Source organism: Poecile atricapillus, chromosome 18, assembly GCF_030490865.1.
Source record: "Poecile atricapillus isolate bPoeAtr1 chromosome 18, bPoeAtr1.hap1, whole genome shotgun sequence".
Lineage (NCBI taxonomy): Eukaryota > Metazoa > Chordata > Aves > Passeriformes > Paridae > Poecile > Poecile atricapillus.
The window spans coordinates 10,489,108-10,618,656 of record NC_081266.1 but is presented as its reverse complement, the minus strand read 5'-3'; the positions used below and the strand labels follow the sequence as shown (position 1 = coordinate 10,618,656).

At 40.5% G+C, this 129,549-nt stretch overlaps 1 protein-coding gene across 1 annotated transcript; it reads left to right on the top strand.

The window, feature by feature from the left end:
- The first annotated feature begins 58,254 nt into the window (after positions 1-58,254).
- LOC131586103 (1-phosphatidylinositol 4,5-bisphosphate phosphodiesterase zeta-1-like) lies at positions 58,255-113,727 on the top strand. The gene is made up of 14 exons (XM_058852843.1): positions 58,255-58,295; positions 58,824-59,003; positions 67,064-67,214; positions 71,540-71,774; positions 78,277-78,478; positions 80,041-80,185; positions 82,038-82,193; positions 90,068-90,295; positions 92,434-92,590; positions 94,520-94,636; positions 103,544-103,716; positions 106,616-106,748; positions 108,292-108,441; positions 111,871-113,727. Exons 1-14 carry the CDS (start codon positions 58,255-58,257, stop codon positions 111,954-111,956), a joined length of 2,154 nt encoding a protein of 717 aa, XP_058708826.1. The 3' UTR covers positions 111,957-113,727.
- The last annotated feature ends 15,822 nt before the right edge of the window (positions 113,728-129,549 follow it).

Sequence of the window (129,549 nt, the reverse complement as noted above, 5' to 3'; positions counted from 1 at the left end):
CCAACCCAAGACATTCTGTGATTCAATTATTCTATGAATGTTTAGAAACAATTAATAAACACTGAATGCTTTTGAATATTTTAAAAATTGAGTTAATGTCAGTTGAAGCTAATTTCAAATTTATGATTAATTATTGAGTGAGAATAATAATCCAATACATATAAGAGATCATGCTAATTTTTTAGGATATAAGCATGTGAATTTGGCATTTTTATTTGTATTGAACAACATCTCTTACCATTGTAGCTTTTCAAGGGGACAGGAAAAATTATACATACAATGTTCCCTTTAAATTTGGAAAAAGTGGGCTCTGACTGAATTATTCCTCTTTAGTGCCCACTGTCATTTTCTTACCTGAAAAAATAGTTTTCAGAAAAAAATTAAAATAATAAAAAAATCATATGCTAGTATTGGTACCTTTCCTTAGCTTAGTCTTGAATGTTCTGCTGCTAAAGCAAGATAAAAAAATTCATGGAGAGTTTGTAAAGAACCATATTCCTCATAGGAGCAGGGAGCTCAGGATACATCTTACCGGGAACTCAGAAAGTTGGAAACACAGTATTCCGAGGAGAACTGGAGAGTTTTAGAAAAATCAAGGGTTGATTATGTGTGTGAAATCTAGGAGGACAACTACTTGCTTAACATCAGTGTAGATCTTACCCATAAGACACAATTTTCCCATCTTCCTTTCAGAACTGAAGCATTGTTGACCTTCCACAGGACTACAGTTACACAACTAATGGCAGATTTGTCACTCAAATATGATTTTTTTTAAAAAAGGATGTTATATCAACAAGTTTCTTTAATACCAAATAATATTGCTTAAGTTTACAGACAGTTCTGATGATAGATTTTAATGCTCTTTTTCTTTATTGTTATTCTAATGCTCTTTCATTAAGTGTTGCTCTAAGATGGAAAATCAGGGCATGTGGTAAACAAGTGTTAGAAAATGTCACAGGAAATAACACTGTTAGAAAATTGCATTATAGTTTTAATAAGGAAACTGAGACAGTAGACTAAGAGGAATCTAAAATCAATACTGGAATGTAAGGTCAGGTGATTCCATAACTTTGTAAGCTGGTCTCAGTGTGTTTTCTGTGCTTGAATGACAAGGCACTTGATTTGTCTCCCATGAGACCCTATAGTACAAAAATGTTTGGTGTCCTGATCTTTGTAGTGATGATATTCTGTGTGCCAGCCAATATCCTTTGCATGTGGCGAATATTTTACAGTTTCTCACAGCTCTGAATAGATGAATAATATTAATATCCAAACAGAGTTCCCCTGACCTCCCCTTACTGAGGAGGAGCTTAGTACATCAGTTTGACTAGGGAAAGTATTTTTAGATAAAACCTGATCAAGTCCATTTGTTTGATGCTGAGAAAAACTCCAGCTTATTTTATTTCCTAACATTCCAAGTCCCACTTCAGGAGCTTTATACAACTTTCTATTCTGACGACTGCTGTGGGTGTCCTTTGGGAGAAGAAGGCAATTATCTTCACTTCTGGGATTATTACCCCTCTGTTGACCACTTTTCCACCTGGTACGACAAATGTCAGATCTGCCCAGTATAAGGGAACTTAAAATTTACAGCAGATCAGACCACAAATCAACACATCTCCTGTGCCTTAAAACTGTGCCCCTGGCCCTGGAAAGGTTTATTTACATGGTCAGTGGGTGTGTGCAAGAGTCTGGCAGTAATGGACAGCTCATTGTGGCTGCTCATATGCCAAATGCTTAAAGAGGTGTTTAAGTGCTTCCTCAAATTAGAGAAAAACAGGGCCCATAATTAGCATCTGTGAACTTAAAGGAACCACTCATGTTCATTATTTAATATATAAATACTCTAAATCTATTCAATGCATGTGTTGACTTGAACCCCTTATGCAGCATAGGAGTGCAATGTGGGAAGACTGCTGAACAAATATCTGTGGCATCATGAGCTTAAATAAATCCCCCCTGAAAGCTCACACTCAATATAATCTCTTTATTCATGAACATCAGCTTCTCCCCCCTTCTCTCTTCACACAAATGACCAGTTATATCTGCCTCTTGGATGTCAGAATAAAAAAACAATGATACATATTGTTGACAAATTAATGCCCTGGATTAAATGTGACATTGTATCAAAACTTCTAACATTCTTTAAAAAACCCAAAGTATTGATTGGATAAGATTTAATATGAAATTTGCTGGACATCTGCAGGGAAATGTATTGTCAGGGAACCATCCCATGGTCCTCTGGTGAACTCATCACATGCAATGATGATAAATTACATCATTACCAGCATTGTTTCAACACCATCAGTGGAATTAATGGGCAAAGAATGCGGCCCCACACGCTGAGAATTTAGTATTTTTACTGTACTATTTAATATTAACAAAACCAAGCCCTTCATTGCTGTCATAAGAACTTCTGCATATTGCTACAAGTCCTTAGCACGTGATTCCTTAAACTCACGCTGTCAGGAATCTGTGGCAGGAACATGGTAGCACATTTAAGACAATAGCATTATGAAATGTTAGGATATGTGCTCAGCAGATGACTGCCTATTCTCAAGGGCAACTGAGACAAAATGTACCGTGGGAAATGGGATAAAGAAACATTAGTGAGTGGGCAAATAATTGAATCATCTCGGAGAGCATTTAAATTACACTGTTTCCCAGGGAGTACCACTTTTCTTCATTGAACTGGACACTGCTCAGCTGAATGTTAACAGCTCCCACAAATGTTCCTTTGCTTTTCACAACAAGCTTCAGTACACGGCCTTGGAGCTCTGGGACTCTGTCATATACCATCTGCAATAATATATAGTGAAATAGAAAAAAAAAATACAAGTTTGTTAATCTATTTGACAGGCAAAGCACTTCAAATAGGATGATGATTAATCCAACTTTGTGATAATTGCTTTAAACTTCCATCCAGAATAGTAAGCTATTAACCATGAGCCAAATTCACTTAACTTAGTGAATTTACCTCAGAAATACATTTGACCTTATCTAGTTTATATAAAGAGATTCTACCTTAGAATCACGAGCTTAAGCTCGTGAAATCTGATTACCATTTTAAAATAAATTTGAAACCTGTCTTGAACAATGCTTGAGAAAAAAAAAAATCAGTATTCATAATTTTCCCTGTGAAAACTGGGAAAGATTGGACCCAGTTGAGCAAATGGAAGTTACTAAATTTAGATATATCTGATACTCCAGATGTGCTGTTGATACTTCTCCAAATAAATGAGATGGTAGTTTAGCATGTCTTAAACAATTATTAATGTCTATAGATTTAAAATAGCTTTTAAATTACCTTAATATTGTGAGAACACACAGGGATAAAGTATGAAATTATAATGGTGTAGTTTCTGAATTTTAAAAAAACCCCAAATAATCTGGAGCAATAGCCTAACAAGAATAAATTGCACTTAGAACAAATTCCCATGCTTCAGTCCCTGCATTAATCAAAAACTGTTGAGCAAACTGCATGTGGGCTGATAAAAATATGAAGGAAAATGCTCTCAGAGCGGGCCTGAAAGGTAAGTTTGCTTAAGAGAAGCTCATTTAATCTAAAATTTGTATGGCTGGAAATGTTTTTGCTATTTCACTTGCAGTGGAAAAATGCTTTAAATTTTAATCTCTCTATGCCATTTAAAAAGCAAACGTGGCGACATTCTCTCACTTCAGGAGAATGGAAAACTGAAACTGCCTTAAAGTCATTTGCCTGCTTGGATTTTCCATGGAATCTGAATGCAGGCTGTTACCTATGGCACTGCTGAGGGAAAGGAGAGGCAGACTGAGCCCCTCTGGCTTGGACCTCTGTGGGCTGGACTGATAAACCCTCTCTGTATTTCCACTTGCAATTGCATTCATGGAATGGACAGGACACCAGGCGATCCTCACAGAAAGCACCAACAGGACACCAAGAAAGGTCTTACCAGGGGGTTAAAATTCCCTTTTCCATTTAGAAGCCTTTGGAAATAATAGATTGGGATGGCTGTCATGAAATTTGCACCTGGTGCTTTTTGGTTTTCATGTTTACTGTGCCTAATTTGCCAGATTGCCCATGAATTACAGATTCCACAGCTTCTCTTTTCCTCACCAAAATAAAAGTGAGATGATGAAGAAAATCTGAAAAGCAAGGACAGGCACAGTAAGCAGAATATAATTTAGAGTAAGTCTGTGATCTGATGCTGAGGTGATGCTAATGCTATCAAAGAAAGCTGCCTTGTTTCTTTGCCAATGTATTAAAGGTACCAGCTGTTGCTTTAAATCACCAAAACCTACACATATCAGCTGTAAATGTTAAGAAACTGAACTGGGGTAATGAGCAACTTTCAATCTTTGGCCAAAAATAGGCTTTCATCTTTGAGCAATGACAGACTTTTGCAGTGCAGGGTAGGTGGTTTTCAAATTCTCCCAGTAAACTGTTTCTAAAATGGTATTGCAAATTCAGCTGGAGTAAGGATTATTATCAGGATGTAGGGACAGAAGAAAGGTCTGGAGAAAGCTGAATAAGGGTGTGGATAAAACAAATGACACGTTCCAGAATTTGGGAACAGTTAAATCCTGAAATGATTGTGCTGTGAGAATATTTGCCTGCCTTTTACACAGACAGATCCGATGGAGGTGAGTTATATGTGGCCATGCAGCAAATCAGTGGGACAGTTAGGGCTGGAATTCAACTATTGCTGGCTGCAAAAAGAGAAACACTGTTGACCTACAGGAGTCTAATGACATTTTAATCACAAATGAGGGACAGTTGCTTCTCCATAGGTAGCCATGGCACAGTTCCTAGATTTGGTAATTAATCCAAGGCAGTTTTGATGCATGGTGCTGGAGGGAGCAGCCGTGGCTCCTGGTGCAGTTCCCCTCCTCCCCTTTCATCAGACTGGCTGGGGCTGCTCTGCCTTCCTTTTCTCTTTACACTGCATTCCACTTTTCTGTGTTCCTTCTCCTCTTCTCTACCACCATTTCTTAATGCAATATAACATTAACTGCTATGAGTGCCACAAATTCCAAAATCCAAACACAGGCACAAGAGAAAAGAAGGATTTGTTTGCTAAAAGCAGCTCCAAAACATTTGCTGTAATTCATTTTATTGTCAGCCCTCCTGGACTTTCACATCTTCACTCTCACACCCGAGTAAAAATCAAACATAAAAAGCAGTTTTGCAAGGTTGATAATTTGCTGTAGGCAGTCATAAGCAATAGAAGTACAAAACTAGAATCAAAAATACCCAAGAGAAGCACATTTCAGATTTTTCTCAGTCTGGAACAAAGAAGGAAATTAATATACAGCTTCCTTCCAGCCATTTGGCTTTAATAAAAACTTATGAACTCATAAAAAAGGCTACTACTTTTCTGTACACAGTGTTTTGGACAGCAACTAACTTAAGAGACAGCTGACTTATATTTTTAGTAGTTTTGCTTCCCTGGGGCGGCTTCTGCCTCAGTCTACCAGCCTTGGACAAAAAAATGCATCCAGAATGACATCACATATGGAGGAGCAGAGCTGCTAAAGCACAGGCATCGGGTTGGAAGGGGCCAAGTTCAGTGGAACCATATGTCCCCACTGTGATTAGCACTTCCCAGTGAAAAAGATTGAGCATCTGGGAAGAAGGCTCTCCGTTTTGATTAAGGACATTAAAGCTTTCACGGGATTTCTTTTAACAGCAGCGGAATACTCGTGAACCACAATTAAATCTCCTCCCAGTGACTAGTGACTAACTGCAGACGGGATTTTGGATTTCCTTGCATTCAAAGGTTTCTAAGAGCAATTTGAAAGATAATTGTCTTCCAGTGTTGCTGGCTGGCTCTTATCTGTTGTCCATTTTGGATACCTTACAATGAATGTAATGATATAATCATATTATGTTTGTTTGCTTTAAATATCTTTCAAATGTAAAGGAATTTCTTTAGACAGATTAATTAGATTTATTCCACTCTGATAGCGAAAAAAGAAGGAAAGAACAGAAAAAATAAAGCCTAGTTTCTTGTTATTCCACTGCAGTACTGTAGGGAGGGAAATTTGTCTCAGCTGTGAGCAGCAATACTACTCAGGGAGCCTTCTTACAGAACGCTGGAAGTCATCAGTGTAAGCAGGCAACTTTTGTAATTAACAGATGTGGGAAAAGAGAAATATTACAACTCCAGGACTGAGAAACGAAGAGATAAGCACTGAGACTCTGCTGACTAACCTAACCTTCATCATATCTTATCTATGGAACAGGGTGGAGTGGTAATATTTTCCACACCTTCTACTTTATAGCCTGCTGAAAGAGCATTTGTAAATTGCTTTGAGATCTTTAGGAGATTTGTTACATGTAATAATTATAATCTCCAATCCCACCTACTGTTTCAATCTCATCTGCCCTTACAAATGAACACAGTTTATACCACTTCCCATTCTGCCATAAATGCTTCTCCATACAAATGTTTCCTTTCACCCCAGAGGCATGAGCACTTCAGTGGTGTGTGAAAGAATCATATATAGCTGTGAACTAATGGCATTTTAACATGAAAAGAACCTGGCTATTCATTCTTGTGTTATCATTTAGGACAGTGACAGCCAATTTTCAAATGTTAATTTGAATAACAGCATCCATTCAATTAATACTTTTCATGCTATTGTGCATATCTTCATTCAGAACTGCTGGGTTATGGTGCAATGATGCTTGATCTCATTTGGCTAACGTGTAACTGTGGTTATGGGGTAAGACAGGGCACTGTGAAAAATCCAACTGTTTTCCTGAACAGAGAGACATAAAAGACACTGTTTCACTTCTGAGAAAGATGCAAAGCAGACAGTCATCACCATTTGTGGTTCTCCTTATGGTACATTCCTTCTTCTTGGTCACCCTCATTGCAACGGCTCTAAAAATGTTGTATTGTTGTTTTGTTTCAAGAGAGGGCAAAGCAAATAGAACAAATTGCACCTGTGTGGGTTGTAGGTGACCTGCTGGGAAGGAGCTCTGCAGAGAAGGACCTGGGGGTTCTGGTGGACAATATGAGCCTGCAGTGTGCCCTCATGGCCAAAAAGGGATCCTGGGGTGCATCAAGAAAAGTATTGACAGGAGGTTGAGGGAGGTGACCCTGCCTTTTTACTCAGCCCTAGTGAGGCACATCTGGAGTGCTGTGTTCAGTTCCAAGCTCAGCAGATGAAGAAAAGCAGGGAACCACTGGAGTGAGTCCAGTGAAGGGCTATGGAGATGGTGAGGAGACTGGGGCATCCCTCTCATGAGAAAACTCTGAGTGAGCTGGGCTCACCCTGGAAAAGAGACAGCTGAGAGGGGACCTCATCCATGTCTGTCAGCATCTGCAGGAAGAGGTCAGGGAATGTACCAGGATCTGCTCCATGAGGCCCAGAAATGGGACAAGAGGCAACAGGAGGAACAGATACCCAGGAAGTTCCACCTGAATGGGAGGAAGAACTTCCTTGTGCAGTGATTGAGCACTGGAGCAGATTGCCCAGAGAGGCTGTGGAGCATCCCTCAGCAGTGATATCCCAGAACCATCTGGACACAATCCTGTGCCACGTGCTCTGGGATGGCCCTGCTGGAGCTGGGAGGTGGCACCAGATGACCACTGTGGGCCCTTCCAGCCTGACCCCTTCCATGATTCCATGAAACAAGAAGGGGTGGAAGAAAGTGAATGGTACTCACAAGTTCATTGTAAGTAGGGTCAGAGCCTCTTGGAGCTGTTCTTGTTTTCCTTCGACTGACCTCATAAGGATCTGGCAGAAGATAAAATTCAGCGTGTGCACTTGGGGCAGAGCCATCTGGGAGGTGCTGGAAAACAAGAAGGTCATAAATATGAGTGTCCATGTTCTAGCAAAGAAAACAAATAAAAAGTACCAAATGAAATCTGTGTTTTTAGCAGACATAAAAACATGTTGCATTTTCAGTATTCAGTATTCCACTGGAGCGCCAGTGGAATAACAAGCATTAGTAGAATTCAGCTTAAAATGGAATCAGGAAAATAAAAATTAAATAACACAAAGACAAGGTAAAATTATCTGTCTTTAATATTTTCATTCTGATGGAAAAAATCCTTAAGCCTCAATCTACTCTAACTCATCTTAATCTGATACAAAGTCTGGCCTTTCCACTTTCCAGAGCAAGGCATAGGAACTGGATTTTAGATGGCAAGCTCCTACTGATTTTAACCCCCAAGTATCTGTGCTGATATTGGGGAGACCGATGGTTTCTAAGGGTGTTTTGTAAAACATATTGCTATAGAAGAGCCAGGAGCATTTCCTGCAGCAATATGGGCAGAACAGGATTCTTACAGCAGCCTTTCTGATCTCGCCCATCACACAGCTGCAATCTCTAATTTTCCAGTTCAGGTTACTGAATGATATTCCAGATATTCCATCTTATACAGCAGCAACTCGAGATCAGAGACAATCTATTAACCAGGCTCAGTCATCAACACCAGCCAGTGCTGGTGGGTGGAGAATTTTCTGATAACTTCTGAGGAGCTGTAAAGTCATTCCTAAAGCAGATTACAATTACTCAGGAAACACATTCTATTACTTGAGGCTTCAAAAGAACACACAAGAAACATAAAAATTAAAAACTACGGAGCAAGCACGTGCCATTTAATGCTTGGCTTATAATTAAATACAAACCCTTGTGTTGGTTACACAGTATACAGTCAGAAAGCACAAAATGGAGTGTATCAAAATATCAGTAATTTTGATCATATGATCAGCATTTTAGACAGGAAGTTTGCCTGTCAGCACCCAAGCAATGCAGTGACATGATGCAAATGAGAATACAGGCAAAAAGAAGAGAACTTAAAACATTTGGAGCCAATGAACCCAAAGGATTATACAGGCACTTGCATTTCTATCTCCTGTTGTAGTTTTACACCTGGCTCAGGATGAAGAAATTTCTCAGATTTTGATTATTCACAGTATGTGTCTGGAAATGTGGGGCTTTCTACAGCATTACCAACATCATATCCCTGGGATAGAAGAAACTGCTGTCTCCTAGCAATAAATAATTTCTCTGTTGGGAAGGAAAACAGTGCTTGTGTGTGTGAACAACCAGTTCTTGCACAACAAACCTCTGGTTTTTGTTATCTGAAGTGATCCTTCAAGGCAAATGATGTGGTCTACTGCAAAGCTGATTCTTGCTACCATTAACATCATACAGCATCAAAGGATGCCCCACTCAAACCATTACATATTGTCAGCACTATGGGAGTGATTAATATTGCTATTGCTAAGTTCCCCAAAGCACATCTGATTTAAAATTCCCATGGGATTTAGATAGATGGGATTCAATAGCCAACATAAGAGAGCCATTAAAGGGCAATGGAACTAAAGGGTATTTTCCAATGTGGCCACATTGTTAATGCAGGATTTATAATTTACACTGTCCACTTGAAAACCCACCTCTGTTGATTTAGGACTGTACTAAAACTTCAATTGAGGATTACAAGTAACAGTAAACAGAGCATCTCTTAAAAATCAGGAGGGAGAATGAAACGCAGCCCTAAGTCCCAGTCCAAGGAACCAGGATCCTAAGTGCAATCTAGATCTCCACTTCTCAATGAATAGGTAAACATCACTGTAACTTGAAGGTCAACTGATTTTAGTTGTTTCAGACAAAGGAAGGAACCAGGCTGAGGTGACAGGCTCCAAAGGTAATGTGGTTTAACAGGACATGGGTGTCCAGAAGTGGATGTGATTAACTGAAAAGGAGTCAGGTAAAACTGTCACTGTGCTTTTGAACTGCTCTTTCTCATGTTACCTTGCCTTCAGCCAACTAACCTTCCTCTGTCAGCTGATTCCTCCCAAAATTTAAGGGAGGCACTTTGCAGCAGTGTTTTGGCTGTATGAGATGGACTGAAAACTACTTCCTCACTATCTCTTTGAATGTATTTAAATCTGTGTTCAAAGAGGTGAGTGGGAGGAGAGGGTCAAGAGAGAAAATTAAAAAAGAGAACATTTTAGAGATTCAGACGGGAAAACTCGACGGGGGAGCTGTTGCTCTGGATTATTTCAGAACTAAAATAAAGCCCCTTTTCATGAATAGTAGCAATCAGCAGTCAGACTGTTAGAGGTAATTTGATGTCCAGCCACCTGAATTCCAAGTAGACATTGTAGTTCTGATTATTGGTTTTTTTCTCCCCCACTTTAAAGGTGACATTTCCCCCCTTCCTCCTCCCTTGCTGAGGAAAGGCAAACAGGCTGCTCCAAATCCCACTATTGTCCCAGTTTTCCATCTGCAGAGGCACTGTTATGCCACCAAACAATCAAAAAAGCTCATATGATGAGTTTATGTCGGTTTCTCTTTTGATTAGCACAAGAGCTGAATTTCTTTTCTTGTGAAAAGCCTGTTTAACCATAGGATTTCTTGAGGCAAGACTTGCAATGGAAAGAGTTGTACTTTGCTAGACACTTCCTAGCAGGAACAAGGAGTGATAGTGGCAGTTTGACTGTAATAGTGCAAAAACAAGGCTTGGATTAACGTGGCAAAAAATCTCTTTTAAAATCATGAGTAGGTGGAATTTGAAGTAAACTGTTTTATTAAGACAACAGACATAGCAGGCAAAAAACCCCCAAGTTTTGGGCAAACTAATCCTCTCCTAGGGTTTCTGAGTTGAGCACTGAAATAAAGGAGAATGGAGAATAAAGGAAAAATGGAGGAAACATCAGAAATATTTTTCTTACTAAAGATTATGACTTCTGTCATATTACAGTATCAAATTTAGTGATCACTTCTAACTCAGACTGCCCTGGCTTATTTATAAATTTAGGTTAACATGAGGAATACCTGACCAAAACCACAGAATCCCAGATGGGGTCAGGCTGGAAGGGCCCACAGCGGTCATCTGGCCCCACTTCCCTGCTCCAGCAGGGTCATCCCAGAGCATATGGCACAGCATTGCATCCAGATGGTTCTGGAACATCTCCAGTGAGGGATTCTCCACACCCTCTCTGGGCAATCTGTTCCAGACTCTGGTCACCCACACAGGAAAGAAATTCTTCCTCATATTCAGGTGGAACTTTATGGAGGCTAGCTTCAGAGCAGGCTGTAGGCCCATGGCCTGCCAGACCTGCCTGAGAGCTAGCCTGGGAATTTCATGGGAGGATTTCAAACAATCCTCAAAGACAGAAAACAGCCTGCAGGTGCTGTTTGTCTGTTCTCTTGTTTTCCTTGCAGGAGAGGGTCAGGGTGGGTGGTGAACCCCACTGACCAATGATGGTAATGTAGTACTTTACTAACCAATAAGAGTTTCTTTTCTGTACTTTCCACAAACTAGTCTATATAACATGGCTGTAGCAATAAACTAGAGATTCTCTCCTGTTCTGACTCCCTTGAGAGTCCGTGTCGTTCTTTATGCCGTTCCCAATTAGAACGACATCTGGTTACCCCGCATGATGATGAACCGACCCTCCGAGGTCTGGTAACCCGACGTGATGTGCAGCCAACCCCTGAGGTCAGAAAGCAACCGACGTGACGACATCTGCTAATCCCCTGAGGGTAAGCAGCGAGCGAGGACAAAGCCAGCCCTTCCCCCTAGAGGGGTAAGTGGAATTCTCCCGGGTTCTCCTAGAGGGAACTGGTATTTTAACCAACGGGATAGTGGAGCCTACCAGAGAGCGGGCTTGGAACGGCTCATCTTGGTGAAGCAGAGCTCAAAAACCCGGGTCTGAGCCATTAGCGTTTGCATAATTGCATTCGCGGAGCCGCCAAGATAAAAAAATTTCATAATGGAGAACTTGTGATTTAGCTGACGAGCAACTTGTCAGCCTTGCATGGCAAGATGCCTTGCTGAGCATGGGACTCTGTATTCCTGAAGAAGATAAATGCGCTTTGTTCCACTGGGTGAAAGCGCAGGAGTTTGCTATGACTGTGAATGATGTGTTTAACCTTGAGATTTGGTGGTCAGTGGGAGACCACCTGTGGACTAGGCTGGCTGCGGGAGATACCAGTGCGTGCAGCCTGGCAGCAACCTGGGGAGTGATTTTTAAGGCACTGAAACAGTGCCAGCCTAAAAACAGTGAAACCGAACTGTGTAGCAGTCCTTCAGCTCTGCCCAGACCCTTAGAGAACTTTAGCAGCGGGCAGGAGTGTTATAAGTATTTATAGTGTTACGATTGTAATTGTTAGTCTGTTGGTATGTTCTTGTTCTCCCCTATTAACTGTATTGGTTTTGACCCCAGTTGTCAATTATGTAAACCCCTCCCCTTAATCCCCAACCTTCCCTGCCCGTCACCCCGGCCTGCCCTAATCCCCCTATCCATCATTGTAAACCCAACCCTTTCTTCCAGAACCTTCCATGCTCCTCACCCCTGGTTCGGTTCGCGATTGGTTCCCTAGTTGCCGTCCCGCCCATGACATGTCCCTATTGGTTCCCAGTAGTGTAACTGCCTCCCCTCACTCCTCCTCCCCTGATCCCTCATTGGACCCTGAGTTGTACCATCCCCTGGGGCTCAAGCGGTATATAACCTTGTGCACAGCTGTGTTGGGGGAGGTCTCCTTGCTCCTCGGGTTGTGAGTTGCAGGGAGTCAGGCTAGCCTGTCTTCCTACACCTGTTGGTATTTTTGCCATCGAATAATGGTTTGGCTACTTCTTTTAACATCCAGAAGAGTCCAGACCCTTGTTTTTGACAATTTTTGGTGCCGAAACCCGGGATATCCACGCCCAGAGGTGGTCCCGGAGTAGCACAGATTTGGGTGGTGTGCATTTTCGTTTTATATATACCCCTGGACTACGTCGAGACCATGGAAGGGTTGCTGGATAGAACCCGAAGACCAGCGGGAGTGACAACCCGGTGAGAAGGACCCCCCCTCTCCAGGGAGCAACCCTGACCGGTAAGGTGTTGGGGTGAAGGGGGAGGGACCCCCTTAGGCTAGGAGGGAGACGGGCAAACCCCAGGGACCCAGAGGAAGGAGACGGGTGACCCCTAGGGACCCCAAAGTGCCTGGGACAACACCTGAGAGAGGGATTCCCCAGAAATCTAACTGAATGTCCCGAGCTTCAGAAGTTTGGGAGAGGACTCTGAAGCCCTTAAGGCCGGGAAGGTGCCAGAGTCCATGCACCACAGTGCAGAGACCTAGGAGGGAGAGGCCACCAACTGTGGGAGGGTCCCCCTTGGTGGTTAAGACCAGGTGGGAAGGTTTTTTTGTGAGTTAGACCATCTGGGGAATTAGGACCTGGAGGTGGGGAGGTAACTTTTCTCTGGACAGGGGAGAAAGGAGGTACTCACTCTGGGGTTTGTGCTCCTCGGGGGGTTGAGGGACAACCTGGGGAGATAGGACCCCGAACTAGGAACCTCGCCCGGAGTTTTTGGGGTTCATAGGGGGAAACCTCACAAGACGGAGACCCTAGAGAGGGAATAAGGGCCACCAGTTGTGGGAAGGGCCTTCTACTCATTAGGATTAGGAGGGAATGGTTTTAGAGCCTGTCATTATAGGGTTCTTGTATAAGGTTCTTTGAGTTCTGGTCATTTATAAGTTCCTTTGTTGTTAGTTGAATTTCCTTTTTTAAGAGATACTTTTTTTACGAAGAATTGATTGCGATTCAGATTTGTGTTTCCCGTCATTAAATTTCAGTTTGGGTAGAGGCACATTATCCATTTAGTTTGAGGCTTGGTATATTAAAGTGATCTCGCTGCACCAGAGGGATGTAGTTCTGGGGTGAGGCTCAGCCGAGAGTCTCCAGATCATCCCCTGGCTGTGGTGAGCAGGGATTGTGTGGCTGGCAGGGCAGCCATTTTGTTGTGGATCGTGTGGCTGGTCGAGCAGCCATTTCGTGTTGATTGTGTAGTTGGCAGGACAGCCATCTTGGTATGGGAGGCTAAGTGGCTGGAGGGTGGCCATTCTGTTGCTGTGGCAGCCATTTTGAGCTGTGAAGGTCGATTGCTAATTAGACTATTAATTTTATCATTTAACTATTTCTTATTGTCCGCCATTTTGGGTTTTTCTTTATTGTTTTCAATTGTTCGCCATTTTGTTCTTACCTGATTACATTTATATTTAATTATTATTTTCTCTTGTCTGCCATTTTGTTTTTACCTGATTATTTTCAATTGTCCGCCATTTTGTTTTCACTTGACTACATTTAATTAATTGTCCGCCATTTTGTTCTTACCTGATTACATTTATATTTACTATTTTCTATTGTCCGCCATTTTGTTTTTACCCGATTTTTCAATTGTCCGCCATTTTGTTTTTACTTGATTACATTTATATTTAATTATTGTTTTCAATTGTCCGCCATTTTGTTTTTACTTGGTTACATTTATATTAAATTATTATTTCCTATTGACGGCCATTTTGTTTTTACCCGATTATTTTCAATTGTCTGCCATTTTGTTTTTACTTGATTACATTTATACTTAATTATTTTTCAATTGTCCACCATTTGGTTCTTACCTGATCACATTTATATTTAATTATTATTTCCTATTGTCTGCCATTTTGTTTTTACCTGATTACTTTCAATTGTCTGCCATTTTGGGGTTTGACCTGATTACGTTTGTGTTTAGATATTGTTTTCAATTGTCTGCTATTTTGCTTTTAACCCGATTATTTTAATTGTTTGCTATTTTGCTTTTTACTTGATTACATTTATATTTAATTATTGTTTTTGATTCTCCGTCATTTTGTTTCTACCCGACAACATTCAGAGATTGTATTTACATTTTATTATTATTATTTTTAATAGTCTGTCGTTTTGTTTCTATTCTAATACATTGATAACACTTCGTAGGTATTTTTGATTCTGGTCATTGAAGTGTGAGGCCATAGGTGTGTATTTCATTTTTGTTTGAAAGACATATATTGATTTATATTACTTAGAGCACATAGAAAGGCAATACGGGGCAATGTGTGGGGAAGAGTGGCAATAAGAAAAATAGAAAAGAAAAGATGCCAAGAGAAATACCTCCGAATAGCCCACTGGGAAAAATGCTGAGTAAGTGGGAGAAGGAGGAAAGGCTAAATGAGTTAGATAAGGTAAAAATGGTAAGTTATTGCACGGAAATATGGCCAAAAGAGAGCATTTCTGAGGGCCCGGTGTTTTGGCCCTGGTATGGGTCGGGAGAGAGATGGTTGTGTTTGGCCCTGATTAAACATGTAAATTTAAGGGAGACATCAAATGAAGAGGAAGTAAAATATGCCAGTTGTTGGCTTCATGATGATAAGAGGGAAGAAGAAATTAAAGTATACAAAGTAACTAAGGAGTCTGAAAAAGGAGAGGAAGAGAAATTGGAGAGGAAATGGGACCCTTTAGAAAACCTCCCACCACCTCCTCCCCCAACTCCACCTATGGTGCATCATCCTCCTCCTCTGCCATTAACATCTTACCCTACATTACCTCAAGCTTCCCTGGTCCCCTCGTCTGTATCTACATACCCAATATTAGAACCCACTACCTCTTCTTACAGAGCCTCTAGTTTCCCGGTCATCTCCCCCATGACACTGACACCCTCTTTGGGATTACCAGTGGGGGTTTCAACCTCAACTCCTCCACCGAGGCCTCCTTCTAACATCATTGCAGTTCCCGCAGCATCTCAAAGCGACCAATTGACTGATTCTCCCTCAACTAACCCGAATGTCCCTGTATCCCTTCCGGTCCCTGACAAACAGAGTTGGGATGAAGGGGGACATAGATATAATACCAGATTCCAAACAAAAAGAAATGAGGACAAAAGTGGAATAGCAGAAAAGCTGTTCCCGTTGCGGGAAGTACCCATGGGAGGTGCTAGAGGGGGTATAGGGTTTGTGAATGCTCCTCTGACCGCCTCGGAGGTGCGGAACTTTAAGAAAGAGATAAAAACCTTATTGGAAGATCCAATTGGAATCTCGCATCAGCTAGATCAGTTCCTAGGCCCGAGTGTGTACACCTGGGAAGAATTGAATTCAATATTGAATATCCTGTTTTCCCTAGAGGAAAATCAGTTGATTAGAGCCGCTGCAATGAGGATATGGGAGAGGGAAAATTGGATTGGCCCCAGAGGGGAGAAGAAGGTTCCAAATCGAGATCCTGGGTGGAATCCCAATGAGGAAGAGGGAAGAGGGAGTATGAGAGATTACAGAACATTAATGATTAGAGGTATAAGGGAGGCAGTACCGAGAGCGAATAACGCAAAGCTAGCCTTTGATAGTCATCAGGAGAAGGAAGAGACACTTAGTGCGTGGTTGGAGAGGTTGAGAAGAAACTTCCAGCTATACTCAAGTGTCGATCCAGAAAGCCCGGAAGGACAGGTGCTAGTAAAAATACAATTCGTGACCAAGGCGTGGGTGGATATAAGAAGAAAATTAGAAAAATTGGATGATTGGCAGGAGAAGGGGTTGAATGAACTGCTGAGGGAAGCACAGAAAGTTTATCTGAGGAGGGAAGAGGAGAAAACAAAAGCAACAGCAAAAATAATGATAGCAGTGGCCAAAGAGAGCATGGGGGGAGAAAAAGGAGGAGCCAAAAAGGATGACAAGAGGGAATTCAGGAGGTGGGAGGAAGAAAAGGAAGGGAGAGGGGGAGGAGAGAGAAGGATACAAAGGTCAGAATTAATATGCTATTACTGTAATGGGAGAGGACATATTAAGAAGTTTTGTAAGAAGAGGCAACAAGATGAATACATCGCCAAAGAACAGGACACTCTAGAAAAAATACTAAAAGGGGATGATTAGGGGTGTCAGGGGTTCTATGCTCTGAGGGACGGCATGAAACATCGAAAAGAACCCTTGGTAAAATTGGAAGTAGGCCCTCAGAGCGAAGAATATGAATTTTTGGTTGATACAGGGGCAGATAGATCTAGTGTCTCCAAGATTCCAGAAGGATATAGTTTAAGTGGAAGGACTTGCAAAGTAAATGGTGCTGAAAATAATCCTTTTGAGGTTTTTATTATAGAAGGGGTAATAGTTAAGGGGGATTTCCGAGAAGGGTGTGTGGATCTGCTATACATCCCGGATATAAAGTGCAATCTACTGGGTCGGGACCTACAAGTGCAATTACAAATGGGGGTAATACCAACAGAGGGGCAGATGGTGGCTAAGATGTTGTTGCTAAGAGAAGAGGAGGAGAGCGAGATAGATCAAAGAGTATGGGCAGAAAAAGGGCAGCATGGGTTGTTGGACATTCCTCCAATAGAGGTAAAAATGAAGCCTGGAATACCACCGATCCGAATACGACAGTATCCCATATCGGTAGAAAGGAGACAAGGACTGAATGGCATCATTAATGAGTTGATTGAAGGAGGGATACTAGAACCATGCATGTCCCCCCACAATACTCCCATCTTGCCAGTCAAGAAATCAGATGGTACCTACCGGCTAGTGCAAGATTTGAGGGAGGTTAACAGACAGACCATCACTCGGTATCCAGTGGTAGCCAATCCTTATAACCTACTGGATAGGATACCGTCAGACCACAAATGGTTTAGCGTAATCGATCTAAAGGACGCTTTTTGGTCTTGCCCGTTAGAGAAAGAGAGTAGAAAATGGTTTGCTTTTGAGTGGACAGACACCGAGACTGGTAGGAAACAGCAATTACAATGGACTAGGTTACCGCAAGGCTTCACGGAATCCCCGAATTTATTTGGGCAGGCTCTACAAGAACTGATGAGTGAATTCAAGCCCATGGGAGGTGTTAATATTTTACAATATGTTGATGATTTATTACTTTTGGGTGAATTAAAAGATGAAGTACGAGAAACTACAATTAGTCTATTAAATTATTTGGGAAAGAAAGGGCTAAGGGTGTCCAGGAAAAAGTTGCGGTTCGTAGAATCCGAAGTGAGATATTTGGGGCATTTGATTGGGCAAGGATACAAAAAGTTAGACCCAATCCGAGTACAAGGAATATTGTCTTTATCAGCGCCAAAAACTAAAACGGACATAAGAAAATTGTTAGGATTGACTGGATATTGCAAGTTCTGGAGAGAAGAATATACAAAATTAGTGAAGTTTTTATATGAAAAATTAGCAGAGGAGGAACCTATTATTTGGAGAGAAGAAGATGAGAAGAAGTTAAAGCAGTTAAAAGAAAAATTGGCTAGTGCCCCGGTTTTAAGTTTACCCGATTTAAACTGATTATTTGAGTTATTTGTTAAAGTGGGAATAGCGTATGGAGTTTTAGTTCAAGAATGGTGTGGAGTTAGGAAGCCTATTGCATATGTGTCAAAATTATTAGACCCTGTGGTCAGAGGGTGGCCAAATTGTCTTCAGGCTTTGGCAGCAACAGCAGTCCTCATAGAGGAAGGTTACAAATTCACTTTTGGAAGTAAAATCAAAGTGTACACACCGCATGATTTAAAATCTATTTTGAGCAAAAGAGCCAGTGATTGGATATCGGACAACAGACTCTTAAAATATGAACTGATGATAAATAACAGAGAGAACTTGGAACTGGCAGTGACGAAGATCCAAAATCCATCCCAATTTTTGTATGGAGAACCAACAGAAGAAGGACTAGAACATTGGTGTTTAAAAATCATTGATCTACAAACAAAAGTAAGGGAAGATCTACAGGCATGTCCATTGACGGAAGGGGAAGTTTTGTTTTTTAGATGGATCTTCTAGGATGATGAATGGAAAAAGGGTGAGTGGTTATGCAGTCATTAATGGAAAGAATATGACGGTTGTAGAGAAGGGAAGGTTACCTGATGGTTGGTCAGCACAATGCTGCGAAATCTACGCATTGTTAAAGGGTTTAGAATGGCTAAACCGGAAAAAAGGGACCATTTATACAGACTCTAAATATGCCTATGGAGTGGTACATACCTTTGGCAGAGTATGGGTTGAAAGAGGGTTCATAAGTTCAAAAGGGAAGACATTGATACATGAGGGCATCATAAAAGCTGTGTTAAAAGCCTTGAAGGGACCAGAGGAAATAGCGGTGGTCCATGTAAAAGGGCATCAGAGAAGGGGATTCGATGGAAATAAAGGGGAAGCGTATGGCGGACCAGTCAGCAAAAGCAGCAGCGTTGGAACAGATTGAGATGGTTTTCCAATTAAGAGAAGTGAGAATTGAAGATGGAGGTGGTCCAGACAAAAGTGAGAAAGAAGTCCCTGTATTTAATGAGAAAGAACAGAAGGAGTTACAAAGAATAGGTGCGAGTAAGAATGAGAAGGGGGAGTGGAGATTACAAGATGGGAGACAAGTTCTGAACAAAGCATTAGCAAGGAAAATATTGGAAGCTTTACATGCCTCTACACATTGGGGGACACGGGCAATATGTGATCATTTCATGAGGACCTATGTCTGCATTGGGGTATTTGAAATCATTAAAGCAATTACACGGGAATGTATGATATGTCAGAAAGTAAATAAAAAAGTAATGTGAAAGACATCATATGGAGGAAGAGAGCTAGCTAAAAGGCCATTCCAAAACATACAAATAGACTTCACAGAACTGCCCCAGGTTCAAAGATTTAAATACTTGCTGGTAGTAATAGACCACTTGACCCATTGGGTAGAAGCATATCCAACGGCAAAGGCAACGGCAGAGGTGGTCAGCAAAATTCTACTAGAACAAATTATTCCCAGCTACGGAATAATAAATATCATAGATTCAGACAGAGGTCCTCATTTTACTGCCAGTGTTTTACATAAGATCACAGCAGCTTTGGGCATTGCTTGGAAACTACATACTCCCTGGCGACCACAAAGTTCAGGAAGAGTAGAAAGGATAAATCAGACACTGAAGATCGCTCTCACGAAATTGTCTGAGGAAACCGGAATGAATTGGATTAGATGCCTTCCATTAGCCCTATTGAGGGTACGGACACAACCAAGGGCAGACTTGGGGGTGTCGCCGTACGAGATGATGTTTGGGTTGCCCTTTTTGACTACTCTAGATGGCATTGGAACTTATGAAGAGGGGGAGCAAAATCTGAGGAAGTATATACAAACAATAGCTAATAACTTACAAGAGTTAAGAAAAAGGGGATACCTTCCCCAGACCACCCCATTAGACACCAAGCTTCATAGAGTCAACCCAGGGGATTGGGTCCTCATTAAGGTTTGGAAAGAACAACCACTGACACCGAAGTGGGAAGGTCCCTTCCAGGTTCTATTACTTACTGAGACTGCTGTACATACACGAGAGAAAGGATGGACACATGCCACCAGAGTAAAAGGACCAGTTCCGGCACCAGAGGAACCAGCTCCAGCTCCCAGTGAATGGACCACAGAGAAGAGAACAGACACCAAGTTAATTTTCAGGAAGAAGCCTTAAACTGGGTTCAACTGTATAACTTATTAAAAATAATTAAGATTTATTTATTTATGTATTTATTACTATCTACTTATCATAACTTAAAATGCCAAGATGATTAATATTTATTTATTTATTTAATTGCTATCTATTTATCATAACCTACTGACTAATTTATTGGGAAAGAAGATTCCAAAATGATTAATATTTATTTATTTATTTATCACTACCTATTTATCATAACTTAACAACTGCATATCTATTTGTTTTTTTATTTGATATTTTTAAAATACAGACCGAGAGATGTAATGATACTGAATATATGTAAAAAGACTTAAGTGAGACAAACCGTAATATGAGGCAAGATGTTGAGTTGAACTGTTGAAAGTGTGAATAAGTTGTAATATTTGTAAATAAGTTGTAATATTTGTGCTTCTTCTTACAGATCGACAGATCCTGAGAGACAAATAGAACATTCCCTCACATCTCTAGAGATCAGGCCCTAAAAAGAATTAACAAGTTGATACGGAAGGGAATCTAAACTCCTGCAGCAAAGAAGCGAGGAGGTAGCCGGAAAGGAGAATAAAAAGGGGAGGCAAGACCGAGCAGAGACACTTTTGCCACGAATATGGGTGGGAGAGTTACCTGCATCGGACTCCCATGGGTATTCCTCCTGTTGACTCTCCAAGAAGGGGAAGGGCTCCCTTGCGACAAATGCTACTACCCCAAATATGCAGGAGAATCTCGGACAGCCATCCTCAGAATCCATACGAATCCAAGTCCCCGATGTATCAACTTTTTGGAGTTAACCACTTGTGAAGAGGATGGCAAGGTTTATTGGCTGTCAGAAAATGTAGGTGATTTTAAGCAGAAACTGTTGGGGGAATGTCCTATGAAAGAAAAATGGATCTGTTCGGAAATAAAGCCAGAAGAGAGGGATGATGAAGTGGGCAGAGATTACAGATCAGACTGGGTTAAGGAAAAGGAAATAAAAGGGATAGTCAAGCAAGGTCCTGGGATACAGGCATTAGGAGGTAAGAATCTCTTCCTGGACTTGGCTGAGAGGATAAGTCGGGAATTTACCATCACTAACTGCTGGATTTGTGGAGACACCCAAATGGCGGAGATCTGGCCATGGGAAGGGATACCTCTAACCCCACAAAACTTACTAAGGGCATTGGAACAAGGGAAGACAATTCAAGATAAGAGGTCCTTGGAGGAAGTATGGAGATTGCGGTCTGAAGTCATTGGAGAAGAATGCATTTGGAGAAAAGGACCCAGATTTAAGTTCTATGTGGGTGAGTTGCCGTGTAAAAGGTATTTTGTAACAAATGACACACATAAATGGTGGATTCCTCGAGCACCTCATTTGTATTGGGCTAAGGAGAAGGAACCGAGATGCTCTTATGTGGAGAGGGAAAACTTACATGAGTGTGCAACTACAGATCCAAACCCGAATCCACTACGGGAGGATAAAAGGTTAGCCAAATTTTGGCACCATATTGGAGTGGACACCATAGAACCCCCGGGCTTCTGGAAGGCTCCAATTAATTTCTATGGGATTTGTGGGAGGTCAGCCGATGTTATGCTGCCTAAAGACTGGGCGGGAAGCTGCACACTTGGAATTATTAAACCTTCCTTTTTCCTTCTTCCCCGATTAGAGGGTCGGCATTTGGGGGTTCCATTGTATGATGATCTGAAAAGAAAAAGGAGAGAGGTGTTGATTGGGGGAACCCAAAAATGGGGAGACGATGAGTGACCACCAGAACGAATTATAGCAACCTATGGCCCGGCTACCTGGGCGCAAGATGGATCATGGGGATACAGAACCCCAATATATATGCTAAACAGACTGATACGGTTACAAGCAGTGGTAGAGATTATCTCTAATCAGTCCAGCCTAGCCCTTGATTTGCTGTCTGCACAAGCCCGACAAATGAGGACCATGATCTATCAAAACCGGTTAGCTCTAGACTACCTACTGGCAGAAGAGGGAGGCGTGTGTGGGAAGTTCAACTCCTCCGAGTGTTGCGTTGAGATAGACGACCACAGTGAGGTAATCAAGAACATAACTACTAACATCAGAAGACTAGCACATGTCCCAGTTCAAAAGTGGTCCTCATTAGCCAAGACCAGTTGGTGGAATAATCTTTTTAATGGAGAGTGGTGGAAAAAGCTGTTAATTGTCATAGGCTGTATATTAACCGGTGTCTCTTTCCTCCCTTGTCTAATCCCATGGATAATCCGGACCATCACGAAAACTGTACAAAAATCCCTGGAACTGAGTTTGCAACAAGAATTAAGTGAGAACATTTCTCGGATAAAGACTGAAAACTCAGACAAAGATCATAGACCTGAATCGGCAGTAAACCTCTACAGAAACTTCCAGAAGCTTCGAAAAATCTATCAAGAGCATGAAGAGGAAGTCTGAAGTTAGGACAAGAAGCACATTGACTATAAGTGCTTTTGATGCGGGCTTAAGTTAGTGAAGACTGCTTTGAGGACTGTTTATAAGATTTGGACTTAAGCCCGATCAAAGTTTAAGAGGGGGGAATTGTTATAAGTATTTATAGTGTTACGATTGTAATTGTTAGTCTGTTGGTATGTTCTTGTTCTCCCCTATTAACTGTATTGGTTTTGACCCCAGTTGTCAATTATGTAAACCCCTCCCCTTAATCCCCAACCTTCCCTGCCCGTCACCCCGGCCTGCCCTAATCCCCCTATCCATCATTGTAAACCTGACCCTTTCTTCCAGAACCTTCCATGCTCCTCACCCCTAGTTCGGTTCGCGATTGGTTCCTTAGTTGCCGTCCCGCCCATGACATGTCCCTATTGGTTCCCAGTAGTGTAACCGCCTCCCCTCACTCCTCCTCCCCTGATCCCTCATTGGACCCTGAGTTGTACCATCCCCTGGGGCTCAAGCGGTATATAACCTTGTGCACAGCTGTGTTGGGGGAGGTCTCCTTGCTCCTCGGGTTGTGAGTTGCAGGGAGTCAGGCTAGCCTGTCTTCCTACTCCTGTTGGTATTTTTGCCATCGAATAAAGGTTTGGCTACTTCTTTTAACATCCAGAAGAGTCCAGACCCTTGTTTTTGAAAGGAGCAGTCCGTGAGCCAGAAATCTCCCTCCCCAAAAAAGTTTGTGCGCCCGCCATCCGCAGAGCTCGGCGCGCAGGCTTTGCCAGCAGAAAAACAACAACAGAGCAGAAGTCGCGCGGCTCTGCCTTTACCGCACCCGCAGGCGCCGCCATCGCCAGCGCCGCGAGAGCCGCTTCTGCCTGCGCCCTCCGCGGAGCCTCCGCCGGCCCCTCCAGGACCGGCGCTGCGGGCACTGCTGCCAGCGGCCGCCATGGAGCCTCCGCCGGTGCCCCAAATAGCTGCCAGCGGGGCCGCGAAAAACCCTCTCTTCAGCCCCCCCGCGCCCAGCGTGCAGGGCGCCGCCGCCGCCGAGAAACCCGAACACACAGAAGCGCCGCAGCCACCGGCAAAACCACCTCGGCGGCAGCGGCAGCAGCAGCGGTGAAAAAAAACCGAGAAAAAAAATGGAAAAGAGAAAAAAAAACCAAGTTCGAAGCGCCGCTGGAACTGTCCGGGGCGCCCCTGCCCGCTGCCGCCGCCGCCACCGCCGCAGGGGAGCCTGGGCAACCGGTCCGGTCGCGGCCGCCAGCCGGCCGCGAGAGCCCTGTAGAAACCGAGCCCGATCCCGGGTCTGGGACCAGAACCAGATCCGTAACATGAGTGACAAACCCCCGTGTACCAACGCGGCGGAGCGCGCGGCTCCCCCCGGCAGAGAAGCGGTGGCGGGAGGGGCAGCAACAACCCCGTTCCCCCTGCGCCCGCCCGCCGCCGCCAGCCGCGGGCCGGGCGGCCAGCCGGGCCCCCTAGCTCCGGCCGGCCGCAAAAACCCCGTAAAAGCCGAGCCCAAGCCCAGATCTGGAGCTGGGGCCGGGGCCGTGGCGAGCATTCCCCCCCCCCACACCCATCTAAGGTGCCAGCCAAGAAGCGGCGGGGGAAGGGGGGGGAGCCCAAGCCCCCCTTTCGCTCGCGCGCGCGCGCCCTGTGAGCTCCTTTCTTCTGTGCCGCGGGAAGCGGCGCGAGACCGAGGAGCCCGCGCGGACGCCCCTGCTCCCCCCGCGCGTGCGCGCCCCGCGCGGAGCGAGCCGCGAGAAGCGGCACGGAACCACGGGGCCCGCACAGCGCCCCGCGCTCGCTCGCGCTCCAGCGGGGAAGCGGAGGTGGGCGCGGAGAGCGAACTTTGCTCCCCCCCGCGCCCGTCAGTGTGGCCCGCGCGCGCGCGGACCGTGCTACGGGCGCCGGGCCGAGTTCTGCCAGCCTTGTGCTGCCAGGTTCTTCTCCTGCGAACCCGAGCTGCCCTGCGAGACGATGCCGGGGCTCGAGCAGTGCACCGGCCGGCACGCGTTCCCCCCCGCCTTGCAGGGGGTGAACCGCACCAAAGTCCTGCAATCCCTGCGAGACCCAAATTTGCTCACCTTGTACCACTTTAGTGTTCCTTTTAACTACTATATTGACAAGTTAGACTGTTAGTTCGACCAGACTAACAATGTTTTGTATTCGTTCACTGAGTTAAAGATATTTGACTCAACCGTCAAATCCTTGCAAGGAAAACAATCTTTAAACATCAAAATCATAAACCAAAATTCCAAATGAGTATCCGTTCCAATATCTAGTAAAAGAAACCACTTGTGCCGTGTTTGTTCTCCCTCCTGCAGGGCCCAGCAGGATGTTACAAACACTGTATATTTTTTATTTTTTTCCTAAACTGAAAGGGTGAATTCTGGAGGCTAGCTTCGGAGCAGGCTGTAGGCCCATGTCCTTAGTGGGCAGCCCATCAGTGATTGCAAAGATTCCTGGTGAAGGCAGCAGCTTTTCCTTAGGAAGAAAGAGCATCAGTGTTTGCCAAGCCACTGCTCTTCAGTATTTCAGGCTAGAACTTCTCTGGGGGCAAGGTGCTACAAGCACTGGAAAATATCAAAGCAAAGTGTGGGATTTGTGGGTTTTGATTTTTGGGGTGGTTGACAGGGGAATAAGAATCTCTTATGATGCTTAGGCCTGAGACCAGGATTGGGAGTCATATCTTTCACCTGGGCTTTCAGGCTTATATATCTCTCTCAATACATGTTATATACTGATTCCTAAAAGGCTGATTACTGCACAGATGTTGACTCTTTCCTAGCTACCCTGAAATATAGATAAAAAGCAGACAAAGTTGTGACTTTCATAAATCCTGTCTTAGTCTGGGTGCCAGATTACAGGGCAGTCTGAGACAAAATTTCCTGTTTTTGGAAATTTTGGTCAAAACACATCAGGAAGCTCACTGAATGAAGAGTTTTTGTCTAATACTAAGGAACACTGTGCAAGAGATGAGGCACAGGTGAGGCAGTCTGCTACATACCCTGTAGCACAATGCTGATGTCACGGTGGGTCTTGATGCTGATCCTCTCCACACAGATTGGAATTCATGAGCTCGATAGCAGAAAATGTAAAAATCACTGTAGGCTGATTCCAATAGGATTATTTTGTACAGTAGCAAAATATAATTTTTATGTATAGCTATTGAATAAAAAAACCTGAAAATTATTGTTTAAAATATTATTTCAGTTATTTATTTATTTATTTATTTATTTAAAAGAGGGTGGTGAAACACTGGCACAGGCAGCCCAGAGAGGTTATGTGTATCCCATCCCTCTAACCATTCAAGGTCAGTTTGGACTGGGCTCAGAGGAATCTGATCTAGTTAAAAAATGTTCCTAAACCACAATATTTCTAAAAAATTATATATAAAAAATTAAATTGGATGTGAAGCACCATATTCTTGATTCCACTGTGTTTATTACACCAGTTTATGACTGGCATATACTTAAAGTAATTTCTTTTGAAAGCTATTTCTATTATGGTGACTATATGGCTGTGGTGAATTAGTTCATTCTTACAGTTATTTCAATATAACTTTAATTTTCCAGCTCATCAGTGGCCATCAGTTACCACGCAGCAGCATGTCAAGGACCAACAAAGCTAACCCCATGGTGCAGATAGAAATCTATGGTGTGCCAGAGGACCAAACAAGAAAGAAAACTAGTATTGGTAGAATCTAGTAATGGTAGAATCTAGTAATGGTGAGCATCAGTCTGCTTCTCTAGGCTGTGAACAAAGCACAACAACATTTTATAAGGAAACACCAATTATTTCTCTCTAGACTAGGATTTCCTGGCACAAAATCTGTAGCAGAAGTTCATGCTGTGTGTGCCATTTTTCTAGACTGGTAGATTAAGGAAGCACAAACACACAGCTGGGAGCACTCCCCCTTTCTAAAGGAAGGTGGAATTGTTTTTTTTTCACACTGCTGTGGGCTCATCCTGGACAGCAGCTCAGCTCCAAAGAGCTGCTTGCTTGTTCTCCTCTAGTTGGATGGGAAGAGGGCTGGAAAGGCCAAAATGAGAAAACCCCCGGGTTGAGAAGAAGACAGTTTGATAGATAAAGCAAAAGCTGCCCACACAAGCAAAGCAAAATAAGGAATTCATTCACCACTTCCCATGGGCAGGCAGGTGTAGAGCCATTCCCAGGGAAACAAGGCTTCATTTTGGAGCTCTGAGGTTACTTGGGAAGACAGACACTGCAATTCTGAATGCCCTCCCTTCCTCCTTCCCCCCAGCTGTGAGCATGACACCATTTGTAAGGAACATCCCCTTGGCCAGCTGGGGTCAGCTGTACCACTTGTGCCTCCTCCCAACTTCCTGGGTACCCCCAGCCCCCTCACTGGGATGGGGAGGCTGCTCTGCAGTGAGAAAGACAGAAATCTCGACACTGTGGAAGCCCTGTTCAGCAATAGCTCAAACACTGGGGTGTAGTCAGTGCTGTTTGAGTCAAAAATCCAAAATGCAGCACCATAGGGGTTGGCATGAAGAAAGTTAACCCTATCCCAGCCTTAACCACTTAACTTAATGACGAGGTTTTCTTAAGAAATTGCTGTAACTTCATCACTCGTCTCATTTGAAGTCTCTGGTAGGAGTAATCCCTTAATTGCTTGACAGGTGAAGTGTGTACTCTTTGTAGCTGTCTGTGAGCACTCCCTTATCTTTATAATACAGATCTTCTTGATGTCTCAGACTACAAGCTTTCTGTGATCTCATTTTGTCTGTGCCTCTGTCTTCTATGCTTCCTTTTTCTTTTTTATAGATAGCTGCTGTTTAAAATCAGCCCCTGAATTTCTTTTCCCGGTATGAACATTGCTAAAGACCAGGGAAACCCCTCCTGTTCCACATTCTCTTTTTGTATTTCTGGTCAAGTGAACGTTCTACTACCTGAACTTATTCATTTCCAACACTGTGAAAGGAGAAACTTTGACAAAAGCATGAAACTGGTATGGCTATAGGAAAATTTAAGCTGAGCAGAAGTTCTTAACCTGGCTATCCTTGTCTCATTTTTCTCTCTTTTAAGGGATGACACCAACTATCTTAGGCTTTTGCCCCACTACAGTCAGTGGGAGTTTAGTTATTTGTTTAAATGGGCACAGATACCTAGGATAAAAGAAACTCTTTACCAGTTCAAACTAGTGATAGCAGCTTAGTTATAGAGTAGAAAAAAAAGAAATCATATTTTAATCCTGTTTCTTTTCTCCTTTAATTAGCTTTGAGCCCTAAATGGAATGAAACATTCTCTTTTAACATCCAAGTTCCAGAACTGGCAATGATACGCTTCTGCGTTCAGGATGAGATTTCTCTGTGTAACAACGAATTCCTTGGCCAGTACACTTTACCTGTGATGAGCCTGAATACAGGTAATATTTTTATGTCAACCACCTATAACAGCTCAAAAAAATCTGCAACATTCCAGGCTTTTTTTGTTACTGTAGCATTGAGAGACTTCAGCACTATGTTTATTTTCTAGAACACGATTTTGTAACAAAATGAATAAATGGCACTCTCTGTTTTTGAAATAAACATATTCTCTGAATGCAAATCCATGATATTGAAATCAGAACAATATTAATGGCAGGTGATTCTTCCCACTGCAGTGTTCCATTCTAGATGGAAACTGCTCAGGTGGTATTTTAATTCATTGCAAGAAGTGAGACTAGTCAGAGCTGCTATGAAGACAGTGGTTTTGTGCACTTAGATAAGTTCAAAACCCAATACCAAATTAAAACAAAATCAACCACCAAAACCCCCTCAGGTAACCTATCTGCAGCTTTTCAGAGTGGAGCACAATGGTTAAAAATAGGGCAAAATATTCATGGTATTTTTCTTGCTGGAGTTTCTTTTGTTAAGCCAGTAGAGTTCCTGGAACTTTTGTAATGAAAAGGCTGCTCATAAAGAGCAGACACAGAAGCCAATAGGCCAAGGAGAAAGGCTTATGTAAAATGGCTGTTTACTACACTGGCTTTCCAAAGCCATTTCTGACAAAACAAACAGCTTTTATTAGTGAATAAAGACGGCAAGGCAAAACACTGGAGCTGGCAACAGGCACCACACCTTTTTTATTAAGCTTAACAGGATTTGAAATGGTGCATTTTTTTTCCCTCATGTTTGGAAGTCATAAAGCTGCTTGTGATTCTTAGTTGAGGCTGAGGAGTTATACAAGAAAAATGACATTACTCTTAGAGCTCAGTTGTTTTTCTACAACATGAATTTTTACACTGATAACCTTTTCGTTTCCTTTTATTTGTATACTTCAGGATAATGAAAGAACACTCAACCTAACAATTCGCAATATCTGAGACAAATTCAAATATCAGGCACTGCTGCTTACAAGCACTTGCAAAATTATTGAGGCTTTTTTAGATACAAATTTTCAGTGAGGCTTAATGTCTTTATAATTTTGGTTACAAATGAGGGATTCATATTTTGGAAAAGTAAGAGCAGTAGATTTCTGAGGAAACATTTTCAGTGCAATAATTAAAATTCTAGGGAGTGAGTCTAGGTACAAAAATTATAAATGATGCCAAACAAATTACCCCAATCCCCACTTAACACAATATAAAAAAAGTAATTTGCTGTCAGAATGCCCAGAGGCCATAAATAAAATGCTTCTAAGAGGTAAAGTGATAAATAATTTCAAAATTTATTACAAGCATTCATTGCAATGCTTAACATTGAGATCTCTGAAAGCAGGTCTGGAACGATGGTTTTGCTTTAGGTACCCAAGTACTCTCTAAACAGTGAAATAGGAAAATAATGTTCTTGCAGAGGGAGCCACAACAAGCAGAAGACAAGGCAAGAACTGCCTAATATGCTGGAGAGTGAGCATGGATTTCAGTCTTAGTCTTCAGCATTCCAATTGCTTAAATCTGTACTACAGGACTGTCCCCAGGTCCCTAGGATTCATATCCCTGAGGTTTCCCTGAGGGCAAGTTGCTTCCAAAAGCTGAGCAGTGCTTACATCTTTTATTTTCTTTGACAGCCAGAGGGGCAAAGTTGTGCCATTTCCTCCCTCCTCTGCATTTTCTTTTGAAAGGATTCAAATCTATATCCACACTGCCTTCCTTTCCCCAGCAGCAGACTCCCAACTACCTGTAGACTCCACTGGGGAGGAATGCTCGCTGTCCAGCTGCAGCAGAATTTGATTTTCCATGTAGTGATTATGTAGCTATACTCAGAGGGGCTGAAATTGAGAAAAATTCTCTACCTGGGTGGTTAAAGGCAAATAGGAGGGGGGAGTCCTCTCTTACAGTCCCTGTGCCAATGAATCTGCCATGGTGAATACTAATACAGGACAGGAACTCAATTTTTAACTCTATTATCATGGGATCCAAGAGTAGTTAATCATTTAATGCAAATTGGGGCAATTTCAATAACAAAAAAGAAGTTTTACTTCTCTCAGGAAACTTTGTAGAATCTTCTGTAGGTAGGGGCTAGAACACAAGTCTTCAGAAATTAGTCTTAGTCTTTGAAGTGTATCTTTGGATAGGAAATCAACCAAGCCTTCCACATATTGTGTGCATGCCTTAAAAACTGATCTCAAACGTAAATTGCCTACAACCAGCTTTAATATTTGCTGCCTAGAATCTGAACCTTAAATACCAGAGGAACTTATGTGTAGTGTGACAGAACAAGGGGAAATGGCTCAAGCTGTGCCAGGGAAGGTTCAGTTGGACATCAGGGAGAATTTTGTCACTGGTAGGGTTGTCCATTGTTAGAAAGAGCTGCTCAGACAGGAGGTGGAACCACCATCTCTGAAGGTGCTCAAGAAACAATTGGATGTGGCACTCAGTGCCATGCCCTGGTTCACAAGGAGGTGTTCAGTCAAAGGCTGGACTTGATGATCTTAGAGCTCTTTTCCAATCTAAACAATTCTATGATTCTGTATGAAAGAAGCAAGAAATTCCAAACCCAGGTAAATGTGGCTCCCAAAGACTCCACAGGCATCCACACACACCTAAAGAGGGATTTTGAAAACTACTGTTCAGAACATGGATACTTCTACAAAACAGACTTACTTAAATAGCTGGAATTATTTACATATATACATAGAAAAAATACAGAATTTTTTTTAACCATAAGTGACATTGTCACTTGTTATTAAATAAGGGACATTTAGTCATATAAAGCAGTACAGGCCGGGATTTTTAAGAAAAAGTTGTTTTGTTTTCTAAGCAGGTAAGTGAATTATGTTTGAAATTGAGAACTATGGCTTTTCCAAATGCTTCAACAACCAGATGAACACGTAGTTTCATGATGGCATGACTTATCTCTGATAAAGTGAATTACTCATATGAAATTAACATTTAAGAAGTCATGGTAGGAAGTCTTACACTTCACTTTTTTCTGCCTCAGCTGCACAGTGCATGGCTGCTGCAGCACCGTTCTGTAGGTGCTATCACTGCTGATTCACAAGTTCTTTCATTTGCTCTCAAAACAATGTGTGCAGCACATAACCTGGGATGTTACAATGTAAGTTTGCCCATGTTTAAATATCACTGGGCTGAAAGTCTTCCATTTGAAAAAATATCACATCCTGCAAAACACTGGGCTTTTTCACTCTGACACCAAAAATACCAGAATTGAAATACTATATATATATATAAATGAGAAAAACCAGCACAAATGATATTCAGTTCTAGTATAATTTCATTTTATTTTAAAGAGCTACTTACAGAATCATAAATTATGCCTTGTTTGCATTGGTGATCATAAAAACACTCCATCATAATATTTGTGCTTGTGGTTAATACACTAATAAAGGTGTCATTATATTTACAGGTTACCGTAACATTCCGTTGATATCCAAAGAAGGCACCAAGCTGGAACCTGCATCACTCTTTATTCATGTTTCATATTATCGGTGATGTTCTGCAAAATTCTGGAGGATTGCCCCCTGCTCCAATAAAATAACATCTGTGGCTTTGCAACAGCCCCAGTGGCCTGATTCCCAGAGAGGCACATTCACAATGATTTTGTGAAGCCAGAGGGAATATTATGGAGGGGGTATCCCAAATAAGGGCTGCTGTCCTTGGCCCTACTGCTGTTTTTCTGTAGGAGAAGACTGGGTCTGAGAAAACCTAAGGAGCCTTGAGGTGCACAGGTCCATGGGACGTGATGAGAAACATCCACAGGTCCTGAGGAAACTGGCCTGAGCCGCGATCCCTCACTTGGGAAGTCAGGGCAGGTTGGGGAAGTTCCCACTGATGGAAAAAGTGGAAACATAGCCCACATCTGCTATCAAAATCAGCGTTGAGGGAGGTGATTTTACCCTCCTAGTCTGCTCTCAGGAGGTCCCACTTGGGAAGTTGCATTTAGCTTTGGGGCCTCCAACACAAGAAAGAGGTTGATCTTTTGGAGAGAGTCTAGAGGAGGGTCATGAAAATGATCATAATTAGCATCTGTGAACTTAAAGGAACCACTCATGTTCATTATTTAATATATAAATATATATTTATAGCTCTAAGTCTATTCAATGCATGTATTGACTTGAACCCCTTATGCAGCATAGGACTGCAATGTGGGAAGACTGCTGAACAAATATCTGTGGCATCATGAGCTTAAATAAATCCCCCCTGAAAGCTCACACTCAATATAATCTCTTTATTCATGAACATCAGCTTCTCCCTCCTCTCTTCACACAAATGACCAGTTATATCTGCCTCTTGGATGTCAGAATAAAAGAAACAATGATACATATTGTTGACAAATTAATGTCCTGGATTAAATGTGACATTGTATCAAAACTTCTAACATTCTTTAAAAAACCCAAAGTATTGATTGGATAAGATTTAATGTGAAATTTGCTGGACATCTGTAGGGAAATGTATTGTCAGGGAACCATCCCGTGGTCCTCTGGTGAACTCATCACATGCAATGATGATAAATTACATCATTACCAGCATTGTTTCAACACCATCAGTGGAATTAATGGGCAAAGAATGCGGCCCCACACACTGAGAATTTAGTATTTTTACTGTACTATTTAATATTAACAAAACCAAGCCCTTCATTGCTGTCATAAGAACTTCTGCATATTGCTACAAGTCCTTAGCACGTGATTCCTTAAACTCACGCTGTCAGGAATCTGTGGCAGGAACATGGTAGCACATTTAAGACAACAGCATTATGAAATGTTAGGATATGTGCTCAGCAGATGACTGCCTATTCTCAAGGGCAACTGAGACAAAATGTACCGTGGGAAATGGGATAAAGAAACATTAGTGAGTGGGCAAATAATTGAATCATCTCGGAGAGCATTTAAATTACACTGTTTCCCAGGGAGTACCACTTTTCTTCATTGAACTGGACACTGCTCAGTTGAATGTTAACAGCTCCCACAAATGTTCCTTTGCTTTTCACAACAAGCTTCAGTACACGGCCTTGGAGCTCTGGGACTCTGTCATATACCATCTGCAATAATATATAGTGAAATAGAAAAAAAAAATACAAGTTTGTTAATCTATTTGACAGGCAAAGCACTTCAAATAGGATGATGATTAATCCAACTTTGTGATAATTGCTTTAAACTTCCATCCAGAATAGTAAGCTATTAACCATGAGCCAAATTCACTTAACTTAGTGAATTTACCTCAGAAATACATTTGACCTTATCTAGTTTATATAAAGAGATTCTACCTTAGAATCACGAGCTTAAGCTCGTGAAATCTGATTACCATTTTAAAATAAATTTGAAACCTGTCTTGAACAATGCTTGAGGAAAAAAACAAAACAGTATTCATAATTTTCCCTGTGAAAACTGGGAAAGATTGGACCCAGTTGAGCAAATGGAAGTTACTAAATTTAGATATATCTGATACTCCAGATGTGCTGTTGATACTTCTCCAAATAAATGAGATGGTAGTTTAGCATGTCTTAAACAATTATTAATGTCTATAGATTTAAAATAGCTTTTAAATTACCTTAATATTGTGAGAACACACAGGGATAAAGTATGAAATTATAATGGTGTAGTTTCTGAATTTTAAAAAAACCCCAAATAATCTGGAGCAATAGCCTAACAAGAATAAATTGCACTTAGAACAAATTCCCATGCTTCAGTCCCTGCATTAATCAAAAACTGTTGAGCAAACTGCATGTGGGCTGATAAAAATATGAAGGAAAATGCTCTCAGAGCGGGCCTGAAAGGTAAGTTTGCTTAAGAGAAGCTCATTTAATCTAAAATTTGTATGGCTGGAAATGTTTTTGCTATTTCACTTGCAGTGGAAAAATGCTTTAAATTTTAATCTCTCTATGCCATTTAAAAAGCAAACGTGGCGACATTCTCTCACTTCAGGAGAATGGAAAACTGAAACTGCCTTAAAGTCATTTGCCTGCTTGGATTTTCCATGGAATCTGAATGCAGGCTGTTACCTATGGCACTGCTGAGGAAAAGGAGAGGCAGACTGAGCCCCTCTGGCTTGGACCTCTGTGGGCTGGACTGATAAACCCTCTCTGTATTTCCACTTGCAATTGCATTCATGGAATGGACAGGACATCAGGTGACCCTCACAGACAGCACCAACAGGACACCAAGAAAGGTCTTACCAGGGGGTTAAAATTCCCTTTTCCATTTAGAAGCCTTTGGAAATAATAGCTTGGGATGGCTGTCATGAAATTTGCACCTGGTGCTTTTTGGTTTTCATGTTTACTGTGCCTAATTTGCCAGATTGCCCATGAATTACAGATTCCACAGCTTCTCTTTTCCTCACCAAAATAAAAGTGAGATGATGAAGAAAATCTGAAAAGCAAGGACAGGCACAGTAAGCAGAATATAATTTAGAGTAAGTCTGTGATCTGATGCTGAGGTGATGCTAATGCTATCAAAGAAAGCTGCCTTGTTTCTTTGCCAATGTATTAAAGGTACCAGCTGTTGCTTTAAATCACCAAAACCTACACATATCAGCTGTAAATGTTAAGAAACTGAACTGGGGTAATGAGCAACTTTCAATCTTTGGCCAAAAATAGGCTTTCATCTTTGAGCAATGACAGACTTTTGCAGTGCAGGGTAGGTGGTTTTCAAATTCTCCCAGTAAACTGTTTCTAAAATGGTATTGCAAATTCAGCTGGAGTAAGGATTATTATCAGGATGTAGGGACAGAAGAAAGGTCTGGAGAAAGCTGAATAAGGGTGTGGATAAAACAAATGACACGTTCCAGAATTTGGGAACAGTTAAATCCTGAAATGATTGTGCTGTGAGAATATTTGCCTGCCTTTTACACAGACAGATCCGATGGAGGTGAGTTATATGTGGCCATGCAGCAAATCAGTGGGACAGTTAGGGCTGGAATTCAACTATTGCTGGCTGCAAAAAGAGAAACACTGTTGACCTACAGGAGTCTAATGACATTTTAATCACAAATGAGGGACAGTTGCTTCTCCATAGGTAGCCATGGCACAGTTCCTAGATTTGGTAATTAATCCAAGGCAGTTTTGATGCATGGTGCTGGAGGGAGCAGCCGTGGCTCCTGGTGCAGTTCCCCTCCTCCCCTTTCATCAGACTGGCTGGGGCTGCTCTGCCTTCCTTTTCTCTTTACACTGCATTCCACTTTTCTGTGTTCCTTCTCCTCTTCTCTACCACCATTTCTTAATGCAATATAACATTAACTGCTATGAGTGCCACAAATTCCAAAATCCGAACACAGGCACAAGAGAAAAGAAGGATTTGTTTGCTAAAAGCAGCTCCACAACATTTGCTGTAACTCATTTTATTGTCAGCCCTCCTGGACTTTCACATCTTCACTCTCACACCCGAGTAAAAATCAAACATAAAAAGCAGTTTTGCAAGGTTGATAATTTGCTGTAGGCAGTCATAAGCAATAGAAGTACAAAACTAGAATCAAAAATACCCAAGAGAAGCACATTTCAGATTTTTCTCAGTCTGGAACAAAGAAGGAAATTAATATACAGCTTCCTTCCAGCCATTTGGCTTTAATAAAAACTTATGAACTCATAAAAAAGGCTACTACATTTCTGTACACGGTGTTTTGGACAGCAACTAACTTAAGAGACAGCTGACTTATATTTTTAGTAGTTTTGCTTCCCTGGGGCGGCTTCTGCCTCAGTCTACCAGCCTTGGACAAAAAAATGCATCCAGAATGACATCACATATGGAGGAGCAGAGCTGCTAAAGCACAGGCATCGGGTTGGAAGGGGCCAAGTTCAGTGGAACCATATGTCCCCACTGTGATTAGCACTTCCCAGTGAAAAAGATTGAGCATCTGGGAAGAAGGCTCTCCGTTTTGATTAAGGACATTAAAGCTTTCACGGGATTTCTTTTAACAGCAGCGGAATACTCGTGAACCACAATTAAATCTCCTCCCAGTGACTAGTGACTAACTGCAGACGGGATTTTGGATTTCCTTGCATTCAAAGGTTTCTAAGAGCAATTTGAAAGATAATTGTCTTCCAGTGTTGCTGGCTGGCTCTTATCTGTTGTCCATTTTGGATACCTTACAATGAATGTAATGATATAATCATATTATGTTTGTTTGCTTTAAATATCTTTCAAATGTAAAGGAATTTCTTTAGACAGATTAATTAGATTTATTCCACTCTGATAGCGAAAAAAGAAGGAAAGAACAGAAAAAATAAAGCCTAGTTTCTTGTTATTCCACTGCAGTACTGTAGGGAGGGAAATTTGTCTCAGCTGTGAGCAGCAATACTACTCAGGGAGCCTTCTTACAGAACGCTGGAAGTCATCAGTGTAAGCAGGCAACTTTTGTAATTAACAGATGTGGGAAAAGAGAAATATTACAACTCCAGGACTGAGAAACGAAGAGATAAGCACTGAGACTCTGCTGACTAACCTAACCTTCATCATATCTTATCTATGGAACAGGGTGGAGTGGTAATATTTTCCACACCTTCTACTTTATAGCCTGCTGAAAGAGCATTTGTAAATTGCTTTGAGATCTTTAGGAGATTTGTTACATGTAATAATTATAATCTCCAATCCCACCTACTGTTTCAATCTCATCTGCCCTTACAAATGAACACAGTTTATACCACTTCCCATTCTGCCATAAATGCTTCTCCATACAAATGTTTCCTTTCACCCCAGAGGCATGAGCACTTCAGTGGTGTGTGAAAGAATCATATATAGCTGTGAACTAATGGCATTTTAACATGAAAAGAACCTGGCTGTTCATTCTTGTGTTATCATTTAGGACAGTGACAGCCAATTTTCAAATGTTAATTTGAATAACAGCATCCATTCAATTAATACTTTTCATGCTACTGTGCATATCTTCATTCAGAACTGCTGGGTTATGGTGCAATGATGCTTGATCTCATTTGGCTAACGTGTAACTGTGGTTATGGGGTAAGACAGGGCACTGTGAAAAATCCAACTGTTTTCCTGAACAGAGAGACATAGAAGACGCTGTTTCACTTCTGAGAAAGATGCAAAGCAGACAGTCATCACCATTTGTGGTTCTCCTTATGGTACATTCCTTCTTCTTGGTCACCCTCATTGCAATGGCTCTAAAAATGTTGTATTGTTGTTTTGTTTCAAGAGAGGGCAAAGCAAATAGAACAAATTGCACCTGTGTGGGTTGTAGGTGACCTGCTGGGAAGGAGCTCTGCAGAGAAGGACCTGGGGGTTCTGGTGGACAATATGAGCCTGCAGTGTGCCCTCATGGCCAAAAAGGGATCCTGGGGTGCATCAAGAAAAGCACTGAGAGGAGGTTGAGGGAGGTGACCCTGCCTTTTTACTCAGCCCTAGTGAGGCACATCTGGAGTGCTGTGTTCAGTTCCAAGCTCAGCAGATGAAGAAAAGCAGGGAACCACTGGAGTGAGTCCAGTGAAGGGCTATGGAGATGGTGAGGAGACTGGGGCATCCCTCTCATGAGAAAACTCTGAGTGAGCTGGGCTCACCCTGGAAAAGAGACAGCTGAGAGGGGACCTCATCCATGTCTGTCAGCATCTGCAGGAAGAGGTCAGGGAATGTACCAGGATCTGCTCCGTGAGGCCCAGAAATGGGACAAGAGGCAACAGGAGGAACAGATACCCAGGAAGTTCCACCTGAATGGGAGGAAGAACTTCCTTGTGCAGTGATTGAGCACTGGAGCAGACTGCCCAGAGAGGCTGTGGAGCATCCCTCAGCAGTGATATCCCAGAACCATCTGGACACAATCCTGTGCCACGTGCTCTGGGATGGCCCTGCTGGAGCTGGGAGGTGGCACCAGATGACCCCTGTGGGCCCTTCCAGCCTGACCCCTTCCATGATTCCATGAAACAAGAAGGGGTGGAAGAAAGTGAATGGTACTCACAAGTTCATTGTAAGTAGGGTCAGAGCCTCTTGGAGCTGTTCTTGTTTTCCTTCGACTGACCTCATAAGGATCTGGCAGAAGATAAAATTCAGCGTGTGCACTTGGGGCAGAGCCATCTGGGAGGTGCTGGAAAACAAGAAGGTCATAAATATGAGTGTCCATGTTCTAGCAAAGAAAACAAATAAAAAGTACCAAATGAAATCTGTGTTTTTAGCAGACATAAAAACATGTTGCATTTTCAGTATTCAGTATTCCACTGGAGCGCCAGTGGAATAACAAGCATTAGTAGAATTCAGCTTAAAATGGAATCAGGAAAATAAAAATTAAATAACACAAAGACAAGGTAAAATTATCTGTCTTTAATATTTTCATTCTGATGGAAAAAATCCTTAAGCCTCAATCTACTCTAACTCATCTTAATCTGATACAAAGTCTGGCCTTTCCACTTTCCAGAGCAAGGCATAGGAACTGGATTTTAGATGGCAAGCTCCTACTGATTTTAACCCCCAAGTATCTGTGCTGATATTGGGGAGACCGATGGTTTCTAAGGGTGTTTTGTAAAACATATTGCTATAGAAGAGCCAGGAGCATTTCCTGCAGCAATATGGGCAGAACAGGATTCTTACAGCAGCCTTTCTGATCTCGCCCATCACACAGCTGCAATCTCTAATTTTCCAGTTCAGGTTACTGAATGATATTCCAGATATTCCATCTTATACAGCAGCAACTCGAGATCAGAGACAATCTATTAACCAGGCTCAGTCATCAACACCAGCCAGTGCTGGTGGGTGGAGAATTTTCTGATAACTTCTGAGGAGCTGTAAAGTCATTCCTAAAGCAGATTACAATTACTCAGGAAACACATTCTATTACTTGAGGCTTCAAAAGAACACACAAGAAACATAAAAATTAAAAACTACGGAGCAGGCACGTGTCACTTAATGCTTGGCTTATAATTAAATACAAACCCTTGTGTTGGTTACACAGTATACAGTCAGAAAGCACAAAATGGAGTGTATCAAAATATCAGTAATTTTGATCATATAATCAGCATTTTAGACAGGAAGTTTGCCTGTCAGCACCCAAGCAATGCAGTGACATGATGCAAATGAGAATACAGGCAAAAAGAAGAGAACTTAAAACATTTGGAGCCAATGAACCCAAAGGATTATACAGGCACTTGCATTTCTATCTCCTGTTGTAGTTTTACACCTGGCTCAGGATGAAGAAATTTCTCAGATTTTGATTATTCACAGTATGTGTCTGGAAATGTGGGGCTTTCTACAGCATTACCAACATCATATCCCTGGGATAGAAGAAACTGCTGTCTCCTAGCAATAAATAATTTCTCTGTTGGGAAGGAAAACAGTGCTTGTGTGTGTGAACAACCAGTTCTTGCACAACAAACCTCTGGTTTTTGTTATCTGAAGTGATCCTTCAAGGCAAATGATGTGGTCTACTGCAAAGCTGATTCTTGCTACCATTAACATCATACAGCATCAAAGGATGCCCCACTCAAACCATTACATATTGTCAGCACTATGGGAGTGATTAATATTGCTATTGCTAAGTTCCCCAAAGCACATCTGATTTAAAATTCCCATGGGATTTAGATAGATGGGATTCAATAGCCAACATAAGAGAGCCATTAAAGGGCAATGGAACTAAAGGGTATTTTCCAATGTGGCCACATTGTTAATGCAGGATTTATAATTTACACTGTCCACTTGAAAACCCACCTCTGTTGATTTAGGACTGTACTAAAACTTCAATTGAGGATTACAAGTAACAGTAAACAGAGCATCTCTTAAAAATCAGGAGGGAGAATGAAACGCAGCCCTAAGTCCCAGTCCAAGGAACCAGGATCCTAAGTGCAATCTAGATCTCCACTTCTCAATGAATAGGTAAACATCCCTGTAACTTGAAGGTCAACTGATTTTAGTTGTTTCAGACAAAGGAAGGAACCAGGCTGAGGTGACAGGCTCCAAAGGTAATGTAGTTTAACAGGACATGGGTGTCCAGAAGTGGATGTGATTAACTGAAAAGGAGTCAGGTAAAACTGTCACTGTGCTTTTGAACTGCTCTTTCTCATGTTACCTTGCCTTCAGCCAACTAACCTTCCTCTGTCAGCTGATTCCTCCCAAAATTTAAGGGAGGCACTTTGCAGCAGTGTTTTGGCTGTATGAGATGGACTGAAAACTACTTCCTCACTATCTCTTTGAATGTATTTAAATCTGTGTTCAAAGAGGTGAGTGGGAGGAGAGGGTCAAGAGAGAAAATTAAAAAAGAGAACATTTTAGAGATTCAGACGGGAAAACTCGACGGGGGAGCTGTTGCTCTGGATTATTTCAGAACTAAAATAAAGCCCCTTTTCATGAATAGTAGCAATCAGCAGTCAGACTGTTAGAGGTAATTTGATGTCCAGCCACCTGAATTCCAAGTAGACATTGTAGTTCTGATTATTGGTTTTTTTCTCCCCCACTTTAAAGGTGACATTTCCCCCCTTCCTCCTCTCTTGCTGAGGAAAGGCAAACAGGCTGCTCCAAATCCCACTATTGTCCCAGTTTTCCATCTGCAGAGGCACTGTTATGCCACCAAACAATCAAAAAAGCTCATATGATGAGTTTATGTCGGTTTCTCTTTTGATTGGCACAAGAGCTGAATTTCTTTTCTTGTGAAAAGCCTGTTTAACCATAGGATTTCTTGAGGCAAGACTTGCAATGGAAAGAGTTGTACTTTGCTAGACACTTCCTAGCAGGAACAAGGAGTGATAGTGGCAGTTTGACTGTAATAGTGCAAAAACAAGGCTTGGATTAACGTGGCAAAAAATCTCTTTTAAAATCATGAGTAGGTGGAATTTGAAGTAAACTGCTTTATTAAGACAACAGACATAGCAGGCAAAAAACCCCCAAGTTTTGGGCAAACTAATCCTCTCCTAGGGTTTCTGAGTTATAAATAAAGGAGAATGGAGAATAAAGGAAAAATGGAGGAAACATCAGAAATATTTTTCTTACTAAGGATTATGACTTCTGTCATATTACAGTATCACATTTAGTGATCACTTCTAACTCAGTCTGCCCTGGCTTATTTATAAATTTAGGTTAACATGAGGAATACCTGACCAAAACCACAGAATCCCAGATGGGGTCAGGCTGGAAGGGCCCACAGCGGTCATCTGGCCCCACTTCCCTGCTCCAGCAGGGTCATCCCAGAGCATATGGCACAGCATTGCATCCAGATGGTTCTGGAACATCTCCAGTGAGGGATTCTCCACACCCTCTCTGGGCAATCTGTTCCAGACTCTGGTCACCCACACAGGAAAGAAATTCTTCCTCATATTCAGGTGGAACTTCTCTCTTTGCAGCAAAGAGTACCTGCTCTGATAGTTCATGACAGAAACAGAGTAAGATTTCTAGCAGACTCATAAGTAGTTCTGAAATCCAGCAAATTCCCTCTTATTAAAAGTTTTTAAAAAATCAATTATTTTTGTCCATAGTCCAGGGCAGATGGAAAATCAAAGGGTACCTTGGGAAAGTAATTTTGCACTTTACAAAACCTTTATGGCTTGAATGGACTTGTGATCAAGGTAACAGAAAAATCCTAAAGTTTTAAAATGAATTCTATTTGTGTTTAATTCTGAAGTAATTTCATTAACCCAAAAATAAAGGCTTTTACTTCCTTAAGGAGAAGTTATTCCCAATTTAAATTACTGTCTTAAAACTTTCATTGTGTTAGTTTGCAAATAAATCCAAGCTATAAAAATCTGCAAGACTGTAAAGGTGTAACACCAAGCTCCCACCAAAAATGCCATAGGTTCTCTTGATATGCTTAGGGACAAAACTCCCACAAAACTGATGATTTTGATCTGCCAATAAAAAAACCTGAATTTAGAAGTTGGCTCAAATTGAATTTAGAAACTGACTGTATTTTCTTTCTTCAACAGCCAGGTGATGATTGAACTGTCTTCTCAGAGAATGACCAGCCTACTTGACCTTGATAATGACAGATGTTTTTTAAGGAACTCAGTTACAATTGCCTGTATTTATGTGAAAAAACGAATTTACTTTGGAAACATTATTTTCTTCTAAAGTCAGGCAGAAGGTGCTGAAAATCTTTAAGAATGAGGGAGAATGAGGGAGAGAAAATAATACTCTGGATTTGCTTCTTTTCATATGTCTAATTCAATACTGAAAACCTAAAATACAGAGCCTGCATCTGTTATGACTGTTCCATTTTCCACTCCAGTTTTATTTTCCAAAACCAAAAAATGTTGATATTTGCTTACAGAAATCCACACAGATAGGTTACATCCTATATAACTTAATTTTAAAAATAGTAGCTGTGGCTGGGATATAATGGATGAAATTCAATTAATTTTTCCACAAGAAATATTTTATCCTAATGACTTTTCTCCCATGATCATTACTAATGATCCTCAGCTCTCCTAACATAAGCATTCTTTGTTAGCATTACTATAGGCATAACTACTGAAAAATTTGCCACATATTCAACTATTAAGTGATTTAGCACCCAATATGAATATTGAGCCATACTCACATGATTTTTAAAATATGCATTTTAAGGATTATTTATTGTAAAACTTTTTAAAACTCACGTCTTCCTAAGCAACGTAAAATTTTCTTTTTAGGAGACTTTTGCCTCAAATTTAAATCATGTCATCAGTTTCTGTTAGTGTTAGACATGCAGATCACCTTTTGTCCTAGAGATTGGTGGCTCCTGAACATTTGATAGTTCCAGCTGCTGTTCTCTTTTTCCCATTTTTCATTTTCAACAATTTTGACAGTAAAAACAAATGATCAACTTGTATTAACCAATGACATCTTTCCTCCTCTATAAATAACTACTTTTCTTCCCTGAAAAATTAATTTCCTTGACATTTTTAAATCTCAGTTTCTCTCTTCCTTTTCTTCAATGGAAAAAGAAATAATATATATCTATATAAAGATAGATATATATATATGGATATATATATCCAGACATTAGAAAGACTCCCATTTCAGCTCCTGTCCTCAAATAAAAATAATTCACTTTGTTCAGTAGTTCTCTTAGTCTTCCTATCCTTTACCATCCTTATGTTCTTCTCTTACATACACTGCTGTAAGACTTTATTTACATAGCGAAGAAAGGACTACAAAATATTTCTTAATTTTTAATATCAAGATATTCATACACCTTTTGAAAGCAAATCAATATAGTAAGTGGTTAGGAAAAAACCTTCAACAAGACAAAATATCTATATATTATATACAGACATTAGTTGGATTTGATTATTATCCAATAAAGGAGGATTAGGAAAAAAAATCCACAGAAGAAATCATCCTTGCACTGCAGCAACCTCTGTAAATTACTGGCTGCCTCTAGACTAAATTAAAACCAGTAAGGAACGTGGAAGAGCCATCACTGCTGCTGCTTTTCACTTCCTCTGAGTCCCTGTGTAACTGAGCAGAGGAAGGCTAAACCCTGTCTGTCAAAGCTGCAGCTTAATTAGCAAATACAGCCTCTGCCTCAGGAAAAAGAGAACATCCTCTGGGCTACTTCTAAGCTTGCAGAGCTGAGAAATTAGTATTACAAAGCAAGAGGCTCCTTCAAAAGCAGGATATATAAACTTTAGGAAAAATGGGTGGTTATGGTTGCTTCCCAAATATTAATGTGGTACCAAGACCCTTCCTTCTTCTTCCTTTGAGCATATACCAAGGCATGAACACCTCTCTTCTACCCTGCTACTTTCATTTTCCTCTTGCAGAATAGACCCAAATTGCTTCGAAGAAAATTGAAAATAAAATCCCAATCGCAGTAATTCAATAATAATTACAAAAGAAGATAACCCACTCTGTCACTACGGTACACCCTGCACTGTCTGCTATCGGCAAGACAAAACTGGAAGGCAACTGGCCAAAAGTGATTGCAGAAATATGGCATTTTTCTTCCCCCAAACAACTGCCTTTTTTACCTAAAATTTGAAAATATTTAACTGCTTCTCTTCAGCAGCAGTTTCTTTTTTTGTTACATTTCCTGATCCAATTTTTTTTGGGTTATCTGGGTATGTGCATGAAGACAGAAGACACACTGACAGAGATCACTGCCATGGAGGTCAGTGGCAAGGCAACCAAAGAAGAAATTGCATTTATCTCAACTTCATGCAGGACAATAGAAATATTTTGCTGTCAGGGAAATTCTGGAGAGCATTTTTTTGAGCAGGCATTTTCTACCTTTCAGAAATCTGGCAGCGTCTGTGGAGCGAGCCTCCAGATGGCTTTGTCATTTACCATGCTAAAAATGTAAAGATGCTCTATGCACGTTATTGATGTGAATATCCAAATATAGCTTATGTCCAATACCTTCAGCATCCTCATCAACCTGCCCGTAGCAGAGTGGCCAGGACTGGAGCAGCCTGGCTGGAACAGCTGCTTATGCAGCATTCCTGAGGGGGAACAATTGTGCTGGCAAAAATAGGGTTAGAGCTGTCCTGAGACACAAAATTTCTAAAAAGTCAACCAACAATTTCCAAGGGGTCCTGGCTGTCAAATGGGGAAAAAGTAGCCCTGTCAAGGGGGAAACCAGCAAGAGGTTCACTCTGTCATATTGGGGACATCTCCTGGCTTGGCTTGGTTGAATTGCCCCCACATTGGTGCCTGGCCCCAGCTGGTTTGTGCTGATCCTGCTGCTTTGTATCATCACCAGTGACAAAATGTGTGTATGGAACCAGAAACTGGAGGGAAAATGGTCCATTCTGGGGTGACCACTGGAGGTTAGGCAAGATAATTCATGGTGTTCAAAACAGCCGTGGTCAGGCAGGTGATCCATCACAATGAGATGGAAATGTGATTCCAGCGCATCTCAGTTTCAAACTGAGCCCAAGGCACAGAGATACTGGGATTTTCAAAATGAGCAGGAATTATTTGTTAAATATTTTAAAAAAACAAATTTTTGGTTTTGTTTTTTTAATTTTTTTAAAGGAGATGGTTCTGGAAAATGGACTGGATCCCAAAAGACCCAGTTTTATAAGAATTATGCAAAATGCTTCTCATCTGCTTCAGTCATTTATAGAGGACAGCCCATCTACCTCTGCTTAAATGAATTATATAAAATGAAAGCTGGCCTAGGATACCCAGAAGCTCACATGGGTTTCTCTCCCTTTATTCAAGCCTTTATTTCTATGGTGCTCTGAAACCAGAAAGTTGAAGAAATGCACTGAAATGTATCTCTGATGACCCATTTAAAAAGAATAATTTATTGTCCTGATGATCCACAAAGAGATAAGGAGAGACACAACCCCAACTTGATATAATGTCAATAAAATATAAATATAAATATAAATATAAATATAAATATATATATATATATATATATATATAAAATAATAGAATGGAATGGAATGGGGAAGAGTCTGTACATCCACAGGATCTTCACTGATGCCTGGGACTCGATCACTGTGTGCTCCACGTGGCACCATGAGGGCATAAAAAAGTTACCAAGGCTGAAAAAAAGAATATAAAACAGAAGTGGGAATGTATGGAATAAACGTACAACTCCCAGTGAAAGAGCTGAGTGAGAATCACATAGATTTTTTTTTTTCCTGAAAGAAAAGGCAATGTGTTTGCATTGCTATCTTTGAGACAATTAACTCCACTGGTTTGGGTTTTTTTCTAATAGGTGAGAGAAATCAAGAATCAAGGCTCAGTCATGCTCTATTATCCTGTGGATCAGCAATGTTGGTGCAGGGTGAAGAATGCAGAGAGTAGATTTCATAAAGAAGTCTTAGAAGCTTTTATTTCAGAATCACCACCAAGCCCATAAGGAAACTAAATTCCACTGCTTTCAGCCTTGTATTACTGCTGTGCTTGGAACATGTTACTTTCAGATGAACATTCAGTCACAAAGTCTATGACACTGGCTGAGATAAGAATGATCTTGTTTTGACCCTTAGAAACATAGATCCCAGAATTTCTTCTTTTGAATAAAACACAAAGGAGAACAAATACTTTAGACAAATCCCCGTTTCACTTTCTTTTTGAAATCACTCAGGATTAAGAGCACTGCTGCCTGTTAGAGGGCATGAAAATAAATTAGCCTTTGAGAAAAGAAACACAAGCAGAGGCTGTTGTTCTGTTTCTATCTCTCTGCCACATACAAATTCTTTTCTCTCCTTGCCTGGGCCCAGATAGTAAGTGAATATAAAAATGTGTAAAGAAACAGTGAGATTGTGATCTGTGTCTTCATTCTGCACTATTTTTCTTCTCAATTTCTTAATTAGTTACAAAAGTCTGTATGTGCCTATCTTTAATTTCTCCAACTGTACAATCTCTCTGCACTTTTCCTTCAATTATTCTACAGCATGCCATCTCCCTGTGTAAGAAAGCATTTCATTATATGAGGCTTGCAATTTCTGCTCCTTAATTAGCTCTCATTACTTCTACTTACGCTCTTGCTCAATGTTCTAAATAATTCCTCTTGAACCTTCCTGTCTTCTCCCTTAAATATTTGCACAATTGACTCGTGTCCTTGTTAGTCTGTCCTTAACTAAGTTTTAGTAACAATAAATCACTCCTGAAGAATCAATCACTCCCCAGCAACCCTACTGAGAACTGTTCTTTGAACTTGTATTCTAGTTAAGAAAACATCCTGAGAGAAATAGTTTATTATCAAAGCCTTATAAAGATGAACTACTTCATTTCTGCCCCATGACACCAGGATCTGGCCTTTCTCATTGGCATCTCTTGTAGCAACCTCATGTCTCACCATGGGCTTGTTTTATCTTCCCATTTCTGTGGGATATAGATCTCTCCCTCCCTGAGGAAATATTTTTCATTTGTCTAAGCCGGTCGTAGGGTTCTGGAAATTATTTTTATTCTCTTGATCTTGCTCTGTCTGCACTATTATTTTTAATGTTTTCTTCATTTGCAACCAGTGGCAAATCTAATTTTTGTTCACCTTCATCTCCCAGATCACTCCTATCATTAAACAGAACTCACTGTTTGTTGTCTTGTCTTTTTTTTTTTTTTTTCTTATTCAACACATATCAACTATGTAGGGAATTACTTATTTAAAAATGAGCAGTTAGAATTTAGAGCTGAGGCAGTACTGTGACTGTGACAGATTAAAGTGTTTAACAAGAAATAATAACAGAACTTTCTGTACAACATATTTGTCAAACACCTTTCAAAACAAATATGTTTGAATCCAACAGTAATCCCTGTGCCACAAGAACAGACCTCATCTCTTTCCAATTTAAACTACTGCTGAGTTGTAGTACCCTTTGTTTAGAGATGTTCAGCTAATTTTGAGTCTCAAGGAGAACATAGCTTATCAGAGCTAATTTCCTTTCACTTCAAAAGAATTTTCTATGAATATAAAATTAAATACAAATGCTTTATAAGCTATAGTTAGTATGAGAGCTTTTTTCCTATGGCTTTTTGTTTTGTTTTCCTGTGCCAGACTAAGGAGAACTTCACCTGAATGTTACCTCCCCTCTGTCAGCCAAGCTGCTGATTTAATTCTGCTACTGATACTCTCTGGATAACTTTGTTCAGCTCAAAGTGATATTTTTCCCACTTGTTTTCCATCCCTGCCTTGCCTACCTGTGCACCTCCATTCCCATCCCTGTTGGCTGCAGTAAGGAAAGCAGTACACATTCATAATATTCTGAAAGGATAATGTGGCTTTTTATTTCACTGGCAGGCACTGCGTTGTTGGCAGGTATTCTATATTTTCCATTTAAATCTATATCAGGATAATCATAAAGTGTAAAAGTTAGGGAGCCCATGAGAGGAACGATGGGAACCAGCTAAGACTGAACAACGATCTCCAACCCTTTCCCAGCTCAAGCTGAAAGAAATCCCAGAAAAGGCAGCAGAGAATCCACCTGTACTGTAGGTGGGAACATCCCTATAGCCCTGTGCTGCAGGCTTAGACTTCATCCCTTTGGACTGGGGAAAGATTGGCTTCCACCTTTCGTCCCAGCACATTTAAACCATCGCATCTCACAAACATTTTTGAAAGCAATTTGTACTCTCACGGCATAGGACACGAAATGGAAAGAGGCTGGATGTCTGTGTAAGCCTAAAGCTGATTACTCATTTGTCACCCACATATCAGCTATCCCAGAATCATTAATCACCAGGAGTGGTACATGACAGCTTCAGAGCTTTTATAAAAGGAAAGCTGGAAGTACTTTTGCACAGAACTGTAGGAGTTTCTTTTTCTTGCAGCAAATTTTCCCCCTGTAAAATTGGTTCTGAATTCATCGCCCACGCACGCTTTCCTGAATTCTAGTAATATTTTACATTTACTGGCATGACGTTCAGGATAACTTGGCTTTGTTTCTCCTCCCCTCTACCCCTGAGGAGTTACTCTGTCCACAAGAAGTAATGGGCAAAAATGTTTATCAGTGAGGATTGAAAGTTTAGCTGCTTATCTAGGAAAACAGGGCATGCCTGAAGTCATGGCAATGAAGTCAGTGGCAAAAACAGGCTTCCTCCTGAGCCAATGCTGAGCCACTGTTCCCTTTTCTTCTCCGTGAAGCAGGCAAGGAAATATGCTAGAAACCTCTCTCTGGATGTCAGCAATGGCTGTTTCTCTTGTCTCTGGTATTTTTTGAGGAGTGAGCAAGCCCAGCAGTAGGAAGCCTGGCTGTTTCTGCCTGTGAGGAGCTAAACCAGCCCATAGCCAGCCCTGTGTGAGACCTGGTGGGCTCTGGATAGCTCCCACTCTCTGTGTTGGTTAATGAAGGTGAACAGAACTGGACTTGTTCAAGTTCAAAACCTACATGTATTTCAGTGTTCATAAATTCATCTCCACATCTGCACAAGCCTACATTTTTACAGTAGAGCAGCATTCCCCCTGTGTTCTGTTCCTGCCTACTGCTGCTTTTCTGGGTATTGTGCTGCCACAGTCGGACTATTCTTGTTCTAAGCTAACAAATTCTTTCAGAGGCAAAAAAAAACCTCCTCTGGGGCTCCTTTATATTCCTCCTAAGACCATTCAGTGCACTTTGCCAGGTACTGTCCTATTGTCTTTAAAAAATAAACCTGCCCTGTCTCACCCCTCCACCTGCCACATCCTCCATGACTCCAGAGGCAAAATCTCCAGGCCTCCAGGGTTTTCACCCCTACACAAATGTTTCCTTCTAGCCCAGCCTCACTTTATTAAGGCAATATTGACTGTAAACCCTATGCATAAAGTGCCCAGTGTTGCACTGTTTGTATTTGAGAGGAGCGAGCAGTGCCCCAATAAGCTGACTTCAAGTTATGTAATACACGCTTGGAAAATTGCATTTTATTGGCATCATGGCTTTTCTATATTTGAAAATGGAATTTAAAGTTATTTTCCTCAGCAATCGTGGTGATGCCATTCAAATCATAAGCAGAAGCAGTGAGCCATCTGACTTACAGAATCTCAGGATTCAAATGAACCTATGAATTGCTGAGGGAAATCTTGAGACTGAAACATTTTTAGTATCTTCTAAATATCTGTTTAACAGAACTTGTCTTCATTGTGCACCCACAGCCTTAAACTGTAGGCAAACATTACCAACCAGTCTTAACATCTCTGTGTTCAAACAGTTTCCTTGGCTGCAAGTATTGCCTTAGTGAAAAAATACAGCTTTTACTTTGCAGAGGGTTAGATCAGATTAATGGTCCTTTCCAGTCACAAAATCCATAGGGCTGTTCTCCGTTGTTTGTCTTTGCAGAAATTTTGGTAGAGTTTCCCTCAGTCAGGACTGGCTTTTTTCACACATGACTGAAATGTTGCAGCAGTGAGGGAGAGGACACTCTGAAGCTGATCCAGGGGTGAGAGTTGTGCATCAGCAGCAAATCTGGCACGTGTGGATGTGACGGATCCAAAGGTTTTTTCTCTAGGACACCCCACGTGAATGGGCAAATTCCCTTCAGGGAATTCCCTCTACAAGGGACGTGGATCTCCCAACAGAGTCAGCAGAGGAGCCAAAGCCTTGGGTGTAAATACAAGGGCTTAGTTTACTGCGGTTGCAAGCCTGCGCTGTGGGCTCGTCATTTGACCGCTTGCTCTGACCGGTGTCTGGATCAGTGCCGCAAGTTGACTGACTCGAGGTTTCCAGGCTGCGGTGCCTTTTTGTTGGGCTTCGCCCTCTCCCTTTTCCAGGGACGGGTTTGTCCCCTCCCTTTCTCCGCCTTCCTTCCAGCGGGCTCTTTTCCTTACTAGGAGACACTCTAGAGCATGCTCTCCGGTTGGACCGTGAGCTCTCCTCCCCTTCACTCTCGGCGCTGTCCGCCCGCCTCCCCTTAGACTCCCGATCGCGTATGTCCGCGTGTGTTAGGCACCCTTCGCTCCGCCCCTTGCTCGTGTCCCCGGCGCCATTTCGCGGCGCATATGGCGGGGGCCTTTCCCCGACATCTCCAGGGCCCGCGGTGTCGGGTGCGCCCCGTGGCTCCGTGGCATCGGTACGCCCCGGCGGCAAAGTGTGTTCCGCGGCCAAACCTGCATTAGGACCGGGCAGGCGGGACGGCGACTTGGGTCGGCCGTCATCATTAGATGGCTCGTTAAAATCGGTGGGGTAATCAATACACGTGGTCTGAGTGGCAGCTCCTACCCCCACCCGTGGTGTAACCTGTTGAAGAACCCCCGAGCAATTCACCAGTCTTCACAGAAGTAATTGTGAACGCCAGTTTATTTCTATTATCAGCACACTTTTATAGGGTTCTACAGGGTTTGCAGGCAGAGCGAGCTACTATTGGTTAACAAACACAAGTTTACATTCTTGTCTTGTTACACAAGAACATTGTTTAACTTTCTGCAGGTAAGTTTCAAGGATTTTAGCCCTTAATATTGCGACTTATCCCAGAGGCTGGTTTGTGCAGACAGGCCTTTACTAATATATCATGTCCCCCATCTGCTAAAAAGCTCTCTATAATTCCCCCATTTTCTTTTTGCACAAGCCAGACCTTGGATACAGCTCGTACTACACTTCTACGAACACAAGATAGCATGCAACTCAATAACATTATTACCATTATCCCTATAAATAGCATTCGTCCCCCTTCTAGCACAAGAGGCTTCAACCATCCAGTAATGCCCCAGCTGGCAAACCAACTCTCAATGGGGTTACTGTCTTCTTTCAGAGCATGTAACCCATCCTGTAGCTGGCGGAGCTGCTTATGGATGGAAACTGAATGGTCAGTAAGATTCATGCAGCACATGCCTTCAAACTCTTCACAACCATGCCCTTGCGCTAGAAGCAAAAAGTCAATTGCAGCTCGGTTTTGCAATACTGCATGACGTACACTACTCACATCGGCTGAAAGCTCACTTAACATTGTGGATGTTAAATTTAATTCTTTCCTAGTCCAGCAAGCGAGCCTTTTTAGGGTGGCTAGACTCCTGGCTGCAGCTGCTCCTGGAACGAAAAAGGAGGTTGCCCAGATTACACCGCGATTCCAAAAGTCTGGGTTTTTAACATCATCACCCTGTAACTCATTTAGGCTTCGCTTGGACCGTCTATTGATTTTCATTTTGTTAGTCACATTCATCAATTGATGTAGGCTTGGATGGAACAAGGTAAGTTTCCCAAGATAACACGGCCCTCCATGTGGACTGGCAGGAATTCCATTCCATGCCCTATCCCCACAGACTAGGAAGATGGAATTAGGCAAGCGCTTTGGTAATCGTCCTGTGAGATTGCATCGTGAATAAAAGGCTGTCTTCTCAGTGTCAGTAATGAGATCAACTATGGGGTTAACTGTAGCCCAGTACTGTGTTGTTATGTCAAAACGATTTTTTGTTGGGGGCTCAAACATCATTCACCCACCTGAGGTATTGGTAGAACCTAGCAGATCTAACTCTTCTGGGGGTCTCATGGTGACATTGAGAACCTCAACAATTTTCGCTTGCCAGCAGGCATCAAGTTGCCTAGATGTAAGGCCAATGGTGCGGTTGCACTCTTGCAGCATTATTGATCGATTTAGTCGAGTCTCGTTGCTAACTAAACCTTTAAAGGCTGGAGGATCCCATTCAGGGACTCCCACGAGACAGGTGCGAAAAGGATCTCCAGGGGTAGCTAGGCTCAAACACATCGACTTTTGACCAGTCAGGTGTGCTAAGGTGACCCATATGTTTTGTCGCTTTTGGATATCAGTTAGCAGACAACTGGTTGGAGCTACACACAGCACAATTACCATAAGCAGTTTGTTCCATGCAAGTGGCGTCATGTTTGCAATTTCACGGCTAAAACTTTGATCGTTAAGTGAACTTCCAAGGATGCTTACGCTAGCTTTTGACGGGGGAATGCTTATACCTTATACTAATATAGTAATTACTACACACACTAAACTTATCTTAACTCTTATCTATCTACTTTAACACACGTGCTCTAATATATATATATATAATCTAAGCGTGAAAGCAATTTGCAAAAGGATAAACACACAACTAAAATTTGTTTTATGCACAACTAGATAGAGTCTCTGCACTCTTCTCAGATCTTCACAGGAATTTCTCACGAACAGACCACGATTTGACACAGCTCAGTCTTGAAACATTTGTTGTTCTCGTGGTGTCAGCTGACAGCCGATCAGGGATTGACTGAGGGCATCAACGTTTTGATTGTTCTTCAGATCTTTCGTGGCTGGTTTGGTCCATCGGCTAGGCACCCACAACGGTCCAGTATCTGTGGAAACACAACTGTAACCACGCCCGTTAAATAGCAATGGACTCGGTCCCTCCCAGATACCTGTTTTTGGGTTTTTGTAGTATAACTTAATCTCTGGGGTAGCTTGCATCTTTATTTGGCTATTGTGAATGACCACTGGGGGCTGCTCTAAATCTCCAACTAAGCTGAGGAAATTTAGGGTGAATAACACTTGCTGCAATCGAATGGTAGGGTCTAACTGTTCTGGTGTTTTTTGTTTATTCAAGTACTCTTTTAGAGTTCTATGGGCTCTCTCTACAATGGCTTGTCCAGTTGACACGTGGGGAATTCCAGTTACATGTTTGACTCCCCATTTTTGTAAGAAGTGAGATACTCGTGTTCCTACATATGCAGGCCCATTGTCTGTTTTTATTTCTTTTGGAACTCCCATTACAGCAAAGCATGCTACTAAATGCCGAATTACATGTATGCTTTTTTCCCCTACTTGTGCAGTGGCCCAAACCATTTTTGAAAAGGTATCTACTGTAACATGTACGTATTTGAGGCGACCAAATTCAGGTACGTGTGTTACGTCCATTTGCCAAATTTCACAGGCTTGAAGACCCCTAGGGTTAACACCTAAGCCTAGAGTGGTTCCATATTGACTGCATTGTGGACAGGATTTTACAATGCCTTGTGCATCTGTTAAGCTGATGTTAAATTGTCTCTGCAAGGCTTTTGCGGCTTGATGAAAGAGAGTGTGACTCTCTCTTGCAGCTGCAAAAGAGTCTCTCGGTGCTGCTACAACAGGACTGACAAGCGTGTCAGCTTTCGCATTGCCTTCTCCGAGACCGAATTCTGTTTGATGACTGCGAATGTGAATGATGCAACAGGGCTCGTTTCTGTCCTCTATAGCCCTTTTGATCTGAAAAAATAGTTGACACAATCGCTTATTATCTGGCGGTTTGATGAGGGCATCTTCAATACGTTGTACCACTCCTACCACGTACAATGAATCTGATACAATGTTCAGCTTACTGTCTCGCCAATGAGACAGTGCCCATGCGACAGCTGTGAGTTCTAACGTCTGCAGTGAGTCGTGTGCATCTCCATCTATAACTTTACTTCTCCAGCTCGAGTCTTCTTGCCAGGTACAGGCTGCTTTCTTTCGTCGACTTCCTGCATCTGTATACACTGTAGGGCCTTTCACTGGCTGCTTCACAACTTTAGGCTGTTGTAACCACCGCTGTTTTAAAACAATTTGCAGGCGCGGGTCGCTAGGTTGCTTGTTGTGTACAGTTCCTGGATAGTTGAGCAGCGCTAATTGAATTGGTTCTGAGTGTCTCAGCATCCACTCAAGATTCTCTATTGTTATTGGTAGACTGATATGCTCTGGTTCAGCACCACTAATCTCCATTATTCGTGTTCTCGCTTTTTTGATGAGATAAGCAATTGCTTCTGTCCTCTGCCAGATACTCATCGGCGGCGTATGTGGTGTGAAGATCCACTCAAGGATCGCTAAAGGTTCTGCACTTTTCCTCGCTAATTGCATTAACATTGGCTTCTTGGCAGGCTGCTTGGCACTTCGACGGCTCTTCTTAGATGGGTCTTCTCCCCCTTTCTCTTTTTGCCAAGCAGGCCACTGAAATATGATGGCACATGGTGCAACAGAGAGGTTACAAACCAAAAGTCCTAAAGGCACATCTGGCAATCTTCTATCTGCTAGTGTTGAAAGTAGTTTCTTTCCCAGATAAATGAGACAGTTCTTTTGATCTGCTGAAAGAGTAATTGGGGCTTGCGGGTCTGTACCTTTCAAAAGGCTCATTAAGGGTGCTATCTCATCATTTCGGATACCGGCAATAGATCGTACCCATTGCAGATCTCCAATAAGTTTTTGTGCATCGTTGAGAGTGTTGATCTTGGTAGTTAATTCTAATTTTTGCGGGTGGACTGATGAGGATGTTAGAATCCACCCTAGGTACTTCCAGGGGGCTTGTTTCTGGATTTTTTCTGGGGCAACCACCAAGCCTTTTGCTGCGAGCTGGTTGGTGATAAATGTGAGATCTTCATCTTGAAATGGATCACGTTGACAAAACAAGATGTCATCCATGTAGTGATAAATAATTGTCTGGGAGAGCTTGGCTCGCACAGGTGTCAGTGCCCAGTGCACAAACAGTTGGCACATTGTTGGAGAATTTTTCATCCCCTGTGGAAGAACCACCCATTCAAATCTCTGAGATGGACTTTCTTTGTTGATTGATGGTAAAGTGAAGGCGAATCTTACTGTGTCTTCCTTTTGCAGGTGTATTGTGAAGAAACAGTCTTTCAAATCTATGATTAGAAGATGCCATTCTTGTGGCAGCATTGTGGGAGAGGGCATCCCTGGCTGTAACGCGCCCATTGCCCACATCTGGTCATTGACCTTGCGTAGATCATGCAGCAATCGCCATTTTCCGGACTTTTTTGGGATGACAAAAATTGGAGTATTCCATGGGCTGAGAGATGGTTGGATATGTTTTGCTTGTAGCTGTTCCTTGACAAGCTCATGTGCAATTGCCAGCCGCTCTTGGGATAGAGGCCACTGCTCAACCCACACAGGCTCATTAGACTTCCACTGAATCCTTGGGGTTGGCGGCCTGTCAGCAGTGGCGACTACTAAAAAGGCGATTGATTGGGGAGAGTTAGCGTTGCTCCGAGCTGGCTGAGAACATCTCGACCAACGAGCCCTCCAAGGGTTCCAGGTAAAGGCATGACGTATGGACATAAGGTGGTAGTCTGTCCTTCAGGAAATCGAAATTGAATTGGGTGTACACTTCTCAGTGGCGTGGAGTATCCTCCTACACCTTGTACCGAGCTTAAGGCTCTGTGGAGAGGCCATTCTCTTGGCCACCAGACTCGGCTGACGATGGTAACATCAGCTCCCGTGTCTAGCATCATCTTGACTCTTTGTTGCTTTGATCCGTGGCACAGGGTGATTTCAATTACCGGTCGATGACTCATCTGTTGAACAAGGTTTACCACGGTGTCTCCTGTTGATCCAAAACCTTTGGCTCCACGTGCAGGGGCACTTCGAAAAATGTCTTTTTCAGTTGCCACCTTTTGAAGCAACACCAATTGAGCAATTCTTGTTCCCTTTTTGATTGTAAGTGGAGGAGCCAAAGTGTAGGCACACACTTGGATTTCACCCGTGTAATCAGCATCGATGACTCCTGGGAGAACGATAAGTCCTGCCATTCCAGCAGATGATCTTCCAATCAGCAAAGCACCAAGCGCACTGTTAGCAGAGTAAACAGGTCCTGTGACTCCAGTTGGGATTTTGCGGGCACTGGTGTCGATGAGTGTGACGTCTACTGCTGCTGCCAGATCGAGTCCCAGGCTCCCTCGGGTTGCTGGTGGATTGAGCTGTTGAATAGAGTTGGGCCGGCAACTTGTGTCCTCGCGCGGCGGCTCTCCGCGCTCTTGCTCATGTTTTTTGCCAAGCGACATACCGAGGTAGCATGCTTGCTGTTCTGGCAGTGATCACACCACACAGTAGCTGGGCAAGATTTTCGCAAGTGCCCTCTGCGGCCACATCGAAAACAGATGGCTGGAGGTGAGGGGAAGGGTTTGCCTCCACTCTCTAGCTTGCCAACAGCGGCAGCAATTAGATTTGTGGTTGGCTTGATGGCTTCTGCAACAGCGTTGGCTACTAGCTGTCCTTGCTGCGTTTGATTTACTCGCAGGGCAATATCTAGCATGTCTCCCACGTCTGCTTGCTTTGGGAGTGTGGCAAGGATAGGCTTTATCTTCGAGTTGGCGTTCTCAAAAGCCAGCAGCTTAAACATGTTTTGCTTTGCCTCCTCAGTCATGTCGTTCTGAGCTTTAAGGGCTGCTGACAGACGATCGATGAAGTGAGAATATGGTTCTGTGAGACCTTGCCGTATTGTTGTGAAGGAAGGATGAGGTTTGGAATCAGGCACAGCATTAAAGGCTTGTCGAGCGAGCTGTGCTGACAAGTGATGCATTGCGAGAGGGTAGTCTAGTTGTACAGTCATATGACTGTAAATTCCTGAACCGGTGAGCATGTCAGGATTAAGTCCATGCAATACATCATTTGGATCTCGAGGTCGATTAGCTTCTAGGATTGCTAACCTCTTCCATTCCTTTTCCCACACCATAAGCTGTGATGGGGTTAAAAGCAGACGAGCGAGATTCTGGCTGTCTGTGGGACTGTTAACATCAGAAGTGAACAGCCAGTCCAATGCAGTGTTTGCAGCTTCAGATTTGATGCCATTCTCGGTGACTGTCTTCTTGGCTTGCTGTAAGATCTTCCAGTCATGCTGTTCATAGCGTGGATTCTGCTGGTCATACAAAATGGGACAAGCAATTGTGCCGGCTGCTTGCCACTCTCCTTCAAGCACTGCATCTCGAATGACGCCGGACCACCTCTGCTGTGCTCTGTGCTTTCTGTTCTCTTCCTCCATGGTGATAGAGCTAGAACAAGGCTGTGGTGTTGACAGTGTCTCCAAAGGTGGAGCAGATGGTTCAGGGCGCAGCATATCCTGTAGCTGTTGGACTGACTCTGCTCGTTGTCTCGGTGTTCGCTGCAGAGCTGTTTTCTCTTGCTGAGGCTGCGCTTTATTTATACATAGGTTTTGCTCAATTTGAGCTTGGAGCTGCTGCACGCGCTGCTCCATTTGATGTTGCCATCCCAGTAGCTCTTTCCGTGTCGCTGCGCTGTCATTAGTTGGCTCTGCTCCCGCTGCAAGCCGTCCGTCATCAGAATGTATAGAGATGTCGTCATCGGAGGGGATAGGGATGTCCTGCGGTTTTCTCCAGTGAACAGTAGATGGCATCGAAGGGTAGATCTTCGGTTTGCACTTTGCGGCTCTTGTTTCTGCTGACGTATCAGGCTCCGCCTGGCTGGAGCTGGCGCCCGCTCCTTCCGGGGGAGCCGTCATTTCTACATCCGCATTCGGCAGGGTAACTTCCGGCTTGGGCTCTGCCGGCGCGGCCGGAGCGGCAGCGTGCTCCGCCTGCACGGCCGGAACCGCGGAGTGCTCTGCCGGCGCGGCCGGAGCCGCAGCGGCGCACCCCTGGGATTTTAAAAGTTCCGCTACGGTGCTACACTGTCTCCCGGTAAGCCCCTTCGCTGGCCGGACATGCCCCACCCCGAAAAATGCACTCAAACGACTCGCGGACTCTGCGGGGGGTGATTGCGGCGCGTTTGTCTCAGGCTGCGCCATGGCGTCTATGGCAGCTGCTGCTACTGATGACTCTGCTTTCATATCCCGTAGGGCATTTAACACAAGTTTCCAAACTGAACCGAGGGCTACTACCTCTTTACTCTTTCCCGTAATAGCCGTGTCCCACATCAAATTCCCGACATCTGTCCACTCTTCCACTGCGAAAAGCAGTGAGGGCACTGCAAAATGCCCACGATTTTTCGCCCATATAATGAGCTTATCCAGGTCTTTTTCCCTGGCTGCTTCACCTCGTTTTACAAGGATACCTAGAAGCAGTTTTTTGGCCGCCGTGAATTCCGTTTCCATAGCGACGGCACCCGCAAGCCGGAAGGTCGCGATCCCTCTCACACGCACTTGCCTCTTGGGTCCCCCCCAGCAGCCCTACTTCCACGTCTAACCGCTCCGCGTCTCACCGCGCTCAGGCTGCCTATCTGGTGCCGATCCGAGCCCGCGACGATTAACGCCCAGATCCACTCCGCTGACTCCAAAGCCCCTCTGCCCGCAGGGGTGTCCCTGGACGGAGCGCCAAATGTTGAAGAACCCCCGAGCAATTCACCAGTCTTCACAGAAGTAATTGTGAACGCCAGTTTATTTCTATTATCAGCACACTTTTATAGGGTTCTACAGGGTTTGCAGGCAGAGCGAGCTACTATTGGTTAACAAACACAAGTTTACATTCTTGTCTTGTTACACAAGAACATTGTTTAACTTTCTGCAGGTAAGTTTCAAGGATTTTAGCCCTTAATATTGCGACTTATCCCAGAGGCTGGTTTGTGCAGACAGGCCTTTACTAATATATCATGTCCCCCATCTGCTAAAAAGCTCTCTATAGTAACCCTTAAACAGCTTTGAGCTGCCTTGCAAACTTTCTGCTCGTGAAGCGCTTTTCTCAGCGCTTGCGTAACTCTCACCCAGCTTTTAAGGCACTTGCTGGACTTAATGCGCAAGACGTCATTTGTGAGCGCCTCGGAACACCTATCCCAGCAATCTGGGAGAATAATATCTACGGGATCATCGGTAACACGATTCTAACAATCTGACAACCACGCATTCAAAATTCCTTGATTTTTTGCAGTCTATACCGCTCTGCTTATGCAGCTGCGAATCTACCTTGCTGATCGACTGCATCTCGGCGGTACGGGAGCGTCCTCCCCGCTGGAGTCGGTCCTGCCGCTCCAGCCGTCACTCAGCGTCCGGCGAGACTCCTGAACTCCGGCCGCTCGAACCCGCGTGTATCGGGGAGCGGTCCCGGGTTTCGGCAGCACTTGTCGCCTCGGGGTGAGGCGTAGCGACCCGGTTCGTGGGTGACACGACGGCTGAACTTACAGGCCTGTCTGGCAAATCACGCGCTAACACCAATCTGGTGGACGGTGAAAAAGCCGTTATTTCCGGTGAGCTAGGTTTTTATATCACCGGGATATGATGACGTAATCACCGTAGTATTATGGGTTATAGAACATTGTAGAAGGAGGGGCCCTATCTTCGCGTACAACGCGAGATCTTCCGATCGGCTTTCCCTGTCTATCCACAGCACCCTTTCCATAATGAAGTGAACTGAACCCTGGATTTTATGTTTGCACTACACAGCTATCTATGCTGTAATTTACTTTCATTTAATTAAATGACCAGAACTTCCTAAGAACACAGTTAGGAACCTACACATTTACAAAGATGGAAACAAGGAGAAACAAAGACTAATTCCAACACCTGCAAATTGTGTGCATCTCCACACCACCTGCTTGAAATCTCAATGATATCATCAGCATGGCAATCACTTTGATATGCCCCTCTCACCAATTAGAACTTTATCAGAAGTTTATCAAAGTCACTTAGATTTAGAAAGCTCAACACAAAAAATAAAGAGGGTCTTATGCTACATCCTGAAGGTAAAGTTTGTATAAATTGGGCCTGTCAGCAGAGGCTGATCTCACCTGTCAAAGTGACACACAGGACACAGAAAACAAGCCTCAGGACAGAGAAGTATTGAATGTTACAGACCAGAATGGAGATGCTTGAATTGCAAATGAGAAGCCAGAGTGGCCAGCAGAAAACAGTCAGAGCTATGTAAGCCTCATGTGCTTCATCCCACTAATTAAACCATCAGCCTCATTTTATTTCTGGCTGGTGCCCACATAAGCCCCTCAATCTGGCCCCATTTAGGAAAAGGATTGTAATCCAGTTTGGGATGGAGGTGGAATAGAGTATGCACTGAGAACCCACAATAGCTCATAACTGCTCTAATCCCCAGGCTAGACAAGTAAAGGCTCTCTTGCCACAGATATTGCTGGAGACGTGAGCCATGGGAATTCGAGAGCACATCTAGGCAGGGAATTCATTATGGAGCAGCTGACACGCTCCTGCACCGAGAGATCACACTTCACACACAGCCCCAGCTCCATCTCTGAAGTCACCCTCAGCAGCCAATTCCACCTGCAGGAATTCTGTGCTGCAGGAGCACTGCCAGCTTCCCCTCCCGTAGCCTGGCTCCAGGAGCACTCAACATTTACCTCTCAGCCTCCTGACAGTGTTACAAAGCTGAGCATCACACCTCCAAATGACATTGCTCCTTAAAATTCACCACTGCTCCCTCTGCTGAGCTCTTCCCTCTTCATAGACAGGCTGGACTAGAAAGCAATGTCTGGATAATCAACCCAGAGCTCCAGGCTGAGGTGCTGCAAAAAGTCATGCTGCTGCACCATGCCTTATGTCTGACTGCTATCAAAATGTGTCTGCTGAGAGGGCCAAAACAGTATCAAAATTGGTTTTCTTGGAAAAGGCCATTACCAGCCATTAAGGAAACCCAGTTTCTGTATCTGTCTCACACCTGTAACCATACTGAGTGATCTCAAAGGGAAAAACCAATTGTTAAATCATGACAGAGCAGCACTATCACTACTTTGAGTTGAAATTAGTTCTCCCAGAAAGGCTGTTTGAAGATTAATGTTTTCACAGTACTCTGCAAATGCAAGGACTTACAGGTTACACATTCTGATAAAAATACTCACAAGGTTCCTCATGTGTTTCAGCATTATTGTCAGATGGCTGTTCTCATAGGATATGACCAATTGTACTCCAGGATTGTGACCAGCTGACTGAGGACCTAAAAAAGGCCAGACAGCTTGATTATTTTTAGTTAACAACTTAGAGGAAGCAGATCTGTAAAATATTGAAATACATGTTAGCTAACATATTAAAACCTGCTCCATGCTTAAATCAGGGATGAAATTAAAAAACACAGATAAGGAGTGTGATGGAAGAAAGTGGTCTGACATGCAGTGCTCATTTTCCTTCCTGTTTGTTAACTGCCAGTGAGATTTTCTGTTTACTAATTGCCATCAGTCTGACATTTAGTGGCAAATTAATGCTTGAGTGACAAATAATTGGGGTGGTTTTTTTTTGGCAGTCACTGATGACACTATTCACTATTGTTGCAGTTCTGTCTGGTCAAAAACACTGGATTTTATTTTTTTTTTCCTCCAGTTTCCAAGAGAAAGGGAAAAATAACAAAGGGAAAAAAGAGCAAGTTTCCTGACCAGCTCCAAAACAAGTTAGAGAAACAACATCACATATAAATTCCCTCTTCCTCTTTCTCTACTTTATGTATTCCAAGTTGGTTTTCATGCAACCCATTGCTTTCATAGATTTTTCTACTAAGATGCACTTTAGGAGTCTGATACAATTCCCACTGAAAAAAGCTGTTTTTCATTTTCCAAGCAAGAAGAATCAGTCTCATAACGTGGAAGAAATGACTAAGCAAATCCTGCTCCATCTTTCTGCTGGAGGCACTGAGGCAGCTGTCTTCAGTGCCAGAAAGGTGTGTCCTTGAAGCTGGTAATGTGGTTTACCTGCCCTGCAGAGACAGCAGGGAATCACAGCAGGGAAAAGATGCCTTTTACCACTGTAAATCAGGTAATGGTGAGCAAAACCTCTCCTCAATATCCATCTGACCTCCTTATTTTGTGGTGTTTCACCTGAGCAGGGGATGAGGAGCTGGGCTTGAGCCATTTTGCACCACCTGGTCAGCGAGGACAGCCCAGACACTGCCCGTGTGAAGTTGCCTGGTTTTATTCAGGCAAATAGGGCTACATTTAACTAGACCAAAGCTGTATTACAACCACAATTTACCCAAAAAAGTAAGAACTCAATCCTGCAAGGCTTACAACACAACAAGGATGTCTCATGAGCTGGGCTCTGCTCTCCCTGCTCCCTGTTAAAACAGAGACCTGAGACAGAGAAGTGCTGCTCTCCATCCTGCACCTTGGGATCTGTCACTGACACAGCAGCCCTGAACCTGCTGCAGGGTGACATAACAACACAAGACAAGACAATAGAGTGGTAATTAATTCTTTAAATAGAAACACATCTTCTGAGAAGCAGAGGCAGTGGGAAAGGATGATGAGAACGTAAGAAGAGCCACCACGCGCCAGGGTCATGCACTGCCACAGGAGGCTTTTCAGGGAGTACCAGGACTGTTCCCCAGGGTAGCAGGAGGGTTCCCACCTGTCCCTTTCATCCTCAGCTGGCACCTGGGCACTCCCTGTCCTGCTCTTGTCCTCTCCTCCCCACATGTGCCCCAGAGCTCTTACAGCCAGGGCGGTGGCAGCAAGAAATGCAACTCCCTCTGCTCAGCCTTTGCTCTGTGGCTCAGCACAGGAGGCAGCATGAGGCTGTTCTAATGAATAAGCCACACTGGGTGTATTTTTCTGAAGAAACCAAATGTGTAACCTCTGGAGCGAACAGAGACTAAAATAACTGCTCAGCAGACACAATGACAGTGGTGTCATGTACTACTGACAGCCAGAGAGCCGCTGTAATTGCCATTTATCCTAAGGAAGGGAACTCGAATGAATTAGAAATAACACAGTGTGTACATGCAGCTGCCATAATATAATTTTTCCAGGCAGCCTGGATACCAGCACTGCTGAGTTTATGATGCTTGGAATGGAATCTCAGAATATGAATCCATCTCCAATGCCTCCCCTGTAGAGACTACAAAAATACATTTTTAATCACATCCTAACTAGAGAAGGGCCCGAGACATTCTTGAAGAATTGAAATTTGTGTTCTGAAAAAAAGGTGTTCTGAACTCCTTACTGCAGTGGAAAACTTGAATTTTTGTTTTTGTTGTGTATATAAATATGCATATATTATACATGTCAATCCTTCATTAAATTTTAAAATACAGGGAACTGAAAAAAAAAATAAAAGAGAGGGGTTCACAAGCAGCTATAAGAATGTGAATGGTTTTCAAAGCATTAGAGAGAACAGGAGGCAATTTCAGGAATAAAAATAATGAAAGTTGGCATATTCCCTATGCAACAAAAAATCACTTACAGACAAAAAAGGGAGCAGTTGCAACTAAGTCTCAAAGACATTCAGAGCCATAAAAATGTATAAATAAAAGTTCAGTGAAGTTTTCCATGGAGTTGTACACCTTTAGTTTCTTCTCATAATCTTTATTCTTTCTCAAATTTCCACTTTCCAAAAATAAAAAAAAAATAAATAAATAAAATAAAATAAAATAAAATAAAATAAAATAAAATAAAATAAAATAAAATAAAATAAAATAAAATAAATCAAAGCCCATCCTGGAGAATGTAGAGGGAAAATTGGCAAAGCCTGTTTTGTAATTACCTTCTTCAAATTAATTTCATAGCATTGCTAAAAATGAGTAGGCATTTTCAGTGACATCAGAACATTTATTCTGCTGAAATTTCATCCTTCTGAGCAGCTTTTGTTACAAATTCTGGTATCATAGATCCCCTCTTTTCTAGAGAAAAGAAATTGAAAGAAAATGAGAAGTTCATAAAGGTAGGCTGATAGACTGATACTACAATATTAAATGCTTTTTATTATTGCACTCTTTGCTACAGTTTTTCTATATAGAAACAGCATTTTAAAGTTGACAGAATTTAATTCTACAGAACAAAACAATGTATTGCAAAATCATATCTCATAAGGGATTGATCTGGTGGAATAAATCTTGAAACTGAAAGTCATTTAACTGTTCCATCTTTTTCATCATTCTTTGTTGTTCCTTATTATTTGTTCATGCTCAATATTTGTGAAAAAGTGATTTTTTTCCAATCCAGAATTTCTAGTGTTATATCTGTTTCTGTGAGCACTTACATCTATGGCCAAAATTTTGTCTATTTTCTGGTACTGCAGATATAAAGATATAAACTACACTCCCAATAAGCCATCTTCACTATAGCAGCCCTGGATTGTATAACATTTTTAATAAAATTACTTCTACTTTCAATAAAGAAATAATCACTTTTTCAACCAAATTTCATGTAAAGACAGCTGCTTGTTCATTGAATGGTCTCCAGCAGGAAATAGGCACTAAAGGGTTGGATTGGTGTTGGATGGATCTCAGTAGCAGCTGTGGGGTGAAAAGAGAATGACCCAAAGGTAATGCAGCTCTCTTTGAAGAACGGAGGGAGCACAGAAAATGCTCTCTGTGCTCCATCTTTCTCTCTATTCAACTGCATTGGTTTCTCTGGGATATTTATTATCATATCCAGATACATAGAGAAAGGAACCTCCCAAATCAGAGGGCAGTAAGTATGCAAAATCTTCATTTGTCATCAGAAGAGTAATCTGAAGATGCCTATTTTTACACAGTTTTTTCTCCTTGAAACCATATCAATGCATAGTTCTTTATGACATTTTAAAACCAAGACAATGAGAGCAATCATGGTCAGTCAGCAGTGAATCTATAAAGCCACAAATGAGTATTTACAAAAGGGTGTGTTTGACCCATGTGGCACTGCAATTCCCACCAGCTGTGATGAACAACAGCAAAATCTTATGCTTACAATGAAAACATCTAATATGTGCAAGAATAATGCTTGAATGTTTACACCTTTTTTTTTTAAAGTGTAGTATTTACAGTAGTTCTTGCAATTAAACTTTGTTTCTGTTGAAACTCTAATTAAAAGTTATGTTTACAGAAAACAGCAAGGATGGTAGGCATTTGTAATAATCTGTGATAAATGTTACGAAATAATCACTATCATAGTTTGAAAGTAAACCAAAATCACACGCATTCCTTTGACCTTTGTAATAAATACTGGGAGAGAGGAATAGCATTTCTTTATTCTTTAATGCTGCAACACCCAGCCTACATCCCTGGTCAGTCCTGAAATATCTTCTGCACTAGCTATAAGAAATTTATTCCTCCAGTGTCCTGATCTTCTCTTTGTTCATGTATCTATATAAGGGATTCAGAGATATATGCACAAGCAAAGCCTGAAGGCTGAATTTACAAGGTTTCAGTAGCAATGAAAAAAAAAATCTAGATATAATGTCCCAATGTCTTTGCTGATCTTCCTTACTAGATTCCTTATAATCAATGCTTCATTTGGTGTGAAATTACAAAAATGAATATAATTTTGGTTAAAACTGCGAAGGAAAGTAAGAATTTGCTTGCTATCTCAGCTGGAGCACTCTGCTGCCTTTGACATTTTGACTATTCCTGGTAAAGTACTTAAAAAGTACATGAAGAAAGTGAAAAAAAAAAAACCCAAACAAATTATTTCCAGTCACTGCAGACCTGAATTATTTTTAAAGTGGTGATTGACTGCTGGAAGTCTCTGTACTCTCCTGAGTGATCCAGAAATAAATCAATTAAACAACTCCATTTTGTCTTTTTTCCCCCATTTTTTATTTAGGTCATTGTATCAAAGCTGGTATTTCAGTAAGCATTGAGGCACTTCAGCATAAAATCTGTGGCAAACTGCCTTTGGTCTGTCACATTTCGAGTCTCACTCAGGCTTGCTGACAGCTACACGGAAGCTGGCAACTTCGAAGCAGTTTGCCTGGGGAAGAATTCCTGTAAAACGAGTGGGAAATGGAGTCAGGGTGTAAGTCCAGCCTGATTTCCAAGGGCTGTCCCAGTGATTTGAAGGCTGATACTGGTGTGCCTCAAAGCAGGACATGGACAGCTGCTCTTGCCCAGGCTGGTTTTGAGGACAGAGAAGTTCCCAGCAGGAAAGTGGGAGCTTGGGTGGCCTCCCAGCACTTTGGGGTGGCATCCCACAGCTCTCAACATCCACCATCACCCTGTGCCGTGAAGCCAGCTGGTTCCCCAAGGCCCAAAGAAGGGATTTCCCCCCAGGTCTCTGCAGTGGGTTGGTAGCACAGTGCTCCTGGTTATCTGGGGGAAGATGTTGTGCTGGCAGCCTCTGCCTCACCAGCTTGTCACCTCGGACCGGGACAGAGAGACCTCGGCCAAGCTGGCCAAGCTCCCCTGGAGGACATTGGCACGGCTGGCTGCAAAAGGCCTGCTCTGCCCCACACAGCTCCTGCCAGCAGACGTGCTGTGGGTGTGGGATATCCTAAGGGTGGGAGACGGGCAGGGCCTGGAGACGCTTTGTGCTGGAAGGAAAAGGCACAGGATGGTGGCAGGGTGGTGGAGCGGTGGGTGGGAGACAGGGGCAGGGCCTGGGGACACTTTGTGCTGGAAGGAAAAGGCACAGGATGGTGGCAGGGTGGTGGAGCAATGGGTGGGAGACAGGGGCAGGGCCTGGGGACACTTTGTGCTGGAAGGAAAAGGCACAGGATGGTGGCAGGGTGGTGGAGCGGGGGCAGGAAGGGGCCTGTGCTGGGCGCCTGCAGTTTGTGACATCACCAGAGCAACACTGGAGCGACACTGGAAGGATGGGGGAGTGAACATTCCATGCCATTCTGTCAGGTCACAGTGGCATGAGGAGCCCACTGTGAGCCCAAGTGAGATCTCGGCTATGCCACTGCAGTGAGGGGCCTGGAGCAGGCGGTGCACAGCCACCATGGATGAGAACAGATATCCTTTTCTTCTTCTACCTTCTCCTCTTCCTCTGCTCTCCCTGCCCTGTGACAGCTGCCATTGGGATGCCCCTGACATGGCCCTTTCCCCTCAGGCCTGGGCACACAGGGGATGCCCTGGAGGGCCTGGGGCAGCCAGTCCTGTCAGCCAGGGCCGGTTGATAATGTTTGGGTGGGCACAGTGCTGGGAGCACTCGTTCCCTGGTGTTTCTTGGCACTCCCCACCATTCCCTGAGCCTGCTGAATCCCCTCGGCTTCCCCACGTTTCCCTCCTCTCACTGCAGCCCTTTTTGCACCCTGACCACCCCTTGATCACACCCTCCCTTCGGCCCTTCTGTCACTGCTCTCTGGGACTTTGAGGACAGAGCAGAAATCTCTTCCTGCACACCTTGGGGCCTGCTGCATTCTCAGAGGGCAGAATGCAAGGATGTTCTAGAGTATGAAGAAAGGGAAGCACAATCTTCTTAGGTTTAATGAAATTAAACTTTTCCCCCTCATCCCCTCCATTAAAAGGCAATTTAATTGGCCAGAATCTTCCTTAACCTGACGTCTCATACGTGGTTTTGGAATACAATTCAGAATGATTTCAAGAATGGGAATGTTGATTTAGAGGGCTGCAGGAGGCTGCTTGAAAAAATGCAAATAAAATTTGATGAAGACCATTTAAAACATATTTTCAAGGTAAGGTGTATGTACATTAAGCAATGAATGGTTTAGAAGTTCAGTTACACACATCATATGTTTGCTGATTTTTTTCAAGTTAATTTTTTGGGAAATGTATTTCAAGCTAGTGTGGTGTGCAAAATCAGCAAAGAATTTTCCTCCTCCAGGTCTTTCATGTCTGTGTAAAATAGATAACCCAGGGTTTGAATTTGAATCATGAGCCTTTAGATTGGAAGGTATCTCTAAGATCACTGAGTCCAACCATTAATACATTGAAAAGTCCACCTCTGCAACTTGTCCCTAAGCACCACATCTGCAAGCATTTAAGTACTTTCAAGGAATGGTGACGCAGACACTTCCCTGGACAGCCTGTTCCAATGCTTGACAACACTTTCAGTGAAGAAATTTTTCCTAATAGCCTGGCACAACTTGAGTCCACTCCTGCTTGTCCTACTGCTTGTTACTCGGAGAGACTGACACCCACATAACTCTGTCTTTTCTCCACAACAAATTAGTGTAAGATGGAAAATATGTTGGTTTGGATTCCCAGGTTTTTTTTTGTAACATGTCTGTGCTTGAGAAAAGTTAAAGCATTCTGGTTTCATCCTATTCAGCTTCTCTGGTCAAGCTAATGAGCCCAGACATGTCTGTCTGATTCTGGACAGAGCCATGAGAGCAATCTTCTCAAAATCCTCTTTCCAGGAGGACAATTGGGATTTCTCTGAGCTGTTCAGGCTTTAGATCCAGCACACATTCATTCCTTTCTCCACTATACCTCTCCTGTAATATTTAAGAGGTGTGCCTGAATGGATGGGAATCGCTCTCTAACTCCCTGGGAATGGATTTGGCCTTGAGAGGTGGCAGTTTTTAAGATATTTCTGTGAAGATGACATGATACAGCTAGAAGCTGGACTTAAGTTCATTTAGTGTAGGCAAGCAAACTACTGCCAAGCAGATCTTGTCTCAGTGAGCAAATACTAACAAATGAGTACTGGATACATATTTTCTTCATGTAATGACTCAAAATATCTAAGATTTTCCCTTTTACATCATTTCCCCCCCAAAAAACCCCATCCGTCTGGTAATGCTTTTTCCCTAAGGGAATGAAAACAAGTCTGTATATATATATAAATATATATATATATATTTATATAAATACATGTACATTTACTTACTTTCACCTTTATAGATATGATTCTTTTGAGAATGTTGCAACCAGCTGGCAAATTTTGTCCTGATTTGGCAGAGACAATTAACTATGGCAAGTCAGAAAGGTCATAAGAAGGAAGGCACTAAGCTTTCCTCACCCTGTCTTCCTCTCTCATTGTTTGCCTTCTCAAACCAAGGTAGAACCAGCAGCATGAGCTCAACCCTGGCTGAAGAGGCTTCCTGTGGTTTTTTGAACTTTCACTGCATGGAGAAAGTTTCAAAGCTAGAGGATCTCTTGAGAACTTAAAAATATTTCTCGTTGTTCCCTCTATCTTCCCCCTGCTTTGGTTTCTGGCAGGAATGTGAGAGATGGTCAGCTGTGGGAAGAGAAAAGGAGATTTGAGGGAAGTGACCTGCAAAGAAGAAGTCTGATCTAGTTGTATTTAACAACATATTATACCCAATAGCCTGATCTAGTTATTTATAGCAGTACTGTTAGGTGCCCTATGCTATTTGAGAAAGATTTACAGGGGTTCAGTAGTTTGGGGGGTTCAAATATTTCATCAGTGAAATAATATGTAAAAATCCAAAGCATTCTGGATGTTACTGACATCTTTGTAATTAACTGCACATCAGCAGTTAATCTAATGGTTATACATAGCAAAATACATTTTATAGAAAGCTAATTTTAAGGAATAATCAGCTTTTTTTCTTCTCTGTTCTCTTTGAGCTTATTTTACTGTAATACTCTTTTGAGCAGTATCAGAATTATGAACATTAAGGTTTTAAGGAATAATAAATTTTCATCTAATTTCTCTCAAGACTTTGTCTCTTCTTTTTCTGAACAGCAAAAATTTGATGTGCATTAATAAAAATAGGAATGATAAAAATCTACCCCAAAAATTTACAATATCTTTTTATAGTGACATGATTTTTATCACTTTAATTTGAAGAGTTCTTTTGTGTAGTATTATTGCCTGTATTTCACCAGGAGGCAGCTAAAATAGAAACTTTACTTTTTTGTCCAGCTTCTCTTTGTGCCAGTAACTAAGTGAACATCCTCCAAGTCCTGATAGACTGTTTATTTTCAAAAGAAGTTGGTATTTTCTTTTCCTGCTTAATGGTTATAAGCAAATTTGCAGCACTGTTAAGAACATTAAAAATTGGATGGAAGAAATCAACCTTAGATGGGGAATTTCTCAGCAGTAATGAAATGTGTATAATTAGCATTTGTACAGAAATATTTTCTTGCTGGTGATTTCTGTTAATAATGATCATTATTATTCTCTTTTGCAAACTCAAAGCAAACACTGAAGTACTCATTTGTAAGATTTTTTCACTAGAACTCCTCATGAAATTTAATTTTGTACTCGTTTCAGTTATTTAATATATTTTTACTCCTATTGTACTTATTCAGAAGTGCAGAAAGAACTTTACTGCATAGGAAGGAACTGGCACCAGATCTTTAAACTTTTGGCTTTCATGGTATGGCTTCAAAACCAATCTAATTTAGCAGTAATCCAATCTCTTGATCAAAGAGCAGCCAGAGCTCAAGTAAGCAATTTCCTGCTTCTAGACATTTCTGTGGAAGCCAAACCAGCCATAGTAAGGGCCATGTTTGGATGTTTGGATGCTGGAACGTGGTGTCTTTGGCATCTCAGTTTAAGGAGCCAACAACTGAGAATTTTCATCAGTTTACAGTCATAATCACTGAGGCAGTGGATTGCCATTTGTGGTTTTTGTGAGCAATTTTGTCAGAAGATTTCTCTTGATTTGGCAGGTTTTAAGCAAAAATCAGGCTAAAATGTTAGAAACATTTATATTTCTATATTGATATTAATTAATTAATCAATCAATATCTAATTAATTAATTAATATATAACACATAATATATACAATATACAGCATATAGTATATAGTATATACTGTATTTTATATTATATATCAATAAATAATATTAATATATATAATATATAGTACATATAATAGAATATTGTATGTTATATATTATTATATATATGCTATTATACCTTAATATACATATTACATATTACATATTACATATTACATATTACATATTACATATTACATATTACATTATATTATATTATATTATATTATATTATATTATATTATATTATGCATACATTAATGTTTCCATAGATTACTAGATATAAATATATTCTGTATTTATATTTATATTTGTATATAAATGCAATTTATATTTACAGATATTTATATATAAATATATATATCATATTTATATATCTATTATATTTATATATATGTGCAATTCATATATTTATTTCTATGCTTATTTATATATATATGCAGTTACTTATTTTAAGTAGAAAATTTTAAAGGAAAAATAGAATTGTTAAACCTGTGAAAAATGTAAAAAGCAGAAATGGTAAAAAAGCATTATTCTGCTCAAATTCTTTTGTGGCCTTTTAACTTTTCTAGTGACTTTTATACTGAAACACAGAAATTAATTACTATGCTAACATTTTGTAAGCTGTATGAAAACAAGCTTACAATTCAAGAATTCTGAAAGTGTAAATAATTAATCTAAGTTAAACATTCTGGCTTGTTAAGATTAGAACATGGTGTCATAGGTTATTACAAAATATCTTGTCTTCAAACTTGAATATTGTTTCGTTGTGAAACAATAAACTTCGTTTATTGAAGTGTTGAAAGGTTTGTATTTCTTGGTAATTTGGTCATCCTTATTTCATTTTTAAGATTACTGGTTGCTGATTTTGTGTGCAAATTTGACTGACAGTATTTACATTATGGTGTAAATTGCTGTTGGAGAGGTATTATACTAAATATATTTTCCACTTGATAAGTTTTATGCTGCACATTTATTTTAATGCATAGCATTTTAAAGATTTTCAACAATGTGTTTGAATATTAAAAATGCATTAAATCTAAATTTATTGCACTTATTTAGATGCTAATTGTGTCATATGGTCCATTTTACTTTATATAAAATATTTGTAGCACACAAAGTGTCATCTTAAAGTTGAGGAGTGTAATCTGATTGTAGTCACTGTTGCCTGAGGATTCTTCTATGATGCTCACTCTTATGGTCAGTTATAAAAGCGTGTTTGGTGCATAACTTTGTATAATTGCATGTTGTTTCATTAATTTCTTTTTTTTTTTAATAAATTTTGGTTGCTTTTTTCCCTCAGGAAACTGTGGACAAACAGTCAGGAAATATTATTGGCATGGACGACTTCAGAGCAATTTATCGAGCTCTTGTACACAGGCCTGAATTTGAAGAACTATTCAAGGCTTACTCGACAGATGGCAAAATTCTACCTGACAGCCAGCTCCTTGAATTTCTTACAAAAGAACAATTTCAAACTGAAGCTAATGAAACAACTGCCTTAGAAATTATTATGAAGTATGAACCCATTGATGAAGGTATGTACAGTTTAACTATTTGATATCTAGCTCTTATTTCTCGTGCTTCTCTCAATGACTGTGTTGTCCTAAACCTCATATATTTATTTCTTTAAAAGCATGTCTTTTCATCTATTTATTATGTTTTCTTCCTGTGTTTTAATTTCTTTTTATGGTGCCCTCCTTTCTTTGCTCTGTTCTTTTTTCTGTCATTTCTTTATCTTTTTATTTCTAGTCCTTCTACAAATTCTGTTCTTCAGCTCATTACAAACCATTTTCAATTTGTTTTTCTTAAAGTCCATATCTGCCATTTTTCTTCTCTGCTCGTTACACTGTCTTCTCTCCCTTGAGTAACTTAGTGAAAATTCAAGGCCTCAGACAAGACTTTTATGTCCTTCTGACTTCCTTGCAGGGGCACTGTGGAAAATTTTTGTAGGTGCCTGGTCACCTTTTGTGAATCACTAGAATGCTGAGATGAGGAGGGCTTCATAAATCTGTAACATGTTCTTCACCTATTTAAAGGTGCCTCAAGTTGGGGTGTAACACTTCTGCTGAGCATCACTGATTTCAACTTGTGGCAAAATTTACAGCTAGGAAAAGGATAGAACTGCATTTTGCTGCAAGCTGTTACTTTATTCAGTGGAATATGTTCAATTCTTTCGTTTCCTTGGTTCCCAGTCGTTGAAAACGGGTGGAATTGATAAGTGGTTAAGAAAAACAAACCCAAGGGGAAAATATTTCTTCTGGGATAATAGCACTGGATTTTCTATGGTGACCTGTGGTGGAAGAAGAAAATGGAAAATGCCACTTTTTCAATGAGAAACAGAAGAACATTGGGTGTTTCATTTAGAGGCACTTACTGTCCAGTAATAAAAACATGTGACTCCTTATGCCTTTACTCTTTAAGGTTGCCTTTCAAATTTAACTGTATTTTATTAAACATATTCTGCTCTTTCAGAGCAGCTAATGTTTACTAATTGTTCAAATTACCAGCTTAAAAGGTTCCTTTTATTTTGTGTCACCTGTTTTGATGGGAAAGTTCAAATCTATAGCACAGTTAAACAATGAATAATCTTCAGTCCATTAAAAACACCTTTATAAATATCAACTGAAGTTTCTATAGGTTTAATTTAATGTCTGGTTCAAATTTCAGATGCTGAGACAAATTCTTGTTTGTTTCTTCACCTGTGATAAATTTGTTTGTCTTGTTATTGGAAATAATCTTGCTGAACAAAATAACCTCTGTATTGTTCATGCTCCTTTGAGTGAATTCATACTCCCACTCAAACATATTTATTGAAAAGTTCCAGTTATGATTGACATGAGAGATGATTCATATGGTATTGTGATAGACCATTTTGTGTAAGTGTCGTTCTGAATTTGCTACAGAACATTATTCATCAGGATGATCTGTTGGACTCATCTGTCACCCTTGCCCTCCCTGTGTCTTACAAAAAGGGAAAAGGCCAGGCTTTGACATTTGATTGACAGGTTTGCTAATAGTAATGACCATTCTCTCATAAATGTGATAGCACTGCTATGTCAAGATTAGGATGAAAACAATGACTACATTTTACATCTAATTTAAATAAATCCATTTATAGCATCCAGTGCATCCCTAACATTTCTGCAGAGAGATTTTCAAAGCTATTGAGCCAGATAACTTTGAATTTACTCTCTGTAGGTACTGTAGCTAGCTCAGGACAGTATGGAATAAACTAATCTTTCATTCTTGTTATACAATTTAGATGCCTAATGTCAAAATACTACACTAACAGGTTTTTTCACGTGTGTGCTAAAACCTTGCATTTTTGGTAGAAAGAGCCATTGCTATGGAATTGATCACAAAATATGTGATTCACACCTGACAGTTGTGTCTTACTAGCACCCCAATGAGAGTTTTATTCTTCCCAAACATTCCATTATCTTCCCATTTTACTATTAGCTTTGAATAGAAGACTCAACTCATTAAATGAGATTAAAGAAAACATGCTAACTAAATATATTTTTTTAAGCTTGGTATATATGTCTTTTTTTTTTTTTAAAATACTTCTCATTTACATAGATAGGATTAGAGGCACAGTGAGGATAAGAAAGTGCATCCCAGTATTATTTACAATGTAGAGCCATTCAAGGACTCTATTCCTGCCTATTTTCCTGCTAGGCAATACAAAAACAGGGCAAAAATGCAATCCTGTCTTAAAAAAACAGCTTGCTTTGTAAATAACAATATAAGCCTGGTGCATCTGTCAGACAAGGACTTTGAGTAATCCAGAATGTATTTGTGAAGCAAAAAAAAACCATTCACAGTTTATTCCTAGTGCTCACAGTCGTGAAGGTTTTTTTTTGATTTTTGATGTATGTGAGACAGAGCTGAATGTAGAGCACAAATTTGCAGAAGAGAGCATTTGATCCCATTGGCCAAGGTAAATCAAACTTAATAAAGGAGACATCTCTGCCAAACTCCCACAGATTTCATAAAAAAATCATGTGGAGTAAGAAAGATGGCTTAAAAATCTCAACTAAGACAATGGCTGTGGCTGGATTTGAGAGACACAATATATCAGATTATGAAAAGATGTGTAAAGGTCTAGTCTCAGGGAAAATTTTCAAGACAAGGTGATTATGAGATATAAACCCTTAGAAAAGTGAACTGCTGCTCAGATAGATACTTTATTCCAGCATGCACCAGCTGTAAGTGTGGGTAAGGGAGAAAAAGCCTCCCTAGAATATAAACTGAGACTAGAAAAGAATTAAGTGTATTATAACTTTAGTCAAGGAAATACTTCTCTCTTTACTGTTCCCTTAGAGCATGAATGTTTCATACTGATGTAGTCAAATTTCATAGTATGAAATTCCATCTGATGATGTTTCTGCCTGACTTTTAATGACTGAAAGATTCCTCCTTCCATTATAGCGGAGTAAAACCCTTGTCTGTGATTGCAAGTATTTCTCATGAGTTCACCCCTAAAATTCCCAGCAAATGTATCTGTACCCACTCCACTCTGTCTGTCCCAAGTACCATAGACATTTAATTACTCATTTAGCTCTCTGGAAGCAAAGAGCACTCACATACATTTAAAAACATGGGAAACATCTCTCTCTCCACATTTCCTAGTCTCACATTCCGTTCAGGCTCTTCTCCTCCCCACTCCTGAGTCTCTATTTCAGTCCAGACACCTCTCCCAGACCCTGGCAGGGCTGCAGGTTGTACTCAGTCCCTTCAGGAGGAAATGGGTCTTGCAGGAGGCTCTGGCCAGTGCAGAGTGATTTCTTGCTTGTTTTGTCTGCCTCATTGTGGGTACTCCAAAGGCCTTCAGGGCAGCAAACATCTTGTGATAGTTTTCCATTTTTTCTTTCTGAAGAGAAACACTTTCAAAGAAATTCCAAGGTAAATAAGAAAAATGGAATGTAATAAACTCTGAAAATAATGTATAATGTAATCCAAGTTTTTCAAATACCCAGGTTCAAATATCCATAATTCCTCTCTGATATGACAGTATTTGTATATATGGCAGAGCTGGAGTTTACCCTAACAGGAGGAATGAGAAAAATAATTTTGTCTTAAATCAGATTAAAAAAAACCCCAAACAATATTAAGGAATATTGTTAATAAAATGAATTGTACACTATCCAAAAGAGGAGGGCAAGACAAAAGAAATCATTGAACTTTGTGAACAAAAAGAGGCAACGAGAAGGCAGAAATCTTTTCTTGCCTTCCCTTTCTACAACAAATGGATAGGTGTGTGCACACTAACTACTGCTAAAAGGTCCTAATGGAGAAAAAGACTGAGGTTCCTCCAGGGGAGAAATGTAAGGTCTTGATGAAAGTCTTTTCACTGTGGAATAGTTATGGAGATGAATTCCCATTTCCTTTAATGTAGAAGCAGAAAATGTCTGTAAGTGGTCAGAAAATAGCATGGCTGGGCTATTCCTCAGAAATGTAAGCTCTGTAAAAATACAAAGATTTTTAGTCTGTTGATTGGAGACATGAGCTGAATGTTTTACTGAAGTCTATGAGCTTACATATTGACTAACAAAACAATGTTAGATGTTCATTTTTTGGGGATTATGGTCATTAGCATATTTGCTTGAACATTAATTTCTCTTGAGAATATTGCAGTTAACTTTTGTCGATGACAAGAACAGCCAGGAAAACATCATAAATAATTCAGAAAAAAAGCAAGACTTTGAAAAGCCAGTATTTTTTCACTAATTTAATAAATAAATGCAGAAAAGGTAGAACATAAAAGATGTACACACACACACAAATAGTTACTAGCTCTACTTGTAATTGCTCAGAGAAATCTATAGACCATGAAAAATAAAATAATCCAAAATGAAATCCAGACAGCTCATGTAATTCATTAGAGGCAAAACATACAGGATGAGTGTATTCTGTTTTGAGTAATGTGAAAAAATTCAAAATGTTTTTTAAAGATCCAGACAGTAGAAATTTAATCCAGTTGTTACAAGTATAGAACAATATACTACGTGCATGTGGATAAATCTATAGGATTCACTTTTCAAGAGTCATCAAGGTTGCATGAAGTCATCCTGCAAATCTCTCAGCTAAAAGAAGACCAAAGAAATTCCCGATGCAACAAGTACAGTCGGTTCTGTAATACTATTAATATTATTAATCTGAGTAAGATAGTCAAAAATATGGATGGAACAGGGTAGGACCTTCTTAAATGATGTAATCAGGTCAGTGAAGACAGGTTGACAAATCCAAGTTCTTAGAAAATTGTAACAAGCTTGACTAGTACAAGTCAAAGGTTACTTTTGAAAACAGGGGGGAAATGAATGATGAATTGAAAGACTGGAAAAGATCAAATGTAATATTTGTTTTAGAAAGGGAACATCTAAAGAACTAGTCACTGTCAGTGACTAGAAAAAAAAAAGGAGAAAATAATAAATACGTAAACCCTTCTAAGACGGTAAAAGTGAGTTGCAGTTTGTCAGGACATTCCATGAAGAAATAGTATCCTGTTTTCTCCTATGAAAGATTAACAATACAGATGGATAGCAGAAAAACGAAAATTATCAGAAATCTGAAACAGAAAATGCCCTGGATTGGATTTTTTTTTGAAGAAAGGAGTGGAAAGTGGGAAGTGCCAAAGCAGTGTTCATAAGAGAAAAAGTGTGAAAAAAGAGGAGAGGAATAATACCAAACAGAACAAATATTTTGGACAGCAAGGAAGTTTCAGGGTAAATTTCTGTTTCCTAATTATGAAAAATTTCCTAACAAATTTATTTAGCTGTTGAAATGGTTTTATTGGGTTGTCTGTGGATTCTTCATCAATGGAAGACTGGAAGAATAAGTTCAGAAAGACTTCTGTTAGGAATAAGTTGTTGGGTGAATGTATGTTTGATGTCTGGATGCCCTTCTGTTTTTCTTTATCATTGTAAGATTGCAAGTTTTCTAGTTCAAAGACCTGTGTAATTGAGAAACAATTATTTTCTGTAAATTCTCATCCAGGTGTAAAACTTCCAGTCTGTCACACACCAAAGATGGATAATTGCAATTCTAACTTGTACATTCTGATTCTTATAGCTGCAGTAAGAATTACCAGGGCAGAAAAGGGGGTTTTCCTACTGGTATTTCCAGTCCCCAAGTTTGTATACATCGACTTCTAAACTATTATTAACATAAAATAATCTTGGATTATTTACTTATTGTTAACTACTAGCCTAACGGTGACAATAAAATTATTTTAGAGTAAGAACTGAGCAAAATCCCTCACTAATTCAAACTATATTTTGAAGCAAATCTAACTGTTGAGATTATATCATTTGTAAAATGACTGCATTACAAACATGACATTGAGAGCAGTAGCTGGCAGTGTAATGGCTCTGTTTGCCATTAAATCAGTCAAAACCAAAACAAATGGGATGACTATCACTGGTATGGACTCAATTAGTTCATTTTGTTATAAATATAGTAGTGTAATAGGCTTGATTTGCAATTCATCTGTGTAGACAGTTATTTCTTTGGTTAAAATGCTATTTTTATTTCAAGTATTTCTAAACATGATTTGATCAATATTTATTTGGAATTTTCCACCCCTGGCAAAGACATTTGGTGCTAGAAGTCATAGTTTCTGCAAGATTATATTGAGAATTTCTGACTTTTTAGAGAACAATCCTGGTTCTTTTAAAAGAGAAGATTCCCTTAACACGTTGTCTGGCATGTTACTTTCCAAAGTAAATGACAAATATTTTATTTATATTTAATTAGGACTACTGAAAATTCTTCTTAGTGCTGTCCATAGAAGAATAAAAGTGTCAAAACACATTTTTTTCCTCTCAGAAGTTTGAACCACAGCAATTCAGCTCCAGAGTCACACGTATCTGATGTTTGTGTTGTTTATACATTTGGTATGAATTTTAAAATTGCAGGAAAGCTTTGTGCTGTATAACCTTTAGCAGTGTTCAGAATTGGCTATTAAAAATTTCAGAAAGTGCATCAGAGTGGCTTCACAACAGAGATTTATTTTTTTTTCCTTTTGTTTTTGTTCAGTGAGGAAGAAAAGGCAGTTGTCATTTGAAGGATTTATAAGATACATGAACTCAGACGAATGTTCAATATTTAAAAGCCAGCACAAGACCGTCTATCAAGATATGAACCAGCCATTATGTGACTATTTTATTTCATCTTCTCACAACACCTACTCGATAGCTGACCAGCTAATGGGACCCAGTCACTTATGGGGCTATATCAGGTATATAGACATAATTTTTTAATATTTTAAACTTTCTTTGGCTTTTTTTTTTTTTTTTAATTAATGCTAAGTCACATACAATCCTACTTGGAAATAAGGGACAAAGCCATCAAAGATACAAGTTGAAATGAGAGTGGTATTTTATTTTGTGTGTACACTTTTCAATATATTTGCCAAACCATCTGTTCATAGTCTGGAAGCAATCTATTTTTTTCACTTACATCTCAGAAAATCAACCTTGCAGCAAATGGAATCTATAGTATATTGTACAGTACACGATTAAATCAGTTTTTAATCTCAACACGCCATGCAAAAAATAAATAACTCCCTGAAAGTAATGTAAAATTCCTGGGCAAGCTGTGATCTGTTCAATGTAGAAGATGTGTGTTGGAGTATGTCTGTGTCAAGGATATCTGTGTTCAGTGCATGTTGCAGTGTGGGCAGGTTAGAAACAACAAAAACAACAAAACATGGGCATTCAAGTAGGCAGCAGGGAGAGGAACCTGTGCAGTGTGTGACTCCAAGAGGATGATGACCAGGATGCCTTATTGCCAAGACAGGGAAGAAAGAAATTAATTGTGTAGTAAATGCAACACTGAGAGGGCAGGATGTATTAAGAATTAGGAGGAGATGTGTCCAGAATTATTTGTACTACTTTAATGAAGAGAAAGCAGCAGGAATCATCATCTATCTGAACACTTTGTAATTTTTTTTTGGTTGCTCTCTTGATGTTCTTTAGTGACTTGCAACCATCAGAAACAGTACTGAATTTCTAACAGTATTTAAAATTCCATTATGTTAATGCTGCCTTGCTGAAAGTAATTGCAAAGAAGGTATAACCCCCTCTCTCTTTATCTCCTATATGTGTGAGGAAAATGCTAAAATCAGCTAAAGGCATATTTGACATATTGTTAATGTGTGAAAAGCAGGATGTAAAAGACAGCTTGGTAATTAAGTAAAACAGTTTATAAGAAATGTTTCAGTTAGTTGCAAGTCAAATATTAGAAACCTAAGAATTTAAGGGATGACACTAACATATTCAGATTAAAGCAGTAAAGTCAGGGTGTCTCAGAAACTTTAGCACTCTTAGAAATGTGGTCTGGGGAGAGGAACTGTTTTATGTAAAGACCAAGCGCAACCTGATTCTCCAAGTACTATAGATTTTTAAATATAGTGATTCTCAAAATTCTAAGCAAGTTTGGAATAGTAGCACAAAATAGCATTGAAAATATTTATTCTTTTATTTTAAGTGGCAAATTGCCTTTGTTCCAGAATTCCTTTATTGAAATCTTTGATTTTTAGCCTTTTAAGGAAGATAATGCAGGTAATCCCATATTCTTTAAAGGTCTAATAAAGTTTATTAAATAACACACACCTAAAATAGGCAGAAACAGAAAGTATGTCTGTCTCATATAATTCTGTAGGATTTCTATTTATGGTGAAAATGAGGTGTTTTTTCTGTAATTAATCCCTGTGCTTGTAATCAGAAACACAGCAACTTGTATAAAAAAGTTTGCTATCTTTCTTTTGGCTGCAAAATTGTTTCTCTTGTTCTTCTGAAGTGCTCTGTTAAAAGGATGCCGTTGCCTGGAGATTGACTGCTGGGATGGCACCAACAACGAACCTATTGTGTATCATGGTCACGCTTTAACAAGCAAAATTCCATTTCGCTCTGTAATTCATGTGATTGACAAGTATGCATTTATGGTACGTACAGATCTGTGTGTGTATACATGAGCTGGTTAGAATGGGATGGTGGCTTTAACTAAGTGGGGACATGGCTCTTGTAAATTCTCCAGGGTAAAAAAAAATGCAACAGAGACTGTGGCAATGGGTATTTTAAAAATTAATTGCAGAGCAATTGTGCTATTTGTTCTTAAAGTATTTTAAAATCTAGTTAAAGGAATCATAATCATTTTTCCTGATAATGAATATAAACCAAACTTAGTGCAAAGGATTCAGGTGATCTCACTCAGCTTGTTAGGTGGAATTCTCACCTGACATAATTTAAACAAGGACTGAATCTATATTGAAGACCTAGTTCAGATTTTTTCTGATGTTTTCCTCCTTCTTTATATCCCTTAAAGGTTTTTTTGTCACTTACTCTTCTGCTGCTATGAGTCTGTCTTGTATCCTCTGTGTGAATTTATAAAATAGACAAAAATATTAGATAATAGATGAGTTTGAGACTGTGTTTTCCATTTCCTCTCTTTTGATTTTGAATGTTGACACTGATAAATGTTAGCAGCTACTGATGTTTTTTGGTCAGGTGACCCATCAGAGCAAAGTTCCTTTTACCTATCTCTAGAAAAACACTGAAATCTGGAGAGTTTTTGCACCGTCTCAGGCTTTTGTATAAGCTTCTGGTGAAACTCCTGCTCAAAGGAAGTGCTGAATGACAATTAAGATAAATCTCAGAATCAGGCCAGCATTATGTGTGTGAATATATACATCCACGATCATAAATTTATGTGGATTTTCATGCATATGTATTTATAGCCTTCTCAGTGTTAATCAAAGCTGTGGTTTTTTTCTGTTTTCTATATAAAACTTAATTAATCTCTGATTTTAAAAGTGAAATTAAAAACATGATTTTATTCCACTGTTTTTCAAAACCCACTGGATAAAACTTTCCTCTTCTTGCTAACACACAGCATATTGTGCTTAACTCTAATTCAAACTTCAGTTCTCAAGCCCAAGTGCCAATGAGATGATAAAATCACAACAGGTCATGGTTGGTACCAGCTGTCCACGTAGGCTGAGCTTTGCTTCTCTTAAAAGTCAATAGCAAGTGCTCAGGAGACAAATGTAAAGACAGGAAAAACATAAAATGGTGTTTTCCTTATGGACAATTTAGGCTCTGCCTGAGCAAAGATTTCATTCAGACTATATTTTTGGTATCCACCAGTATTATTGGCAACTTATGAGATTTACTTATAAGTCTAGATGGATGCATTTCTTTTGAGTTCTTCTCTAATTTTTACTAATTTTCTCTTTTTCACCTTTTAGCTTTAATTTTTACTCAATTACCCTTGCTTGAGTAGTGTGATGAGAAAAGTGTATACTGTCCCTAGAAAAGTTTGTGGTATTATCAAAAATAAAAAATATCCATAGCTTGTTCATGTAAAGGAAATAATTTCTGAACAAGCTTTGGGGAGACTATCAGAGTCTTGATAGACTATTTGAAAAGTAGTCAAAAAATCTGTCATAAACTAAAGCAAAAGACATTTAATTCTGATTTATGCTTTCAATTTTAATTTTAGAATCTGATTTTAGCTTTTAAAACCAAAACAAAGCAGTCCTTTTTTCATATATGTCTAGCTCTGTTTTAACTTTCTGAAGGTGCATTTCTTTTTTCTTCTTCAATTGTGCTTTCTTTTTTCCACAAATGTTACCTGTTTTATTGTGTTACTAACCTGGAACAAGTGATCTATATTCTGAAGTTTTTGAAAATGAATGTAAATACAGATGGCCAAGGGGACTTTTGTAAGATATTTTGGAAAAGCAATTATTCATATTTTTATTTATTAATAATAAAATCCTAAAATTATATTTCCAGTTATCTGCCTATCCAGTTATACTGTCTCTGGAGAACCACTGCAGCCCTGAACAGCAGGAAGTAATGGCAGACTGCTTGAAAAGTATTCTAGGTGACAAACTTCTCACTACACCAATTGGTGGTGCAGTAGATATGACTGAACTGCCTTCTCCTGAGGTAATAACTTTTCATTTTTCTCTATGAAAGAAATGAAAAAAATGGTGGAGTTCTGTTGCCGCCCATTTGCTTGGTTTTATTAAGTTCAGAGGTGGTTTACCCCAGTTGCTCCCCTGTCATAAAGAATGGTTTGTCCCCAGTTGCCCATCGTTGTAAACCCTTCCCATTTTTCCAGATTGTTCCCCATCCATCACCCCAATCCTGCCCCTAAGCCCTATCAATCTATGTGAACCCCCACCTTTTGTTCCAGTTCTTTCCTTGCCTATCATCCCTTCCTCGACGCCCCATTGATTGTACAGTTGCTTTCCCTCCCCCGGGTCCTTACCATTGGTCCTGCATATTGTAATCCCCACCCATAACCCCTCTGTTGCTGTTGTCCCATTGGTCACCATACGAGCCGCCCACGGTCCTTAAAACCTGGCGCATGGGGGTGCCCAGGGTCTCGGCTCAGACCTCTCCCCTGTGATCCCAGCCCTGCACCTGTTGGAATAAACTTGTTCCTGGGAAATCGGGAGAGCCTGAGCACTCTTTCTCCCTTCGCCACAACCCGTGTCGCCCTGTGAGCCACAACGCCAGAGCGCAGAGGAGCTCTGGAGGTTCCAGGTTGAGCCTCGCAGTGCTTGCCTGGTTCCCCACTCCTGCCGCTGACATCGGCCACAGCTAGCCGAGGCAAAAGGGGCCGAGCGGGCAGCGACAGAGTTCTTCATTATTTTTTTTTTTCAGTCCTCTTGGACTGAATTTATGGATCACATCTGGTGTCAGAAATAGACTTCAGGTAGTATTTAAAATTTAAAATTTAAAAATATTTAAACTGCACCAAAAAAACACATGAAAATATATCTGTTATCTGCTGATTTATTTTCTTGTTGCTTAAATTGAAGGAAATTCCTGAAATTTAAACATGTTATTGAAATGGAAACCTGAGCCTACATTTTTTGTCAATAACAGTGATGATGGAGGTTTTTTTTGGTCCTCTGCTACTGCAAAGCCATTCTCTTTCTCAGTGTGTTTCTCCCTCAGACAGCGTTTCTCAGCGGATGGCCCGAGACCCCTGGGACATGAAGTCAGAAAAGGCAATTAGATGGGTGTTGAAAATTTTATTGCAAACTAAAACAAATACATTTCCTTTGTTCCAGTCTTTGCACATAATTTTCTTTCAAGGACAAAAACTTTTTTCAAGTCTTTTGTAGCACAAATACGTGCACACATACAAAATACTTATTTCAGCTTCTCGCTGTTGCCAGTATAGCCATATTTTATTCCTTGTGTTTTTACAGTAGCTAAAAAAATGCAAATGAAAATGTGGGAAGGAAGCACTGTCATAAGGAAAAACAACACACAAAAGGTGTTTAAAATAATTTTTTAAGGATTTGTCAAGGAAAAATATTTTTGAAGTGATCTGTGCAAGAAGATGTGCTGAAGTATTACCGCACTCTTATATTTCCATAACAATGTTGTAATATTTAATGTTCACGTTTCTCCACCCTTTTTTTTTCTTATTGTAGCAATATATTTTTTTGCATCATGGTTTCCAACATAATTTTGAAGCCTTGAAAACTGTTTTTTCAATTAGGAAAAAATCTAAACTCTATCAAACAGGAGGGCTTGTTGTAAAGCTTCTCAAATCACGGCTGGATTCAGTGTAGGAGATGTGCAAGGATCATATGTCCTCTGAAGCAAGCACAAAATCAGTGAAATGGAATCACTGAATCACACACTTAAAAATATTAATTTCTATGATATATGTCCCTTAGCATATGGTTACTGTGATACAGGGAGTTCATACTTCATATTTCCACAGCTTAGAGTTTTCATGAGTCAGCTCTGTAGAGTTTTGCCTGAAAATGGATTGCTGGGTCTGTGTATGGAAATGCTGTCAGCTGAGATTAATTCTCCTGAGCTTTTAACATATTAAAGTATTGTGAGACATATTTCCCATCTGTGCAAGGTGTAAGGATTACCTAAATAACGCCACTGTCGTCACCTGATTACAAAAGTTTTAATTCAGAAAATTATTATCTTGAGAATGAACACAAATGAGGATCTTCTCTGTTTCTCCTAGGTTTTCTGATCATGCATGTAAGAAAAGTCAGTAGGACTTTACTTAGCAATGGAAATATGTAGCTATGACTGAATTTGTAAATTCAGTTATAAGCTTGACTTTGGCTGGCATCTTTTTGAAGAGCCAAAAAAGGAGTTTAGTGACATCACATCTTTAAAGCTTGGGACCTTGTGCATTTTCAAGGCCTGGGTAAATTCATTGTCATTTGAGAAAACCAAATTCTGAATTTAGTCTTCAGACTGCTTTACTCAAGCTGTGCAAAAGAGATGTTACAGAACCACAAATGATGAATTTGAAATGCTCTTTGTTGGAAGGATCCTCAGTTAGTGTGAAAAAGAAAAAAGCTGTCACCTATATAAGTTGTTGGTCCACTTTTTTCAAGATGGAGCATTAGCAAGAAAAGGGAAAAAGCCACCTCAGTGTTCTTCAAGATCAGAATTGAATGGTTATTTTGTGTGTACATGAAGTGGGAAATCACATAGTTTCTCCAAACACTTCAAAGAAACATTAGACAATTACAGGTTCCTTTTAGGTTTTGGAGTTTTGGAGGCTTCCATTGAAATAATTTTCTTTTATATGGTCAATCTTCTACTTCTTTCTTTAAGTAGGTCTTGAACTATACCTTTGTCAACTGAGATGATTGTGTGTGTGTGGAAGGAGGTTAAAATGAGGAACACGCCCACTCTTAGGTGGTTCCTTGGACCACCTTGCAATGATGTCTCCTACCATTGTAATTCTAAGTGAAAATCACATGGAGGCGCAGGAAATAAAAGCGGAGGATCACTGAACACTTCCTCTCTCTGCTTTTCCCAACACTTGCTTCATCTGAAAAACAAACCCCAGAAAATTTCAGGACTAAAGGTTTTTTAATTCTTTGCCTTCAGTCATATATTCACACTTCCATCTGACTATATTGATATTATTAATTCCCTGCAATTCCTGTATCCTGTGGCATCTCAGCACACAATTCCTCCTCTACATATGGAGGAAGGAGAAGACTTTTGCACTACTTCTTTCTTTCCCACAAACTTTATCCCATGAGAAACTGAGGCTGCTTTTAAGCTTCACCTGTCCCATCTCTTTCCCAAGAAGATGTTTTGCCACCCAAAGCGACAGACCTGATACAATTCTCTGCTCCCAGTCTTGGCCATCATGGTGCTTCTAAAGAGACTTCATGAACTCCCTCTAATCTTCACTGGAATAACAGGTCCTTTGAGTCAGGTCCTGCATTAAATTAGATTTGACATCAGTGACGGGCGCCAGACATCTCTGCTGGTTGTACCAGCACTCGTGGTGATGTGCTGATAGAAAGTGAAGGAATGAAGTGCCTTATGCAGCAATTTGTAGATGAACTTAGAAAATATCAGGATGCTAGAAGAGATAAGGTTTTACTTACCCTGCTGTGTTCTTCCTCTCAAGAGATCTGACAGCAATTGAAAGGAGCATGTGGGCATCCAATATAACACAGAAAAGAATGTAAGCACATTGATGCTTTGATGAAAGTTTGTTCCTCAATTATTTTGCATTGTAGAGCATTGAACTGCCTTACACTGCTGACAGGATAGATATATCAGATAGTTAGGAATCTTTTATTATTTGCAGGTTTCCTGTCACAAAGTTGGAATGAGATATTGCTGTGTGATTAACTGAAAGTGAAGTGGCAACTACTGTGATTTTACAAGTTCTCTTTAATGTTTACCACACAGCTGCAAGATCAATTACTGCATTGTGATGTCTCAGAAGCATTTCTGGCCAGGATTGCCAAGGCTTCCCTATGGTTGTTAAACCTGTGGTGTCCAAATAAAAGGATCTGTTTAATGAGATCCTTGAGAAAGATCAATAGAAGGTCTCCAGTACAACTTCATGGGCTATGGATATTTTAAATTCTGCTATTATGGGGAAAACCAGCTAACTCCATAAGCCAGGACTCATCCTTCACACTTTTCTTCACCTTTATCTACTCAGTATAAAAAGGAGAGCTTTCTCTACACAGTGAGTGTTTTCAGTGAGAAATTCAAGATTAAGCACATCTAATTCTGTTGCTTCATTTATGAGATTAATTCCTATTTATTTTGACCAACACATTCACATATGCAAATGTCTTGACCAAGTCTTTGCATCAGAAATACTTTTGTTTCTTAGCAAGTCAAAATGTTTCTAGTCACTCTTATGCCTTTCGATCAGTCTATGGCATCTATTCTTTACAAAAAATATGAAAAAAAAAAAAAGAGAATGTGGTATGTCTTGGTGATGACCTCAAAAATAATAATAAAAAAATCCATACTGTTTCTCATAAAATATCTGGAATCTCTAGGCTGTAGTGAGTACATACAGAAGACTCATCTAATTCCTTCACTATTTTTAGGCATTGCACTCTTGAGGGAACATGATTTTCCCAGAAATGTGGTAAACATGTGACAGTCATTATCTGTTAATAGCTTCTTTGCATTGTAAAGCGACTTCAGGAGGTAACTAAAAACAAGACATTGCCATATTTTATATCATTACCCAGGTAGGTCTTGGGTCAATGGCTTATTTGGTGTATAAAAATCATGTGGTTTGTTTGGTAAGGCATCGTCTTGGATCATTGAACTTTGGTAAGGAATCTGTGCAATGAAGACTCTGAGCCAACCTGTAACCATCTTTCTCTGCAATCATCTGGACTTATTTCCAATGCATCCAGAGATTTAGTTGCCCATGTAGAATATAGTTTCAGCTATAGCACAGCTATTTATCCTTAAGTAGACTTAAGGTAAGTAGACTTACCTGAAGTCTACTACAGAGCACAACACAGAAATGGAATTTTCAGGGTAGGGTGCTTCTCACTGGGTAAATGTGTTGTAGGAAAACTTGCTATGAGGTAGCTAAAATGCTGCTCCTGATATAATTAATATTTGTTTGCCTAGAGCTCAGACCTTGCTGGTGGTATTGATTAAAAATATCTGTATAATAAGTATACAGTATTGATATAAAGTATCTGTAGATGATAACTGCGATTTATAAGGCTGCCACAAAGACATCCATTCACACTTCACTAAGTGTGATTCGTTAAAGATAGCTGGTGTTGGGTTTTTTTAACAGTTGTACTTAACAAATCTTGTCATTGTCTCAAAACCTTTCCCTGTGTCAGACTTCACAGGAGGTGTTGTATCTTAACCCTATATCAGTATTTAAGGCAGCAGTATAATTCTTGAAATAGAATATTATGTAAAACTCAGAAGAGATTTTAACTTTGTTACTTAGCAAGATTTTCAAGGCTTGATATTCCTCTAACTGAGCACCTACAGCTGGTCAGGAGAGAAGAAGGGAGAACAACAAGCTCAATTTAAACAGGAGAAGCTATTGTGTCTTTAATACTTCTGTCTCAAATCCAGGGTTTGTTCCTTACATTTCTGGGCACTGAATTTTCACATTAATTGTAGTCATCAATAGGTGGGTTTGCCCGATCCAAAGTGCTTGTGATTTTTATCTTGGAAACTTGGCATTACTTCAGCTGATTTGTGTTATACATCCCATTAACCAGAATGCACAAGAAAAAGGTTTTGTTCATTTAATTATGTAAATATTTGTTCCAGTTGATTGCACTTCGAGGTTTTTGCTTATGCCAGTCTTGAAGTCCCACTATGCTCTAGGGAGGTCCTATGATGTTTTACATATTTGAATTTTTTAGTATGCTTGCAGTTTTTATAGAAGTAAACAGCAAATGTATTTTTAACATATTTTGCCTTTCATAATAAAACTAGAAAGGAGAAGTTATAGTGAATGCTCAGACTTTCAGCTCATTAAAAGGCTTTTCAGCTCTCTTAGAAGACCTGGACATGTAGAGAAGAAGGTGTCACATGCTTAGCAGTGCTGATTACCAATTAAAGAACTCAGATTTCACACAGTCACTGAATTTGTAACCATATATTTGTTATAAGTTTTTTTGAAGATGTGTGAAGTTCAGACAAAAGCCTATGCCATTTTTTCACTCTGTGTTTCACTTTCAGTGATTGGGGGTAACTATTATTGTCATTTGCTTCTGGCCAAAAAATAGCAAATTCTCTGGAGTATTTTTGTAACTGTTTCTGAAAAGAACCATGATTTTAGAATGTTACCTTTGTAGAAAACAAAGCAAACCTTAAAAAACTTCTCCTACCTCAGGATGTTTATGTTTTTGCTAACAGCTCGCAAACAGAATTTTAGAGACTGATTGACACCATGACCCATTTTTATATCATTACACACACACACTATTGTCTTTTTTTACTTAAAGTTATGTTTGCATATAGGAGGCAGTAATGTAACCATAGATAGTTTTTTCTTCCCTTGTATACCAGGTCTTTTTTTATTTTATTTTATTTTTTTTTTATTTGTAGAATGAAGTCTTCCCATGAATAACAAAATACAAGATCAAAAGTGGATAGAATTGCTTTTAGATACTGGGAAATGTGAACATGCAAAGCAAAATTCAGAACTCTTAAAAAACATGAGTAGCATTAATCATATTAAAACTCTTCTAAAAATACCAGAGAAAAATAAAAAAAAGAGTGCATTAATAAGAAATGAAGGCAATGTTAAAGGGCATCCTTATCCTGAGTCACCAGTGCAGAGAGACTAATCAAACCTTCCAGCAGCATGGCATTGATAGATATTGGGCATAGGATGTCTCATTCCACTGGCACCCTGGCAAACTACCAACACGAGATCTGAAGCGATAGGGGGATTATGAGCAATGGAGCTTGCAATGGAAATAAATGGAATGTCTCTATCCTTGCCTATGGCTCTGGTTTCTACTAAAAAACTTTGGCTTTATATATTTCTGTTATCCATACCTTTCATATTTACTTCGTGGATACCTTAAAACACAGCATTTCAGTTACCTTTCATTTATTGTGAATTTTTTTGTTCCCTCTTCCCGCCACACTCCCAGTAGTGTAATCTTCCTTTCCACTAGAGCATAGGAAATTCAAAGAACATTTTTGTGGATCACTTTATTCAAGAGTGACAGTAAGTCCTGTTACTCCCTGACAGCTCCTGTGTACAGATGTACTGCTGCATAATAGAAGCTTTACTATTAATATAGTTTTGTAAATTGAAGTGAAATATATACTCATAGGATTCTGTTCCATAGATGAAAGCCATGCTGTTAGAATCAATATAATTCAATGATGTTTTTCTCCCTTTACATTACATATTATGGAGGTTGATACACGTCCATTTAAAAATAGAGAAACTGCTTAGGCAAAATCACCAAACTTTTGTTTCCCTGGCCGGGTAAGACCAGCATAAGGTTCTACTGTAAAATAACACAAGTTATAAACAAAAGTTTTCATTTGGTACACCAGAGAGATATGCACAAAGGCATTAATCAAATAACAAATTTCCTGCAGGCTTAGTGATAGATGAAAACATTCCAAATGAATAGCAGACACATCTTTAAGTGTGTATATACACATAGAAGTACATTTAGGCTTAAAATAGAAGTAAAAAAATAAGTAAAAAAATATACCTTCTATGTCTTGCCTGGCTATCACTTTTGGCTCTTACTTAGCTTCCTACTTTTATCTTTTCATAGTTTCAGCATCTGGGTTCCTGTGGCAGAGAGCCTTTTTTCCTGTCATGGTGTTAGATAGGCTCATTCTGTTGTGTACATTGATCCCCAGATTCTGTTTGGTTTCTTTGGCTTTGGCTTCTGCCTCACTCTATTTTAATTCATTTTGCAACCTCACATCATTATATTTAATAAACAACTTTGAAGATTGGTTAAATAACACCAAGAGATGGAAACCTAAGTAATTCTAGTTACTATTGTTCAACCTCTTTTCTATAGGCATTAAAATTCAAAGTTCTGATAAAAGATAAAAAAGTTGGAACAAATGAGGAAGGTCTGCTCAGGATGGATGCTGAATATGGTGGTGAGATAGAGGAACTGAGTGACTCTGAATCTGAGTCTGAGGATGACGACGCAGATGACACGTTACCTCTTCAGCCATCAAGGAGTCCCACCAGAAGAAGAAGAAATCATAGACCTTCTCTCCCACCTCAAAAAAAACCAAAGGTAACTTTTGCTGCAATTGAATATAGAGAACACACAGATTTTTTTTTTTAAAGAAACTCGATTATCTTAAAATAGAGACTAAACTGAAAAGTTGTTATAAATAAGTAATTTTAAAATAATTTATATTTTAAATTTAATTTAAAATTTAAAGAGAAAACTTTAAAATTACTAAGATCAGTGCATTTGGAAATTACATTTTTTAGCTCGAGGTTTCAGAGTTTTCCTGCTCTTATAAGAAAAGTCAGACTGGACCACATTTTAGTACCCAACTAAAAATCAACCCCTTCCTGTGCTCCCATCTTGAACTTCAGCATTTTCCTCTCTCAAAACTTGTGCTTGTCCCAGGCTCTCGGTCCCACAGTAGATTTAAGATGTGTTTTGTTGGTGCCATGGCTCTCCTGGAACTATGTATAGAGAACACTTACAGCAGTACCTGATGACAACAGGCAGAGTTAACCATTTCTTCCCCAGGTCTTCCAGTCTATTTTTAAGATAGATAAAGTCTCCTATTTTCTTCTGTTCTGGATTTTTTTGCATTAAATTAGGTGCACATTCCTGGTTGTGCTGGAACATTTTTCAGCACCTGGAGCTGAAGAGGTGTTTTTAGATTTATCATGCAGAGACTTAACTTTATTTCTGAAAAAAGTGTAAAAATTTGGTGTTTGAAAGTCAAGTTGAACTTAGTTTTTTTAACCAACTATAATTCTCTACCACGGAAAATCTGTTGCTTCATCAAGGTTGAAACTGCCTTGTTCAGCTTTTTTAGGATGTCAGGCAGCACCTGGTGTACCCAGTCACTCTTGCACATCATGCTCTGATTGCCTGAATGTGGCTAAACCAGCAGTGCTCCTCAGAGCCCAGCACTCTCCCTGAGAAGCAGTGTCTCTTTTTTTTTATATGATTTGAAAGTTTTTTTCTTCTTTCTCATTCCAACTGACATGGAGAAATAGTAAGAAAAAATTCTGAGGAAGGATGGACTCTGACCAGGAAGGACCAGCTCTCTAGACAATAGGTTTCAAGAATATTTGTAGGACCATGTAACGGACTAGAATGAATTCCACAGACTCTTAAACAGCAGCAACACAAAGGATCTGCTCATGTTTCCCAGGCAGAAGAGAAAGTGGTTTCCAGGGTCCCACTCTGTTGGAATATTTGCCTTGATGTCCCACTGTATTGCTTTATGGGAGGGTGGGAGAGCATTTGAATCCACAGCCAAGATACCCCAGTGATGCTGCTGGCTTTGCCTGCCTCCAGAGTTGTATTTTTCAGGATTTCCATGGCAGTAGACTCCTGGTGTCCTCATGGGACATAGCCCCAGAATAATTAATGCACTTGAACGTTGCATAGTTTAAGAGCCATGAGCAGGCAATCTCTATTATTTTGTGGGATGAGAATTTGCCTTCAAAAGCTTTAATGGAATGTAAACATGATTAGCATCAGCAGCTCTCTGCTGGCTACTGCCCCCAATTAGCTCAGAAGTTATGCTGAGGAAAATGAAGTGGTCACACAGTGCTTCTCTGTAAGAGAGAAGATCCTGGTAAAATTTCAGTCACTTTGGCTTATTTTGGTAATTGAGCAAGACTAAATTAAGATTTTGGTGAGAGAACTTTCAACCTTAATCAAGAAGAAAAGAGTTTTCCTAACTTCAGGGCAATGCTTAAAGGAATAGGCCTTTGATTAATTTTCTTGGCGCAATGTAATATTTTCCTGTTATTCTACATTTTATAGATGAGTTTATTCTGTTGGTCTTTTCTAGTACTTTATATATTTATGAATAGAAAGTTGGAGGTATATTTTTAAGGAACAATGTTAAAAGCCATGAAAAATAATGTTATTTGCAAACCACTCTTAGGAGCAGGAAAACTGTAAAGCTATCGAGAAGAACATTCTGCTAGGAAGGATCTCTCCACTCACCCTATGATTACTGTGATAAACGTGGGCACAATAACCTCAGTTTTCTCTCAGTAGATCAGATCTCACTATTAAAGGTCATATTTATTAGATTCATTAACTGTGACATGTTTTTTCATGCTTTATGCATCCAAAATGATTGTTTCTCTGAATTATTAATATTAATAATAATGAAATACTCATCATTGTGACTTTTTAAATTCCATTATTCATCTGATGATGTTTAGGTGAGAAAGGGAAAGATTGCCCTTGCATTGTCAGACCTCGTGGTTTATACCAAATCTCAGAAGTTTGTGAGCTTTGAGCATTCCCTGCAGCATCAGCAGTGTTATGAAAATAATTCAATTGAAGAGAGTGCAGCACAAAAACTTTTAAGATCTTCAGGTAATTTCTTTTGAGTCAATCAGTTAAAAGTTACATTGGTGCTATGATTGCTTCACTGCTTAGGCATTGAAGGGTTAAAATTTCATGAAACACCTGCTGTCTGATTTTATTTGGTTCTTTGTATAACACTGTTTTAGATATGTCCTTTGCATAATATTTTTATTTCTGTTGGCTTTGTGAGGAAAACTGGAATTCAACTTTGCTTTAATTCCGTGTATTTTTATAAGAACAAATATTAACACAGTCTACAAAATGTACGTCTGCCTTTCGATTCATTGTTTTCTGCATCAAGTAATTTAGGAATTGCAGTCAGCACTTGAAAAAGCGTGGAATAAATTTCACCACCTCCCTCCCCACCCCCATGTCTGGGCTGAGAACTGAGCGGAGTTGGCTCGGCAGTCGCCTGGCTTTGGTGACAAGTGCAGATAAGAGAGTCCTCATTAATGGGATGGATAAACCCCAGAGCAGGCAGCTTGCTCCACTGGAGCAGACCTTCCATCCCAGCCAAACTGAATTATCCAAACCATTCTGGGCTGGAGCAGCTCCATTTGGTGCAGCCTCTGCTGTTTGAGCTCCAGCTGCCTGCAGAGAGCCCCGAGGGAGCGTTAAAAGCAGAGATCACCGAGCATGACAGTGACAATGACAATGAAGGCTGCCACATGCCCACTCACTTTGTGGAGGTGATTCAGTGGCTGGCTGTTGCTAAAGGACACAAAATGATTCACATGAACACTTTCCAGTGGTAGAACAGGAAGGAAGGAACTTTATTTTCTGACTCCAGTATTTATAGATTCTCAACAATGACCAGGGATTGGATAATTAAGTTACACCTTCCCAAGCACACTGGTCGTGTGAAACGTCCATCAAAAGATGTTTCTTAGAAGGAATGTGATAAACAACTTCTGTTTATAGAACTTCCATGGGAAAGTAACTAAAACTATGAAAACATTATCAGAAGGTTTTAGTTTTCAGGGCAACAGCTGGCGAGGTGAATGATGCTGAACAGTGTCACAAAGTAGGATTTTCCAGCCACTGAGTCCTCTCTTTGGTTTCTCCAGCACTCTAGGAGATATAAAAATAGTTCTAGAACCTCTCCTCCCCCTCAATAAAACCACCCCCAAACAACAAAGCAAACCAAACTCTACCAAACAAAACCGCTAAACAAACAAAAAATGAGGTGAGAGGAAAATGGAGATCAGAGAGATGACCCTGGAAATGTAGATTTTTGTTTAATCACTAAAAAGGAATCGTGCAGATAGAAGTCATCTGAAGTTTCCCACATCCCTGCAGTCAATGCTTACATATGAGAAAGGAGGGAACACTGCCAGCAGAAGGAAAAACAATGTACATGATAGTTATCTTCTGAGGCTTACATAACAAGAATTTCAGTGGCTTTTGAAAATGTGCTCTTCTCTGGTCTTAATATTATTTAGCCATTTTATTTAAACCTCCAAACAACAAACAAGCCAAGATCATCTAAAGATGAATTTTTCCCCTTTTTTTTTTCATTTTGAGCTATTATAGAAGGGGGAAACTTTTGTGCAGTTTCCTGTGTCTCGTTTCCCATGAGAATACAGTGGGCTTTAGTGTAGAAATCATAAGCTTACCCTGCAAAAAGGTGAAGAAACAGAATATTTCAGTGAAGGGATGGTTTTTGGATAATGAACTTCTTACAAAAGAATATATATTTCTTTATACAGAAATACTGTCAGATTCAAATACACACAAAATATTAAGGTTTAAAAATTAATTATTAAATGAACAAATGAATAAATTTCAAAATAAAATGATGTTAAAATAGAATAAATTGGCATAATATTGTGTAAAAAAATTGCTGGATCAAATTACTGTATTTTTATTATTTGTTCAAATAGTATTTCTTTAATAACAAAGGTTTTCTTACCAAGATTTTATCCTTCTGTTTATCAGCTAAAGAGTTTATTTCACATACTACAAGATTTATTACAAGAATTTACCCCAAGGGAACAAGAATGAGCTCGTCAAATTATAATCCTCAGGAGTTCTGGAATGTGGGGTGTCAGATGGGTATGTATCCTTGCAGAAACTATTGCATTCTAGGCTTTACAGATAAAGGAGTTTCTTGCTTCCTATAGTATTTTGGTGTTATGTAGGTTACGTATTTTCCCCCAGTGGCATTATTTTAATTTTTTGTTATATAAAATTTTCCTTCAACCCACATATTCCACCAGTTTTTTCTCACTAGTAATTGTAAATATCACTTTGTGTTAAATAGCTGTTTCCTATGCCAGATTTTCCATTTATTCTATTTTATTAATCTCTTTAAACTACCTCTTTGAATTGGATATTAAGAAAATCACTAATAACAAACTCAGCATTTTTAAGTTGCCATTACTCAGCAATGCAAGTTTCTTCTGAAGGGTCTGTGGGTTTTCAGTGGCACTCTGTGACTTGCTTAGGTGCAGATGTGAGCACAACAATTGATAGTAGTGCCAAAAATTCCCAGAACAGGATATGCTACACAAGGCAGCACTCAAACATTCCTGGTCAGCACAACATCCAGAGACAGCTGGGAGCTGCTGGGAGTCTCCAGTCTTTATTCAGATGTAGAATTTTAATTTCCAGTACAAAACATATTCGTTTCCTGGGCAACAAAAAAAGTGGTAACTTCTGCTTCTTCATTGAAAGTTATTTATTTGAATTTTTTCAAAATAAGCATGGCATGACTTCTGTACCCAGCAGGCTTTGGAAAACCTCTCACCTGTAAGCATTTTGTCCTTTTTAATGGCTTTAGAGACAATCTTACCTTCACGTGTTTATTCTTCAGTTTAAAAGATTCTCAGTTCCAGAACATATTTCTATGTCTGCCTGCTAAATTTTCTTCAGCCCTAGGTAAAGTAGAGCAGAATAGTTTTTGTACCCAGGTATATATTCTGTCTTTGAGTCTTTGCCAAGGCCACCTGAGGGAGACTGTGGGGCGAGCAGGGCACTTTGCCTTAGGCTCTCGGTTTTGAGAGGTGAGAGGTGTGGATTCACCTTGTTATGTTGAAATACACACTCATCCAAGGACAGACACAGATTTCATTCTGTCTGTAGGGCCCTGGAGCTTATGTCACCCTTGTTCCAGGCTTCCTTTTCCACTTGTTTCCTTTCTCAGCTCTCCATATATCTTCTGTGACAAGTTACTTTCTCCATCCTGACTGTTATTTTACATAACTACATAAGGAGTACAAAAATTACTATTTAGTATAAATTTGACTTGCTTCTATGTCCTCATAAATGCTTATTTGCAGTACAGATTTGGACTTGTGCTGGACTATCCAAGTATCTTCTCATCACCATACTGTGTGAAATTGGTTTGATTATGTTGTGTCCTTGTGGTTCATCCACACTTAGTGCCATGTCTGGATTATTTACCTGGGGTGCTGCCCTCCCTGTGTGCTATCATTGCTATCTAAACTATACATTGCCATTAAAAACTAGGAAGTTTGTTTCATTCTTAGAGAAAGCACTCGCCAGAGGTCCTTAATTTAAAATTGAATTAATCTCCCAGTCTTATCATACTGCAATTTACTAGTTTTCTTTCTAGCCTGTGAATCTCCACACTTATCTCTGCAAAGGATAGCCATTTGTTAGATCACAGACAGTGCCAAAATCTTTCAAAATTACTACACTGGCTGTTTACTCAAAGTGTGCCTTAATGAAAAGTCAGTCTAAACATTTATATGCAAAACATATGACTTTTGGTGCATAGGGGGTTTGGGCCCCTTCCTGGAAGAATTAAAAATCTGCAGGAAGTGGTTAGATTTGCCCTCTTGGTCACTTCATTTGCATCTTCACTTAAAAACCCCTCTATTTTTCACATGGGAATAGGCTGATTAAAAACAATTCTCCACATACATTATTTCCAAGCTATGTTAGATCTATTAATTCCCTAATCTGCTTTAGATAGCTGTTTGGCAGAAATATAGCAGCTCTTCACAATGCAACTCCCAAAGTGAGGGTATCTCAGTGAATCTTCTGCTGATGTCCTTTCACTGATTTAACACAGACTTTTGATTTTTATATCTGTCCCATGTCTGTATAATTCACACACCCCTCCTGTCTGCCTGCCGTTGTGCTTTACACCCCATGCACAGAAGTGAATCCTCTAGATCCCTTTTGCAATTCCCTGAAACTCTTCAAAGGACTCTTGGATTTCTCTTTGCCACCTATTCCCCTTCTTAACTCCCTTCTCCTCCCCACACCTGCAAGCTTACATTCCTTTAACATCCATAACCTTTCTGGCTGGGCAAAGAAAATATATTAGGTTTTGTTCAAACTGCCTTCCAGGCCTCTGCATCTTGTAATTATGAGAACTGAGTTACTCCTTCACTTCCCTTAGTGATTGACTCAAAACAGTGCTTTCTTCTGTACCTTGCCAGCAATTTTCTCTGAATTGCTTGGAACATATTAACTTGGAGCAGCCTGGCACTCAGCTAAAGCAGGATGAAATGGTCCAACAGGCTCAAGACTTTTTGGGGCTGAGGACAAGACATGTAATTGTGTAAACCTAATTTCCAGAGGAAGGCAAGTTAAAAAGCTCAGTAAAAAGTACAGAGTTTCCACAAAATAGCTTTTGGATATCACTGTGTACTCCCTGTCCATTCTCTGAAAATTGAGACTCATAAGAACAGGAGGTTTTGGGAAAAAAGAGGTCTTATGGAGAAAAACCCTCACTTTTCATAGTCTGTGAAAATTAGTATGCCTCCTGCATACAACTGCAGTGAGGCACTGGAAAGAACTGGTTTGATGTATCCATGTCTCCTTTTTATTTAGGAAATAAAATGAAATGGAAAGATTTATGCAGGGAAATAAAATTCAGGACATTTATTTAAATAAACTGATATCAGTTGTTTTATATAGACTGAAAAAAACAACAAAAATCCAAAATGAAAGAAAGCCTTGGTGAAAATCATAATAAAAAAAGACTTAAATAACCTTTTGAATGTGGCATTTGGAAATGTTCTACATGTACCAAAGCACTCTGCAGGAATGACCAAAACATGCCATAACTTACAGGAGAAAACCATGGTGTTGTAGGTAGAGAATTTTATTTCAGAATATCTCATATGTGCTTTTTGGGGTGTGCATAAATTTATATGCTGCTGTGAAAGTTGTACTTGTATGATGGGTTTTTTACTTTCTGTAGGTTTTATTTTGGACTGTGACACTGAAATGCAGCTTGGCAATTTTGTCACATCTGTTTTGTGGTTCAGTCTTGTGTGCAATAATATGACAAAATATGGTAAAAAATGATGCATGAAAAGAGGAGTGATAAGGAGCTCTCTAACTAGTTCTGATTTTAACCTCTGAAGCAACCAAGGGAAAAGAAACCAACTAATTTTGATCTTGGTATGCCTCACCTGTGGAAATAAAAATGACTCAAACCTGACCCTGCTTGGGTTCTGTGTCAATAACTATATTATTGCTCTCTTCTACTGGTTTTAATAGTCCAGAAATGCCTCCTTAGCAAGTGAAACCTAGAGGACTAATTTTTTTTTTAATGTTTTCCCTTGAATTTCACTGATTTAGTCTTCACAAAGAGTGAAGTGGTACAGCTAATTCAGGTGTAGACACCTGCAAGATAGGTGGGATAATATGATTCAACATCTGAAGCTCTCCAAGTGCACTCAACTTTCCTTTGGAATGGCTCCAAATGCTGGGAGTGGTTTTGAATGAAGGTTTTATGTCTCTTCTGCAGAAATGCTTCTACTGCCAGGTTTATGAAAAAGCTCTTGGGCTATTCTGCTTCTTTTTAGGCAGTTTTTGGTGTGTGTCATAGATACTGGAATTTCACTTTAAAGCAAAGAAACATTGAAATTCCATTTTATCAGTTTTTCCAGCTGCCTTCACTGCAGACAACCAATAGAATAGTAAATAATTTATGTGAAGTCTAATAAATTTTAAAGGAAGATGGGAAAAAATTGCAGGAACACAATTGTTTCTGAAGTAGTTGCTGATCTTGTTCTAAAACCTGTCAGTGACTCCAGACTAAAACAGGAGAGGGAAGCTGATAATATTCACTTTTCTGCCAAGAATCACAAGTTAAGTAAATTTTAAAAATTATTTTGGAAATGTTTCAGGTGTAAAATTGGTCAAATGACAACCAAAAATACTCAGACTTACACTGAAGTGTGACTTTCAGACTGACACATTAATTAGACAGCAAAAATCAATTTAGATTTTTAGATCTGATAATTTATCAGAAATGCTTTAGGTACTTTTCCCATGAGAATCTCACAAGAGAGGATCTCTACTTAAACCCTTTGCAGATTTACTTGGACAATGGAGGACTCTTAATCACCTGACATCTCTTTTCCAGTAGGACCACTTGTAATGAAGTAGGAGCAATGTCAGCAGTTATGAACTGTGTGACTGGATTCTTCACATTTCTAATGACAGTGTCTTTAGAGCCACAGTATTAAACTGGCCCAAAGACCATACAAAAAAGACTGACTGCACATTTTAAGGATGTTATGTCATGCAGTTATGCATTTATTCAGCTCTCAGAGGAGCAGTCCCTCTTCCTATGGCAGAATCCCTCACATTGTAAGCCATAAATCAAGCTTCTGTAGAGTGAAAACAACCATTTCAAAATGTGCAGGTGAAAAATGAAGCCAGAAGTTATCATTAAGATTAATACAATTTGGAGTCTGTTAGGGAAGAGAAAAAATACAGTTTTACTGATTTTTTTTTTTTTTTGCCAGGAAGAGAGGTGATACTTTTTATGCCAAAATGTATATTGTCCATATAAGCTTGCTCTGTGTTGTAGGAAAATCAATCATTATATATTTTATTTTGTTTATGGTAGAAAAAAAAGAGTTTTTTTTCTTTATTTTTGGTCTAGTAGACCAAAGTCCTTGCTCATAAAGTTTGTGTGGGGTCTCACCTATTCACAGGTTTATTCTCTTTCACTTTGAAGCTCTTCCCCCCTGTCCTGTTATGCCCCTGTAAATAGTCTCGCTCCATCTTTCCTGGACTTCTGAAATATTTCTGTAAATTTGGGCAGTGATGGATTGAGTGCAGCTGTGACCTGCATGTGAGAAGAAAGCCTAGACAGTCTGTGCCCAGCTTGGAGTGCTGGTGTGGAATGAAAGCAGTGGCTTCAAATCCAATCACATTGATCATCTCATAAGCAATGGCAACATTCCAGAGCATTAGGATACGCTCCTGTTTGCAATAGCATTTCCCAGGCTGGGTGGAATTCAGCTCAGATTTGGGATATCTGAGGCACAGATTTTCGTTGCATTCATTGTGAGTGGCCCACTTTAAGAGCACAGACAACTGGAAAGAGCTGAGAGCAAGACAAGAAGGCTGATAGAAGTGTGATCTATTACATCTCTTTAGATTCAAATGAGTGAGGTAAACCATGGGGATAGGAACATTGGCACTGTGAGTGCTTTCTGAATATGAGTTTTTTTGAAAGGGCGTAAAATTGATACATTTTGAGATGCATTTTTAAATGGCATAAAATGCAATTAAGTAACTCATTTCAAGAAAAAATGGTGACAAATGTGTCCTTATCTATTTTAAAATCTTCCCATTTAAATGGGAAAATGCATTAAACCTTATGGTTGTGATGTAGCTGATAGAACCAGCAAGCAAAGAACAAAAAATAAAAAATTACAATTTAAAAGTCCCACTGGGAATATTAATGAGAGGCAGGATCAAAAGATGTGCAGTTTTCCTCAATGCCTTCAAATCACAGTCACAATTCTCATTTTGGTTTTACAAAGCTTTTGCTTTTAGTCCACAAATCAATTATGTCTTGAATGGTGGCACCTATAGAAGGTGCTGTGTATGAATATTTAGAGTGTCTTTAGTTCTGCAATTAGTGGTGGAACTGACTTCAGTTAACTGCTTGTGATACAGAGGTTTGGGGTCAAAAATAATATTCTTCTGTGTATTATGGATTGGCTCATTTTTTGGAGCTAGTCTATTTCCTAACCTCAATTTGCCATATGAAGTTATTTACACCTGGGGCTTACTGGGACTGCCATGGCAGCTTTGGTACTTTGCAAGATGATTTGAGTATTCAGTACTCTGATCTGAAGGGGATTTAGCCTCATGGTTCTAGGAATAGTTAAATCTGTTTTAGGTGCAGGAATCACAGTGAAGAATTGCTTTGCTCAGGTTGTTCCCCAAGCCCATGTTTTGCTGTGCTGCTTTGATTTTGATGTCAATATTAAAATTCTTCTGGTGCTTAATGAAAGGACTGAGGAGAAAATTTAACGTACACAGTGTTAAACTTCAGATGCCTTTACTTCCCCATGAAAACCATGCATTAAGAGTATGTACTGCTCAGATGGTTTCATTGCAAGCTCATTTGGGTTTCTTTCCAAAATAAACTGTCAGTTTAAATCTCTCTTCATACATGCATTAAATTTATACTGTTTCATAAAACAAAAGTACAAAGAATATTATTGAACAGTTCTGCTCTTGAATTCACCAAAGCTAAAATGAAACACTGGGTAGAAGTTCAGGATTGTTTGCAGAAAGATATTGCTCAGCTCAAGCTGCTGGGCATAGCTTTTAGTTTATGATCCTTGCCATTTCTCAAGAAGTGTTAGGGCTATACTGCACCTGATTAAAAAGAAAAATTGTACATCAATGCACCATAAAGTAGTGCCCTGGGAGGCTCCAAGCAGCTATGAGCCCTGTAAACAGTTTTAGTAGAGGTTTGCATCTCAGAGAATATGACACAAAATCTCACATTTGCTTAATCACCTTAAAACTTGCAATACAAAGAAACCAGTAAGTAAATTAAAACTACTGTTCCATGCGTTTTTTAACTTGTTCTTAAGGTCAAATTAAATTAAGTGAAAACACAGTGCTGATGTTTAGAGATATCAACCCATAATAACATTGCCCTTCACTTGTGTTGCAAAAGTAATTTTCCTAATGTGATAAAATATAAAGTATTCTCGTTTGCTTGTTGCTGTTGTTACATCAGATTTTCCTGCTTAGTCGCCTATAAAGCTTGGTAAATTTAGCAATAGTCTCATTATGTGCAATCATGTAATTTGGTTCATCATGTGGAAGCTGCTATTTGAAGCTGACTGTTCGATGTGCCTAATTTCAGTTGCACTTTTAAACCCACGTATCCTGAAAGTGTGGCCTAGGACTCACCTGAGGAGTGAGAGATCCTGGCTTATCTGTAGTTCAGACTTCCAGGGGCCACAGGGTTGCAGCTCCTGTAGCATCCTCTGCACAGCTTGATTCAGTGCATTAAAATATACAAGCATCATATAGCACCAAATTTGGGGCTGTTTCTGGATGATGGGTTGAGTCATAAAGAGAAAATTTTGAACCGCTGCCAAAACCATACCAAGAAAATACCAACCCTGTTTAAAAAAGGCAATGGTGGGCAATGGGCAATATGAACACTCTGAAGTTTGGTTTCTGTTGTTAAAGGTAAAACAAAATTCCTGTGTATATTAACATAAAATCATGTCTTTACATTAACACTTAGATCAAAGCAGGAGTGCATGTTGTGTTTTGTTTTGGAGGCTTTTTTTGTTTGTTTGAGGTTTTTCTAGACAGGGTTTCCAGTTATGCCTACTTGCTGCATGTTGGTTCATGATGCAGAGCAATTTTAGCTAGCACAGATGGGATTCCTTTCAGATTAAACAGATGATGCACTCTGGGAGCACTTCATATATTCCACCCATTAATTGGTTTTGAGACTACGGAACCAGAGCTCTTCAGAAGTAACCCCACCAAAAACATGTGTTTATATATCATATTATAAATATCAGGTCCATTGTACCAGCTGCTTCATTCCTATTTGTGTTGTTTGCTTCAGAATATTTTAAAATGATCATCAAAGCAGTGAAGGAATGAGTAATGTTTGCAGTGAAAACAATTTTGTGTGTTTTCCACTTGCAATAAGGATTTTTGCATTATGTCAAATGTTCATTCAACACATTCATATTATCTCCCAGGAAAATGTAATAAGGTCCTCTTTATGAATTATTATGAGTCACTTGAACTGCTTAAAATCTTCTTTTTTCATTCCTACCTAACCATCCTTTTAAGTAAATGACTTCTTATCATTCTCTGTTTAACACATGTCATGGGTTCATAATGTCATAATTCATTGCTGATTTGACTTCTGCATTTTCTATTTGGAATGTGACAAGAAGCTCCAATGCACTGGAATAGGGGGAAATTTCATTAAACAGGTCTATTTCAATGTTGGCTTTATCTCATGAATTACAATATCCTGTTGATGAGAAGTGTGATATTTTATTATTGGTGCTGCAGCAAACTGAAAATGTTTTGAACTGCCAAGGAAAGGAAAAAATCTGTCAGGTGTATTCTTAGAATAATCACCAGTACCTGAGGATTAAGCTCCAAGAGAGTGTGTGCTCACATAAATTTAAGAACACTTTTAAAATTGCTTCTAGTTCTATAAATTTATATGTATTTTCACTGAGTATTCTAACTAAACTAAAGCTTCTTAATCTTCTGGGTGAGATGTTTTTGTGATGAATTCTGCACCATAACTAAGGTTAGATACAATCCTGAGGTTTTGACTTCTGCACCAGATCTTTGATAGCAGGTTTGGAGTGCAGGGTCTTGCTGCTGTAGAGAAACTAGGATGTGAATTCAGTTCTTGCAGAGAGAAGGATCTCTTATTTCATATTCTCCAAGGTCTAATTTAGAAAGAAAAGGGAAGAGAGGTATAGCAATGTAAAAAAGATCTATAGATTAGTTCTTAAAACAGGGTGCAGTTCTAAAGAGTGTACTGTTTTTGTGCACAAATAATCCGTTATTGAGTATCACTTAATTTAAGGGAAATAACAGGATCCTACATATGAATTGAAAGATGTAGATATCTTAAGCTCATTTGAAATTTTTTTTAACATTTTTTTTATAAAATGTTATCAAATCTAATTCACTAAAATCAATACTGATATAATTTTACAGTGGCCTTAAACTTCCAAACACCGGGAACAGAAATGGAATTGCAAGATGGAAAATTCCTGGACAATGGTGGTTGTGGCTATGTGCTGAAACCTGTATTCTTGAGGGATCGCAATACCACATTTACACCCCGAAATGTGGGAGGATACAGCAAACCAATGTCTCTGTCAATAAGGGTAAGATGACTGAAGTGTTGTTTTGTTCCATGAAAATGGGAAAGCAAATTTTATGTATTTCAGATGCAATTATTATCTATTTTTTTTCCCCATTTTATTCCTATTCCTGTTTGTTGGGAACTAATGTTTTCAACAAGCTGGTAAAACTCTCACAGAGTATCAACTGCTGCTTGGGTGCTTTCCCATCTGTATTTCACTTATGCTTGCTAAAAATATGTAGGGGTTCAGAGCCTCCAGGAGACTGTAAAAATACATGATTTTTAATGATGCTGTACAAATAAATGTAAATAATGTAGCTGAAAAAGGAGCCAGACAATTGTGCATGTGGAAGCTGAACTGAAAACACAGAATTCAAATGTGCACTTCGGGTGTTATTTCTTTCACTATCAATAATACCACGTGTACTATTATAATGTTAATTGACAAATGGAAATTTTTAAAGATAAGATAGGAAGCTTCATGCTTCTTTTAAGTCTCATTATCTTTCTATGCATATATAAAAGACTATTTATAATCCTTAAATGGTATAAATAAGGGTGAAAGGAGGGATGAATTAATAAGTCTTTGAATTATTTCTACTTCTCCCAAATTATAATGTGATTTACTTCCCAAAAATACTTGAAATGCATGCCATTTACAAATAAATGATTAGATAAGGCCTTTATTTTGAGGTCAAGTAGATTTGTTATAATTGTTCACTAATTAGAAAAGTCCCTTTTCCCAATGAAAAGGTAATATTTCTGATTACACAGAATACCACTTGCATAAATGCTATTTAATTAGCATATAATTAGTGTGTAATTGCTATTTTGTTTCTTTCAGAGTAATAAATAGCGGAGATAAAACAATAGTTAGTGACAATTATAAAATACTTACATAATGCACGCACCTAATCAAGAACATTCTAGTGTCCTGACAGTGAGCATACCAATTGTGAATAGACATTGCTGGATGATTTCAGGCAGCCAGGCAAATACATCACTTATTTTAGCCCTAATTTGTATGAAGCTGGAATTAGGATGAGGAGAAACCCTGAATTGTAATGCAGGAGACAGACAAAACCATTGTCAATGCAGAGGAAGTGTCTGAGTTTGGAAGGAGCTGGAGAAGAGAAAGGCTGTGTTTAAGATTGAGGACTTTAGACTGAGACTTCAGGCTGGATAGTGCGGGCTGCAGAGAGGCAATGGCATCCCACTGGCTGAGGGAATGAAGGGCACAGAGAGCCCCATTCATAGCCAGCAGCAAAAACCAGGAAATTGTGGTTGAAGACAAAAGCAATTTGGAGCAGGAGTCAAAGGAAAAGCAGCTTCTGCTGAAAAAGTTACTAACCAGATGAATGCAGAAATGACAACAGAAAGCAAAGATAGAAAACATCTAAGGGGCAAATCTCTCTGAATGAATGAATGAATGAATGAACGAATGAAGAATAGAAAAATCACATAGGGCCTGATTTTACTGAATTCCTTATCCTCAACCTAATGTGCCACAATTCCCATCAAGAGGCATAGAGCCTTTGAAGCAGAAATAGGGATGTTCAAGGTGCTTCCTAAATTTATACATCACTCTGTATGTCTGCTTCACCTTGGATCTCAAAAATTGATTTGATTTATGGCTTTGGGTCACGGTGTGCTTGAAAGAACTCACTCTTTTCCCATGCCAGGGGAGGCTTAGGCTAGGTCTAGCAGTGGGTCATGCAGGCCTTGGCAATGGCCCTCAGGACATGGCAAGGAATCTCCCATGTCCTTAGTGGGCAGCCCATCAGTGATTGCAAAGATTCCTGGTGAAGGCAGCAGCTATTCCTTAGGAAGAAAGAGCATCAGTGTTTGCCAAGCCACTGCTCTTCAGTATTTCAGGCTAGAACTTCTCTTGGGGCAAGGTGCTACAAGCACTGGAAAATATCAAAGCAAAGTGTGGGATTTGTGGGTTTTGATTTTTGGGGTGGTTGACAGGGGAATAAGAATCTCTTATGATGCTTAGGCCTGAGACCAGGATTGGGAGTCATATCTTTCACCTGGACTTTCAGGCTTGTATATCTCTCTCAATACATGTTATATACTAATTCCTAAAAGGCTGATTACTGCACAGATGTTGACTCTTTCCTAGCTACCCTGAAATATAGATAAAAAGCAGACAAAGTTGTGACTTTCATAAATCCTGTCTTAGTCTGGGTGCCAGATTACAGGGCAGTCTGAGACAAAATTTCCTGTTTTTGGAAATTTTGGTCAAAACACATCAGGAAGCTCACTGAATGAAGAGTTTTTGTCTAATACTAAGGAACACTGTGCAAGAGATGAGGCACAGGTGAGGCAGTCTGCTACATACCCTGTAGCACAATGCTGATGTCACGGTGGGTCTTGATGCTGATCCACTCCACACAGATTGGAATTCATGAGCTCGATAGCAGAAAATGTAAAAATCACTGTAGGCTGATTCCAATAGGATTATTTTGTACAGTAGCAATATATAATTTTTATGTATAGCTATTGAATAAAAAAACCTGAAAATTATTGTTTAAAATATTATTTCAGTTATTTATTTATCTCTATATTTATTTATTTATAAAGAGGGTGGTGAAACACTGGCACAGGCAGCCCAGAGAGGTTATGTGTATCCCATCCCTCTAACCATTCAAGGTCAGTTTGGACTGGGCACAGACCAATCTGATCTAGTTAAAACATGCTCCTAAACCACAATATTTCTAAAAAAGTATATATATATATATAAGTAAATTAGATAGGAAGCACCATATTCTTGATTCCACTGTGTTTATTACACCAGTTTATGACTGGCATATACTTAAAGTAATTTCTTTTGAAAGCTATTTCTATTATGGTGACTATATGGCTGTGGTGAATTAGTTCATTCTTACAGTTATTTCAATATAACTTTAATTTTCCAGCTCATCAGTGGCCATCAGTTACCACGCAGCAGCACGTCAAGGAGCAACAAAGCTAACCCCATGGTACAGATAGAAATCCATGGTGTACCAGAGGATGAAGCAAGAAAGAACTCTAGTATTGTAAGAAGCAATGGTGAGCATCAGTCTGCTTCTCTAGGCTGTGAACAAAGCACAACAACATTTTATAAGGAAACACCAACTTTGCATCCCAAGGAGTTATAGAAAATGCAATTATTTCTCTCTAGACTAGGATTTCCTGGCACAAAATCTGTAGCAGAAGTTCATGCTGTGTGTGCCATTTTTCTAGACTGGTAGATTAAGGAAGCACAAACACACAGCTGGGAGCACTCCCCCTTTCTAAAGGAAGGTGGAATTGTTTTTTTTGCACACTGCTGTGGGCTCATCCTGGACAGCAGCTCAGCTCCAAAGAGCTGCTTGCTTGTTCTCCTCTAGTTGGATGGGAAGAGGGCTGGAAAGGTCAAAATGAGAAAACCCTCGGGTAGAGAAGAAGACAGTTTGATAGATAAAGCAAAAGCTGCCCACACAAGCAAAGCAAAATAAGGAATTCATTCACCACTTCCCATGGGCAGGCAGGTGTAGAGCCATTCCCAGGGAAACAAGGCTTCATTTTGGAGCTCTGAGGTTACTTGGGAAGACAGACACTGCAATTCTGAATGCCCTCTCTTCCTCCTTCCCCCCAGCTGTGAGCATGACACCATTTGTAAGGAACATCCCCTTGGCCAGCTGGGGTCAGCTGTACCACTTGTGCCTCCTCCCAACTTCCTGGGTACCCCCAGCCCCCTCACTGGGATGGGGAGGCTGCTCTGCAGTGAGAAAGACAGAAATCTCGACACTGTGGAAGCCCTGTTCAGCAATAGCTCAAACACTGGGGTGTAGTCAGTGCTGTTTGAGTCAAAAATCCAAAATGCAGCACCATAGGGGTTGACATGAAGAAAGTTAACCCTATCCCAGCCTTAACCACTTAACTTAATGACGAGGTTTTCTTAAGAAATTGCTGTAACTTCATCACTCGTCTCATTTAAAGTCTCTGGTAGGAGTAATCCCTTAATTGCTTGACAGGTGAAGTGTGTACTCTTTGTAGCTGTCTGTGAGCACTCCCTTATCTTTATAATACAGATCTTCTTGATGTCTCAGACTACAAGCTTTCTGTGATCTCATTTTGTCTGTGCCTCTGTCTTCTATGCTTCCTTTTTCTTTTTTATAGATAGCTGCTGTTTTAAATCAGCCCCTGAATTTCTTTTCCCTGTATGAACATTGCTAAAGACCAGGCAAACCCCTCCTGTTCCACATTCTCTTTTTGTATTTCTAGTCAAGTGAACGTTTTACTACCTGAATTTATTCATTTCCAACACTGTGAAAGGAGAAACTTTGACAAAAGCATGAAACTGGTATGGCTATAGGAAAATTTAAGCTGAGCAGAAGTTCTTAACCTGACTATCCTTGTCTCATTTTTCTCTCTTTTAAGGGATGACACCAACTATCTTAGGCTTTTGCCCCACTACAGTCAGTGGGAGTTTAGTTATTTGTTTAAATGGGCACAGATACCTAGGGTAAAAGAAACTCTTTACCAGTTCAGACTAGTGATAGCAGCTTAGTTATAGAGTAGAAAAAAAAGAAATCATATTTTAATCCTGTTTCTTTTCTCCTTTAATTAGCTTTGAGCCCTAAATGGAATGAAACATTCTCTTTTAACATCCAAGTTCCAGAACTGGCAATGATACGCTTCTGCGTGCAGAATGAGATTTCTGTGTGTAACAACGAATTCCTTGGCCAGTACACTTTACCTGTGATGAGCCTGAATACAGGTAATATTTTTATGTCAACCACTTATAACAGCTCAAAAAAATCTGCAACATTCCAGGCTTTTTTTGTTACTGTAGCATTGAGAGACTTCAGCACCACCTTTATTTTCTAGAACACGATTTTGTAACAAAATGAATAAATGGCACTCTCTATGTTTGAAATAAACATATTCTCTGAATGCAAATCCGTGATGTTGAAATCAGAACAATATTAATGGCAGGTGATTATTCCCACTGCAGTGTTCCATTCTAGATGGAAACTGCTCAGGTGGTATTTTAATTCATTGCAAGAAGTGAGACTAGTCAGAGCTGCTATGAAGACAGTGGTTTTGTGCACTTAGATAAGTTCAAAACCCAATACCAAATTAAAACAAAATCAACCACCAAAACCCCCTCAGGTAACCTATCTGCAACTTTTCAGAGTGGAGAACAATGGTTAAAAATAGGGCAAAATATTCATGGTATTTTTCTTGCTGGAGTTTCTTTTGTTAAGCCAGTAGAGTTCCTGGAACTTTTGTAATGAAAAGGCTGCTCATAAAGAGCAGACACAGAAGCCAATAGGCCAAGGAGAAAGGCTTATGTAAAATGGCTGTTTACTACACTGGCTTTCCAAAGCCATTTCTGACAAAACAAACAGCTTTTATTAGTGAATAAAGACGGCAAGGCAAAACACTGGAGCTGGCAACAGGCACCACACCTTTTTTATTAAGCTTAACAGGATTTGAAATGGTGCATTTTTTTTCCCTCATGTTTGGAAGTCATAAAGCTGCTTGTGATTCTTAGTTGAGGCTGAGGAGTTATACAAGAAAAATGACATTACTCTTAGAGCTCAGTTGTTTTTCTACAACATGAATTTTTACACTGATAACCTTTTCGTTTCCTTTTATTTGTATACTTCAGGATAATGAAAGAACACTCAACCTAACAATTCACAATATCTGAGACAAATTCAAATATCAGGCACTGCTGCTTACAAGCACTTGCAAAATTATTGATTGAGGTTTTTTTAGATACAAATTTTCAGTGAGGCTTAATGTCTTTATAATTTTGGTTACAAATGAGGGATTCATATTTTGGAAAAGTAAGAGCAGTAGATTTCTGAGGAAACATTTTCAGTGCAATAATTAAAATTCTAGGGAGTGAGTCTAGGTACAAAAATTATAAATGATGCCAAACAAATTGCCCCAATCCCCACTTAACACAATATAAAAAAAGTAATTTGCTATCAGAATGCCCAGAGGCCATAAATAAAATGCTTCTAAGAGGTAAAGTGATAAATAATTTCAAAATTTATTACAATTTATTACATTCATTGCAATGCTTAACATTGAGATCTCTGAAAGCAGGTCTGGAACGATGGTTTTGCTTTAGGTACCCAAGTACTCTCTAAACAGTGAAATAGGAAAATAATGTTCTTGCAGAGGGAGTCACAACAAGCAGAAGACAAGGCAAGAACTGCCTAATATGCTGGAGAGTGAGCATGGATTTCAGTCTTAGTCTTCACCATTCCAATTGCTTAAATCTGTACTACAGGACTGTCCCCAGGTCCCTAGGATTCATATCCCTGAGGTTTCCCTGAGGGCAAGTTGCTTCCAAAAGCTGAGCAGTGCTTACATCTTTTATTTTCTTTGACAGCCAGAGGGGCAAGGTTGTGCCATTTCCTCCCTCCTCTGCATTTTCTTTTGAAAGGATTCAAATCTATATCCACACTGCCTTCCTTTCCCCAGCAGCAGACTCCAACTACCTGTAGACTCCACTGGGGAGGAATGCTCGCTGTCCAGCTGCAGCAGAATTTGATTTTCCATGTAGTGATTATGTAGCTATACTCAGAGGGGCTGAAATTGAGAAAAATTCTCTACCTGGGTGGTTAAAGGCAAATAGGAGGGGGGAGTCCTCTCTTACAGTCCCTGTGCCAATGAATCTGCCATGGTGAATACTAATACAGGACAGGAACTCAATTTTTAACTCTATTATCATGGGATCCAAGAGTAGTTAATTATTTAATGCAAATTGGGGCAATTTCAATAATAAAAAAGAAGTTTTACTTCTCTCAGGAAACTTTGTAGAATCTTCTGTAGGTAGGGGCTAGAACACAAGTCTTCAGAAATTAGTCTTAGTCTTTGAAGTGTATCTTCGGATAAGAAATCAACCAAGCCTTCCACATATTGTGTGCATGCCTTAAAAACTGATCTCAAATGTAAATTGCCTACAACCAGCTTTAATATTTGCTGCCTAGAATCTGAACCTTAAATACCAGAGGAACTTATGTGTAGTGTGACAGAACAAGGGGAAATGGCTCAAGCTGTGCCAGGGAAGGTTCAGTTGGACATCAGGGAGAATTTTGTCACTGGTAGGGTTGTCCATTATTAGAAAGAGCTGCTCAGACAGGAGGTGGAACCACCATCTCTGAAGGTGTTCAAGAAACAATTGGATGTGGCACTCAGTGCCATGCCCTGGTTCACAAGGAGGTGTTCAGTCAAAGGCTGGACTTGATGATCTTAGAGCTCTTTTCCAATCTAAACAATTCTATGATTCTGTATGAAAGAAGCAAGAAATTCCAAACCCAGGTAAATGTGGCTCCCAAAGACTCCACAGGCATCCACACACACCTAAAGAGGGATTTTGAAAACTGCAGTTCAGAACATGGATACTTCTACAAAACAGACTTACTTAAATAGCTGGAATTATTTACATATATACATAGAAAAAACACAGAATTTTTTTTAACCATAAGTGACATTGTCACTTGTTATTAAATAAGGGACATTTAGTCATATAAAGCAGTACAGGCCGGGATTTTTAAGAAAAAGTTGTTTTGTTTTCTAAGCAGGTAAGTGAATTATGTTTGAAATTGAGAACTATGGCTTTTCCAAATGCTTCAATAACCAGATGAACACGTAGCTTCATGATGGCATGACCTATCTCTGATAAAGTGAATTACTCATATGAAATTAACTTTTTAAGAAGTCATGGTAGAAAGTCTTACACTTCACTTTTTTCTGCCTCAGCTGCACAGTGCATGGCTGCTGCAGCACCGTTCTGTAGGTGCTATCACTGCTGATTCACAAGTTCTTTCATTTGCTCTCAAAACAATGTGTGCAGCACATAACCTGGGATGTTACAATGTAAGTTTGCCCATGTTTAAATATCACTGGGCTGAAAGTCTTCCATTTGAAAAAATATCACATCCTGCAAAACACTGGGCTTTTTCACTCTGACACCAAAGATACCAGAATTGAAATACTATATATATATAAATGAGAAAAACCAGCACAAATGATATTCAGTTCTAGTATAATTTCATTTTATTTTAAAGAGCTACTTACAGAATCATAAATTATGCCTTGTTTGCATTGGTGATCATAAAAACACTCCATCATAATATTTGTGCTTGTGGTTTATACGCTAATAAAGGTGTCATTATATTTACAGGTTACCGTAACATTCCATTGATATCCAAAGAAGGCATCAAGCTGGAACCTGCATCACTCTTTGTTCATATCTGGTATTATCACTGATGCTCCACAGAAGAAATCATTCTGGAGGATTGCCCCCTGCTCCAATAAAATAACATCTCTGGCTTCGCAACAGCCCCAGTGGCCTGATTCCCAGAGAGGCACATTCACAATGATTTTGTGAAGCCAGAGGGAATATTATGGAGGGGGTATCCCAAATAAGGGCTGCTGTCCTTGGCCCTACTGCTGTTTTTCTGTAGGAGAAGACTGGGTCTGAGAAAACCTAAGGAGCCTTGAGGTGCACAGGTCCATGGGACGTGATGAGAAACATCCACAGGTCCTGAGGAAACTGGCCTGAGCCGCGATCCCTCACTTGGGAAGTCAGGGCAGGTTGGGGAAGTTCCCACTGATGGAAAAAGTGGAAACATAGCCCACATCTGCTATCAAAATCAGCGTTGAGGGAGGTGATTTTACCCTCCTAGTCTGCTCTCAGGAGATCCCACTTGGGAAGTTGCATTTAGCTTTGGGGCCTCCAACACAAGAAAGAGGTTGATCTTTTGGAGAGAGTCTAGAGGAGGGTCATGAAAATGATCAGAGGTGTGGAGCACCTCTGCTGTGAGGAAAGGTTGAGAGAGTTGGAGCTGTTCAGCCTAGAGAAGAAAAGGCTCCAGGGAAACCTTATAGAACCTTCCAGTAGAAGGGTATGTAGCGATTGGAAAAGGGTGGATGGCTTTAAACTGAAAGATTAAACTGTAATTTACATTTAACTGTAAATTAAACTGTAAGTTTAACTGGGTATAAGGAAGAAATTATTTACTGTGAGGGTGGTGAGGCACTGGCACAGGTTTCCAGAGAAGTTGTGGACTCCTCATCCCTGGAAGAGTTCAAAACCAGTAGGATGGGGCTCTGAGCAACCTACAAAGTGTCTCTGGCCATGGCATGGGGTTGGAATGAGATGATCTTTAAAATCCCTTCCAACCCAAGCCATTCTGTGATTCAATTATTCTATGAATGTTTAGAAACAATTAATAAACACTGAATGCTTTTGAATATTTTAAAAATTGAGTTAATGTCAGTTGAAGCTAATTTCAAATTTATGATTAATTATTGAGTGAGAATAATAATCCAATACATATAAGAGATCATGCTAATTTTTTAGGATATAAGCATGTGAATTTGGCATTTTTATTTGTATTGAACAACATCTCTTACCATTGTAGCTTTTCAAGGGGACAGGAAAAATTATACATACAATGTTCCCTTTAAATTTGGAAAAAGTGGGCTCTGACTGAATTATTCCTCTTTAGTGCCCACTGTCATTTTCTTACCTGAAAAAATAGTTTTCAGAAAAAAATTAAAATCATAAAAAAATCATATGCTAGTATTGGTACCTTTCCTTAGCTTAGTCTTGAATGTTCTGCTGCTAAAGCAAGATAAAAAAATTCATGGAGAGTTTGTAAAGAACCATATTCCTCATAGGAGCAGGGAGCTCAGGATACATCTTACCGGGAACTCAGAAAGTTGGAAACACAGTATTCCGAGGAGAACTGGAGAGTTTTAGAAAAATCAAGGGTTGATTATGTGTGTGAAATCTAGGAGGACAACTACTTGCTTAACATCAGTGTAGATCTTACCCATAAGACACAATTTTCCCATCTTCCTTTCAGAACTGAAGCATTGTTGACCTTCCACAGGACTACAGTTACACAACTAATGGCAGATTTGTCACTCAAATATGATTTTTTTTTTAGAAAAGGATGTTTTATCAACAAGTTTCTTTAATATCAAATAATATTGCTTAAGTTTACAGACAGTTCTGATGATAGATTGTAATGCTCTTTTTCTTTATTGTTATTCTAATGCTCTTTCATTAAATGTTGCTCTAAGATGGAAAATCAGGGCATGTGGTAAACAAGTGTTAGAAAATGTCACAGGAAATAACACTGTTAGAAAATTGCATTATAGTTTTAATAAGGAAACTGAGACAGTAGACTAAGAGGAATCTAAAATCAATATTGGAATGTAAGGTCAGGTGATTCCATAACTTTGTAAGCTGGTCTCAGTGTGTTTTCTGTGCTTGAATGACAAGGCACTTGATTTGTCTCCCATGAGACCCTATAGTACAAAAATGTTTGGTGTCCTGATCTTTGTAGTGATGATATTCTGTGTGCCAGCCAATATCCTTTGCATGTGGCGAATATTTTACAGTTTCTCACAGCTCTGAATAGATGAATAATATTAATATCCAAACAGAGTTCCCCTGACCTCCCCTTACTGAGGAGGAGCTTAGTACATCAGTTTGACTAGGGAAAGTATTTTTAGATAAAACCTGATCAAGTCCATTTGTTTGATGCTGAGAAAAACTCCAGCTTATTTTATTTCCTAACACTCCAAGTCCCACTTCAGGAGCTTTATACAACTTTCTATTCTGACGACTGCTGTGGGTGTCCTTTGGGAGAAGAAGGCAATTATCTTCACTTCTGGGATTATTACCCCTCTGTTGACCACTTTTCCACCTGGTAGGACAAATGTCAGATCTGCCCAGTATAAGGGAACTTAAAATTTACAGCAGATCAGACCACAAATCAACACATCTCCTGTGCCTTAAAACTGTGCCCCTGGCCCTGGAAAGGTTTATTTACATGGTCAGTGGGTGTGTGCAAGAGTCTGGCAGTAATGGACAGCTCATTGTGGCTGCCCATATGCCAAATGCTTAAAGAGGTGTTTAAGTGCTTCCTCAAATTAGAGAAAAACAGGGCCCATAATTAGCATCTGTGAACTTAAAGGAACCACTCATGTTCATTATTTAATATATAAATACTCTAAATCTATTCAATGCATGTGTTGACTTGAACCCCTTATGCAGCATAGGAGTGCAATGTGGGAAGACTGCTGAACAAATATCTGTGGCATCATGAGCTTAAATAAATCCCCCCTGAAAGCTCACACTCAATATAATCTCTTTATTCATGAACATCAGCTTCTCCCTCCTCTCTTCACACAAATGACCAGTTATATCTGCCTCTTGGATGTCAGAATAAAAAAACAATGATACATATTGTTGACAAATTAATGTCCTGGATTAAATGTGACATTGTATCAAAACTTCTAACATTCTTTAAAAAACCCAAAGTATTGATTGGATAAGATTTAATATGAAATTTGCTGGACATCTGCAGGGAAATGTATTGTCAGGGAACCATCCCATGGTCCTCTGGTGAACTCATCACATGCAATGATGATAAATTACATCATTACCAGCATTGTTTCAACACCATCAGTGGAATTAATGGGCAAAGAATGAGGCCCCACACACTGAGAATTTAGTATTTTTACTGTACTATTTAATATTAACAAAACCAAGCCCTTCATTGCTGTCATAAGAACTTCTGCATATTGCTACAAGTCCTTAGCATGTGATTCCTTAAACTCACGCTGTCAGGAATCTGTGGCAGGAACATGGTAGCACATTTAAGACAACAGCATTATGAAATGTTAGGATATGTGCTCAGCAGATGACTGCCTATTCTCAAGGGCAACTGAGACAAAATGTACCGTGGGAAATGGGATAAAGAAACATTAGTGAGTGGGCAAATAATTGAATCATCTCGGAGAGCATTTAAATTACACTGTTTCCCAGGGAGTACCACTTTTCTTCATTGAACTGGACACTGCTCAGTTGAATGTTAACAGCTCCCACAAATGTTCCTTTGCTTTTCACAACAAGCTTCAGTACACGGCCTTGGAGCTCTGGGACTCTGTCATATACCATCTGCAATAATATATAGTGAAATAGAAAAAAAAAATACAAGTTTGTTAACCTATTTGACAGGCAAAGCACTTCAAATAGGATGATGATTAATCCAACTTTGTGATAATTGCTTTAAACTTCCATCCAGAATAGTAAGCTATTAACCATGAGCCAAATTCACTTAACTTAGTGAATTTACCTCAGAAATACATTTGACCTTATCTAGTTTATATAAAGAGATTCTACCTTAGAATCACGAGCTTAAGCTCGTGAAATCTGATTACCATTTTAAAATAAATTTGAAACCTGTCTTGAACAATGCTTGAGAAAAAAAAAAATCAGTATTCATAATTTTCCCTGTGAAAACTGGGAAAGATTGGACCCAGTTGAGCAAATGGAAGTTACTAAATTTAGATATATCTGATACTCCAGATCTGCTGTTGATACTTCTCCAAATAAATGAGATGGTAGTTTAGCATGTCTTAAACAATTATTAATGTCTATAGATTTAAAATAGCTTTTAAATTACCTTAATATTGTGAGAACACACAGGGATAAAGTATGAAATTATAATGGTGTATTTTCTGAATTTTAAAAAAACCCCAAATAATCTGGAGCAATAGCCTAACAAGAATAAATTGCACTTAGAACAAATTCCCATGCTTCAGTCCCTGCATTAATCAAAAACTGTTGAGCAAACTGCATGTGGGCTGATAAAAATATGAAGGAAAATGCTCTCAGAGCGGGCCTGAAAGGTAAGTTTGCTTAAGAGAAGCTCATTTAATCTAAAATTTGTATGGCTGGAAATGTTTTTGCTATTTCACTTGCAGTGGAAAAATGCTTTAAATTTTAATCTCTCTATGCCATTTAAAAAGCAAACGTGACGACATTCTCTCACTTCAGGAGAATGGAAAACTGAAACTGCCTTAAAGTCATTTGCCTGCTTGGATTTTCCATGGAATCTGAATGCAGGCTGTTACCTATGGCACTGCTGAGGAAAAGGAGAGGCAGACTGAGCCCCTCTGGCTTGGACCTCTGTGGGCTGGACTGATAAACCCTCTCTGTATTTCCACTTGCAATTGCATTCATGGAATGGACAAGACATCAGGTGACCCTCACAGAAAGCACCAACAGGACACCAAGAAAGGTCTTACCAGGGGGTTAAAATTCCCTTTTCCATTTAGAAGCCTTTGGAAATAATAGCTTGGGATGCCTGTCATGAAATTTGCACCTGGTGCTTTTTGGTTTTCATGTTTACTGTGCCTAATTTGCCAGATTGCCCATGAATTACAGATTCCACAGCTTCTCTTTTCCTCACCAAAATAAAAGTGAGATGATGAAGAAAATCTGAAAAGCAAGGACAGGCACAGTAAGCAGAATATAATTTAGAGTAAGTCTGTGATCTGATGCTGAGGTGATGCTAATGCTATCAAAGAAAGCTGCCTTGTTTCTTTGCCAATGTATTAAAGGTACCAGCTGTTGCTTTAAATCACCAAAACCTACACATATCAGCTGTAAATGTTAAGAAACTGAACTGGGGTAATGAGCAACTTTCAATCTTTGGCCAAAAATAGGCTTTAATCTTTGAGCAATGACAGACTTTTGCAGTGCAGGGTAGGTGGTTTTCAAATTCTCCCAGTAAACTGTTTCTAAAATGGTATTGCAAATTCAGCTGGAGTAAGGATTATTATCAGGATGTAGGGACAGAAGAAAGGTCTGGAGAAAGCTGAATAAGGGTGTGGATAAAACAAATGACACGTTCCAGAATTTGGGAACAGTTAAATCCTGAAATGATTGTGCTGTGAGAATATTTGCCTGCCTTTTACACAGACAGATCCGATGGAGGTGAGTTATATGTGGCCATGCAGCAAATCAGTGGGACAGTTAGGGCTGGAATTCAACTATTGCTGGCTGCAAAAAGAGAAACACTGTTGACCTACAGGAGTCTAATGACATTTTAATCACAAATGAGGGACAGTTGCTTCTCCATAGGTAGCCATGGCACAGTTCCTAGATTTGGTAATTAATCCAAGGCAGTTTTGATGCATGGTGCTGGAGGGAGCAGCCGTGGCTCCTGGTGCAGTTCCCCTCCTCCCCTTTCATCAGACTGGCTGGGGCTGCTCTGCCTTCCTTTTCTCTTTACACTGCATTCCACTTTTCTGTGTTCCTTCTCCTCTTCTCTACCACCATTTCTTAATGCAATATAACATTAACTGCTATGAGTGCCACAAATTCCAAAATCCAAACACAGGCACAAGAGAAAAGAAGGATTTGTTTGCTAAAAGCAGCTCCACAACATTTGCTGTAACTCATTTTATTGTCAGCCCTCCTGGACTTTCACATCTTCACTCTCACACACGAGTAAAAATCAAACATAAAAAGCAGTTTTGCAAGGTTGATAATTTGCTGTAGGCAGTCATAAGCAATAGAAGTACAAAACTAGAATCAAAAATACCCAAGAGAAGCACATTTCAGATTTTTCTCAGTCTGGAACAAAGAAGGAAATTAATATACAGCTTCCTTCCAGCCATTTGGCTTTAATAAAAACTTATGAACTCATAAAAAAGGCTACTACATTTCTGTACACAGTGTTTTGGACAGCAACTAACTTAAGAGACAGCTGACTTATATTTTTAGTAGTTTTGCTTCCCTGGGGCGGCTTCTGCCTCAGTCTACCAGCCTTGGACAAAAAAATGCATCCAGAATGACATCACATATGGAGGAGCAGAGCTGCTAAAGCACAGGCATCGGGTTGGAAGGGGCCAAGTTCAGTGGAACCATATGTCCCCACTGTGATTAGCACTTCCCAGTGAAAAAGATTGAGCATCTGGGAAGAAGGCTCTCCGTTTTGATTAAGGACATTAAAGCTTTCACGGGATTTCTTTTAACAGCAGCGGAATACTCGTGAACCACAATTAAATCTCCTCCCAGTGACTAGTGACTAACTGCAGACGGGATTTTGGATTTCCTTGCATTCAAAGGTTTCTAAGAGCAATTTGAAAGATAATTGTCTTCCAGTGTTGCTGGCTGGCTCTTATCTGTTGTCCATTTTGGATACCTTACAATGAATGTAATGATATAATCATATTATGTTTGTTTGCTTTAAATATCTTTCAAATGTAAAGGAATTTCTTTAGACAGATTAATTAGATTTATTCCACTCTGATAGCGAAAAAAGAAGGAAAGAACAGAAAAAATAAAGCCTAGTTTCTTGTTATTCCACTGCAGTACTGTAGGGAGGGAAATTTGTCTCAGCTGTGAGCAGCAATACTACTCAGGGAGCCTTCTTACAGAACGCTGGAAGTCATCAGTGTAAGCAGGCAACTTTTGTAATTAACAGATGTGGGAAAAGAGAAATATTACAACTCCAGGACTGAGAAACGAAGAGATAAGCACTGAGACTCTGCTGACTAACCTAACCTTCATCATATCTTATCTATGGAACAGGGTGGAGTGGTAATATTTTCCACACCTTCTACTTTATAGCCTGCTGAAAGAGCATTTGTAAATTGCTTTGAGATCTTTAGGAGATTTGTTACATGTAATAATTATAATCTCCAATCCCACCTACTGTTTCAATCTCATCTGCCCTTACAAATGAACACAGTTTATACCACTTCCCATTCTGCCATAAATGCTTCTCCATACAAATGTTTCCTTTCACCCCAGAGGCATGAGCACTTCAGTGGTGTGTGAAAGAATCATATATAGCTGTGAACTAATGGCATTTTAACATGAAAAGAACCTGGCTATTCATTCTTGTGTTATCATTTAGGACAGTGACAGCCAATTTTCAAATGTTAATTTGAATAACAGCATCCATTCAATTAATACTTTTCATGCTATTGTGCATATCTTCATTCAGAACTGCTGGGTTATGGTGCAATGATGCTTGATCTCATTTGGCTAACGTGTAACTGTGGTTATGGGGTAAGACAGGGCACTGTGAAAAATCCAACTGTTTTCCTGAACAGAGAGACATAAAAGACGCTGTTTCACTTCTGAGAAAGATGCAAAGCAGACAGTCATCACCATTTGTGGTTCTCCTTATGGTACATTCCTTCTTCTTGGTCACCCTCATTGCAACGGCTCTAAAAATGTTGTATTGTTGTTTTGTTTCAAGAGAGGGCAAAGCAAATAGAACAAATTGCACCTGTGTGGGTTGTAGGTGACCTGCTGGGAAGGAGCTCTGCAGAGAAGGACCTGGGGGTTCTGGTGGACAATATGAGCCTGCAGTGTGCCCTCATGGCCAAAAAGGGATCCTGGGGTGCATCAAGAAAAGCATTGACAGGAGGTTGAGGGAGGTGACCCTGCCTTTTTACTCAGCCCTAGTGAGGCACATCTGGAGTGCTGTGTTCAGTTCCAAGCTCAGCAGATGAAGAAAAGCAGGGAACCACTGGAGTGAGTCCAGTGAAGGGCTATGGAGATGGTGAGGGGACTGGGGCATGTCTCTCAAGAGAAAACTCTGAGTGAGCTGGGCTCACCCTGGAAAAGAGACAGCTGAGAGGGGACCTCATCCATGTCTGTCAGCATCTGCAGGAAGAGGTCAGGGAATGTACCAGGATCTGCTCCGTGAGGCCCAAAAATGGGACAAGAGGCAACAGGAGGAACAGATACCCAGGAAGCTCCACCTGAATGGGAGGAAGAACTTCCTTGTGCAGTGATTGAGCACTGGAGCAGATTGCCCAGAGAGGCTGTGGAGAATCCCTCACCGGTGATATCCCAGAACCATCTGGACACAATCCTGTGCCATGTGCTCTGGGATGGCCCTGCTGGAGCTGGGAGGTGGCACCAGATGACCACTGTGGGCCCTTCCAGCCTGACCCCTTCCATGATTCCATGAAACAAGAAGGGGTGGAGGAAAGTGAACAGTACTCACAAGTTCATTGTAAGTAGGGTCAGAGCCTCTTGGAGCTGTTCTTGTTTTCCTTCGACTGACCTCATAAGGATCTGGCAGAAGATAAAATTCAGCGTGTGCACTTGGGGCAGAGCCATCTGGGAGGTGCTGGAAAACAAGAAGGTCATAAATATGAGTGTCCATGTTCTAGCAAAGAAAACAAATAAAAAGTACCAAATGAAATCTGTGTTTTTAGCAGACATAAAAACATGTTGCATTTTCAGTATTCTCTGGGCTAAACTGGAGTGCCAGTGGAATAACAAGCATTAGTAGAATTCAGCTTAAAATGGAATCAGGAAAATAAAAATTAAATAACACAGAGACAAGGTAAAATTATCTGTCTTTAATATTTTCATTCTGATGGAAAAAATCCTTAAGGCTCAATCTACTCTAACTCATCTTAATCTGATACAAAGTCTGGCCTTTCCACTTTCCAGAGCAAGGCATAGGAACTGGATTTTAGATGGTAAGCTCCTACTGATTTTAACCCCCAAGTATCTGTGCTGATATTGGGGAGACCGATGGTTTCTAAGGGTGTTTTGTAAAACATATTGCTATAGAAGAGCCAGGAGCATTTCCTGCAGCAATATGGGCAGAACAGGATTCTTACAGCAGCCTTTCTGATCTCGCCCATCACACAGCTGCAATCTCTAATTTTCCAGTTCAGGTTACTGAATGATATTCCAGATATTCCATCTTATACGGCAGCAACTCGAGATCAGAGACAATCTATTAACCAGGCTCAGTCATCAACACCAGCCAGTGCTGGTGGGTGGAGAATTTTCTGATAACTTCTGAGGAGCTGTAAAGTCATTCCTAAAGCAGATTACAATTACTCAGGAAACACATTCTATTACTTGAGGCTTCAAAAGAACACACAAGAAACATAAAAATTAAAAACTACGGAGCAAGCACGTGCCATTTAATGCTTGGCTTATAATTAAATACAAACCCTTGTGTTGGTTACACAGTATACAGTCAGAAAGCACAAAATGGAGTGTATCAAAATATCAATAATTTTGATCATATAATCAGCATTTTAGACAGGAAGTTTGCCTGTCAGCACCCAAGCAATGCAGTGACATGATGCAAATGAGAATACAGGCAAAAAGAAGAGAACTTAAAACATTTGGAGCCAATGAACCCAAAGGATTATACAGGCACTTGCATTTCTATCTCCTGTTGTAGTTTTACACCTGGCTCAGGATGAAGAAATTTCTCAGATTTTGATTATTCACAGTATGTGTCTGGAAATGTGGGGCTTTCTACAGCATTACCAACATCATATCCCTGGGATAGAAGAAACTCCTGTCTCCTAGCAATAAATAATTTCTCTGTTGGGAAGGAAAACAGTGCTTGTGTGTGTGAACAACCAGTTCTTGCACAACAAACCTCTGGTTTTTGTTATCTGAAGTGATCCTTCAAGGCAAATGATGTGGTCTACTGCAAAGCTGATTCTTGCTACCATTAACATCATACAGCATCAAAGGATGCCCCACTCTGTCGTTCTAATTAGGAACGGCGGAAAGAACGACACGGACTCTCAAAGGAGTCAGAACAGGAGAGAATCTCTAGTTTATTGTTACAGCCATGTTATATAGACTAGTTCGTGAAGAGTACAGAAAGGAAACTCTTATTGGTTAGTAAAGTACTACATTACCATCATTGGTCAGTGGGGTTTACCACCCCCTGACCTTCTCCTGCAAGGAAAACACGGGAATCAGAAAACAGCACCTGCAGGCTGTTTTGTGTCTTTGAGGATTGTTTTGAATCCTCCCATGAATTTCCCAGGCTAGCTTCTCAGGCAGGGCTGGCAGGCCATGGGCCTACAGCCTGCTCCAAAGCTAGCCTCCATACCACTCAAACCATTACATATTGTCAGCACTATGGGAGTGATTAATATTACTATTGCTAAGTTCCCCAAAGCACATCTGATTTAAAATTCCCATGGGATTTAGATAGATGGGATTCAATAGCCAATGTAAGAGAGCCATTAAAGGGCAATGGAACTAAAGGGTATTTTCCAATGTGGCCACATTGTTAATGCAGGATTTATAATTTACACTGTCCACTTGAAAGCCCATCTCTGTTGATTTAGGACTGTACTAAAACTTCATTGAGGATTACAAGTAACAGTAAACAGAGCATCTCTTAAAAATCAGGAGGGAGAATGAAACGCAGCCCTAAGTCCCAGTCCAAGGAACCAGGATCCTAAGTGCAATCTAGATCTCCACTTCTCAATGAATAGGTAAACATCACTGTAACTTGAAGGTCAACTGATTTTAGTTGTTTCAGACAAAGGAAGGAACCAGGCTGAGGTGACAGGCTCCAAAGGTAATGTGGTTTAACAGGACATGGGTGTCCAGAAGTGGATGTGATTAACTGAAAAGGAGTCAGGTAAAACTGTCACTGTGCTTTTGAACTGCTCTTTCTCATGTTACCTTGCCTTCAGCCAACTAACCTTCCTCTGTCAGCTGATTCCTCCCAAAATTTAAGGGAGGCACTTTGCAGCAGTGTTTTGGCTGTATGAGATGGACTGAAAACTACTTCCTCACTATCTCTTTGAATGTATTTAAATCTGTGTTCAAAGAGGTGAGTGGGAGGAGAGGGTCAAGAGAGAAAATTAAAAAAGAGAACATTTTAGCAATTCAGACGGGAAAACTTGACGGGTTGCTTGTTGCTCTGGATTATTTCAGAACTAAAATAAAGCCCCTTTTCATGAATAGTAGCAATCAGCAGTCAGACTGTTAGAGGTAATTTGATGTGCAGCCACCTGAATTCCAAGTAGACATTGTAGTTCTGATTATTGGTTTTTTTCTCCCCCACTTTAGAGGTGACATTTCCCCCCTTCCTCCTCTCTTGCTGAGGAAAGGCAAACAGGCTGCTCCAAATCCCACTATTGTCCCAGTTTTCCATCTGCAGAGGCACTGTTATGCCACCAAACAATCAAAAAAGCTCATATGATGAGTTTATGTCGGTTTCTCTTTTGATTGGCACAAGAGCTGAATTTCTCTTCTTGTGAAGAGCCTGTTTAACCGTAGGATTTCTTGAGGCAAGACTTGCAATGGAAAGAGTTGTACTTTGCTAGACACTTCCTAGCAGGAACAAGGAGTGATAGTGGCAGTTTGACTGTAATAGTGCAAAAACAAGGCTTGGATTAACGTGGCAAAAAATCTCTTTTAAAATCATGAGTAGGTGGAATTTGAAGTAAACTGTTTTATTAAGACAACAGACATAGCAGGCAAAAAACCCCCAAGTTTTGGGCAAACTAATCCTCTCCTAGGGTTTCTGAGTTGAGCACTGAAATAAAGGAGAATGGAGAATAAAGGAAAAATGGAGGAAACATCAGAAATATTTTTCTTACTAAGGATTATGACTTCTGTCATATTACAGTATCACATTTGGTGATCACTTCTAACTCAGACTGCCCTGGCTTATTTATAAATTTAGGTTAACATGAGGAATACCTGACCAAAACCACAGAATCCCAGATGGGGTCAGGCTGGAAGGGCCCACAGCGGTCATCTGGCCCCACTTCCCTGCTCCAGCAGGGTCATCCCAGAGCACATGGCACAGCATTGCATCCAGATGGTTCTGGAACATCTCCAGTGAGGGATTCTCCACACCCTCTCTGGGCAATCTGTTCCAGAGTGTGGTCACCCACACAGTAAAGAAATTCTTCCTCATATTCAGGTGGAACTTTATGGAGGCTAGCTTCAGAGCAGGCTGTAGGCCCATGGCCTGCCAGACCTGCCTGAGAGCTAGCCTGGGAATTTCATGGGAGGATTTCAAACAATCCTCAAAGACAGAAAACAGCCTGCAGGTGCTGTTTGTCTGTTCTCTTGTTTTCCTTGCAGGAGAGGGTCAGGGTGGGTGGTGAACCCCACTGACCAATGATGGTAATGTAGTACTTTACTAACCAATAAGAGTTTCTTTTCTGTACTTTCCACAAACTAGTCTATATAACATGGCTGTAGCAATAAACTAGAGATTCTCTCCTGTTCTGACTCCCTTGAGAGTCCGTGTCATTCTTTCTGCCGTTTCCAATTAGAACGACATCTGGTGACCCCGCATGATGATGAACCGACCCTCCGAGGTCTGGTAACCCGACGTGATGTGCAGCCGACCCCCGAGGTCAGAAAGCAACCGACGTGAAGACATCTGCTAATCCCCTGAGGGTAAGCAGCGAGCGAGGACAAAGCCAGCCCTTCCCCCTAGAGGGGAAAGTGGAATTCTCCCGGGTTCTCCTAGAGGGAACTGGTATTTTAACCAACGGGATAGTGGAGCCTACCAGAGAGAGGGCTTGGAACGGCTCATCTTGGTGAAGCAGAGCTCAAAAACCCGGGTCTGAGCCATTAGCGTTTGCATAATTGCATTCGCGGAGCCGCCAAGATAAAAAAATTTCATAATGGAGAACTTGTGATTTAGCTGACGAGCAACTTGTCAGCCTTGCATGGCAAGACGCCTTGCTGAGCATGGGACTCTGTATTCCTGAAGAAGATAAATGCGCTTTGTTCCACTGGGTGAAAGCGCAGGAGTTTGCTGTGACTGTGAATGATGTGTTTAACCTTGAGATTTAACCTTGGTCAGTGGGGGACCACCTGTGGACTAGGCTGGCTGCGGGAGATAGCAGTGCATGCAGCTTGGCAGCAACCTGGGGAGTGATTTTTAAGGCACTGAAACAGTGCCAGCCTAAAAACAGTGAAACCGAACTGCGTGGCGGTCCTTCAGCTCTGCCCAGACCCTTAGAGAACTTTAGCAGTGGGCAGGAGTGTTATAAGTATTTATAGTGGTATGATTGTAATTGTTAGTCTGTTGGTATGTTCTTGTTCTCCCCTATTAACTGTATTGGTTTTGACCCCAGTTGTCAATTATGTAAACCCCTCCCCTTAATCCCCAACCTTCCCTGCCCATCACCCCGGCCTGCCCTAATCCCCCTATCCATCATTGTAAACCCGACCCTTTCTTCCAGAACCTTCCATGCTCCTCACCCCTAGTTCGGTTCGCGATTGGTTCCCTAGTTGCCGTCCCGCCCATGACATGTCCCTATTGGTTCCCAGTAGTGTAACCGCCTCCCCTCACTCCTCCTCCCCTGATCCCTCATTGGACCCTGAGTTGTACCATCCCCTGGGGCTCAAGCGGTATATAACCTTGTGCACAGCTGTGTTGGGGGAGGTCTCCTTGCTCCTCGGGTTGTGAGCTGCAGGGAGTCAGGCTAGCCTGTCTTCCTACTCCTGTTGGTATTTCTGCCATCGAATAAAGGTTTGGCTACTTCTTTTAACATCCAGAAGAGTCCAGACCCTTGTTTTTGAAAGGAGCAGTCCGTGAGCCAGAAACCTCCCTCCCCAAAAAAGTTTGTGCGCCCGCCATCCGCAGAGCTCGGCGCGCAGGCTTTGCCAGCAGAAAAACAACAACAGAGCAGAAGTCGCGCGGCTCTGCCTTTACCGCACCCGCAGGCGCCGCCATCGCCAGCGCCGCGAGAGCCGCTTCTGCCTGCGCCCTCCGCGGAGCCTCCGCCGGCCCCTCCAGGACCGGCGCTGGGGGCACTGCTGCCAGCGGCCGCCATGGAGCCTCCGCCGGTGCCCCAAATAGCTGCCAGCGCGGCCGCGAAAAACCCTCTCTTCAGCCCCCCCCGCGCCCAGCGTGCGGGGCGCCGCCGCCGCCGAGAAACCCGAACACACAGAAGCGCCGCAGCCACCGGCAAAACCACCTCGGCGGCAGCGGCAGCGGCAGCGGCGAAAAAAAACCAAGTTCGAAGCGCCGCTGGAACTGTCCGGGGCGCCCCTGCCCGCTGCCGCCGCCGCCACCGCCGCAGGGGAGCCCGGGCAACCAGTCCGGTCGCGGCCGCCAGCCGGCCGCGAGAGCCCTGTAGAAACCGAGCCCGATCCCGGGTCTGGGACCAGAACCAGATCCGTAACATGAGTGACAAACCCCCCGTGTACCAACGCGGCGGAGCGCGCAGTTCCCCCCGGCAGAGAAGCGGTGGCGGGAGGGGCAGCAACAACCCCGTTCCCCCTGCGCCCGCCCGCCGCCGCCAGCCGCGGGCCGGGCGGCCAGCCGGGCCCCCTAGCTCCGGCCGGCCGCAAAAACCCCGTAAAAGCCGAGCCCAAGCCCAGATCTGGAGCTGGGGCCGGGGCCGTGGCGAGCATTCCCCCCCCCCACACCCATCTAAGGTGCCAGCCAAGAAGCGGCGGGGGAAGGGGGGGGAGCCCAAGCCCCCCTTTCGCTCGCGCGCGCGCGCCCTGTGAGCTCCTTTCTTCTGTGCCGCGGGAAGCGGCGCGAGACCGAGGAGCCCGCGCGGACGCCCCTGCTCCCCCCGCGCGTGCGCGCCCCGCGCGGAGCGAGCCGCGAGAAGCGGCACGGAACCACGGGGCCCGCACAGCGCCCCGCGCTCGCTCGCGCTCCAGCGGGGAAGCGGAGGTGAGCGCGGAGAGCGAACTTTGCTCCCCCCCGCGCCCGTCAGTGTGGCCCGCGCGCGCGCGGACCGTGCTACGGGCGCCGGGCCGAGTTCTGCCAGCCTTGTGCTGCCAGGTTCTTCTCCTGCGAACCCGAGCTGCCCCGCGAGACGATGCCGGGGCTCGAGCAGTGCACCGGCCGGCACGCGTTCCCCCCCGCCTTGCAGGGGGTGAACCGCACCAAAGTCCTGCAATCCCTGCGAGACCCAAATTTGCTCACCTTGTACCACTTTAGTGTTCCTTTTAACTACTATATTGACAAGTTAGACTGTTAGTTCGACCAGACTAACAATGTTTCGTATTCGTTCACTGAGTTAAAGATATTTGACTCAACCGTCAAATCCTTGCAAGGAAAACAATCTTTAAACATCAAAATCATAAACCAAAATTCCAAATGAGTATCCGTTCCAATATCTAGTAAAAGAAACCACTTGTGCCGTGTTTGTTCTCCCTCCTGCAGGGCCCAGCAGGATGTTACAAACACTGTATATTTTTAATTTTTTTCCTAAACTGAAAGGGTGAATTCTGGAGGCTAGCTTCGGAGCAGGCTGTAGGCCCATGTCCTTCGTGGGCAACCCATCAGTGATTGCAAAGATTCCTGGTGAAGGCAGCAGCTTTTCCTTAGGAAGAAAGAGCATCAGTGTTTGCCAAGCCACTGCTCTTCAGTATTTCAGGCTAGAACTTCTCTGGGGGCAAGGTGCTACAAGCACTGGAAAATATCAAAGCAAAGTGTGGGATTTGTGGGTTTTGATTTTTGGGGTGGTTGACAGGGGAATAAGAATCTCTTATGATGCTTAGGCCTTGTTATTGATTATATTGATTAATAAGAGTCAAATTAGCAACTAATTAACAAATTTTATTAACCATAGCAGCAAAACAAGGAGGCAATGCAGCGCTGGGCGACAGGGGGTTCTCTGTTCCGCCACTGCCGCGCATACTGAGGTTTCAGTCAGTCTTTTTAAGATGTTCACGAGCCTTTTGCGCATGCTTCGGGGTTGTTGTTGAAACATCTTGCTTCACTTCTATTCTTCTTCCTGGAAAGTCCCACGCCTGGTCTGTACGAAAACAACCCCGACCACAACTTGCGAAAAGCTTTCCACATTAGCTTGCGAAGGAAAAGAGAGCAAAAAAAAAGAAAAAAAACCAACCAACCACATCCTGATTAACTGACGAACATCATCCCAATTAATCCCAGTTAATGAACAAACATAATTCATAACAGTCCCCCCCCTTTTTATCTAGGACAATTCTTTGCTTTGTTCATTAAACCTTTTTAGTTCTTGTCTACTCCATTCTAACTCTTCTTCATCCGGGGCTAGGTTGATGGGTTCATATTTTGCCCGTATTAACATCAGATGAGCTGCTTCTAGTCTTTTTCTAACAATAGCTATTATTTTATTAAAGATGCAGGGACCAAGAGTTAATGCTAGAACAAATATAAGCACTGGTCCAGCTATTGTTGACAGAAGGGTGGTAAGCCAGGGAGACTGATTGAACCATTTGTGATACCAACTCTGGTGAGATTCTCTTTCGCGTTCCCTTTGCTCAAGTTGCTTCCTGAGCTCAGCCATAGTGTCTACTGCCACCCCTGTCGAATCCACATAGGTACAACATTGTTCCTTCAAGGCTATACATAATCCTCCCTGTTGTATTAACAGAAGGTCTAATCCTCTCCTATTTTGTAGGACTACTTCTGATAAAGACCGTACTGATTTGGTAAGAGCATCAATAGCTCTTTCTATTTTTAGCAAATCTTCATCCACTGATTTTCTCAATGTTGTTAGCCCAGCTCCTTGGGATACTAGAGAAGCTATACCTGTTCCTGCTCCAGCTCCTCCTATTGTTAACAGTAATGCAATCGTAAGTGCTGTAAATGGTTCTCTTTTTACTAAATGATGTTTTTCTGCCTCGTGATGGTCTAGTACATATTCTTTGGGATGGTATATAATTCGAGGGACAATGATTACTTGTATACAGTATTCAGATTTTTCATCGAATACTGTGGTGGACAAGCATGGTGTTACCCCTAACTTGGAGCATATCCATTTATTATTATAAGCTGGCACTAACCAATTAGCAATCTCCTTCTTCTGTATTTTTATAGTTTTATTACACAAGTACTTTTGCTCTGGAGGGATAGCTCCTATACATAACCCCTGTCCGGTAACTTGCGTTATTGTAATCCCCGGGGTTCCTTTTTCCCGATTCCATAAACACTCTCTGGGATTAGTTCCGTTCCTCCTTCTTATATTAGCTACTGACCCTATTGCTTCATAAAATGGAGGATGAATGTCATAACATAGCCAGCATTCTTTAGTTAATTCAGGATGGGTTTGATTTAAAACACTAAAGCTAGCTTGCATAATCTTCCAAAAAGTATCATATGCTTCAGGGGGTGAATGTTCTGTGGGTAGCATCATGATATCTTTTTCTTTAGATATACTATAGGTGGTATTACCGCTAGATGCAGGCTTTCTCTTCTCGGTTTCTCCTTCGATTATGTTTTTCAAGGGTTCATTGGGTCCCATTGCCTCTGGTAAATTATGAGGAATC

What these genes read in the sequence shown, in the direction of transcription:
- LOC131586103 (XM_058852843.1), top strand. Translation starts at nt 58,255, where the DNA reads ATGTTGAAGAACCCCCGAGCAATTCACCAGTCTTCACAGAA. An exon ending in GTATGAACCCATTGATGAAG is followed by an intron (nt 71,775 to 78,276) that starts GTATGTACAGTT and finishes GTTTTTGTTCAG; the next exon opens with TGAGGAAGAAAAGGCAGTTG. An exon ending in CTGAACTGCCTTCTCCTGAG is followed by an intron (nt 82,194 to 90,067) that starts GTAATAACTTTT and finishes TCTTTTCTATAG; the next exon opens with GCATTAAAATTCAAAGTTCT.